Source organism: Tauraco erythrolophus, chromosome 6 (genome assembly GCF_009769465.1).
Source record: "Tauraco erythrolophus isolate bTauEry1 chromosome 6, bTauEry1.pri, whole genome shotgun sequence".
NCBI lineage: Eukaryota > Metazoa > Chordata > Aves > Musophagiformes > Musophagidae > Tauraco > Tauraco erythrolophus.
In genome coordinates, this window is record NC_141470.1 from 63,725,611 (window position 1) to 63,856,083 (window position 130,473).

General features: G+C 43.1%; 2 protein-coding genes across 2 annotated transcripts; one reads left to right on the forward strand and one right to left on the reverse strand.

The window, feature by feature from the left end:
• Nucleotides 1-15,421: 15,421 nt before the first annotated feature.
• AKT1 (AKT serine/threonine kinase 1) lies at nucleotides 15,422-91,231 on the reverse strand. The gene is made up of 14 exons (XM_086614155.1): nucleotides 91,115-91,231; nucleotides 83,009-83,188; nucleotides 50,963-51,091; nucleotides 43,916-44,027; nucleotides 40,957-41,104; nucleotides 39,000-39,131; nucleotides 38,767-38,832; nucleotides 37,021-37,089; nucleotides 36,174-36,299; nucleotides 34,752-34,880; nucleotides 30,274-30,488; nucleotides 22,421-22,508; nucleotides 17,457-17,559; nucleotides 15,422-16,765 (listed from the first exon to the last, which is right to left on the reverse strand). Exons 2-14 carry the CDS (start codon nucleotides 83,052-83,054, stop codon nucleotides 16,686-16,688), a joined length of 1,443 nt encoding a protein of 480 aa, XP_086470281.1. The 5' UTR covers nucleotides 83,055-83,188; nucleotides 91,115-91,231; the 3' UTR covers nucleotides 15,422-16,685.
• Nucleotides 91,232-127,237: 36,006 nt separating this feature from the next.
• ZBTB42 (zinc finger and BTB domain containing 42) lies at nucleotides 127,238-128,671 on the forward strand. Its single transcript, XM_009989285.1, has one exon. The coding sequence runs from the start codon at nucleotides 127,244-127,246 to the stop codon at nucleotides 128,669-128,671; it is 1,428 nt and encodes a 475-aa protein (XP_009987587.1). The 5' UTR covers nucleotides 127,238-127,243.
• Nucleotides 128,672-130,473: the final 1,802 nt, after the last annotated feature.

Below are 130,473 nucleotides of genomic sequence, written 5' to 3' on the forward strand. Positions count from 1 at the left end.
ATTGATGGGTGAAAATACCCGACAGTAATGATTACACAGATGGATGAGAAACTTCTTCTGACGCCTGTCTATCAGTACTGGTGAAGTACGTCTCAAAGAGCACAGTTCTATGTCTGAAAGGAAGTCCACTGATCCGATCAGGATAAAACAATTTCCTTTGAGCCTAATATGTGAGTAAATACTAGAAATACATGGTTTCAGAGATACTAGATATTCCTTTAGGGACAATCTAAGGTGGTAAATGACTTCAGGAGTCTCCAGTATCTACAGTCTGCTTTAGAACAAAACCACTCAATGTTTTGAAGAACTTCAGTAAAAAGATCAAATAGACTCGAGTTGTCTCTTTCAGTAGCGTTTAGCCATTACACGTGTCCCTCACAGTAGTGGTGTGTTCTTGGTGGTTACACAAATCACCTCCGTCCTGTGCACGCAGTGACCAAGTCTGTATGTTTTGTAGATCGGGTCAGAAGCCTGTTTGCTTTCCAAGAGAAAAGTGAAACCTTACACAGATGATCCAGACAGCCTAAAAGAAAAAAAATAAAAATCTTAGGACACAAATCTAACAAGTGCTGTTGTGTGGTTGGTACCTCTTTTGTGTGATACAGCCAGCACCTAGGCCTCTTCCCCTCCTTTCCTTTTAGCATCCTACCCATTTCGACCCTGACTTGTAGCCAATTCATGGATATTTGTTTGGTTTGGTTTTCCTTGTTGGCGGGTTTTTTTTTGTGTTTTTTTTCGGTGGTTGTTTTTTGTTGGGTTGTTTTTTCTTCTTTCTGGGCAGGTGATAACTAGATGCAGCTGTGTTTTATCTCAGGACAGGGCACAAACCCCGAGCTATTTAGGTGTACCTATATTTATAAACATGGTGAGACATTTATGCTTCACTTCTGTGCTATATTGGTACCATCTGCTGTGAAATAACTAAGAAGCAGCAGCAATTTACAAATGGTTTAAATCTTCTGAATCTTTTCTGAAGAGGTGCAACCAAGAAGTAGAAATGGAAACAGTATCTTTGTCCCTAGGTTTAAGTCTGATTCTTTTGAAAACACAGAACTAGGCTCTAGGCGAATTGGTTCAACAACAGTGAATGCCAGCACTATGCAAATAATACATACTTCTCTCTTCAACCACGCAGGACCCTGCTGATGTAGTTGTATCATAGTTGTATGATGGCTGCATGTTTTGACAAGGTTAGAGTGGATTAAAAAGTTGAATCCTAGTAAAACTTCACCAATATTAACCCCCCACCTATGCTATCTACATGTGTACAAACTTACATATAGAATCATAGAATCGTTAGGGCTGGAAGGGACCTTCAAAGGTCATCTAGTCCAACCCCCCTGCAAGGAACAGGGATATCTCCAACTAGATCAGGTTGCTCAGGACCTCATCCAACCTGGCCTTGAACGTCTCCAGGGTGGAGCATCCACCACCTCTCTGGGCAACCTGTTCCAGTGTTCTACAACTCTCATGGTAAAAAATTTTTTCCTAATATCCAACCTGAATCTACCTCCCTCTGTTTTAAAACCATTACCCCTTGTCCTATCACAACTGGCCCTCCTGAACAGCCTCTCCCCATCTTTCTTGTAGGCCCCCTTGAGGTACTGGAAGACCGCTATAAGGTCACCCCGGAGCCTCCTCTTCTCCAGGCTGAACAGCCCCAACTCTTTCAGCCTGTCCTCATAGGAAAGGTGCTCCAGCCCTCTTACCATCTTTGTGGCCCTCCTCTGGACCCTCCCTTGTAAGTTTGGGTTAGTTATATTACTGTTTCATTCTGGCAGATGATGCAACCAGTAGCTATTTATGCCACCTTTACCTTCCATCTGGATTCCAACAGTGCTGACTGCCTAGTCATGAAGTCATCGCTGCCTGAGGAAACTCCAGATAGTACGGAGCGTGGCAGTATTTCTCCACAGTTTATTCTGTGCATGTCAAGCCTGTCTCCGGTTCTATGCAGTGGTTTACCATCGATTGTCAGACTAAGCCTAGTTCCCAAGCTATTGCCGAAATGGGTGGAGTTGCCCGAGCAAAGGGAGGAAAGCCTCAAACCATCCAACAGAAGCGCTCTACCAACGGGCAGAAAAAAAAAAAAATGGGTACAGCAGCACAAATTTTGTGTAGCCAAACTTTGTAGAGTAATGTTTGGTATTAGAGCTTTGCCAATGTGAAAGGAGAGGGTTGGTGGGAGGCGCTTCCAAGAGAGATCTTTCTTCCAGCAGGCTCTTGCATGAGGACAGACAAGGCTCGGAAAAAACACGTGAGTTTCCCTGTGCTGGTACTTCCATGCTCTGCAGGGTTTTTCATTACTGACTCATGCAGGGGAAGGTAGCAAAGCTTTGAACGTTGTGTTTTCATATTGAAGCAAATTGGTTAACCTATTAAAAGTAGCCAAGAGGCTTTGGAAAATGTTAATACTTCTTAAAAAAAAAAAAAGAAAAGGAGCTATGTAATTCAAAGACCAACCCTGCCTGGGGATACAAAATTGGAAGAAAATTATTCTAAATTTTACTTTCTCTTTTACATTAATAAAATTGCAGTAGAGTGAAAGTGATCAGACACTGTAAATTTTATAATATGTTAATGACTATCACAGTTATGCATAACTCTTTCTTTTGTATAGTTAGTTTATTTCTAAAGCAATTGAAATATCATACTTTTTATAGTTGATTGCGTTTTGAACTGCTATCATTGTGATACAAGTTTTAATGATCTTCGCGAGTGTTGTGTATTCTGGGCTTTTGTTATTTTGTTTTTTTTTTCCTGAAGGAAAAGTCTCAGCCTCAGCTAGAATCAAGTTATTATAGCTTACACTTTTATTACAATTTTTAGTTCTCGTGGTTGTGATTTCCATTAAAACCTAATGATAGATGTTATATTACTTTCTCTTGCAGAGGTGGTTATTGCTTAAACATTTTGTGATTGTAGGATTTACTTTAAACTTGAGGATTTTTTTAATTGTATTTTGTTGCCTTGTTTTACTCAAATGTAAAAGCTGAAATCATGACTCCCCTTCGTTTGTTCTGCTGTCGCTTACTCTGTAAGGTACAGATGCCTTTCTGTTTCTTTCCCTGGCAAATACAGTTGTAGGTAGTGGGGCCAGATGTCCACTCGATGACCTGCACGGTGCTGTCAAAACCAACATCGTTTCCCCAGGTGCTGTCTCGATCTGTTCTGCGTACACGTGCTCTTGAACTTGCACTGAAGTTCGGAAAACTGCCAGCGGCAGCTTGTGCGGAGCTCCCACTTCCACCTGATCGGGAAGAGAAAACTAACGGTCATTCCTCGCACCTTTTGAGTAGCAGTTTCGCGTTGTGCCCACACGGTGGCATCACGATGTTAGTTTTGCGTAGCTCCTCACCCAAGTTCGTCCTGTTTTCTGAAGCCCTTACAGCTTGATTGGTACGGTTATAATCGGACTGCTAGTTGAGGGGGGGGGAAAATGTTTTAAAATATACCCCTCATAAAGCTGTAGGTCCAAAACAAATATCTTCAAAACAGATTTTTTTTTTTTTAATCCAAAAACATTTTTTTTTTTAATCCAAAAATACTTTGCACTATTCATAAAATACAGCCTAAAATTGAAAATGGACCATTTTGCTGTCTGCAGAGACAAAAGCAAAATGTAAATCATGTGCATAAACATAATGATCACATTAATATTTTTTTTAATTTTAAGATATCAGTATCACAAACAAGGGTATTTATATACTAGACAATATGTAAGTTATATCACTTTTCTTAAAAAGAAACCCAACAAAAACCCCAAAACAAACAAAAAATAAAACAAAAAACCCCAAACACCTTCTGTCACATTCCATGTTTTATTGCATTAAATTAACATATCACATACAAGCTGCTTCTTGTAAAGATGTGAAAGAGTACAGTGATTGCCGTGCCAACGGTAGGACTGTGAAGCTGGATTTTGAAATGGACCTGGGGGTGCTTAGCGAGCAGGCTAACCTCACTAGAAGGCTGCTGTCCCTCACAGCAGGGCAGTGGCAACTGGGGGATGGTCCTGATGATTGAGGAATGGTGACTGTTTAGCCGTTCTTCGAAGAGAAAAATTTGAGGCATTTACAGGCTGGTCAGTCTGACCTCAGTCCACAGGAAGATTAGAGTGTGAATCCTCACAAAAACTGCGTCCAGCACTGCATTCAGGCACATGAAGGGCAAGAGCATAATTGGGAACAGTCAACATGGATTTATCAAGGGCAAATTTGTATCTGACCAAGCCTTTTCTGATGAGTGTTGCCAGGTAAGAGGAAAGAAATGATGTCATTCACCTTGACGTTAGCAAGGCTTTCAACAGTCCCCCAAAGCACTGCTGTGGAAGTGATATTGGAGAGGTGTGGTTTGAGCGGGTGGGTAGAAGCTTCGCTGGACTGTCAGACACAAAGGGCTGTGACAGGCAGGACAAACCCATCCAGCAGCTGATTATCAGCAGCATTCCTCGGAGGTTGTTACTGGAACTGGTGCTATCGGATGTCTTTGCTAATAACCTGGGCAGTGGGACAGAGCGGACCCTCAGCCAGGCCCTGGATGATGCTGGGTTGGGGGCAGTGGCTGGTACCTGAATGGGAGGTGTGGTGCAGGAGTCTCAGGAAGCCACAGAAGCGGGCCAGCAGGGACCTCCTGGATTTGGTGAGGGGAAGTTCAAAGTCCTGCCCTGGGGACAGAGTGACTCCATCCATAGCCCAGGCTGGGTGCTGACTGACTGGAAAACAGCTTTGTAGATACGTGACCCCAGGACACCTGGGTCCTTTGCTCCTGAGTCACAGTGTGTCCTCGCCATGGTGAAGGCAAACGGTGTTGGGCTGCGTTAGCAAGAGCAGAGGCAGCACGGTTCCCCTTATGCAGGAGATCCGGGGGTTGCCGTTGTGCAGGAAGGCTTCAGTTGTCCTGAAGACCCTACAGTGCAGAGACAAGGCTAATGGACAGGAAGCCTGGTGACTTCCAGGTCACAGATGGGACACGTCTGTGGCCTTCAGAGTCCATCCAAAGCACAAGTATTTATGATTTTTCTTGGGCCTGCGAGGCTGTATGTTCATGTATGGTGCTTCGAATATGTGGGAATTTGCAGTACTGTTGAATCTCTTCGGCACTCTTGGACCTGCTGCGTTATTCCTCTGTTCTCCTAAGCATCGATTACTGCTGGCTGTCAGAAATGAGGAACTGGTAGAAGGATACGTGGTCTGAGCATGTCCACTCTTACATCCCATGTACTCTGCTTGAGCTCCTGATACGATGAAACTTACTCATATCCCGAAGTGTTTTGGTGGGCTGTGCTGTAGAGTGTAGCTCGGCAGAATACAGATTCCTGAGCCTAAAGAAATAATTAAATTTTCAACTAAGTAGCTTGCATACAAAAACTAATGCACTTTTATGTATCTCAGTCCTAGCAAGTTTCATTTTAGGAGCTCAATTCTCCCACGCTTTCTTGCACTGAGTAATACCTTGCTAAATGAGTAATCTGATTGTTCTGATTTCTCTTTCCGTGACAGCAAGATTATTTACTGCCCCAAACTAGGTTTTAAAATATTTTTAAACCTAGTAAAAACAAGCTTAGAAACCTGGGACTGTAGTCAGTTTGGATGAACAGTATAAGGAATTAAAGTATAGTAAAATGTAAGGCTGAAAATACATAGTCAATGGGCAAGTTTTCACGGTCTCCTCACAAAAACGTTTAGAAAGCCACCTCAAATACTTCCTCCATAGCTTGTTTCATATTCTGCTCAGTGGTTTAACTCTGCATTGTTCTGGAAGTTCCTCACTTCTCTGAAAATGAGAGAACTTGGTCTCAGTTGGGTGTAGTCACATTTATTGTTACTTACAGAGCTGGTGTAGGGATACCTGCCTATTTAGCCAGGTCAGACTTTCACATGAATGCAAGAGGTTTCTCACTCAGCCATCATGTGGAGTAATGAAGTTCTACAGAAAACAGCTTCATTGATTTGAGTTCCTACCAGCACTGCTCAACACAAGCATCTGTAAGTCCTGAAAATATCTTTTGTTTCTCACCTATCCAAAATTGGAGTGCCCTGTCTTAGTGAGACCAAGAACCAGAAGTTATTGTAAACCAAGTTAGAGGGACCTTCACAGGTACAAGTCTTCCACTCTTTTACTCCATGCACTTTTGTATACCCACCTGTTTGTGTTTAGCATCATTGCTGTGACATTTTTTCTACATCTTGTACTGACTAGTTCAAACCTCAACACTTGTTCTCTGTGTTTTCTCAAGAATTTCAGTTCTTGTGAGGCTTTTCACTTTATTCCTCTACTCAGAATATTTTCTTAGTTTGCCTAACTCATGCTACCATCTGTTGTTCAGTAACTACTCAGAGCCAAGACGGCTGATGGAGATCTGAGTTCTCTTAGATCAGCACTTGGCACCGTGAGCTTTTTCACAACCCAACAAGCAGTTCCAACAGCTGCATGCGTGAATCACTTAAGTTATAGTACCCTGCAGCACCCTGTAAGAATGGGTTTTGACAATCTGGTCAGATGCCACACACACAAAAGTGCTATGAACTGAGCTCCTTGGAAGGTGTGACATAAATTTAAGATTGTTATTTTGATACTTATTTTAATGTAATGCGCTCTGAAGGTTTATTACTGTGCAGAAAGCTTTGGGAATACCTAAATTGCACATAAGAATTTACGATTAATTTAAAAAAAAAAAAATCAGTAGGCTGGGAGGTGTGTGCATGTGTGTTTATTTGTTATAGCAAATATTCTGACACATTCCCCATGGCATTTCATATTACTGAGAGACAGTTTGCCCCGGCAGTAGAACTGCTCTTCACATGCTTTTGAGTCAGTCTATATTTAAACCTGTCTCCAGCAGTATTTTATTTCAGTTGTTTTAGTCTGGTTTGCTGAGCTGTGGATACATTCTTGATTATGCTCTATGTTTACTGGAAGATTTGCTATCATGTACTCTTCTTCTGCAGACACTACAAAACCTCATTTCATTCAGAGTTTAGCAAGCTGCAAGAGCACTTCTTTAAGGATTGCAAGAGGATAGTGTGGATTCCTTCTTGGTTTCGTAGCAGTTAGCTGATTGCACCAACACCAAGCCCAGAGGACTGGTGTAAATCAGCCCAGTGTCACTGGGCGAACTGAGCTACACAGCTGAGGATCTCATCCTGTGTATAATTTGTGTTATGCTCTAGTGTTGTCATTATTTGTTTAATGGTAACTATTGCTTTGGCTGAGTATTTAACACAAGGCCATTCACAAAAGAATTTATGGAGTCCATATGTTTGTCTTTCACTTAGCTGCCTAAATAAGGCGGGAGGGGGGGAGGGGAGCAGAGGGGAACGAGCTGGGAAGGGAGCAATATGGAGGTTATATTGTCTTGATTTGATGTTGAAGCTGCATCTGCAGACTGGCTGGAGCCAAGCAGGGTAACTATAGGATGGGACAGTATCATCCAGGAATAGGGTGTTGAAACTTCTTGGGCAACTTTGACAGAGCTGCCTGGCAGGACTTCCCCCCAGTTCCTCTTGGTAATTAAATCAGTGGGTACCCAGGGGATAATGAGGGATTGGTGCCAGCGATGGAAAGCCTCAGTGGTTTTGCAGAAGTAGGGTGGGAAAGGACATAAGTCTTGAGTCCAAGAGTTTAACTAATTTTGTTGTGTCAGACTGCAAGCCTTTCACACTGCAAGAAAAGTGGATTAAATAGGTCTCACGATATACAGGCTGTAGACCGAGGCAGTGAACTTGAGGATGCTGAAGAAGGTTGGTGTTAAATTTTCCAGATTTTAAAGAGTTCTTAAGCGTTTTAAAGAGTTAAAGAAACTGTGTAGATGTCTTCCATCACCAATTTTCAGTCAATGTCTTATCAGGGATTTAACTGTATTTTATAGAGAACTCTGGATAGGTTAAACTTGATAGTTCATACCACAATGAAAAGATAAAGCTAGAGAAAAGGGCAGAGAAGTGGTCTGTTTTGCTTTCCCTAGGTTTCTTATGTTTACCAGCTGGAAAACCACATAAATTTAGGGATGCCCTGGAAAAGAAATGGATGCCAGACAGTGAGAGATGACCAGATATGTTTTTGAAAGCAACCGATTCCGTTCTAACTCTGCTAAAGAAATAGTGAATGACAAGAGGTGCTGGGCAGTTATCTCCTCTTCTTAGCCTAGTGATTTCTGGTTGTGCTTCTGCAACAGAGAAGATGCGGAAAAATATCATAGGAATAGGAAATCACTTTAAAACTCAGTGGGAGGCACGGTCTTTTCTTTGGTAAGCCCAGTATTTCATGCCATAACACGAGTCAAAAGACTCTACAGGTTTATATAGACAACGTAAAGTGGTCCTACAGGTTTGGGTGAGATGACAAAGTTAACTCAGGCAGCTTCGCTACATTTCATTGATACAGAGTACAGCTAATATGTCCAGCCCTAAAGTCAAATACTTCCTTGTCTTCAGTATTCTGTATCTTCTGGGAAGGTCACTGCACCCAGACAAGCAGCAGGCATGGTCCTGACCCACGCTGGCAGCTATGGCCAGGACTTTCTCCTAGTTTGTGTGCCACACCAGATAGTACTGATGGGAGGAGGCTTTAGCCACCATACCTCCTTTCACTCATTAAACCTGCACTTGTCTGAGAGACCAAGGAAGGAGGGTCTTCCAGCCTCCTTTTACCATTTCAAAGGGAGCTTAGCTGTATACTGGGTCTCTGAAGTCTCCACAAGTGATCCAAGGAGCATCCAGTATCAGGACACTGCCCAAGAGAAAATAATTATTTAAAGTAAGAGAGATGTTGGTTCATAGCACACTCTCGAGGAGGGAGTGCCGAAGATCAGAAACAGGCTAGGGTGACATAAAAAAGAACGAGAGAAGGCAGGGGAGGAGGAAGAAATCCATTCTTTCTTGTCTGCTGGGAAGAGATGGGGGAAGAAGGTGTCAGAAGGAGAAAGCCAAAAGGCAAAATAAAGAGAACAGGAATTCAGACAAAACTGACTGAAAAAAAGGGAGAGGACAGAATAGAGCAGCCTGGTCTCTACAGGTAACACCCAGCAATCCGCATCCAACCTCAGTGCAGCAGGGAAGTGAAAGCCCACCTCCATGTGCCAGCTTTTCTCCTGCTCCCAGGAGAGGAGATCCACTCTGCAGCAGAGGCAGATGGCATCACCATTGCCTGTGCTCCTGTGGGGGATTTTTCCAGATGGGGAGTTGCAAGCTTCTTTGTGCTGTTATAGCCTTCCTCCCCAGCAGCCCCGGAGTGCTCGGGGCCACCACCAGCCTGCATGCCCGTATCAGATGCTACTTAGACATGTGCGCACACGCGTCTCGGCACTGTGAAAACTGCAGCTGAACCTGTTAGAAAATAGCTGTATTTATATCTGGGGTTTTCTCCATGTTTGAAAAGTTATCCTTGTTGACTTTTCCTTTCTGGTAACATGCGCCTGTGTTTTTTTCCGTATGGAGAGAATGCTAATAAAAACTGAGCCACCAGCACTGATCTGAAAAGAAAGTTGACACGACTGTTTTGCACACAGGAACCCCAGACACCAATGCCCCATTCCCTGACTTCATCAGTCAATCCCAGTGCTTTCCTGTAATGTTAGGATACCTCTCTACCTCTGACAAAGCACAGGTGCGACAAAGTTCTCAAAGTTACCTGGAAAACTACAGGGCAGCCCAGGAAGCATCACCCTCACCACAACTCAGTTTGCAGCTTACTAGAATTAAAAGAAAAAATCCATTTTAAGGAAGAAGCAGTCACTTTTGATCTCTATCTCCTTAACAGCAGAGCAAACGAGCACAGAAAATAAAGCTCTGGAAAGGTAACATGATTTCAAGTTTTACAATCAAGTCAAGGGAGATACTAAGTTTAATCTCTTTATCTTAGTTACACATTAAATTTATGACAACCTCACCTGTATAAATAAGTACATTTTGTTCTGCTTTTACTTCCCTTCCTCTGCAACTTTCCAGTCTGCAGTTGCACCAAGTGACTTTGCTCTTCCTGCTTTGTTTTTACTCAGTTTCATTTTATACTCATTACTGGGCTGTCCACAGGTATTCCTGTCTTCCTGTTTAGTTTCATTTCCCCCAATAATATCAGAATAAAGAAGAGCGCAGCAGCTGAACATACCATATGGACAGCTCACTCTATGCCGCAGCCATCTTAAGAACAGTATCACTCCATTTTTCATTATTAAAGTTCATTGAAAGGCTTATGTTTTGATCTTTCTGCACATCCATAAATCCTTTAAAATCACTGAAGCAATTTATCAAATACATTAGAAAAGTTCATTAGGTATTAAAAACAAACAAACAAAAAAACCCCCCAAAACCACACTTAAATGCTGTATTGTCTGCACGTGCCAGGCCTGCGTGTGGGAAAAGGTGTTGCAATTGTTCTTCAAAGTCAGATTTGCACTTCACTGAATTAAAAACAAAAAGCCAATTTCAGGCTAAGAGCCCTCCACAGCCCAGCCCCTGCCCTCAGCCGTGCTGGGGCTCCTGCCATGTGGGAGCTCCTGGGTTCCATGCTGTCAGGAGACCCAGGTCACACTGCCATTGTCAGCAGCAGTCAGCAAACTGGAAGCATATGCAGATCCACAGGGTACGGCTGCGCATCCCCAGGTACAAGCCACCTTAAGGGAGCTGGCAGCTCCAGCCTGCACTAGGAACAGTTTCTGAGTGACCTGTATCAGACAGGTGAACAGAAAATCAATGGAATCTATTTTGGGCACGACACCGGGGAAGGAAAAGCTGCAACCACCAAAATCAACCAGAGATGGAAGTGCCCTTCAGAAACTGCCAAAGGATCCCGCTGGAGGGCAAATCCTAACGCACAGCAGACATCATCCTTCACCTGAAAAAGTAAATATCACTCAAGGTTTTCTCTCCTAGTCATGCCAGGAGAAAACCTAGAGTATCCAGCCTGCCTGCACCAATCTCGAGCAATGCAAGGGCAGTGTTGGTGTTGCTGCTTCAGAGGAAGGCACTGACAGCCTCCAGCGCAGTAAGTGACCATATACTAGAATACAACATACTCTTCATATCCCTGAGAAAATTACTTACAGAACTATAATGCAATAAAACATGTACGAATTTAACAAATCATAGAACGGTTAGAGTTGGAAGGGACCTCAAAGATCGTCTATTTCCAACCCCACTGCCATGGGCAGGGACACCCTCCACTACACCAGGTTGCCCAAAGCCTCATCCAACCTGGCCTTAAAACACTTCCAGGGAATACATATACTTTGCTCAAAACAGTAAGTGCAGTGAACTTGGGATGACCAGGGCCAATGACATAAAAGAAAATGAGAAAAATGCAGGATTTGTACTACTGGAAGCATCTTGAAGCAAGGCTGGTGCTGAGTCACATAGACTGTATGAAAGTAGTGGACAGGTTGTGTTAGTCTAGAGTTATAAACACGTACCAGAGATGACAGAAAAAAAACACACGTGAGGAACCTCCTTCACTAAAGCACATGCTCTCAAATCCAGGACCTAAATCATTAGATAGACTCATTAACCAGCTGAGGTTTGCAGGGAGTTCTGGAGATGGTCTAGCCTAGGGTCCCTGCTCCCAGCATGGTCAGCAAGACTTCCCCCAAAGGAGTCCAATCGCTGTACTTCAGTACGACAAAGGAAGAACAATATTACTAGTTTTGCTTTTTTTCCCCCCAAACAATATAATGTTTCAGCATGTATTTTCTGATCATTTTAATCCAATTGCAATGAATTCCCAGGCACTGCGCTGAAGACCACAATCACTATTTTTTGTTCTAAGTTTTCTCAGTACTACACAACAGTTTTCTGTATTGTAATACACAATAGTGCAAGGAAATCGATATAGTAGAGTTTACAAATAACTAAAGATAACAACATTTGGGGTAGGGATTGTGTCTCCTCTGTTTCTGTGAAGAATTTTCACTCTTGTACTCGAAATAATTATAGTATCTTCTGTGGGGCGAAAGTCACGTATTATTTTAAAAACGTGCGGAATTTGAGAGCCCCTCAGAATTCAGAAAACATGGCAACGGCCGTCTGTGTTGTCATTATCTTCTTGAAAGAAACTCAAAGACCTAAGGGAGATGCAAAATACAGTTATGGTAATATGACAGAAGACATGAAGAAGCAGCATGGAAAAATTTATAAAAATGGAATCTTATCATAGACCGAGGTTACATTCATCACAGGAAGAAATTCATAAAGTCCATCTCTAGAGAAACAGGTAGTGAGCAGTGACAGGCACACAACCCCGCGAAGCAGTGCTTCAGCAAAGGAGAAACTGAGAACCGAGCTACCCGCACGCTGACAAACGGCAGAGAGAATAAGTGTTTTCACACATAAAGTCCTTCATCTGATCCGCAAGAAAGAACCCACCACGCTCACAAAACCAGGATGGTGACCAGCAGTTACAAAAATTAAAACTTAAAAAGACAAAAAGGGGAAAAAAAAGCGGCTTGCAGGGACTACTGTAACAAAATGGTTTTGTTTAAAATGATTTCAGAGGCAGAGCAACTAGTCACCACCTGATTAGAATGCAACATATGTTCCATTAGACAGAGCTACCAAACGTCTGTACACTCAGCTGCATTGGGGATAATAAGCTCTCATTTGCTATAGGCACTGTGTGTTCTTCTCGTTTTACTTCTAGTCGCAATTAACCCCCCTGTTATTAAGAAAATTGAGCTAAAAGTGGAAGACAAACACGCTCATTTGCAACATTGAAGAAACAAGATCCTTTTACATACGCCCATTTCTTCCAGTGTGTTTTTACCTCTGAAGTTCTAATTTTAGATACAGTGAAACAAATCAAACCTTCTTCCTAACTTACAGTTTCCCAAACTTCTCAGGCAGGGAAACCCATGCCACTCTCACAAGCACTTCACGTCTGTGGGCTTCTCTTCTGCAACTCCATCTTCTTGGAGTTTGCATTCCCACTATAGGTTGTGATAGCTCTGATTTGGGACCACCGTCCTAAATCTGGCTATTGGAGACAGAATCTGACTTAGCAGATCCTCTCTGGAAAGCAAAGCCGACTTTCTCTGATAAAGATTTAGAAAAAACACAAACACTTCAGAGCATAAGGAATACAGCACTCTTGTACCGAGCATTTAACACACGTAAGCCATCCAAAGTAGCAGACAAGAAAATTCACCTCCAGTTAAAGCAAAGGTCATCCAATTCAAACAATCAAGGAAAGTTTTTACCCTCAAACCTCCAAAAACTATTATAATTTGTTTCTCAGGTGGAAAACTGGGAACAAATTCAAATAACAGCCAAGACATCTGAGGCCTGCCTGAGAGCAGGGCAGCAGCTGGAGAGCATGTGGAGGTTATCTGCTGGAGGGGTGACAGTGTAGAAAGAAAAATGAAGATTAAGAGCATTTTTATTTTATTGTGGAGGTTGAGAGGTCACACTTTGTGCAGAGTTGGGAATGCTCTAAACCACAGTGACCTTCACCCAGTTTAAAGGGAGAAGAGCCTGCAATATCCTAATGGGATTGTACTGGATGTTTTAGTTACAGAAGAGAATATAAAATGGAATTTGCAGAATTACCTGGCTTCTCAACCCCAAACACCACAAGCAGCTGTGTATCTGTTTCAACCAGTGCTCAGCTGACCTCATCTTCTGACTGCAGTCAGAGGCACACAGAGAACTGCAAAGGGTTTTTTTCTGTGTTTCTCCCAACCTGAGCTTACAACCAAGTTCCTGGGCTGGAACATACACACGCTACCAGCGTTCCGCACTTGGCATGCACCATCTTTGCTGCAATTTACAACACCAGAGCAAGATGACATTTGTCAATGCCAGAAGGAAGAATGAGGAGGTTTTGGCTGTACAGATAATTAGGGAAGTTTTAGGTTTTCAAATAGAAGAGCTAAAGGATCGTGCAAGATTTAAGCCGTCTCTGCATATGTGGCACAAAAGCAGTCAGAGGTGAACGGCACTAAGGTCACTGACTTTTGTGAGAGGATTTTCTGTGCTAAATCAAAATTTACAAAATTTTGTAAATCAAAAACACATTTTATGTTTGCAGGTAGACAGCTGTAATGCCGGTAATCATTCAATTATAGATGACAGGCAAGGCATTTTGAATAATCACAGGCAAATGAGGGAAAATACCCAAAAGACCCTGCATTCAGGTGTGGCCCTCACAGCTCACTGGTGCTAACAATATCAAGATTCCCAGACTTTTCTGGCAGCTTAAGTTCCATTTTATATATGGGAATTAAACCAAAAATCCATTAGCAACAACTGGCAGAAAAATATGGTTCTCAGACATAGTCAGCCTCAACAGAACAACCCGATCCATGTCTGTTCCTGCATCTGAAAGACCAGATTTTCCTGGGGCACATTATGGTAACCTTTGCTCATTCATGTTGTCTATATTTGGATGCATGAAGTGTGCTAGTTCAGAACTTGTCAGGGCTTGTAGGCTTGCAGAAGAGTCCTTTGGACTTCGTCCCTGCGCTGGCTGGAAACTCGGATGAAGGCTTGGAAGCAAAGGAAGGTGAGCAGTTAGGAGATCAGACTTGCAGAATGGGACAGGCTGTCCATCATCAGTCTCTACAGAGACACAGATCCCTTCTTTCACCTTCCCTCCTCGCATACAATGTCCAGTAAATTGTGCTGGGAATTACAGCTTATTCCTTGAACCAAAAAATGTTTTGGATGTTTAATGGCTTACTACAGTTGCAACTTCTGTGCTTAGTTTGAAGCCTATTGCAGTTGTTCTTGGACATCCTTGTATTTTTCTCTGTATTCTTGTTTGAAAAAGGACATTCCAGCCTTGTGTAACTACCTCCTAGAAGTCATTAATATTAGTCTCTAGAAAGGAAACGCAGTTATTCTATGTTGTCCACTGGCCCAAGCGACTGGAATAGAAATACCTTTGAAGATTAAGGCCTCAGTAACACAATCTCACTGGCATCAGGAGGACAGCAAAATAAGGCCTGTCCTCATTCACCTCAAGACAAACTATTTCTGGCACAGGGTGTATTTCTCTTAACAAACATTTTCCAAAATTATCTTTGCATAATGATCAGTACAGAGATGAAACAACTGAGAAGGGGCAGAAAAGCCATGTGAACATCAGACTCGAGAAACTGGAGCAGTTGTTGCATCTCTACAAATTCGGAAGGCTCCTACCACAAGAAATAAGAACCTAACTTGTTAAAGCAATTTTTATTTAAGTATTTGGAGGGAAACTTTCATATCATGAGTAAAAATACTAGAACTGAATGTTGTTAAAAAAAGAAGTCTAGATGATGGGCTCTCTGTGCAAACACAGCAGTTTCTGATGGAAAGGGGAAGCGAGGGTTTTCATAACATACTCCCTTTCAAATAAAAAAATCAAATGCTAGTTAACTGCAGTACATGTCATTTTTTTATACAGTCAAGAGAATGAAAAACAAAAAAAAGCAATTTAAGAGAATGCAACCTACAATGGAATAAATTCATTCGCAGCAGAGACAGAATAAGACTGCTTTTATGAAAATTACAAAGAAACATGACACAACAAAAATAGGGTGTGGGGAATTTTCCACTAAGATTAAAAATGAAAAACAAACAAAAAAATTCACTTTTTGAACACCATTGTTATGCAAACACATATGAAGTTTCAACCTATTTTTTTTCTTATACATGGGAAACACTGTTAAAGTGAATCTTCAAGAGTGAGAAGGCACCATGAACTGTTGGCTGATACCTTTAATGCACACTCAAGAAAGAAGAAATGATCTGGCACGATGCAAAAAAATCATTAAGTGTTTATATATATTCATATACCTTTTCATAAAAAAAAAGCGGCAACAAGTCATTACTTCAGTGCCAAAATGTACTTTTGTCTGTTGACTCGCTCATTAAGATGATTTCTCACGCAGACCTGTATGGTATTTTTATACAGTGGTCAAAGTGTGTGATTTTGAGTCGTTGCATTTCATATTAGATTGGTAAATCAAGCATTTTCTAGGTTCTGAGAAGCCAATCCTATGAAGTATTCCTAACCTCTACGCAAATGGAATAATTAAATGCGCTGTCTAGAATGGAATACTCATCTGTCCGAGGTGGCGATTTCGCTGGATTCAGTTTGATATGTAATGTCTTGTAGCAGATGTTATAACAAAAATAACTTTTGCTTTTTGATTTACCTCACTGAGGCCATTAATGCTGTTCCTATAGTTGGTTTTCTGGAGTTGGATGACACTTCGCTGCTGTCCAAAATGAGTTTGAACCTTAACCCTCCAGAGTTTGTTCACTTTGTTGCTTATATTATTGCACTAGCTACTAAAGTCTTATATCTTCCTATATAAATCTAATTGTTCAGAGTGCAGATTCTATATTTAGATAATGAACTGTATGAAATAAATAAAATAAGGGGATTTTCTGGTCAGAGTTGCTGATATGTTGAATACCTTAATTATTTCTAAAGTAAACAGTTTTGGTGTATATTCTTAAAAACCTATGGTCATTCAGCATAAAAGCCTTGACGTAATACTTTAAGAATGGATTTGTTTTCCTTCTCAAAAATGCATCAAAGAATTGTTTTAAATACAGAATCTGTGAGGCTTCCTACAAATTCATCTAAATCGTAATACAAACACAGTTTGTAATTCAGATAATATAGAAAGTTCTCTAGTGTCCATTGAAGTAAGGTCCCCAAAATGCAGTCTGTTTTATTTCTGAATGGGAAAACATTGCAAAACATTAAGCGGTTCCACTGGCTGAATAGGAGAACTGAGGAAAATGAGGTCTTCTCTCGTTATCTACACAATCCATGCTGTCATCTGAAAAATGAAAAAAAAAACAGTAGACAATTTTCACTACCTTTTAAAGTAAACAAACTAAGATAACGCACGGTAAAGTTACTTCAGAAAGTTTTCACTGTCGCCTTTTTCTTCCACAACTTGAAAGGACAAAGAAACAAGAAGTCTTAAATCTCACCCCAATAAATGGCCATCACAGAAGATCCTGATTGTTGTATGTAAACAGTTGTTCGATGTCCATTTAAAATTGCTAGGAGCTGCATTGCTTAAATCTATACTCTGAATTTCTGGCAACTGCTATTTCAGAGCATCAAACATGCTCAGTTACCATGAAAATAAAATATTTTTTGTTTGAATATGGACATTAGTCCATACTCAATTGACTGATCACACATACACTGTGTTTGTGTAGATCTACACATCCAAAACTCATGAACAGAATTATTTTCCAGTGGAAATGTGCAGATTTGGAAAAGACAACAGTAGAAATAATTTCACTATCTTCTAAACCAAGTTTTTCATTTCCCAAACTGGAAAGACGTGCAAAGTTTCACATCACTTTACCAGCTTCTTGGTCAAATACATACATGGAAAACCCGCAAATTTGAACTGATGCTTTTTCACATGGTCTAAAGAGACTAAAGGTAACATTACAGCATATCACGTCTGGTTGTCTGAAGAACATAGTGGGTAACATTTGGGAAAACTTTACCTTGGTCAGGAGGAGTGATTGTTATCATTTGTGCTGTAAATTCTTCATCAAAGTATCTTGTATCTGTTTCAGATGTAACTTGTGGCTTAAAAGGAGGTACAAGCTATGAAAGAAAAAAAAAAAACAACTGTCCATTTACAGATTCTTGCAGTTTCTTGTTTGAAATAGGTAGAATTTGAAATAGATTTACAAGCTACAGTGCTTCTTCCTACATTCCTAAAATAAGTTTAAAAAACACCAGTTCATAAACAAGGAACCATATACAGTACAACAAAAAGTATTTATTTAGGTGTGAACTTCCTATTCATGGGCCATTTAAGGCACTTTGTCTCTAGGATTTAATTGCACAAGGAAAAACCTAAAATCCTAACATTTCTTCAAGTATTACATAACACACTTACAAATGTTTAAAAATAAATAGCTTATACTGGTTCTCCACCAACTTACATGGAAATTGTCAACTGCATCTAGTCAGATTTACGCTTGAGGAGGATGAACATGAGTAAGATGCTCAGTGATATCAAACTGATCAGCGAGACTTGCGTATCACCAAAAGGGTTGTAACGCTCACAAAAAACCTCACCTGCAGAACTATTGTGCCCGTGCAGCTCTGACTGCAACTGTGCTGTAGGTCGGGCCAACCTGGGAGGATTCAGGACAGGGCAGCAGCAACATTAAGCAATTACACTCCCCTGTCCCCAAAAGCAGGTTGACACGAACTCTGAACTTAGAAAATCTGGAGCGTTTACAAAAAATCGAGGATGCTTAGCGGTGAACGTTCTCCTCTTGTTGTATCATGAGTCGTACTATTTGGGTTTCGTTCTTGACACTCGCTTAGGCAGAGAGGCTAGAAATCATCCATGTGTACCTAGGCAAGCTCTGGCAAGAGCAACTCCAGATGGAGCGGAGCTGCTTGACTGGGGCTGGAAGAGGAGCACGCCTGGGAAGCGGGGTGGTGGAGCTGATGCACAGAGTTGGAACACGTACAATTTTGGAGGGCAACGGAGCTGGGATTCAGGCCTTGCTCACCTCCACGCTGCACGATGTGGCAGAAACAGAATGTAAACACTGTTCTTAGCCCTCCCACAGAGGGCATGTAATAGCTCTCAGCGCTGGGCTTCGGTTCGCCCACCACTGGGGTTAAGCATGGCCATCTTTTAATAGCACAGAGCCACACCAGGCAACAATTCAGGAGCGTGATTGAGGAAGTGTACGGCTTCCAATCTGAAACTGCAGGGAACGGTTTGTCAAGGCGAATGGAAAATTGCTCCAACTGGAATTAAGCAGTGAACCTGAGACTTGCACTTCGGCTTTTACAGAAATAAGAACACCACCGACAGAAATGACTCCCTGGAAAACACCAGCAAATCTCGGGTGTACAAAACACCTCTTCCTCATCCCCAACTTCTCCTCCAGCTTAGATCTGAAGAATCATTTGCTTGGCAAGTCAGTTAATAAGAAAAGCTCTAGCTTCACACTCCCTATCGTTAGGATCATCTTTCTGGTCTGTCTCGAGAGCACCTAACAGTGTTGTCCTGTCTCTCAAACAATGACTCAATAAAGCTCCTCTATTTTTCATGTAAAGACTGTAAGAAGTGTAATCTACACATATGGTGGCATTTCCAAATACTAAGAAACATTCTACAGTTTAAAACCAATTTTAAAAAAATCAAGGGACATAAAAATTCAGTTTATTGTAAGAGAACACAATTATAGTATACATTCATCATAATTTTTTGTTAATTACTAATCATAGAATGGCATAGGCTGGAAGGGACCTTAGAGATCATCTAATCCAACCTCCCTGTCATGAGCAGGGACACCTCTCAACTAGATCAGGCTACTCAAGATCAGGCTACTAATGATTGTCTGTGCCCAAGGATGGCTTAAAGGAACCTGGCAAATGTTCCTGTCAAAAAAAAGGTAAGTCCTTCGATTGGGTCTTTATGTGCTAAATTTAAAAAGAAAAAGGAAACAGGATATCCCAAGTCACTCTGAGCCTTCCAGTCCTCCTGAAGCTATTGACCAGAGAATGCTTCTCATTATAATGTTATTAACACTCTTCCCAATCAAGTCACACCAACACACTATGTGTAAAATCCTGTTGAGGATGAGCATTCTTTCTTTCACGTTTTAACTATTCTCCTCCTCCTTGTGGCAGTTTTCTGCCTGCTCCTTAAAGCGAACCTGGGTTTGTTTTGGACAAGTTGTGCGCGCGCGGGTGAGGTTCTGTCTGTCCTTTTAGGCTAACGGGGGTTTTGGCACTCGCGGTGCTCCCAGTTGCTCTCGCTTGCTGTGCGCAGCACAGAGGGGTTTAGGCCTTGGGCACTGCAGCAGACACCTGAACTGTGCTCATCAGAACGACTCGGAGCACCAGTCCTAGGTGAGAACACAACGTGTAATGGGCTACCGCTGCCTGTATCATTTTCCCTTTTTTTTGAGTATCTGTTAAAAGCAATTCGAGACAGATTATGATGCACCCACAAGACAATATTTCCCCCCCCAGCTGTCAAATTCAGAACATTAAGCTGGAAACAGAGGGGAAGCCGCAGACAGCTCTAACGCTGGCTTTACCAAGCAAATATGTTGCTTTACTGAAAAGCTGTCACTGCAATAGCTCTGCAGCTCAACTGGCAGAGGTGCCACCTGTAGCCTCCCACTGCTGCAGACCAGCATGATACCCGCGGGCTTATGTTGGTTTAAGAGACAAAGACGACCAGAAAATCCCATGTGATGAAAACCTCCTTGTGTACATTTCGCTTGTGGGTAGGCAAAATACTGCAAATTAAATTGCACCTTTTTTTTTTTTTCACCAGAGACAAATAACAACACTTTCAGGAGAGTCTAATGAACGTTTTGAATTCTTGGTACAACCCCAGTTATTCAAAACTCCTTATAATTCAAAGCAAATCTATGTTTCCAAAATGCTTAATTACAAAGCAAGCGTTCTCGATTACCCCAAGCCTATATTCATAAACATATTCCGCATTATCTGGAGATAGCGGGTAACCAAGCTTAGCACACAAACACCTCAGGCAGCTGACAAAACTCAGCTTTTATCTGTGAGACTACATTTCGGGTAAACGCTGCAAGATTCTCTTCGGACCACTCAGAACGTAGGCAGCAATTACTCACGGGCTGTTCGAAATCTCTTCATCTGCACAACATAGCTATTTCTACAGCAGGTAATGGTTTACATCCAATTCCAGAGGCACATGCTAACGGGACAGGAGCAAAGCCAGAATCCAGTCTCCTTGGATATGCCAAGGTCAGAAATAGTCTCTGTTAGGCACACTGTTTTCTTCAAAACATGTAACATTTGGAATTTCCTGGTAGTTTCCACAACAATCTGGGTCAGGACAATTCATGACGGCTTTCTCAGTCCAATGGATAAATAAATTGCCTCCAGCTTCTGTGATTTCTCCTCCCTTCAGGGAAGCGAGACTACCATCAAATAATAAATAACTTCGCTGAAGTCATTTGAGCTCTGTTATCAACTTTTTACCTTAAACTTCAAAAAAATAGCAAAACTCCAAGTATTCAGCTTGCCAACTGGGTGAAAATGGGGGTAACCTCTTGTTCAGAACAATAATTCAGATACACTTTTTATGTTATACGGAATAAACTCCATGTAACTCCCTCCTGCCCTCATGGCCACACACAGCCCTCTCTCAAGGGATGCTTTGAAAGGACAGAGGTCTAAACTGTATCTACACTTTCAAGGCACAAAAACTTATTTTATGATTTTTCAGTTCCCTTTAGCCACACAAATCTGTGAGGAAGTGAAAGAAGAGAAGGAAACAGAGCACTCTGTAATTGTATACAGGCACTGGACAATTCTCCCACTATGGTATGGAAACCAGTGGTGTTATGGTCTATGTTTTTTAAGAATACAAACGTTACTAATAGATCACTGTATTAGTTTTACCAAAAGAATCCACAGAATTAAAACTCAGTTTCTGCTGAGCTTCTTACCTGCTCCTGCTAACTAGAGGGAAAACTAAACCATATTTAGAGATCAAATGAGAGGCTGCAGGGAGAAGGAGGGAAATCAGGAAAGGCTGGAATTGAGTGAGATCCTGTGGCGCCAGTAGATGGGAGCCTTGAATCACCAGAGCCACATTCTAGTTAGCTGCATTTCACCTGAGCGTTATGGAAAACGTGGCTGGTGAGAATCAAATGGGAGAGGACAACAGCAGATCACCCTGAGAGCACGAAGCAGGGCATCTTGGAGGAGTGGAATAAGTTATCTGTGGATGAAGGGACAGTGAGCCATAGACAACTGATGAAACACTCATATGGAAAGGGCTGGGCTCTTTGACTTCAGTGGCTCCCATTGGAAAGCTACAAACTCAGTGGGTCTCAAGGAAAATCAATGAGAAACACCATGAAGCGCAGACACTTCACATCAGCCCTCTGTTACCAAAAAAAAAATACTAGGCTTGGATCGATGCAAGAGTCTACACTTCTCTGCACTTGCCTAACTCAGTCTAACTACATCATTAAAGACAGGAAAAATGCAAAAGGAACAACCAACTTGTCTTCCACTACTGCCTCTATGAAGTTTTGCTTCCAGATGCTCAGGAACCAACAGTAACTTCTGGACTTGCAAGGGATATGTCAGTTGATAGCAAGGAATGACAAAAAGAATTCAAAGGAAAAGCTATTTTAAAAGCTTTTATGCTGTCTAAATTCAGGAGCAATTTTGGTTACATCCTATTTATTCAGTCACAGAAACAAGTATCTCATTGAGAGAGACTCCTCTCATTGTGGAAAAAAGCTTTGGTCCACAAGTAATCCAATTTCAGTATTTTAAGAATCATGAAGCAATTCAGCCTTGTTAAAAACAATTGCAAACCTCTTCCACGGAGGGCTTCTGTGTACCTTACACAGGGTAACAAAATCTGGAACATTCAGTATACCCACAGCTACAATTCACTTTGGGAGAACAGTTGTACAAGTACCTTTTTCTCGTATACATCTTGCCAAACAATGCCAGCAAAGAACTTGTGCTGCATAATCTCCTTGGCATCATCAGGACCACCACCTAACCTGTTTGGGGCAAAATAAATAATTAAATGTTTGAGTATCTTTATTTTTCTCATACAATTTTTATTAAACAGTTGTGAAGAAGTTTATATGATACATTTGGGAGCCGTTCTAGCATTTGCTTCATATTTGTTTTTTGTGCAAGGGCTGCAGGATAGTCTATTTTAGGCTTCAACACAGTTCCCCTAAAATATCTGAAAACATATTAAAAATAGAATTAGAATAACGGTGTCTCAAACAAACAAGTCACAATTGCAAAGACCTCTCCTTCAGGAAAGATGCTGTTCTAGGGACCTGAGCAGATCCTGCAAATGAAAGGTCTGAGCCGCACAGCCTTCTCTCTTTCTAAATTAACAAGCGACTACCCCTTAACAATTTTCTAGAGCAGTGTGATGCCAGCAGTAAAACTGAATTTGATTTTAAAATGTAAGAGAGGCAAGGATTTTTAAGACAAACTGATTTATGCAATCTAATTTAAATTTCCATTAAAGAAAACAGTTGACAACTGCAGTGATAATATCGTGTTGTATGCAAATCTTTCCTCCTCCTTGGCTTCACGAAAGCACAAAGGGCGTTTTATTGACTTAAGGTATATCAAGATAAAGCACTTTTACTCCAAAATAAAACTGTCCACACAGCTTATAGATGCAATCAGTTTAGTTGCAGTTTAGTCTTGAGCTAACAGATGCTTAAATTTTGCTGTGGAGGTCAAAATGTTCTCTAAAAGATTGAACCACATCTGCAAGCAAAGGCATGCACTGAGAAAACACAACACAGAATGAGTAATCAGCAGGAGACTTACTTTCAAGTAACAAGGTTAAGAAGATGCTCAGGATTTTAAGTACAAGAGGTGTCACCATGTGCATCCAGGCTGACCTCTGGATGGTATCTGCTTTTTCTCTGATTCTTGGCGCCACTGGCAAACTGAACTATTATCCCTATTTTAAGAGCTTGGAACAACGGTGCTACGTGATCACAGCTAGAGCTCTACTGCTACAAAAAAATGGGTCAAGGACTGTTCTTTGTACCTGAGGCCAAGCTGCCTGGCCAGGCCTCCTCCACGCTGCACAGCAGTTGGCCCTGAATCTCCTCCGGCCCACATGCAGCAACCCTGTGGCCCTATACATGATTATTTGACAGTAAAGGGAAGGGTTTCGGTTCAAAATACCAGAGATAACGTGAAGGCTGTGCTACAGCCCATTGAAGTGGGATCCCAGAGTGCATTCTCTGGGATGTAGCTTGAAGGCACAATGCTACTGGGTCAGTTTTGGATGACTGTTTAGCAAGGACGAGTCAAATACAGTGATGCTTTGTCCATACTGCCAACTGCGAATGGATCCTGGTGCATGCACCCTCTCAGTCATGTCCCAGCATTGTCTTTGGAGAGTACAACCTGGCAGAGGCCACAGCTGTACCAGACCCAACAGCAAAAGTGACTGGCAGTTCAGGGTCCATGCTTGCTTCCTGGCCCTCTTCCATTTAGTGGCACAGCAACCTAAGGGGTTTGCTCCTTCACGTTCCTTCAGGAAATGTGCAGTGGAACAGGGAACAGGTCACAATGTTGCAGTAGCAAAGCTCTAGGTGACACTTTCCTTCCCCATGTAAGCTCTAAGACTAAGCCTAAATTCACCCTAGAGCCCCATAGGCCAAACCAAGTTGGATGACATCTCCCTCATCTGCCTGGCAGCACCTTCTACAGCTGCACAGTAGCCTGGAACAGAGACAAACTCCAGGGCAGCCTGGGAACAGAGACAAACTCTATGAGTAATCATCTCTCGGCTGGTTCCCCACAGGTCTTAGTCTCAACCAGGCTCCTCGTTGCTTTCCCAGCACAGATGACGATGGCTGGTGAAGAAGAGGGTGGAGTCGATCCTCTTTATCCATGGATGTTTGCACTTCTGCACAGAAGTTCAGGACTATGAGCTAAGAAGAACCTGAAGCATGTTTTGCAGAAGCACGCAGGAAGGCTGGCTGGCTACAGCCACATATGAGTGCTTTGGAGAATACTTTATCTAATACGAGCCTTTGTTCCATGAAGGGCAAATATACATTGAGGGAAACGCCAAGAAAAACCTCAGATGTTTCACTAACCATTTAAAATCTATACTATTAAACAAATCCACTCAAAGCAAATGGGGAAATGATAGAAATCCCATGTTTTGGATATGGACTTGTTCTAAAACACACTGGTGTTTCTAGGAATTATTATGAAAGCACTCTCTCGAGGTGAACAAAATTAAGTCAACACCTAAACACAAAAATCATGGTTAAGCCCCAATGAGAACTGAAAAAGCAGCAGGTTTGTCTTTTGTAAAGACATGGAACAACTGAAGAAAAATATAGCAGAAATAAAAGCCTTGAAAAGATTCTTGTACAATAAAATTAAATTCTAAAATGTATTTAAGTCTTCAGAAAGAACCAAAAATAGTATAAATAGGACTTAAAAAGAAAAAGCTACTGAGATTTACAGGAAAGGAAATGTAACAGAAAGTGTAGCAGCCAAAAAGCTTATTCATTTAACTTCCATCTATGTTTGAGCGCCTTTATTTTTGTTTCACCTAAATCCCAAGGAGAAAATTATTAATAAGGTGCAACATCAATACTGAACTGAAACCATTTCCATGATTTTAATTCTTCTGAAACCGTATTGTTTGCAAGTTCCTTTAATCACTTCATGACAAATGTCTGTGCTCCACTAGTCAAGGGCAATCAGCTATCACTCTACAGAGAAATCATATGCAAGTATTTAAAAAAAGTTTATGTACTGTTATTTTTCTTTACATACAGTGTATAAACACACAACCAACAGTGAAAGTAGTATTATCACAGGCCAGAAGATTGCAGTTAGTGAATCACAGGAAAAAATACTGTTTCTCTGCTTGTCTGTGTAAGAGTAAACAGTGCTCGGCACCCAGGTCCTTTCCAACTCTTTACGAAGAAACCTGCAAACTTCTGGTTTTGTAGTTAAAAAAGTCTCTACAGTAAGGACAGCCAGGCTCCAATGCAGGAAAGCGAGAACAACTGCCTTCACTCTGCCCTGTCAAATAATCCCATTCATAAGCTCATTGTCCTCCATAGTAGGAGCCACAACAGAGTCTGACTGTGGGCGAATCCTCATCTGAAGAGACTGTCATACTTCTAGGAGACGGATTGCTGTGGTGTACAGATCTGCACGTCCACCGTCCTCATCTGAGAAGACAGCCACAGTTTTAGGCACCATTTTTGTTGCCGTTCTGTCTTCACACGATTTGTCTGACTCCCCCCTGCCCCCAAACCCGGTTCTACAACAGTGCAAAAACACCCACTGGGCCCAAGAAAATCAGCTCAGCAAAAGCTATTAATGTTCACCAGCTCAGAGCACACAGATGTGTACTCCTCCTTCTCTGACACCATCAAGATGGAGGCTATAAAGGCCATATTCTTCTCAAAGCCCTGTACACAGAGTCTTTGGGGGCTTTCCTGCTCACAGATAAGACTTTTGGAAAGCCTAACGCAACTCTCAGCTCTGTGCAGAGCTTTACTTGCCCACTTCTTCATTAACCAAATGTGCGTGATACAAACGTACTGGATCTAGTAACACTGGAAAAGCTCCTACCCTCCAATGTTAGTAACCACAAAAGAGTCATGTTTGAGGATGCTGAGGCTTGGGAAGTCTCTCAACTACCAATTTCTAGAAAGCTGGGGGGGCGAAATCTCTTTAAATTTCCCTTTTATGTTTTCTTCAGCTTCAACTTCGATTTCCTATGGGTGAACTGTTTTGAGTTCCTCCAAGCTCATTCTGAATAGCTTTGGACTGAATTGATTTAGACTAAAATTATTATACACAACAGCTGACCAGCTACCTCAGTCTACCTCAAAGCACCTGGTGAAACATGCACAGAGACATGATGAGCACTCTGCAGTTTGAGAGATACCCAGGACACTAGAGTTGTCTGGAGATAGAAACACTTTTGTACTCAAAAAGAGAGTATTTCAAAACTCTGGATGCCCACAAGGCATGAAGTCTGCTGCCTGAGAGAACCAGCTATTCAAGGCTACCTCCTCCTGCCTGCCACCAGCTAGCTGGGACCTCCTCCAGGTCCCTGCAGTCCCCATGACTATCACCTCTACCTCTTCTAACTCCAGCAGCAGCTGCACAGGCTGCAGACCTAGCTGTGTCCGAGAGCAAGTTTGCTCAAGCCATCTACCCTTCCCATAACAGGGCACCACAAACACAGGATACAAACATACACCTTAACTACAAATCACCTCCCTTCACAAGGAAAAAAACCCCACAGTTTGGTTTTCATGCAGGTAAAGGCTTGATTGACCCTGATCGTTTCTGAGCATCTGCAGCCAAAGCTGCATTCTGGATGTGGAAAGAGCCATCATCACTAGAAACAATGAAGTGCCAGATCTCTATGTGGCTGCAAGGACTGATCACCAGTTCCTAGCGACCAGCTTCAGTGCTCCAAAGCCTCCACTACACATCTGTGAAGTCATTAAATCTTTTAACAGGCGTTTGTGAAACGCCGCATCTTCTTCCTTTCATTCTTCCTGAATGGCAAGGTCCAGCAGCACCACAGAAGACAGAAGTAGATGAAGTAGCTTGTGACAAAGCCCATCTGAAAGAGGCTGAACAACCCTGACCTATGACAGGGAGCACCAAGGCACGCAGTGAAACACACGATGAAAATTCAGACGAAACCATCCTTAGGTTCTCTTGAGTTTAAAACCTGCCAAGATTCAGAGCTTGTGAGATGTTCTGCTGATTACAAACCCACCCACCCATCTAAACTCAGCCCGATTACATGGAGCACTCTGATCCATGCCCACTTTCCCAGGTCACAGTCTCCACAGCCAGAGAAAGAGTAACATAAGTTAAAAACTTTGCTGTTTTACGTGTGAAAAAATGCTGATTACCTCCTTCCATCTGACACATGTCACAAAGCAGCAAAGGAGAATTTCAGGTCACTTAAAAGGAAATAGTTACAGAATAGATTTTTTCCTTCTTAGGAAAGTTAGGGCTCACATTACAAGATTAATAAACTTATAGCAATCCCAAAAGAAACTTCAAAATTCCTTTTCTCTTACAAAATGGATTTTATATGACCAAATTTAGAAAACAGCCATGATTAAAAGCAGAATGCAATTTATTGTTCTTCACATTTTCCCCATATGCCTGTGAGTTGGAGACTGAGCTGGATTAATGAATGTAGAGCGCTCAGATTGCTTCTCTACATCAGCTCAGGTACAATAGGTAATTTTTAAGATTTAATTCACTGACACAGATCACAATTCTCTAGCACCTTGATACTGAACTTAAAATATTCTCATCTCTTGAGCTTCAATATATCAACATTTGTCATTGTTGGGTTTTTTTTTGTTTTTTTTTTTTTTTTAAGATTTTATGAGAAGGGACAACATCTCCCCATTTTTTTTTCTCATGGCTTTGGCCATCTCCTCTGTCCCACTCTGAAGTTCATCAGCAGTTACTAAATGCTGCCAATTCTGATGTCTTCTGCTGGACATTATGATGACACCAACTTCTGTCCACCACTGGGCTTTGCATGGAAGAAGGGATTTCTGTTGAGTTACACAGTGGTTCCCCAAAGCATCATCAACAGGCTACGGAGAACCAGACTATCGCACGTTTTTTAACTTTTCACTGAATGTATTTTCACAGCTATCTGGTTGTTTTTCTTCAATATGGCTCCACAAACTCACTATGAGTCAACTACCAAGTATCCCAGGCGCCCACCCCAGCACACAGACCACACAGCAAAAAGAAAATAAAACTACAAGGCCAGGACTCAGGACTTCTACCCCTAGCGCCTTCCAGCTCAGTTCTCCGTACTGCCTGAAACACCACAAAGTGCAGGGGATTTGCAGAATCACAACTTCAGTTAAAAAGCTAGTCATTGGTGAGAAACCAGTATTTAAGAATGGTCCATGATCCAAAAAACTTGGGAAGCACCAGTGTAATTAGCAAGCTGCGGGCATGTGTGCAGGCTTGTCTAGTCTATAGTTACTTCTATCAGCAGCATGAAAATCATCTGTCCAACAGATCAGAGCATCGTCGGTTCCAAGCCTGCAGAAGATACATGTGAAGAAGTGGCTATTTGTATAAAATGAGCATATTGTGGAGTAATTATTGGCATTGGGAAAACCTTGTAATTAGAAACAAGTGGGCGTTTTTTGTTTGTAAACAAATTGCATTTTGGTTCATCAGAGATGCTCCTTTAAGAACAAATTACAGCAGATGCTGCTTGTGTTTCCAGTGACTGAAAGGCCCCACCTGAATAAGCTTCAAAAGGGTCACAATTGTATTTAACTCAGCATTTTCCTGGACAAGAATCCTGTTGGCAGGGGCTGCAAACACGCTCGAAGAGCACAGTGCCTCGGGGGGCTGCTAATCAATTACACAACCTTCTCCTGGAGGTCCCCTTGCAGTTCCCGCCGGGTTCTGGAGGGGTGTGCAGCTGTTGCCACCTAGTACAAGGCTGGCCATGTTCCTGACTACAACTGTTCACAGTTCCCCATGTCACCACGAAGTTGAATCCTCTGGTAGTACAAACTGTGGATTTGCAATACGAGACCTCTCAACAGGATTTTTCCATCAAAAATGGTGAATGGAAATAGCCTACAGTGCTGACAAAAACCCTTGCTACAAGCATCCATGTATTGGCAAAAACCATTTTCCTGCTATGTGCATGCACACAGGCAGACTAAACAAACATCAGAAAGCAAACCGGAATACTGTGCTTGCACCTCACATGAAAGATTTCCTGTTTGGGGCCCATTTATGGTGGAAGGTTCAGGACAAGAGACCAGGGGCAAAGTCACAATATTATTTGTTTTAAAAATGTCTGGGTTGACAAGATGGCAGGTTTTTAAACTGATGTTTATCTTTGTGTGAAGGTCAACATCCTTTTCGGATCTTGTTCTATTTTGTGTTTGTTAGCCATCAAGGGTTTCAGGGTTTTTGTTTTGTTTTGTTTTCTGTTTTTAAATCAAGGGTTACTTTTTAAATAGTACAGCATAGCCAAAAAAACTCCAAAAGGACAAAATAGGAAAAGTAGATTAAGCATGGTATGAACTCCACTACAAACATGGTACTAACACCACCACCTACTGTCCAAAGCAGGTTGCTAATCCCTGGCACAGATTTAACCAAAAATTCAGAAAACAGGCAGGAGCCTGAACTGGGACAGAAGGTGAAAGCATTCCATGTAGAGCAGCTTATAGCCCACAGCAGCCACTGGATTCGCTACAACCACAGGCAGGGTTAACTTGCTAATGGCAGCCATCATAGTCTGAAGTTCAGTCTTCTGATCACCAAAGCTAATTCCGGTCACTATATGCGGTCTCAGCTCACGTCAACAGCCAAACCAAAAATGAGCAGGTCCACTTGCTGCATCTTGGTAGATGATGACTTTGAATGACTTTGATTAGAGACGAAACTACGATTTCGTCTGAAATACCCTCCTCAAGTTTACTTAAAGAAAAACAGCTAGCACGTATGCATTCAATAGCCCTCTATGCAGTATAATTTTCAATCGTTTTGCAACGATGGCAATACAGGCCTTTCATATTGCAGCACAGAAACAGTCATTGTTAAGTTACTTGTCAGAGATCCCTTTCATAGACACACCTCTGCATAGCACAATTATTAACTTCTTTGTAAAGGCTTTAGCAGAGTTTTGGGGCTTTTTCTTGATTTGTTTTTATTTTAGCATTTCTGAAAGCATGGGTGCTTACAAATACAACTACTAAGCAACAGTCTCACCTTTGCTTAGGATCTTTCTTCAGCAAACCTGACAAGAGAGATTTTGCTTCAGGTGACAAAGTGCGTGGAAATCTAATCTCCTCCATAAGGATGAGTTCAAAGAGCTTTTCATGGTCCTGATTGTAGAAAGGGAGTCGGCCACACATCATTTCATACATCACAACTCCTAAACCCCACCAGTCCACTGCACGACCATAGTCATTATCTTCCAGCACCTGCAGAAAGGAAAAGGCTTTAGAAGACATTCCCAAACCAGGCATTAGCATAGCATTCAAGAAGCAAAATTTACCCCAGCAAGGTCATCTTTTCACAATTCACAGCCAAATCTACCAGCAGAGTATCTGCAGAAGATCCCTCTGAAAAGAATCGGCATTTACAATCACTGTGCTACACAAAGAGGAGGGGAAAATGAGGCAGCGGGAACATTGTGGCAGCTTCCTTCTCCTCTTTCTCCCACTCTTTCACATTACGACCACGATAAGCACCACCTTTGAAAGCCCAAAGGCTGAGAACTGTTCTCACATTATAGAGCCAGCTGTTAAAATTCTCACATATTTGTCACAAACTGATCCAAATGGGATCTCATTTTTAAAAAAAAAATCCAAACCACTAAGGAGCCAGTAGAGGGAGAAAAGACTGTCAACCTGTTACCTCACAAGTGACAAGCCAAACAACCCCATCATCTTCTTATCAACCTGCACCCCCCCAAAGGGTGGTTCTGGGCATTCTGAAAGACCACCCACAAATACTAAACGACTAATCCACATTAAACACTAAGAGCCAGAATGCCACTCCTAACATTTGACCGGCTGTAAGACCATAAAACGGCAGCCAAATTGTCTGGAAATGTTTTCTCTTCTCCCCTCGGCCCCTCTTCCACAGGCACTTGCTCACTGGCTCTATCACTCCTGCCTCTGCTTAGAGGGCTGCAAACCCAGAACTGTCAGTGGGGTAGACATCTGCCAGGTCTCACAGCAGAAGGAATCCACCACAGTTCATTTTTGCCTTCCCCTGGGCGCTTCTATCTAACAAAGCCCCAGCTGGTGCAAGGTCTTGGGACCCCAGCAGTGCCCTCCATCTCTCCTGCTTGCTCCGGAGAAGCCCTGTTGCAGTTCATTTTTGATGTTCTGCACTGGAGGTTGCTGAAGGGAGTGGGGAGTGTTTTGTGGCTTGCAGAGTGGATGTTACGAGGACTTCTCTAGACTTCGTGTCTCCTATGCAGTTGTCTGTAGCTGACACCAACAGTCTCATGTTCCAGGATCCTGTCCTCAGGTTTTAGTTGTCATCTTTACTCTCTTCATGATTCTGCACTGAACTGTTTACTCTTTGTAAGGGCACAAACCATGACCGCATCACCATTGTGTTTTATTGTTGCACGGCGTCTGCGTGAGCTTTACATTGCTACAATTCAGAATATTTTACACTCAAAACGGTGAAAGAGGCAAACGAAGCCGACAAGTTTAACAAAAGCAGGATGTGAACCTCTTACAAACCTTGATAAAGGTTTTGCACACAAACAGAAGCATCAAGACACTCTATGTAACAACTGTTTGCACCCTGCCTCTCTTTATTCACTAATTATTCCCCTTAATTATCTGAACGAGGGAAAGGGCCTGCAGTAAAAATCAAAAGGCTGCCAGGTATTAGATTACCCCACGTTGGTCTATTTACAGCATCCCCTGCCGTATGATTCACACCAAACGACAGCTGGCTCTGCAGCTGCCCCGTATATGTATACGGCCGGCACAGCTGCCGGCCAGACAGGATTCCAGAAGCCGGCCCCGTCCTTCCTGAGGCATCGCAGCCCTTCAGCTCACAGGAGATATTGTGTGACAATGCAGTTACCACTCTGAGTCACCCTGTTCAGTAAGCGCTTCCTGTTCGCACTCCCCTACACTTGGGTTACCGAAAATAAAACAGTCACAGGGCCTCTGATTTTTATTTTTTTTTTTTTTTTAAACTGCTGCAAGAGATGCACTAGGAGAAAACTGAAACAAAAACAAAACCAGAAGCCTTTGTTGTGTATGTAATAAATGCTACAGGTGCTTTCAAAATGCAGCAAATACTTCAAATGTTACTTAAGTGTATTAATACTCTATATTATAATCTAGATTACTAGCTACAACTCTTTCCTTCACCTCCATTAATTCTAAACAGAATATAAAATGCTCATTTCTTCAAAGTTCTTTATCACAACGAGCATACACTCGCATTAGTGATTGCACAAAACAGACCAACGGTGTTAGTATCAGAAATACACCGTAACAAAAAAGGTATTGCACTCATCCATGATTTACTGCAACACACAAAATAGCTGGGGAGCAGTAAAGGAACAAGGTCATTCCACTTAAATTAAAGGATCATCATTTCCTAATGAGCAGCTCTAGACTGCTGTGAGATGGAATTTGAAAGAGAAGGCACAACAGCTGTAAACATCACAGCCATCGATGCATCTGACACATCAAAGTTGACATGGTTCAGTCACTGTCATCCATGCACAAGATTCCAGTATGAACCTAAAAACAACGATGTAACAACTGTACAAACATGCCGCTATGCCGGATTCAAGTTACAAACACAGAGGAGAAGATTAAGACCCCTGCTTTTAAGGAGGTATGACCTTAAACACATGGAATATCACTGGCGCACAATTTCCAGATTTTTTGCATGCTATCGACCAGATGACAAAAGCCTCCAGAATTTAACACTCAACTCACAGATGGGATTTGCAAGTAAGGGAGAGAGCTAGGTTAATCAAAAGGATTTGTCCTTCAGGGTTTTGGATGAGCGAACTCAGCATAAATATTAAAAAGAAAAATAATAGCAAATAATATAACAGAAAGAACAACATAACACGTGCACAGGGAATCCCCACATTCCAAGTTAGGAAAAAACAAAAACAAACAATAAATATTTTTAGTCTCCTCATAAAATCCTTGATGAGAAACTGAAGTTCAGCAATTGATTTTAAGAGGGAAGCTAAAATAAAAGCCGTGCTTATGAATAATAAACACACTGTTGTGCTGCAAATTACTGCCTGCATCAGTAAATCTGAAATTGTGGTGCATGAACCCCAATTTAGATTCACTGAAGATTTCTGGTGATCCATCGAGAGCTGGCAGCTATCATGAGACTGGCTCCACCTCCTTGCTGCAAGCTACTTCGACAGGTGCCCACGTTCTTCATTATTACGAAGACACTGGAGGCCCTTGAAAGCAGCTGGGAGTTAAAAAAAAAAAAACAAACAAAAACAAACAAAAACCAGAGCACACTGCCACGGCTATGCAAGCCGAGAGTGCAAAAGCGCTGATCAGCAAAGCCATCAGCTCTCAGTAGAAATATTCCTCCTCCACTTTGGTTTCCATACTTTGTACTTGTGCATACTTCAAGAAAGGTTTGCAGTGCCCAAGTCTCTCACCTCGGAGAAAGGCTACATCCTGGCTGCGCCAACAATGTATAATCTGCCGGCATTCCGAGACTTGCTTCTGCCTGTGCTCCAAGCAGGATGGAAGCCTTAACACCACGGGTAGCAAAGCACCCACTGCAAGGCAACGAGCCCTTCTGCGAGGCACACACACCATGTTAGCTCAGGCTTGGTGCCCTACTAATACAGCGAGTCTGCTTCCTGACAGCTCAGTGCGTGGGCAGAGAAAACTAGCGTCTGCCTGCAAAATACCATGTATACATATATCCTCTATCACACAATTTCACTTTTGATCTGCCCATAACTAACTCACGGCTGTAACACCACCTGCGTTGCACAACTCAAGAGGAGTATTTCCAGGATGAAAGTCGCAAGCACACATTTGCGTTTTACACTTAAAAAAAAAAAAATAGTAGCAAAAAAAAAAAAAAAATCCCCAAAACATATAGTTTGGGGACTGAGATCTCTTGCTTGGATTTATTTCCTCTGAAACTGAAAAGTTCCAATTAATATTAAGAAACATCTCGTGCTCCTACAGTCACAAAACAGTCGGCACTTTTAATGCATAACATGGTAAATATTGCAGAAAAAGCTTAGCCTGTCCTGTTTCTGAAAACATGTCGCCTCATACCATCTTCACAGAGAGAAAGAACCGGACGATACATTTACTTCTTACAAGTCCTGTTGATATCCTTCAAATAGGCTAACGCACAGAAAACAAATGGCAAAACAGTGACCAATCCATCAAGTAGTATTTGAAGTGATTTTTTTTTTTTTTAAATTAGGTTTCTGACATGAGAAGCAAGTACTGTTCCAATAAAATGTAAATATTCCCTAAAGCAGAAGGAAGATATCACTCAAAAATTATCACATATATCATTATGCTAAAAATATGTCCCAAAACATGATCAATAAAAGTTTCTCAGTATGTGTTGTTATGTAACAGCAGTTACTGTATGAACACATTATGGCACAGGAATTAGTCTGTATCGCTACTACTATCACGGACGGAATTTAAGAAGATAATTTAGTACAACAGCCAACATAAACTTACCTCTGGTGCAAGATACTCTGGAGTGCCACAGAAAGTCTTCATTGTTGCTCCATCCTTGATGCCTTCCTTACACAGTCCAAAGTCTGTTATTTTTATGTGTCCATCTTTATCCAGCATAAGATTTTCCAACTGAGAAGAAAATCCAAATAAAAAACATTATTACATATAGCATACATTGCTCCTGAGCAAGTCAATGAAAGAGATGAATTTCTGCAGATTAATCTTCAACCTCTTCTCACTGGGGCCAGAACCATAGTAGATGCCAAAGCACACATGATGTAAATGTACATTCATATGACTTTACTTAGCTCTTCAGGGAACATTAGGTAACTAATTTGCAGTCTTTGGGTCACAGATACAGAAACAATGCAGAATGTAGACACCGTATTTATGCTTCTACAGTATTATCAGAACGTCAATTCTTTTAAAAATATATTAAGTGTCGCCCCCCTCGCCCCCCCCAACTATATCACATCCCTGCTTTAAATGATTTTATGTACATTCTGTATCAGTAAAGGATAGCAAATGAAACGACAACCAAATGCAAGGCTAAGGAACCACTTCCAAAGACATCCTTTACATGAGAATCACTTTATACATTTACTCAGCACATGATACTTATCCTAGCCCGTGCCACTAATTTTTGAGAAAGTCATTCAGATTTCAGGACAGAGTTTCCATTGTATATGAAATAAAGTGCACCTGCAAAGGAATCATGGTGACAGGGGACAAAAAGCCCAGCAGGAATCCCAAAATGACTTTGATGTAGCCTGAAAACATTACATAGCATGCTTCATTTTTAACTGCTCTTAAATGAACTATCAGTATCCACCCATCTTCTGAAAATACTTCTCAGGAAAGAAAAAAAAATGCTACTGTTGCATTTTCCTCAATAATTTTTCAAGTTTGTTTGCCCTGAGATTTCTTGTTTATTTGTTTTTTTTCCCTTCTCTGCTCACCAAACAAAGGAACTTGAACCTTATCCTATTCTCTAACTGCAAGCAGGTACTATGAAGATAGCACCGTGCAACACTTTGCAAGGAAGCACATCATCAACAGTATGAATTTGCATCTATCTGATAAGACCTGGGACGAAGAGCCCAGGATTATATTCCACCATGCAGAAGAGGCAGCAAGGTTTCCCTTAGAACATAAGCAGGCAACTGAAAATGCAACCCAAGTAGCTCAGTACCTCTTCGTATCCTCTGAAATGCTGCCAGGGTCCTGATAAATGCATTATACCACCTCTTAAACTATAAAAGTGTTTAGAGAGCCTGTAAACTCAAGTTCAACAGCTGCAATAACCACTATGTTAAAGTTCAGTCAGGAAAGGTTTTCTTATAGTTCAGGCTCATTTGCTTTTGTGACTAACAAACAAAAAGCCCAAAACCAGAAAGCCTATGAAATTATTTCTCAACGTACCTTCAAATCTCTATAAACCACGTTCTTCTCTGAATGCAGGTAATCCAGTGCTGAAACAATCTCAGCTCCATAAAACCGAGCCCGGTCTTCAGAAAACACACGCTCTCTTGACAGATGGAAAAACAACTACAAGAAGAACAATTTGTTACCTTTAGATTGCACAGGTTTCTAGGTTATGTCTCGCGCTGCACAGGCCACTGCTTGGAATGCGATATTACCTAAGAGAAAACCCCTTCCCATCCTCACCCAGCTGTGTTCCCAAATGTGTTAAAAGGCATAATAAATTAAATGACTAGACAACTCTATCTCGGATTCACAGATGTACACTGATAACCAGTTTTTGTGCTGCACAGTCTTGTATGCACAGAAAATTATAAAAAACTATTTTGACTGAACAACAATTACATATTAAAACTACAGCTTAATGCATGATTTAGAGACATGTTAATATTCTAATTTTTCCCTCTTGACTAACAGTAGTTTCCTGTTTCTTGTTCTCCCTCCAAAGTAGCACGTGCGCACAATATTCATTAAAAAGTGTTAAAAGCTGTCTGTAGAGCAACTAGAAAGCAACCTTGTGTTCTTGAATTACTAAATGTCAGATTACAATAAGTTGCTGTCATGTAAAATACGAACTTGCACCCAAAAACCTCTATTCTCTAAAAATGGAGTGAAGAAAATTAAGAGCTTTAATTCTTAGTATTAGTTAAACCAGCAAAGAGCTCTAAGTGGGACAACTTGCATTAATTAGAATTGCAAACGTGAACCTTAACTAAATGAAGTCAAGCAGAATTAGTAGTAGTACAGGAAAATCCTAAAGTATTAAACATTATTACATTTCCCTTACCTCCCCTCCATTAGCATACTCCATAACAAAACACAGGCGATCATGTGTCTGAAAGGAATACTTTAAAGCCTGAAACAGATTTAAACCAAAACTTAGAAGACAGATCACACTGACAGTTATAAAAGCATTTTAATAGATTTTTTTCAGAAACAGACATAAAATTTTCTATTTTAGTGGACTTTCTGTCCTTGAATCTTATATAATATTTCCACTTTCCTGTTGCAGCTCAGGTCTGATCCACTGCCAACTTATTTCATTAAATAAATTTAATAAAACTTTAAAACAATCCCTTGCAGAGGCTATCAGTAATGCCTATAACGCTGTGAAACAAAGTCCTGGCCCATTAATGGTGACACAAAACATACCAACAGTGGCTCTGAAGTTTCCTTCCCAGGCCACAAGCTCCCCCAGTTTCATCTCACAGACAAGAGGCCACAACCAAACCCCAGAGCACAAGGCTTTACCGCACTGGCTACAAGCCCTCTTATATGAAACACATATTTACACACACCAGCCCCCTGGTCTCTGCCCTGCTGCCTGCAACTGCTCCCTTTTGACAGCCTGCCAGAGGGTTGAGCAATGCTGTCAATACCAATTTGTGAGCAATTCACAAAAACAGACTGGACAGAGGGTGTGATGAAGCGTCACAAGGTGCCTTTGTATGGTCCTCTCACGTGTATTCCTGTGGCAAAAGTAACATCAACTTGTTTGCCACCCTCTTAAGTTTCCTAGTCATAACCCAGTCTTGAAGCTGACTTCTCAAGACAGGTCTTGTTTTAGATATTCGGGTTTATGAAAGCATTAAAAAGAAAATACCACATATGATATCATCATCTTCATTACTAGGGGTGGCATTTTTTAAACCAGTCGTATTTTTGCAAAGAGAGGAAGGATCAGGCTTTAGATATGTCAACAAACATTTACTGATTATACCAAATACAGCCAATATTTACTTCCAGAGGCAATGCTTAAAAGTCTAAATTCCAGTTAAGACCTTGTGTAACTGGACAAAGGAAACAACCAGGATCCCACACAGGTCTCTCAGAGGGCTTACATGGTTGGAAACAATTCAGAGCCAACTTGTAATAAATACTAGAAACAAGATCTTGAGGTGGAAGTTGGGTATCTGAATTCAACCCAGTGAGACTGCTGGTGCTGGAGGTCTAAACTGAGAGTATGGTTTGATTTTACAGCTAAGCCAATCCAAAAGGAAAGCAGCTGATAAAGCGCAGTCCTGCTCTTCCCTGTCCCATCCCACATGCTCCCACCACTATCCTTTGGCTCACATTACCAGTGCTCTGATTCGATAGTGAGCTGCTTCTGGGAGCTTAAAAAAATAACAAAGAAAGGCAAAATTAAAGGTTTTTTCCCCCCCACTATATCTTCCTGAACTTGTTTGTCCCAAGATCAGGGTCACCCTGATCTCTGCTACAAAGAGGAGACCAAGCATTTGCAGAACAAGGAAAGCAGATACTTCTCTCAGAGATAGCAAGCCATGAAATGGGTGAGCCATAAAGTCAAACCACACCCTGAAACAGTCTTCAAGAAGTACTGAGGACCTGCTCTGCAAGAATCAGAAGACTTAAAAAAGCATTTTAATTTATGCTTTGCAAAAATGGAAGGGTAGAAAATACACAGCCATTCTGAAAACACGGATCTCGGATGTATTATGTAAATAACAAAACATAAGGAAAGTCTTGGTTGTCATGATGTCAAGTTACCCTCAGCAGAGGGAGAAATGCTTACTGTTAAGAATGGATGCCGTGAATTCTGTAAGACACGGTTTTCCGTCAGCGTGTGCGCTACTTCATCCTGAAACACAAGCAGAAGGAAATGAGCAAAGTGATTCCCCAGATCAGAGGTCCATTTCCAACACTAACGGAGCAATTATTTACAAGTACTCAGACAATCCTTGGTATGACTTTCCCAAATGCTCATATCAAGGGTGAACCACATTCCCAAGTTTCCCATCTACTCACCTTTGCTACAATAACTTCTTTCTTCAGAATTTTCATAGCATAATACCGGCCGGTGGCTTTTTCTTTAACTAAAATGACCTTTCCAAAAGTGCCTTTTCCCAGTAGTTTAAGGTATTCAAACTCATTCATGGTCTGTCAACAATACAAATAAACAAGAACTGAATTACATGAACTAACAACAAGTACATATCACTCTCAGACTAGAATTTCTCATACATTGCATTTGTTGCATATGTGGGGTTTTTTAATCCCTTTGCTTAGTAAAACTCAGGAGCAGAAATGATTCTTCCACAAAAATGAATACCAGTCCACTCCCAAAGATAATCAATCAAACTATTTAAGGAAAACCATAAGCTTTCAATTAACAGAACACTCTTCCACATGACTCAACACTCAACTGTGCAAATACCACTCAACATTATTATTAATCCATAGACATTTGGATCACTCTGTCAGTGCAGACATTCACTAAAAGGCACATGTTGCTCTGACTCCAGGGATTAAACTCATACCTTTTTTGTGATGTTCCCCACCTCTCTAGGGGACCAGCTTTCTTGTGCTTCATTGAACAGCCCCAAAACCCCCACACAAAACATCTGCCTCACAGATTAGCCATTCACCCTTCTTTGCTTCGTCATTAGGAAAAATGCTGGGGAAAATCAGAACCTGTCACAGGCTGAGGATAGTTTCTGTTCTGCCATATCAATGACCATTGCCAACATGGCAACAGTAAGTCTTACACAGCCAAAGGCTACTGCAGCTTCAGTTGGGGAAAAATTTAAAACGCTTCCAGCAACAAACTTCCTCCATATTCTTCCCTAGAGCTGGCTGAGGAGACTTGCTGCTAATTGTTCAATACAGTTGATGCCAGGACTCCAACAGCCATTTTGGTTATCCTCACTGATGTGCCCAGAGGGAGACCATCACTGTCTCAGAAGAATGTGCGGATTTGAGCAACGAGGCAACTCTTGCTTTTCTGTGAAGAGGTGCTCAGCAGGAGCGGTACCTGTTCAGTCAAGGACACAGAAGGCTAATGGCAGCCCCCACTCAGAGTGACATGTAAGTAGCCACCCACATCAGTCTAACACCACTGACATGACACAAAGCTGGCACACGTAGTGATGACACTGGTGGATGGCTGTCTTTTTTCTTTAAGAACTTCACTGGTTCTCCCAGAACTGAAAGAAACTTATGAGAGTAAGCAGGGACGACAATGGTGAGATAAGGACACAAAGAAGTGCCTTGGTACAATCCACAGACACGGCATTCACATGGGAGAGGTTCTATCAATTCTTTCTTAAAAGAGCAGGTGGGAACGCTTTGGAAAATGGAAGCCCAAACAGCAGACCACGAGGGGGTAGAAAGAAGTGAAGGGAGGTTGACAACTGATACCTAAAAGGGCTCCACAAGGCAAAGATCTTCTCTAGCATGTACTCCCTTCATGGAAGGCCACTGCGGAGCTGGCCCTGTGCATTCAGACAATGCCGTGTCTGATACAAAAACCCTGAGCTCTAGGAACACCATGGACAGACACCACAGCAGTTGTCAGGGAGTTAACCTAAACTCTTAATCTGGAGCAATTAAATCCACTGGACCCACCCTAAATCCTGCAAATCCACTGGAATATTTTTGCACCAGCCTGCAAAGAGTTTACATGGTCACAGGGTCCAGCAGGAGCTATGATTTCAGGCTCTGTAACACAGGAAAATAGGCAAACCAAATGCAATCCTGAGCTGGCCTTGAAAGCCCTCCAGTAAGGATATCTGAACTCAGAACTCTGGTGGACCCAGTCGGGCTCTGCCTGGTACCTGCTCAGCTCAGGCAATTGTTTCTTCCAGAAGTTGCATCTACAACCAACTATGTAATTGTTATGAGAACAGATGTGTCTTGATGGCTATTTCTTGTCTACATTCGAGAAGACCTAAAAAATATTGTTATTCCTGCTATGTTCACTTACCACTTTGTGTTTTGGCTTTGTCATAGAAACTTCCATTTCTTCAGCACCTGAATTATCACTAGGAGAGCCAGATCTAAAATCCATCATCTCTTCCTCTTGTTTCTTGAGGCTGTCTGCTACTGTTTGGATGGCTTTTGTCCATTCTTCCCTGGCAAAATATATGCAAAGACATTCATTACTTGTGACTTTAGATTACCGTCTGCCATGGCAAGGGTCACCACGGAATAGAGAGCAACCAATGCTCTCTGATGAATCAACATGACATACGATGATTTACATGCATTTGCAAGCACTATAAAAATGCATTTTTAAGAGCACTTTTAACATACATCTTTATTAATCTTACTAGAAACAAGAGACAACTGAAGTCCTCCCACTCTGGATACAACATAAGGCTTTTCAGACAACAGAATTTCTAACAGGCATTGAGTCAGCAGCTCAAGATATGACCTGGTGATACAGATTTACATAACAAAAACAGACTTGCCAAAACCAAAAAGCAAAAGGGTCCCATGCAGCACAAAGCAATGAAACACAGCTTCTCCGTTCCTATGGTGCACCGAAACATTTATCTCCAACTGCTGGGGGCACTATGCCACCTCTTCGTACCCATATCCCAAGTTTTAATGGCAAGGGGTGCTCTAGGAGAAGGTATTAAAGCCCAGAATAGTTAGGTTATTCCTCTGTTTTAAAGATGATGACACAAGCACAGCAATTGCTGTGTAAATTTTAGCAGAATGTCAGCAAAAGCAGTGACATTTTATCTTAGGCACAGGTCTTGGTTACGATAACGTTTCCACAGCTGTTTCAGCAATGAGTGCTCTAATACTGACCCCTTCGACTCCTATGGAGACCACTTCTGCTCCAGCGTCCTTTGGGAAATTTCACACCTTTGGAAACTACTGAAGCGAAGTTCTTGGCCTTCACTTCATTTCACTGCAAATTTATTTAACATAAAGCATACAACTCATAAGGGCTTACAGAGTTTTGGGATGGGTTTTAAGGCATAAAGGGGCTGAAGACGTGTTCAGTGGACTATGTGAATTTACCATGTTTTAGTATCTTCTTTATCTGTAGGGAACGGGACATAGTAGTTATTTTACAGGCACTGGCTAAACTCTTCTCCCAAGAACACCTCAGGTAAAATACTTTGCTACTACGGCAGAAACAGAAGTAGCCAATGCTGAACAGCTCTATGCACAACCTGCAGTGAAGCCATCCCATCCTAATCAACGTCAAATTTTTCACTGCTTCTATGGAATTATTAAAAAAAACCCACCACAAACCAACTCATATCTGACCACGTGAATTTCAGTTCCATCCACGATGGATGGAAGAGGCAGATCATTCCCCAGAGGAAGAAAAGTCCACGGGTGAAAGTACCCAACATAAGATTCTAATAAAAACTGCACCAATTACACATAAGGTGCTTCCTGCCCTGTGTATTTTTTATTTTGGGCTTTGTGTGAACGTGCACTATCCAGCCCTGTCTGGGGCAGCAAGGTAACGCTAAACATTCCGAACATTCTCCCTATACTCCCCGCACAGAGTACTTCATTCACCATCACACATTCCTTTAATTACTAGTCGTTTTTCATATTCAGAACTATTACAGAAAACTTTTTCTTCTGTATTTTTACCTCTCCATCTCTCTCAAAAAACAAACATGAGTTTCATAGGCACAGAGAAAGCCGAAGGCACTTCCACCGTCACATCTCTTTTTAAGATTTGTTACTGACTTGGTTGAGATCTTGGCCCTCCTGAAGCAAGAATCTTTGATTTCTGGGAGACCAGAATTTCACCCCCGGCTTTTCTGCCGCAAGCGTACACAACAGAGGTGACTAACACTCCGAGCCCTGAAGTGTCACAAAGCTGACTTAATTGGCTAGGAGGGAACAAGACAAGACCGAAACACAATCTTTCCCCAAGTGGAAACTGTTATTCACTCCCTTTAGGGTCACTGACCACAAAGCTACTAAAAGAAACAAGGACTAGTTTCTTTTTCTTTGCTTTTAATTTGATTTCACCTTCTTCTGATCATTGTAATAGAATCAAAAGCAATAAACAGAAACCTTCTTTAAATCAGTGCATGCAAAGGCTACAAAAGAAATAAGAAAAAAGAAAAAAAAAGCAAAGAATATTAGGTAGAATTTGCTGATCTTAAAAATAAGCATGTGCCAGCATCATATCTAGGGAGGACAAAGGTTTTAAAATCCTCCTTCCCCTAGGGCAATGGTACTGGAATAATTTAAGTTCAGTTCCTGAAGAGCAAGTAAATATTTAAATACTCTGTAGTTGTAGAATAGCTGTGCTGGAAAACTGTTCTCTCAAGAGGCAAGAGATCAATTCTCCAATGATGAGAGTACAGGATGCCTGCTCTTAGCTCTGTTTCCTAACAGCTGAAACAGAAATCTGCACCTGCAGCAGATAACTATCACCTTTATTATCCAATTTGCATAAAACTTTAGCAATCAGCATGATACAACTAACTACTTTTCCTTTAAAAATACGGTGACTAAAAAGACTTTCTTGTATTTTGATACAACTCAACTTTTCCTGAATCTCTGTTTCACTTGTGCTCGTCCTTCCAGAAACTCCCAAGTCAGAAACCCTTCATTTCACTTACGACAACATTGCCAGTGAGAAATGAATCCTGAGTTTCCAGAAATAGCTACCTGCATGCTGGTACACACCTGCAGCTGTCCGTTTTGGATATCCAACACAGCAACATTTTGTTTATAAATACTACTCAAAATCTACTTTCTGAAACCCCTTTTAAGGTATCTTTTATACTGGAACACATGCTAAAACTAAGGCACTCAGAAATTATTTGCTGCTTTTCAGTCTAGACTTACATCATCTGATAAATAAGAGCTTCAGCAAAGGACTGGCTATTAATGCTGAACACTTGCATCTGCTTTTGCAAGTAGTTTATGTATTAAATATGAATGAAACATACCGCTCCTCTGGAGTCTCCACATGAAATGTTCTTTCAATTACTGTGGTCCACTGGAGGCATCTAATGATAAATGTGTTTGGTTTAGGTCGTTCTGTCTTCATCAGCTGGCACTCTACCACAATCAAGGAAGAAAGAGTCATGGTACATAAGCAGGTTTAAATAATCATTTGTCTTTATTCTTATCTAGCAAACTGTTGCAATTAATCAGCCATAGAAATCTCTGTAAGTACTTCTTTAGGAGACTTGAGACAATTTACTGTGTTGATGAAACCAATAAATAGCTTGGGAGATAGTCATCTAAGCAGCACTGAAATCAAATTCTGCTTAGGCAGGCTCCACGTTTGGTCTGCTCAGAGAGGTAAGGAGAATTGTGATGTGATGACACAGAAGCTGATCAGACTCAGGTCCTACACTCCAAAGGTCATCCAGAGCAGAGCACACAGACAAAGTCAGCTGATAACGCAGCGATTACATCCACTGAAAATAAAGCCAAGCCGCCACATTTCCTCCCTTTGACTTTCCCAACATAAACCTCTGTCCTTAGCTTTCAAGGAGCTGCTAGAGAATGTGTTTGGTCATTTCGCAGTGACCTGACAAAGATGAGACTCAGCATTTCCAGTCCTCAAACACTAGAGGGAACATCAAACTGCAGAGGCACCCCCAGAAAAGATGCCATTCAAAACACCTTTGGGACAGCTACCGCAGCTGGATGCTGTACAGACACGCAGCTAACAGCTTCCATCACTGCCAGCACTTAAGCACAACCCAAGAAGTCTACAGAAGTACAGCTAACATGCAAAAACACCACTTCCTTCATAAAAATGCTCTTGAGAGCTGAGCGTTAATTTTTTTTTTGTTTAAAAAAATCACACCTACTATTTTAAGCTTTGTAGGATGTTGTGAATGTTTATTCTTCAAATTTGGGCCTGAAAACGCACCTGATTAAGGGTACACTAGCTATACTAAAAGAGAGGATCTGAAAAACAAAAGAAAATCAATGAAATAATAACAGAAGCCAAAATACCACATTTTTCAGATTCATATTAATAGAAAATCTAATGCTAATTAAACAGCTTCTGTTAAAGGAAAGTAAAATTAAGAAACCGAGCGGGGAGGGTGGAAGATATAATTGTTTTTCTTCCTCCTTACATTAAACTCTTTCCCTTGCAGTTAATGAAACCACAAGCTTGCTATTAGTTGGTCTTCAGGTTCTAAATCCACTTCCAAGTAAATAAAAAAGCAATATGAAGAGAAGAAGAAATTTCTGCTCACTGCTAGAGCCATGAACAGCCTCCATCATCAGCAATGTGCAAGCTGAGGACAGAATCTGGCCAGAATAACAGTGCACATTACTAAGGCTGCATTGGTATCGTTAGGTTAATTTTATTATTGTGAAAATTAAGAATGCTTAGTTTTAAATTCAAGCTCTTAATTAGCACCAAGATAAAATATTTACCGCCAGTGTTTTTGGGCGCTGTATTTTTGGCAATATATTTCATGCCTCATTTGCTACTGGAATTATAAGCTTTTCAATGAGTAACTTGGCATTTTTCATGACAAGAAAATCTAATTTTTCTTTAATAGCACGCTGAGGTTATACTGCATCCTACTAAAGCACTGCAATTAGATAAGAGAAAGTTTATTAATGAGTCATGAAAAGGTTTTAGTGTGATAAACTGCACTCCTTCATTCACCAGGATTAAAGAACTTCCACAGACCGACGCAGCCGTGCTTGCCGAGCACCGTATTTAGCCTTCCAGCTACCAACATCCTCTTTTGCAGAACAGCAGCTAAGGCCGAACACAACTGCACGAGCTGGCACAGTCCAGTAAGCCTGGTTCTGATAAATTCAGCTCAAGAGATCGATTGCATTCCTGCTGCTGGACCGACCACCTTAGCTTTGCTGCTCTTCTTTTTTTGTTGTTTGTTTGTTCTGTCTCCCATTTTTGCCTGCTTAAGGTGATTAGCTGAAGGCTGGGCTTGTCCTCTAAGAACCTGAACAATGCAACCCTAACAGATACCGAATTGGCTGAAGACTTGAAGAAAATCAGGCTGTTTCTGACCTCATGCAAATCCAGAGCTGTTCTCCTACACCTATCCCGAAGCGCAACATGATGAAGAAATACACTACAGGTTTTGCTTACTTTTTTAAAACAGCCTTTAGATTTACTTTTAGTGTCTCAGATTAAGTATTTTCAAGTAGCAGCACGGATATTTAAACTAGCCATGAACTCTAAACTTTAACCATTTAATTTCAGCATAATAAACCACATAAGGCATTTTCTGTCATAGAAGGGGACCAATTAAACATCACCACTTTTCCCCTAAGTCAGCACTGTCCATTGATATTTGTTAAGCTTGCTGATCCAGCAATCTTTAAAGCATACAGCAAGATGAATAATAGAGATTTGTCAGTTAATAACCACTATAATTCAAGTATGTCACATAGAAGTGTTTTGTTTAGTGAACAATATGCTGTCTAATTACCCTGCTCAATCATAACAGCACATATCAAGAAATACAGAAGGCTTTATTTTTAAATTGCTTTACCAAAGTGCTGTACCACATAGGTTTCAGAAAGTTTGTCTCTAGCACTTAGTGCTCCCCATATATGACAACTGCATGGATTTTATCAATGAAACGATGAAGCAGCAGGTTTTTCTGTTAAAATCAACTCTGTGCTCTTTACTGTAGTTGGCAAGCTAGAGAAGCACTGAACTTGCCTTCTGTAATCATGTACTGCAACACGCACCACTACGGCATAGCACAGATACAGATGTTGTACAACATTAGGTCTGATTCATGGCATGTTTTGGGGGTTCTTCTATAGAAACATTCACATTTCAAACACAAGCCACTTACCCACTTTGAAGACAGTTTTTCCTGTCAAACAGGCCAACAAAAGTATTCCCTATCTGCAACAAAGTAAGTACTATAAACAGCAGCCTGTTAAAAATGATTTAAATTGCTCTAAAGAACCTCTTCATTCTTTCCTGGAGTTTGGTCTTTCAAAGTAAGTAGGACAGAGAAATTGTTCCTAACAGGAACAGACACCAAGGCATTCAAATGTAAATTACCATTTTGTATTTGAAAGACACTTAGTATTATCCTAGTGACTTTCTAAAATGTCACAATATTTGCTTCCCCAGCATTTAAGCTAAAAGGCAGATTACTTGCGATGAAAGTGTCAAACTGCTCCCTATATAATGACATCACACTTTAAAACAATAATGTCAAGGAAGAATCCTTCCCATTCCTGTTTCAGTTTCTTTAAGGGCATAAGGGGATAAAGAAAAAAAAAAGTAAATCAGGCAAAAAGAATGATAAATAAATAAGACTTTGGAAAAGGCAAACAGGAACATGATTTGAAGTGCTGCTTTTCTGCTAGCACCACCGGACAGATTTGTCCCCAAACAGCTCAGCACGACAAAAGGGAGGAGCTGGGAGCCCTGAGTTACAATCTGGCCTAAAGTGGTCACTAGTAACAGCAGACACAGAAAATCTGTCCACTATCTGGCCATCCCATGCCCCGTGCTAAATGCCTGACTGCAGACACGCAGTCCTGCACCAAAAGGAGCCCTCGTATTGTTGAGCAATTACGTTTTCAGCTGTGCAACAAAACCACCACAGTCCACTCTCCTTTTTGACAGTCGGAGAAATAATCCCTTCTTTCTAACGGGAATAGCCTCTCTCTCCATGTGGTTTTTCACAATATACTGCTCTTCTCAGCTATATGGTTTTAAAGGCTTATAACCTAATAGGCAGACATACATGATAATCCCAGATTACAATCGGTATGAAGGCTACTTATCTCGCAGATTTACAACACAGGCTCTATTGGTTATTTATCTGCAGGGTCTCTGGAGTAGAACTATTTAGGTACAGGATTTTTTATTCCTTCTGTCTTACTAGTGGTGAAATACAGAACACGAACATAGCTCAAAAATCACAGTAAAATGCTCATCCATCGTCTTTCAGAAGTTTTGCTTTATTTGTTTTTTTTTGATTGTGTTTGTTTGGGTTTTGTTTTGTTTTAAATAAATCACCAATAGGTAACTTCTAGGGAAAATAAACTCCTTAAACATATCATTAAATCACAAACATACCTATACGGCTATTTTAAATGGAAAATTAGGTGGAGAAAAAGGTACTTTCTAAAAAAAAAAAGTGAGCCTCTATTTACCCATGGAGGGGCCGCATAAACAAGTTTTCAAAGGTGCATGATCAAAACCCCCATAGACTGAAAGGAAAAGGCTAGTGTAGGAGAAAGAAAAGACTGTCAAGCACACAAAGTACAGTCTGTATTTACTGCTAATACTTTCTTCATACCAGTTAAGGGAAAAGACAAATCATTAGATGTTATCTTTTTTCACTGTTTTCTCCTGAATTGTGTATTTCCTACCTCTCATGGGTTGACAAAATCACTTAATATGAATTTTACACTACAAAAAGAGTCCCCTAGTCATGAAAAAAAAACCTTTTACTTGCAAAGATAAAAAAGCCTACATTATTTTACAGCAGAAGAGGGTAAAGATTTTAATCAGAAACATGGGACCACTTCCAAAGAACAGACTGACAGAGACAGCCTGCCATCTCATTAAAAAAAATCTAGTTCACTAATTAACAAAAAAAGTCAGCGCTATTATGGTCTCGGGGAAAAAAAAAAAAGAAAAAAAAGGATTAATTTTTACAAAACATTTAAGCTAAATTCCCTCCCAGCCTTCTCTAACAGAGGGCTTCGGCAGGCTACCTTGGCAGCGCCAGGCTGCGTTCCGACCTGAGCCCTTCTCCAGAGGCAGCTCAAGTGCGCTTACACTAACTCAACAAGCTAACCCAAATGAAAGTATCAAGCAACCAGGTTCAAAGGGAAAACTTGTGGTGCAAAACATCCAAATGATACAAGCGTGGAGGGTACCCAGAAGGGAACCGCACATCAGGTGGTGCTGGCAGCACTGCATGCCAGGGCCTACATGAGAAATTAAATCCTGGTGGGGCAACAGCTGCTTCAGCGAGCCCAAAACCACAATCATGACTCCTAGCAAGGAGGCCTCCTCATAATCATCGAGGCCTTCCCGATCTGCCACCAGTTCACCAGGCAAGAGCCATTGCTAGGAATGTCCTTCCACCCACCACCTCCCCGCAACCCCTCCCACGGGGGCTGCACCTTACTCTATAGGCATGTGCCGTGTCTGTTTCAGCAACGCACCAACACCATAGTAACAAACTTGTTTATCTATAAATGCCAAGACTGATGGGCTCAATCTGCCAAAAAAAAGCACCACGCTCCTGTTGTGAAAACTGACTTAAGTTAACCATTTTTGAAGGCAACTTGGACAGAGAAGAGGCAATGGATGCATCTTTTTTTACTCCTAAGCACTGAGCTACAGTAAATAATTATTGTAAGTAATGCAGTTAGCAGCAACAGGATGGAAGAGTCCTGCAAAAAGTGTATTTGTTAAAAGCCTTTGGCTACAGATCAAGTACTGAATTATTTATAAATTAATGGCTTTCTGCTGCTTTTCTTTACCTTCTTGATGCATAAGGAGATACCAGTCTAAAGAGGAAAGCACTGTATCATTACCAAAATGAAAACACTACAACGATTCTCTCGCTAAAATGAGACCAAAAAACCTAAAGCACTATTGGCATCCTGCACAGAGGCACCAGGCAACTGCAAGTCCATTATCTACTCCCATCATCAGCCAGAACAGGTATATGTTGATACCAGTGGAAAAAAAAAAAATGAACATTTGCATTAATTCCTAGCACTGTGCAGCCCTCTTCCGGGCCCAAGGTGTTCCAAAATAAGTCTGTCTGCTTAAAGGTCAACTACAAAGCTGAACCCCATAGATTTCAAGCTACCCTGTAAGGAACAGGGAAAGCCCCTACCCTTCTCTCTGCAGAATTTTGCTTCCACTAGTCACCAGGAACACAGAACAGATCATTGTTAATAACAGGTGCTACAATAATCTGTTTTTAAGTGGTGGAATGAGACACAGGCAGATCACGAGACAGGAAAGATTAAGAATAGGAGAAAATAAAAGCTGGAAGTATACAGCGAAAGGTTGAAAACATGAGAAAGAAAAGGACATTAACTTCAGATTCTTCTATCACATCCCTGTGCTGCAGCACCTGAGCGAAGCTGGAAATGTTTCCATAGGACAGAGTGCAGAGTTTAGGAGATGTTATTATTTCCAAACCTTTTTTTTAGGCTTTAGTAGAAGAAATACGATTTTGTGTTCAAAATGAAGAAAAACTGAGTGTCTTTCATTAAAAGCTCCATGCTCTTTTATGCTAACAATCAAGTAACTTTGACCTATGTCAATGCCACTTGAATTCAGACCTGGTGGCAAAACAGAGGCTGAAACGCTTCAGCTGTGCCTACCTGCCAAGTACCGAGATGTGTGCCTGGTATGGCATTTCCACTTTAAAGTAACTTGCTGAATAACATACATAGAAAACAGGGAGGTTTTATCATCTCAGACAGACACATTTCGTGTTTAGAGACATCGCTCTGGGCAGATTCGAATGTTACTGATGCAGCTTACTGGCGCTAGGACTACAAGAAGACATCATAGAATCATAGAATGGTTAGGGTTGGAAGGGACCTCAAAGATCATCTAGTTCCAACCCCCCTGCCATGGGCAGGGAAACCGTCCACTACACCAGGTTGCCCAAAGCCTCATCCAACCTGGTCTTGAACATCTCCAGGGATGGGGCATCTACAACTTCTCTGGGCAACCTGTTCCAGTGCCTCATCACCCTCTGAGTAAAAAATTTCTTCCTTATATCTAATCTAAATCTCCCCTCTTTCAGTTAAAAGCCATTGCCCCTAGTCCTATCACTACATGCCCTTGTAAAAAGTCCCTCTCCAGCTTTCCTGTAGGCCCCCTTTAAGTACTGGAAGGCTGCTATAAGATCACCCCGGAGCCTTCTCTTCTCCAGGCTGAACAGCCCCAACTCTCTCAGCCTGTCTTCATGGGAAAGGTGCTCCAGCCGTCAGAGACCAACCCCAAACTGGATGAGGAAGCAGGTAAAAACACTTACGAGCTACTGAGAAGTTATTTAAAGGTGATTCCCGCTGGTCGACATCCTGCGGTCGTTCCTTGTAGCCAATGAATGTGCCATCGTTCTTTAAAAGGAAATACCGCGGCCTCCATGTTTTTATGTATTCTCCTGGAAAGAAAGGATGGGCGAAGGGAGAGCACATCAGAAAACACCCTGAAATACTGACTTGACAATAATGTTTGTGGTTTTTAATATTGAAACTATATGTCATCATGACATAGCAGCAGTTTTAAGAACATTCAGTTCATTCAGATACAAACAGTGGAAAAATACAGGCACTGAGTCAGATATTGCTAGCGATGTTAACCATAAAAACAGGACTTCATAAAAGGTAAACAGCCATGTTTTGTTCTTCCATCTACTCCGACTTCCATTCAAATTCTGCAACATCTGCCTTAAATGCATTTTAAATTTAAAAAAAATCAGAGCAGATGTCCTATGTATTATTTTTGCTATTGTCATTTTTCATACTGACAAGTGGAGAAATTTTTTTCATTTACATTTTGCAGCGCAAGTATTTTAAACAACAATGGGTAATTTACTAATTAGTCAACTGCTTTATCAAACCAACAGTCACTTTTAGAACATAAGAAGATAATTCTCTGCTTAAGTTACATAACATCACTCACTCCTCTCACAACATCTCAAGCGTGAAACACAAGATGATATATCACAATATGAAGGGGAAAACACTGCATGATGTATAGCCACCACAAAGAAGAAAAAAAACATCAATTCTGAAAGATATGTCACCTTTCTTTGTCAGAGAAAACATCCCTTGCTCACATCATGCTACTGCTCATCTAAGCAACCTACACAGGTGACAGTCGCATGACACTGTTACGGCCGTGTTCAAAATGTCCAGCAATAGAACGAAGAGAGTTGGTCAAAACCTCAGTTATTTTCTGGATTTACTCAGTTAGGCGTCAGGGAAGGAAGATAAGTTCCACCTGTGGCTCTTCTGGGTGACTTTGTCGATGTGCCTGTTTCCCCTTTGCTCATTGTCCATGTTGTCATATTCTCAGGCAGTCTCTCCAGAATCTCAAATAGGTTTACATGGCATCAAGCTGGGCCTCTAGGTCCTACAAGGTCCTGCAGTAATGTTTCTATTCGGCTGAACCACAAAAACCTCACTCAAGGTGTTACTCAAATCAGGGTACCAGCCACACTTTTCCAACTCTGCTCACCCAACAACAACTGAATTAAAAAAAAATAAAAAATAAGTGGTCACTACAAAGTACCCACAGCTGGGCAGCATCTACACCCTCCTCCCTCCTGTACAGTTTCTCATTTGTTTGTTCAGCATCAGGGAGAGGACAAGGGAGCAGACCAGGAGACAAGCTTCTCTCCCATCTGCCGCAGCAGGAGCTCGCCTGCGCGCCCCATGATGCAGCCCCTGCAGCGGCTGGTACCCAGCACTCATGGTTTCGTCTGCTGGTGAGCTCTTCAATCACCCAGAGCAGCGAGAAGAAAAGGCTTCCCAGATTTATTGGCTCTGGCAACCTTCTGCTGCTCTCTTGTTCTCCCAGGTTCCACTCACACCCTCTTTTCCTGCTGCTCGGCTCCCCTCCGCCGGTAATTTCTCTCCCAGCGATGTGCACTCTGCCCCAGGAACTCCCTTGCAGCTGCTTTGCCTCCTTCCTCTCCCCACAGACCTCCTCTCCTTCTGCGGTGCAGTTTCAACCTGTTTCAGGCACCAGCTGTGTAATTTCTTCTCCGTTCAGGCTCATACTTTTCTCTCCTGCACACAGAAGCACACACAACCCCAATGCCCACGCCACGCGGTCATGGGCGTGTGCGCTCCTACCTGCTGCTTTCACCTGTTTAGTCCTCATTAAGCTTTTAATTTTCTAATCTAAAGCAAAAGACTAAGAGGTATTGAACCAGCAGGGAGAGTCACACAAAGCTACCTTTCCAACAGCAGCCATGTCTGCAGAAAACATCCATTTGCACTGATGAAACAGGGCACAGGGCAAGAAAGATGACAGGAAAAGGAATGAGCACAAACCTTCTCAATCTTTTTTTCAGAGACAACTGTTACAGCTGTAAGTGCTACACTAACCTATAAGGGGTTTACAAAAATGTCGTCCTCACTTGAGGAATTTCAGAAGCACTCACCTATAGCTGTCACAGCTTAACATTTATAAGCAAGGCAGTAAACGTAGAAGGTTTTGTTGTCATCATCTTTTTAATTCTGACCTTAATTAAAAGCTGAAAACTTTCTGGGATCAGGAGGAGATTATGAAGCCTTTCACATTTAAATTATCAGTCCAACTCAGCCCAGATCAGTGAGATTACTCCAGTCTCATTACTATTACACCACAGATGTGACTATAGAGACAAGAAGATATACGGCACGCTCAGCCTAGCTCTTGATGAGAGGTTTGCCAGGTACGCAGGTCAGGGAGTCGGCTGCCTGGACTATCACGATTTTGGAACATACTGTTACGTACCTCACTTGCTGGTATTTTCTTCTCTTGCATAAAGCAGACCCAGGAGACCTAGGAACCATCACATACCTCTTGCCATACCTGCATTTAGGACTAAATCCAAATTGGATGGGACAAAAAATATCTGAAGAGGGGCAAGCCCGAGAGTTTCCATTTCCTTTACTCCCATAATCTATGCTACACGTCTTCCCCATGAGGATATACAGAAGAAACATTTACTTTTTGTAGATTCTGAAATTATTATCTGGTCATTTTCAGTGAAGTACATATAATTTTACACAAAATTGCACCGTACTGCCACAAGAGACTCTTCCTCTTAGATTATGTTTGGCTCTCATATTTTCTTACGGCTTTATTCCACCGATGTGTTTCTCTGTTAGAAACACATCGTCTAACAGGATTAATCACATAGTTTTTAAAACAGTGTATTCCATATGTATAGCACCTTCCTTCACACCGACTCTTTCTGTTTGAAAAATCAAGGACTTCATTACTGTCAGGCATTTTACAAGGACTATGCTACTTGAACCTCCTCTTATTCATTGTTTTAGCTGGTTCTGGTTCCTGAGCCACCTTTTTAATTTACAAATAAGTAACATGATTTTAAACTTCTTTTTCCACATGTCTGGAGCTTAATGAATCCTGTAAAATGGCAAGCATACATATTATTGATTATTGCTCTTGCCAAGGACAGCATGAGGCACACTGCAGCATCTGTGGTATAAATTTTATTATATAAACACACTGAGGTTATACTTCTGCATCTTGCAGCAAAGTGGCAAGACATTGCCTGGTGTGTGACTTCCCAATCAGATCATCTGTAAGTATAATTTTACATTCAAGCCTGAGCAAACTATCGTTCCTCTACAGAAGTTCCGAAACACAGATTCACCAATGCAGTTCTCAAGAAAATGTACAAAGTGCGTATAAACAAATTCATATTTTTATGATTAGCTAAAACACTATAAACTTCTTACAACCTGTGAGGAGGACCACGTTCATCATGACAGCAAATCCAAGTATTTTGGGCAGAAAAAGAGTTTGTCAATACAGACAAAAAATAATTACGTGGAACCGCTGGGACAAAGCTGACTGAAAAACATTAACACCTTTTCCTTCCTCTGATATACCCAGTAAGCTGTCATGCCTGAAGAGTGAACTGAGCTGTTTCAATTTTTGCCCTGTGATTTTTGTTCCTGTTGCAGTTTTGTTTTTAAGAATCATAAGCAAGAAGTTACTTGAAGTCACTAATATTGGTAGTTATGTAGTCACACTAGAAGAATTGTACCGAGCACAGTAAATGCAAGCATGTGTGGCAAATTCTATCAGACAACACTAAAAAATAATAATAATAATGATCCACCATGGAAAAGTGAACAATTTACAAAGCAAAACATTTTTTCCTCTGTGATTCATTGCTTGTGTAATGCCCTGGCAGAGCCTTCTTTGTTTTCAGTAACAGAATGCTAACACTGCAGAGACAGGAAAGCAAAAGCATGGGTTATAAATCCTACATATAAAATCCTGGAACCAAATAGACTCCTCTGTAGCTTGCTAGCTTTATTATTTAAAATCCTTACGTACCATTCTGTTTACTCCAAGCAATTTCCAAATTGCAAAGATTCCCAAACTGTATATATCTGGAAATATACATGAAGATTGTTATAGACCGATTTCCCTTTATTGCCTTGTGTCTGCCCCTACACACGGCACATTAAAATACTTAACACATACTTAGAATGTAAATCCATCTCCTGCTAGAAAAGATTTTTCACAGTAACACACACTGCAAAGCACGCTTACGCCTGAATATTTCAGAAAAAGTTAAACACAAAACTCTTTTGGTTCATGAAAAGTTAATTCTACTGAGGATTTACAATAATGCAGGGTTAGGTTATTTTCCTCTCCTCCCCATAACACCATCTCACCGAATCTGGAGCTGTCTACCACTGATAGAGTGTCTAACATCAGAAACAGCTGCCACTCCCTGGGAAGCTCACGGGGTAAGTGGAGAATAATGAGCAGCAAGCACTAGCAGAACAAAAGAAAATCCATCTTTATTTACCAACTGCTGCATGCTTGTTGCTGCATCAAGCTCATTCAAAGCCAACACCACACCCTTTAATTCAGAACAGACTATATTTAAGAAGCCTCTGCTTTTTTTTGTTTTTTAATCAACTCATATATACCAATGGTTTGGAAAAAAAAAAAGTCATTAGGTTAACCAAGTCAACATCCAATGATATCCTTGATATTCACAAAAGCGCTGGACCAACTATTAACTTTCTTATGCCTCAAAATAACCAGAACAAGCCCAGAAGCACCGACTGAAAACATCATCTCGTATGAAATACACTCAAGTGGCTACCACAAAGCTATGGATAAATAATGTATTAAACTTTCTGCTCTGAGCATCAGAAGTAGCATCATTAATTACCATTAAGGTTAACACTCCAGATATTACAGCTTTTGAGCTGTGCAAGCCTTCTCTGCGTTCCCACGTGCTTCGAAGGCGTACAACATTCCTTGATTGTACAGTCCTGAACCGTCCGAGGGAAACAAGGAAGTTATGCCAATCACAGCACGCTCATGTGCCATCGGTCAAAGGCGGAATGACTCATTTCGGAGACTTCAACGGCCGTGAGAAGTGGTCTGCATCCTGACGGCCTAATAAGGTTTTGGCAAAACAGATGCCAGCTTCCTTAAAGACATGAAGCTTTCAGGAGCTGCCGTCTCGTGCGTGCTGAAAAACGAGACTGGGATGTACAGTTAGTTTCTGCTCTTTGACTAAATAGGGTAAGTGTCCGCTGGCTTCAAAACCAGCCAGAATCGAAAGACTGGGAAAAAGAAAGCAGGGCTTGAAAATTTGCCTTTGCATTTCTAAAGATCTCCAAGCAAGCCCTTTCCAAACGCAAGTGAGCTAATTCTGGATCTTAACGACTTGACACCAAACAATTAAACAAGTCTAGGGTGACCTGAATGAAAACTCTCAGTTCAAATACATGGGTTTTAAAAAAAAAAAATAGCTGCACAGACACCCACCGGGCTGGTGCGGCACTCTTCCCTTCCCTCAACAAACTGTCAAAACAAGATGTGCAAACACAGAGCCAGGTTTTCGGTAGCTTGGGGGAAGGAACAAGAAAAAGAAAGAAAGAAAAAAAGAAAGAGGTTATGCTAATGTCTCTCCCAACACGCTGGCGCAGAGAGGAGGACCTCTGGTTTGTCTGCCTATTCAGAGGCGCAGCGAAGGGGGCTGGTTCTTTGATGATGTTTTTCGGGCCCCTCTCTGGATGCCTCCTCAGCCGCCACCTCCAGCGTCCAGCTGCGGAGCCGTCGCCTGTGCCCTGAATCCCAATGAGGCGGCCGGGCCTGCCGGCGGGCCAGCTCCCGGCGGGGAGGGCAGCCCGCGCTCCGCCGCTTGCAGCCCGGCTCCTCCGTGCCGTTCTCTGCCCTAACGCGGGGTCCCACGGTCGCGACGGGCTAATTCGGGGCACGGCAAATCCGCTCCCCGCTTTGTTCTCCCTCAGGCAGCTGGACGGTGGAGCGGTGCCGCACGGCCGTGACCGACGCGACTGCCAACAGGTTAAGAAGAAATGCCGCTGCCGCCTCCAGCCCGGCTCCGGCTTTTCTAAACCTACTGCCGTTTCTCACGCTCACACAAAGCTGCAATACAGGGCACCTGCCTCATTATCATATCTTGGGGGAATTTTGGAGGGAGGGAAGGAAGAGGGGAGCCGGAGGTGGGGCTGAGGGGGGCGGCTGAGCAACAAAGAGAGCCCAGCGCGGCCGCTCCCGGACACCCGGCACCCACATCTGCACGTGGACTTCAGAAAGTAACAAACGGCCTTGGCTTAGCGCTTCCCGCGGAGCTCCACAGGCATATTGGGAACTACCTCTGCCTTTAGTTACATGGCAGCATGGATGGGAAACACCCAACCAAGGCAAGGAATGGGTGGTCAGATTCACGAAGCTAGGCCATGGGAGAGATCAAAAGTCAGGTTAGGGAGAAAGGAAAACAGATTCTCACCGAATACTTTCTCCATGCAGGGATGGACAACTACCGCGTTCTCCGATTCCACCTCTGTCACAGGGTTTGAGATCACCAGTCAACACCACCACTACAGCAGATAACACCTCTGTAGTTTTTATCAGTGTATTTCACCTGTATGGTTATGTAAAACTGAAGCATGGAGGTTTACCTCTTCTTTTTTTTTTCTTTTTTTTTTTTTTTTTTTTGCTGAATTTCAGTTTAGAAGGTCAGAAATGTGCCATATTGCTTACAGCAATCAATTTAAGCAATACCAGATATTCCCAAAGGAGCGAAAGAGAATTAATCAGCATGTAAAAAACTCCTTACTCCTACCTTTGGCACAGCTTAGTCAGGCCAGTCCTAACCTACAGCTGTTTCCAGTGGGAGAAGATGTAAATGAAGTTTCATTAAAAACAGCAGTTTTAAGGGTAGCTACATAAATTACAGGAAAGTATAAAGCGATTTCTTAAGCTACACTGAAAACAATCACAGAGTGAACTGCATCTCCACTTCCTCATGGTGGGAGCAAAAGAACTTAAAACTACGATGAGGTGTCCAATACAATTAGAGAAATCTTTTCTGTAATACACTCATAAGCAGCTACAGCATTTTAACAAAATAAAACATTCTCGTAACTGCAAGCATCACCACATATTCCTCTGCTTTTGACAGGTGCCCAACTCCCTCTCATTTTTATAAATAAATAAAAATGACAGAGGAGGTGTCAGATTCACTGAACTGAATTAAGCATGCTTGGTACAATTATTTCTCCCCAAGTAATTTTTACCTTGACGCTATGATGAAAAATAGCACAAGCAGCTAACAAGGCACTTCAATAAGACTGCGACTTTTTAAATATCTTCCCTTAGATGAGGGAGGTACCTACAACTATTCTTCGAGCTCAATCTGAAGTTATTACAATCAGTATTTCTGTAAATCAGGCTCTTAAATACACTGCATGTATTTATATAAAGGGTGTGACTTAATCCTCCAAGGATTTTATGATCTCTACTGAAAATAAAAAAAAACAACAACAAACAAACCCAAAACATCAAACACACCACACCCTGGTGTATTTGAACAAGGAAGGGCTTTTCTAGACATCATCTAAAAGCTGATTTAATTATTTTACCTCTTAGCATCCTTAGCTGTGACTCTTGCACTTATCTGAACGCTGCCTCATTTGAATATGACATACTCAGTTTTGTTCTTCAGTAAATCCTGTCTAGAGACTGACGGATAGCGTAAGAAGGGACAAAGCAAAGAAACGCATACAAACCAAAGCTCCTCCGGAGATTAAACGAAATAAGTCTGAAAGCACAGCTTCAGCTTGTTTCTTATGGCTGCCTACACATAGAGGATGTACAGGAAAAGCACCATTAATTGAATAAAAATTCACTCTAGGTCCCTTCCTCCACTCTGCCTCATTAAAAAAAAATATTAGGAGAGCCAAAGACTCAGGCCAGAGTGATTTTTATGATGCATTTATTTGCTTTGTGAACATTAAACCTGAAAAGTATTCAGCAGAGGCTCCCCATTAAAATCCCAAAGTTGGTGAAGCTGAGAGGTGAGCTGGTAACTTGGAGGGTGGGCACACAGCACTCGGGAAAGCAAGAGCAGCGGAAGGGAAAAGCAGGATGCAGCCACACACAAAACATCCGCAACAAGGACTCACGAGTCCCTGGCTCACTCTTCTAGGCTCCCATTACTACATCATTGTGTCATTCACAAAGCGAATCAAAACCTCAGGGAATTGTAAAGAAATGGTAAAAAAAAAAGGCTAAGGGACATTAGGGCAGATTTATGGATACACAGCTTTTCTAAAACAGATGAAATGGACCAACTTCAGAGGCGGTTTGAAACAGAAAAAAAAAGCTCTGTGCAAAAACTAAGCTGCGGAACACGGACTTTTATAAATAAGCAATTTAAGGAGGGTAAGAATTTAACACATCGTATTGTTATCCTTTAACTTCTGGGTTTGAGTCCTAATTTTCAACATAAATACACAGAGTTGTTTTAGGCCACTTACAATAAAAGCTCTGCTAGTAATTGCGTGACCATGCTGTGCATCAGGAAATTTCTTAAAAGTGCCAAGAAAAAAATCAATGCAGAATTTTAAACATGTTTATACAAACAGTCACTGGGTAAATATTTCATAGAAAGATGCATAAAAGCCAAGTTAAGCAAATATTTCAATGGCAAAAATAAGAAGCAGCATTAAAAAAGGGGTGTGCTGTTTATATGACTGGGGCCTATCTGGATTTCCCTTCTTTATTTCATCACTAGCAAGTCTGCAAAACCCTGGACAAGGAGATCACGTTAGCTCTAATAAAACGTTTCACTTATCTTGAGCCATTTAATGGCCATCAATGGAAAAATTACAAGCGCTTCCCAGAAAGCAAGTTCTAATATTTGTTATCATGGCAACCTCCTGGTTACGCCTCCAAATTTAGTATTCCACAGATAACTTTTCCTGAGTCACTACCCCAAACTCAGCAATGAAAGTCTCCTCCAGATAACAGGAGTGCCTGCCTCAGTTCAGAGGAATTTTGTTAAGTAACTCAACTGCATACTGAGAATTTATTAAAGCAACTTCACCACTGCGTAACGTGAGAGCTAACAGCCACAGTAGCTCTGGTGCTAAGCTTAGCAGAGCAACACAGGCGTAAGAAACTTTGCCAAGGATTTTTGTGCCTTGGACTGAGGTGTGTCATCACTGTACAGCGGAGCACAATCCACGCTGCTGCCTCAATGGGGTCACAGGCTTAGCTAGACACACTTCTGTCACTTTAAACGCTATTAAAATTCATTGATTTTTTACAATACACAGTAAAAATATTGAGTCGCAATATTCCTGCTGGATTTCAGTGGTACCACAATTTAGTCCTGTAACACTGAAATATATTTATGTACTACTAAAAACACATACATATAGTCATGACTGCTATTTTTTGAACCCAAAAGTCATCTACTATAGCAAGCTCATCGTACCTCTCCCTAACAGCTCTATACTGCAGGAGAGATGCACTCCAGTCAGTCACAAAAAAAATCTGTTTCTTACACAAGGAGGAACGAAATAAAGACCCACCTGAATAAAGACTGAATACTCATCTCACCTGACATTGTTACCATTAATTAATTTTCATGTTGCAACAGCATCTTGGTACGTTAAAGCCACTCTTCATTTAAAAAAAGCCTCAAAAATGAAAGGTATATACCACACAAAAGCAAAAGACAGATGGGCACAGGAAGATAGGAGCTTAAACTACACTTTCCAGTCTGCAGTGGCCTTATATTGTTGTTTTGGGATGACATGGCAAAAATTCCAGTCTCCTCTTTTAAAATTGCTCCTATTCCAAAACAAACATCACCCCCACCACCCCCAGCCAACCCTAAACTCACACCAGTTTCTGTGGGTATCAAATCTGGCATTTGCCCCACTGGATTTTCAGAGGACAGGGACTGCTGCATCGGTGGCACCTTTCCTCTGCACCTGATTTTCCAAGCACAGAGCACCACGTGACTGCTCCTCACCATGCACATCCTCCTCATCACTTGAACTGTAGAAATCCTGTCCCATAACTGAGTACAGTCCACTCTCTGTAATGCTTTTTCCCACTCTTACTAGCAATGCTCCCAAAGAACAGAAGCAAAACGAACACCAAATCCCATCCTTTGCTTAGCTGGGCTACAGCTACCCTTCAGGTTTGAAAGGGAACTTGCAACAACTAAAGCAGCTGTCCAGGGGAGTTAGATTCCCACACTTTAAGCGTGAGAACATCAGAAAGCACACATAAATAAAACTTTAAGCTCACAGGAGGTTTTTTTTTTTTTTTTCCCATACAATATCAAAAAAAAAAAAAAAAAGAGAGAGAGAAAAAAACCCTACAGGTCACCTGGGGTAATGTTCCTGAAGGTCATCTGGGGCCATGTTCGTGCCTCAGTGACTTCTGCAAAGGAAGGTACATGCACACGCACAGAAAATTCTGCACGCAAACCCTGCTTTGCTGTTCAATACTTCACACACACTCTGGTTACAGTATTTTCTTCCACTGGTCCCTGATCTAATGCTACCAGCTCAGGCAGCAGCTACTTGGAGGTCTGCTGCCCCAGGGGTCAAGGCAATCAAGGTCACCCTGAAAACCCTGCTGCTGCTGGCAGGAAGGGAGCAAGAGGAGAAAGGGGGAGGACAGAGGCACCTTGTGAAGGGGTAACAGTGTGGTAGAGATAAGACAAGATGCGGCTGCTGCAATTCTGGCTGGAGTCTGCTGCATGAGAGAGGAGGATGCTGATAGACAAGCCAGAGTGTCCTCAGTGCTGGGTCTCTGCTGGGCAGGGAGGAAGGTGCTAGGCTGCTGAGAGCAGAGGCAGGGCAAGGAGGGGCGGTAGCCTGACCCTCACCCCAGGCCACGCCAGCTATGCCGGCAGCCATTACCAGTCCCGGTCATTGTCCTGGTCCTGTCCCCACAGCAACGGGGGCAGCTGGAAGGGCAGGTTGTGCCCGGCATACAGGGAAAGCATTGCTCCCCATTCAGCACCTCATTCTTGAAACACAGCCAAATCCAAGCAAGTTTAAATAGCCAAGCAACATCCTTTAAATACACACATAGGTATGTACGTTCAACAGAGCTACCACAGAGCGCAGCAACGCGCACACGGCATCGCTGCGCTGACCCGGCCCCTTCACAGGCAGAGCCAACGCTCACAGCGAAACCTTCCAAAGGTCAGGCTGGCCACAAAGACTCAGCCGACTCTCTGGTCTGGGGGAGCTATAAAGTTTAGATTATTCTCAAATTAATGCTTTCTTGCATTTATTTCCCCCTCCCACTTCACACTGTGAGAAAACCATTTTAAGATCAGGATTACAGCTTCAGTATTGAGCTAAGAGACAAAAAAAGTTTCCAAAAAGCAGTCACTGCACACTCGCAGTGGCTGATCTGCAGTTTTCATTTATCCACAGCACACTAAATGAATCTTTGTAGTGGGAAGATGTCTTGTAAATCACGGTTTTCTAAAGGAAGCCACGCTTGGCTACAGAAATTGGAAGGTAGAAGTAATACCCTCTACTTTTTTATTTAAAAAAAAAAATAGAGAGAGAACAAAGAACTTACATGAAGATTACCATTCTGATATTACATTTGGTGATACAATTGCAGTTCAACTACAAAATTAAGTAAGCACAAGTCTACTACTGGGTCACCATTGGTTTGAAAATATGGTTTTCTACATACTTTTCTTCCTCTCATCAGAGAATCCAAATTTCCTAGTTTAATCATCTTCCCTTTTCCAAAAGAAATGAGAGCCTTTTTGAGCAATTAAGACATTTAGTTATTTAATCACAGGGACAATACAAGATTAAAATGGATTAGAAAAATTAATCCAAACTAAATGTCTCCGTTACGATAAAATTTCCCAATGAACCTTAAATCAAAAAGTTCTCAATTTCAGACACAAAGTCTGACTGAAACTGCTGCTGCTTTGCAGAACTACTGCTTTCCTCTGCCCCCTCCTTATTAAAAATGCAGTCCAAATTGTTATTTCCATAAAGAAATATGTCCGATATCGATGGGAGTTCTACGAAAAATCCTTGACGGCCTGCAGGATTCTTGTACTTAATCCAAAGGTAAAATCTACAGTAATTTATCACACAAAAATCAGCTGCTCTGCAGATCAGGGCTCCCGTTCCATGCGGTAGTTAGAATTTCTACCAAATGGAGAAGGGGGGGTGGGAGAGTGGTAATTAAATAACTTCATTTGCAGTCCTCAATTCTTTGTACCTAATTCATGACAGCACACAGGATAGAGAGAAAGATGGTTATGAAACTCTATATTTTCTATTTCATCAGGTATGCTTCCCTGTTTTAATCTTTAAAAAGGAAATTTTAAACAGTAATCTGCAAAAAGGTTGATGATAAAACAGTAAAAGACAGACAAGGTGGAGGAAATAAAAATAATAATAATAAAAAAGGTTTTCAGCATTACAAACGTTCATGCCTTCAAAAAAGAAGAGATCCAGCCATATTTCCCCCTTCCTTTGTACTGAAGTTTAATAAACATTTTCTCCAAGTTACCAATTTTGAGAAAATCGCTGGATAAACACTTGTGTTAACCCAGTTACATGGCTCGGTGCCAAATGTAATGCCAAACTTCCCAGTTGCAAAACGAGCTGTTTTTACACACCAAAGTAACCACGCAGCAGGCCTGCCGAGCCTGAAGACAGCTGACAGAGATGACTGTTGCTGTCCCCCCATTGCACCGACATCCATCCAAATACCAACATCTGCTGTGCTACAATTTACTTTTTACACAACATTTAGCAAAACAGTGCCTCTGACTGCAACATCATTAAGGAAGTAACAACAAATAAATCGCAAAGTCCCATCAGACAATTGTAAAATTAAAGCGTAGTTTGTCTTGCGTACACTGAGCTTTAGTTCAGATGTATTGGACTTCAGAAATAATAAGCGTTAGAATTTGTTTCCTTTTATTAAACACACAAGACAAAACTCTGCAAACCGTGACAAGAGTAATCCATCATTACAGTGAAAATTACCGTTTTGAAGGTATTGACTTGACTCAATAGGCAGCGCAGCAGATGCCTGCGAGGCAGCGTGGCCCGCCCGGTACCATCGCAGCAACCCACACTGCTAACAGGATTACGCTGTGCCTGGAAGCACAAGAAGCACGCTCTGAATTTGGGGCCCGCTCCTTTTCAAACACCCAGAGTGCATATTTGTGCTTGGGAAGTCAGGAATTTAACGTCCCTAAAAACTAAACGGCCCTTCGCTTTAAAAGCGGGATGAAGCACGGAGGCCAAAGCAGCCAGATGCCACCCGACAGGGGTGAGGTGGCACGGCTGGTTTGGGTAGCGAGTCCTGCCAGACTCGTAGCCTGGGGGTTCAACCTGGGATTTAGGCTCCTACGTGAAAGCCAGCTCTGGTTAGCGGTTCCACTGTACTGCCCAACACGCTCCATGTCGCACAAGTCCCTGTGCGATCTGGTGTCCTCTAGTTAGCTGTTCTTCACACCTGCGTCACCCACGGTGCTGCGCGTCGCAGTGGGGCAGCACTGCCACACCACAGGGCTCGGGCTTCCATTGGCACACAGGCAAAAGAGAAGGAAGAAAGGAGAATTTGTGTCTTTAAAATTTGTCTTTAAAATTTTCAAAACCAATTCCTTCTTCCTCCGGTCCTGCAATAATTCTATGAATGCAAAAATAAGGAAAAAAAAAAAAAAAGTAATTCTCACCAGATACTGGCGATGCTGCAAACCAGATGTTGAATGAAAAAATTTCATCAATAAACAACTTGAATTCTGTTAGGCATCAATTAAGGGGTTTTCCCCTCAATCATTCTGCTCCTCATCACCACCTTTAACACAAACTAAAGATCACTGAAGTTACAAAAAGCGACCTTTTTTTGTGCGAACAACCACTCCCTCTGCATCTCCAGACAACATGTCTGTCAGAACAGCAACATACCCAACACTCAGCTCAAGAGACAAGAACTTGGCAGGCTGCACCTCAAAGCAGTTTCACCAAAACAACAGTTTCCCTCAAATCCCTATCAGTTTAACAGTGGAAGACAATAATATTTCAGATAACGTAGGCAGCAAACAATTTGGTAAGTTCAGTGGACATTCCCTATTCAATTCGCAGATAAACATAGTCAACATCCACAGTTAGATTAACAAGAGCGCTTCACTATTTTGGCGCTTAATCCATGCTAAAGTCAAGGGGCTAGGCACCTAAATATTTCTGGGGGTTTGGGCCACTGTTGATTTGCACCACTTAAAGACTACGTATATATTTTATATATATATATGCGCCCATTGTGGGACACAGGAGAAGCCGTGCCAAGTGCAGCCTATGTGTAGACCCCCTCATAGGCATGGATTTAGAGGACGGTCTCCTCTGTGCTAGCTCCTCAATGTTTGCACAACAGCAGTCAAGGTCCATCGGAAATTTATCTGAAGAGTTGCTCCTGCGCAAACTTTAGGTTCAACCTCCAAGTTCAGAACTGAAACACTATTTGTTTGTCCATTTATCCCCTGGCACGGTTGGCTTTTTGTCAGACAGATGTATGCCACATGCAAGTCATTTCCCAACCTCTCTGCTCCACCTCCCTCCACGCACTCTGCACACACTCTGACCCCTCAGCATATGTTGTAAGAGAGGAGGAAGTGCTTCTGATAGTTTACATACTCTTCACAACAATTTTATTGCAGGGTATAAATGTTTTCTCCTGTCCCCAACCCTACTTGTAAGGAAACAAAGCAAAACAAACAAAAAATCCACCACTTCCCAAACAACTGAATGCCCTAAACCCAGCAGCAGGAAAGGAAAGGGGAGGGAAGGGGTGGAGAGGAAAGGACAGAGAGGATGGATTACACTGAAGTTATTTTTGTCCTGTTCAAGTAGATGGCCAGAGACAACTAAATATAGAATTTATCAAAGCAGGTGAACAAGGAAAATGACATGAGCCACATGTTTTAAGGAGCAAGCAATAAACTAACTACACTCCTGCCTCCAAAAAGCTCCCCTAAAACACAATTTGCATAAGTGAGATTTGATTGAACAAATATTCAACTCTCCGCAGCCTTCCCTTTGGACATGTGACAATGTAAATGTTAGGCAGATACATTTCCTGTCTTTTACCTGCTTGTACTATAAACAAGCACTACGAAGTCCAAAGACGGAAAGTGGTTTGCACTCTTCTGTGGTGTCTTTGGACAGAAATTCTTCCGAAGAAAGTGGGTTTGCATGTACAGCTGGGTAATAAAGCGCTGCTTGAAATCAAACGTTAAGGAATGTTATGTTGTCAATGGCAACACAAAGGATGTGGCTTCTACGAAATTTAACCAGTTATGTCAAGGACAATTCCTTTCTTCTGGTCAGACTGCAGTCCATGGCTTGCTCAGAGTAACTGCACTGGAGTACTTCGAATTTCACAAGTGAAAATCCATTCATACTTATTTTTAACTCCTTCCAGGCTCTGAGTGAGTCTGTGAAATGGCACTTGATGGCTGTTGCCAGAAGCATGTACTCAGTTGGGTCACCGCGAGCAGCCCATGCCAGCTAACACAGGAGTAGGAAGTCTCACCCAGGCTCTCTGACTCTCAGAGCCTGCAGCCAAGGAGGCAAACAATAGTTTAGCAAGGACGTTAAGTGCTTTGCTGGTATGTACACAGTATTCGAGCAAGGAAACATTCAGGGAAAAGACATGGCACCAGCGGAAACCACGGCACCAGTGACTTCAGTGGAACCCACACTCACATCAGTGCTGTAACCTACCTCTGAGCTTAAAGAACAGAAAGCTTTTATGTGGAACGTTTCCCTTATTCCACTCATGCCCCCAGTTACGGCAGTATCCAAGAGCCCCACAGCCTGAGCTGCGTTTGTCCTCACAACATCCCTGTGAAGTAGGGAAGTGCTGTTATCACTGTTTTACAGATAGGGAACTGGGGCACAGAGAGATAAATATAACCTTATCCGAGATGATCATATAGGAGGAAGTTTGTGGCAGAGCAGGGGAGGACCAGCTTCGATTCTCAGTTCCAGAACGGTACTCTGATACAGCAGCCACCTCTTCAGCTTCTAGATGCTCTGCCTTCAGCTTGACCAACCTACCCGTCTCCCCTGGGCAACAAGGAATGGGGAATGCCTACGCCTTTTATTAACAGCATTTCCAGCCCCGAAAAAATGGAAGAGAGTATCAAATGCAGGCACTGTTTGCATTCAGAAGTCCAAATCTGAACAAAGAAAATTTCCAAAATAGTTAGCACTATCCTGGTATTGTGGGAAAAGGAAGACATATCAAGTTTTCAGAGCAGAACAATTAAAAAAAATAAAAAAAATCCATTTCAGGTCATAAGTATGATTTTGAAATAATTAGTTAAAGTTTTAATAGGAAGCTGATATTGGACATGTATCCTTCAAGAAACTGTTTTAGGGATTTTAGGTTATAAAGCAGTAAGAAATAATTAAAAAAAAATCATCCCTTTGGGACTATAGTTGTCTCATTTCAGACACAGATTAAACACAGATCTGATGTAGTTTCATATGGAGACCTTGGCTCCAGACTTCACACAACAATCTTGTCTAAGAGAGACAAATTCCAGAGGCTGGAGACTGCTCAAGGTTTCCCATTTCTAGCCAAGTCAGACTTCAACCCTGCCCTCAAAGGCACTCTTTTCTGAGTAAAACAGCACCTCAGGTCCAAAGTTTACTCTGTCCATTGGGACTCCAGTTGCAATCATCCAGAGCACCAGTTGTGAAACAAGCTTCTACAACTTAAGGGCATTCACAAAGCAGCACTTAATGTCCATTGTTTGAGGTGACTATTACCCTGCTACAAACAACAGCAATCCGTCACCCTATAGATCACCTGGTTTACAGAGTCTGACTCCAAAAGGTGGCTGCTTACCATAACGGCCAAAGGATGACGGACTGCTACTATGCCATCACCGACAGACCTTGATGAGGGACACGGTCACTATTCCGATTGGGAGAAAGGAAGAAATTTGTGGGTTGGTGCTAGCTGAGGGCACCAGATCAGCCAAGCTCAGCTTCCAGGTCCCCTCTGCTATCAGTAGACTACCCTGTCAATCTCTGCTAAGCTGGACCTATGGCCCAGGCCTCTACTTTTATAAAAGGCTGTTGCTATAAACTTCAACGACCAGCAACACCACATGAATCTACAGCACACCTCTGTCATGGTAAGAGTCTCAAGGAGCTGCAGTTAACCGGCCACTGCTGAAAGTGACCATCAAGGCACCTAATTTAACTTTCACCGGTGACATAAAATAACTAAAGCCTTGCTTGAGAGGACCAGAAAGAACAGAACTAGCTCCACCACACATCCTGCTAGCCCTGTTTCTCCCTCTTCTTTTACACTAGGACTACAGAAATGTGAAAGAGAAAGGCTAGGATGAGGTTAGAAACATATCTACTTTCTGACAGGGAGCCTCACAGCAACACCACCAAACAAACAAACAAACAAAAGAAAGCAAAACTCCCAGCAGCTTCATAGCTACTTAGCAATCTTAGTAAAACAAACATTCTAGTAATTAAAGCAGAAAGCAACTTTTGGTTCCAAAGCACAGACCCAGAATACAAACAAGTAGTACTGTAGTGAGGTTTGTTTGTTATTCCATGATTTCAACCTTTTCCTTGAAAAAACTCAACTTCTTATTGGAACAGATCAGCCAACATTGAAAATTGAAAAAGACCTGTCGACAACAGAGGAACTGCTATTTATTTTGTTTGACAGCCATCACAAGGAATATGAAAATTAAAACCAAACACCTCTACAAATGGGGTTGCTATTCTTCAAAATTAGGCTAGGCTTTGCGTGAGATTCCCAGTATCACACCGGTCAAGAATCACAGAATACTTTATGTTGAAAGGAGCCATTACAGGTGATCTGGTCTAATTGTGCACTCAAAGCAGGGCCATTCAAAATGCTACAGAAGAAATCTTAACACTAAAAGTACATGTAGGTAATTCAGGAGAACTATAAAAATACAAAGGCAAAAACTGGAATGAATGTAACTTTATCAAACTGCGACTTTCAAATCAAATTCAAGGAACAAAACCTCAAGTCTGCTTGGCCATTTGCCATCATTTTAATCTCCTTGCTTCCAGTAACTGGTTTGAGGATTTTAAGAGTCAGCAGATAGATGAATATCAATAAATATTCTCTGTGTGTACTAGGCAAAAAAAGGAGAAATAAATTCTGTGTTCCTCCATGTTTTATTTCACCACATGAATCATGAGAAACAGCACAGGATTGTACATGGTCAAAAAGGGATGCATGGCCTCTGAAGTGTGAACATGTATCTACAACCACACATCCTGTTGGGTGTCATTCCACTTCTAAAATGGTGCCCGAAAACAGGAAAGTCTCCAGAAACACGAGGTTTTGCCATAAGCATATCCAGTCGAGTCGAGGGAGTAAACAAACCTCTCCAAGACACCAATAAGAGCTGCTGTGAAGTAGCTTGCTCCTAGCAGACTGAAGCTACTGCTGCGAAGAAAGCTTTCCTCTGCCTGTAGAGAAGATTCCCTAAAGTGGGAAGAAAACTTCATATATACTGATTTTTGCACATTCCTGCGAGTAACCTGTCAGAGGATCAACACACACAAAAAAAACCCAAAACCCCAACCCCAAAAACAAGCACAAAAATCTCACAGAAAAAAAACCAAACCAAACTTAAAAATGGCACAAAACTGATCATAGTAAATCAGATTTTTTTTCTTTCTTTCCTATTTTAGAAACAGCTTACTATACCATAATGATTTGTATTAGAGCAGTAAATTGCAACTTCAGGTACACATCTGGAGCTGAGCCACCTGCTGTACAAATAAAACAGCAAGACAGTCCCTGTGCTGCAGAGTTTACTGTCGTAAGACAGGGACAATGGGAGGCCAGACAAATAGACACAAGAAAAAGGTGACCAATACTGGGCATCGAAGCGAACGGCAGTCTCAGTACACACGCTCTGCAAGTTCATCAAGGCCTTTTGGAAGCAACACGAGGAGTGAGAGCTTTTAAAGAGGGTAATAAAGCAGTACCGCAGCTGTTTACAGGGACCATGTCCCAAGTGTGAAAGTGTAGCACAAGAGAAAGCACAGAAGTGGTTGCTTGCCCCCATGCTGTAGTCTCAGTATAGAGACATGCTAGGCTAAACAGAGGCTTAAGTTAACATCTTAATAGCAAATCTGAGATGGTAAAAATAGGTATGAAAAGCAAAAGCAGCTGGTTTCGCAGCCCAATGCAACAGAGGAACTAGTAGATAGCAACAAAGCAGCAGCACAAAGAACGAGCTCTGTCCTGTTCAGAGCAGCACTCAATGGGACAAGGTTACATGCCAAGCATACAAAGATGCAAGATGATGCAAACCTTAGAAAAGTGTATTTCCTCCCTTCCATGTTTTGCTTTTGTTTTCCATTTTCATGAATAACAGCAACTTTGAAAACATCAACTACTTTGAAGATCAAAAAATACAGCTTCTGCAGACAATCTGGTTATAGTTGCTGTAGAGCCAAGACAAGGCACTATTTCAGAAAGAAATTTGGCCACCTGCTGCTTTAAGCAGAGAAGGTAGTATACATGTAAAATCATGCTTTTCTCCAAAATTACAACTGGTATTACCCAGGAAGACAGACTAGACTGGGAAAAAAACGCATTAACTCCAAGTAGTGCAGTTATGCTGAACTGAATTGCATATGGTTGGCTAGTAGTCTTCACTCAGTTGGCACAAGTTTGCTTGTCTTAAAATCATTTTATATTATTCCCGATGAACAATCTACTACAGCCACTTCAGACCTCTGGCTTCCTTTCAAGTCAGAGGGTAGATATCAGTAGGGTTAGGCCATCTCAAAACCTCAGGCATTTAAAAAAAAAAAAAGGTTGTAGCAATTATTATGGAAGGATGAAATACTTAGAGTACGAAAGGTTCCTATTGCAGCAAGAACAGCACGTTTTAACCCAATAAAAGCAATCACCAAGTCTAGTCCTAGAGCTCACTCAGGACCAGATCAGTCTACGCCAATGACAAGGTGTTAAGTTTTAAGCAACTGCTCTTAATGCAACTGAGCCACCACGGATGCAGAGAAGCTGCTCCATTGCAGTTGTCTTTAAGAGGCTGCTAAATCTTTGCAACCCCACTGCGTAAAGGAGGAGAATTAACCCAGCTTGTAAAGCCAGTCTGGAGGAAAAATGCCTCATTTTACCTGAACACACAGAGTCTGGCAAGAGCTGACAGTCAGGGAACACGCAGAACCCTTTAAAAATACACAACGTCGTTTATTACACTGGGATGGTACTTCATGTTGCACAATCCAAGCTTTTGTTTCAAGCAAGAAAATGTTTTCTAAATATTTTGTCACCATGACAGTCTAGCCTTGGACTCAAATTGTGCCCTTGGTTACTCCAGAAAACCCCTGTGAAGCTCATCGCCGCATCCCAGGCCACTGGGAAGGCTCACCTGGCAGTGCAGCTACCGGCACCCTCCCGGCCCTCTATGCTCCGCAGGGCTCTCATCCCTATTTTGCCTACCCACAAAGTAAAACATTCAGCATAAGATCTGTATGAAGAAACAACATTGTATGGAAGAAGACGACTGTTTTGCACCTAAGAAATACTAAACATCTCCCCAACAAGTTCAGCTTTATCCAAGGAATACAGGCAAAACAAAAACCATTCCCAGGATAGCAGGACGAAATATTTTAAACACACGGGAAAAAAAGGGACATAGAAAAACACTCCGGCTTTGAGGGCCCTGTTCCAAGTAAAAACATTTCTTTCAGGGACATTAATTTGGCAAACTAAATCTGAGCAGATACAGCCTCAGTCCACAGCACAGTCCTGAAAAGAGCAGCGGAGTATTTCTGTATGACTCAGGAAGCCCAACCAAGACTTCTGCAGAACAAGATCAACAGGGTGTTTATATACAGCCAGCAGCGTCATGTGAACGGGCGGTTTAGTTTGTGAAATGAATGTTTGCATTGTCATTAAAAAAAAACAACACACAAACAAAAACATACCAACAAAAAACACCCTCTATTCCACACTTACAAGTTTCCAACATTAAAAACATAGCAGGGGAAGGAAGTACTTCAGCAGCCAAAATTTACAAATTCTTACCATAACTTTGGCGCAGTAAACTTCTCCAGTGTCACAAAGGCCTATTCTTCAGGGGGCTTGGATGCCTTTTTTTTTTTTGTCAGAAGGACTAATCCACATGTGAAGGCTATTAAAGAACACACATATAACATGCCAACAGAAGCATGAACACGCAGAGCGTGTGTGTGTGTTTTGAAAGTTTTATCTGTTTTTCCTTACACAGAAAGACACCTAGGAACAGCCTGGAGGCAGGTATTTCTGCTTTCTTTCTTTTCACTAGTGACACTCAATAAGCTTTTTTTCTCTCCTCAAAAAATTGCAATGCTATTTTATTTTAATTCATTCAAATCGGTGACTAAGATTCATCCTCATGAATTGCATTCAGCAGCCAAGTTACAAGAATTTAAGAAAGAATGAAGATTTTAATACAGAGGGTTTTTTGTTTGTTTGATTTACTACAATAGAAATTCCTAACAGTAACCTCTTAATTGTTTGAGAGGCACCTTACTAGAACCTCAAAGTGCTAATACCCTGAGTTACACTTGGCATTTCTGCACTGCAAAAACAAATCCAAGCTCTGAAAGTCAGCACTTTTTCCTCTTATTATCTGAGGCTATATAAAAGCCCTAACATAGATGTGAAAGAAATACAACAGAAAATCCTGCCTGATCTAAATACATAGAGCTAAATTTATCCTTCAGTTTTCGAAACACCACTTAGAGATTGGGTATTTAGAGTTCTATTCACTGGCTAGAAAAAAGCCAAATGGTACATTTTAAAAAACTGACTTTGAAATATTGTTATGAGAACAGGGAGAAGCTATGTAAACCCAAAAATTCTGTGGGTCTTTGTATTCACGATTATTGTCACAAACTAAAAGGCTCATATTCCCTACTAAGCAAACATTTACAATTAAATCCATTCTGCACAAGGCATTTGCATTTTGAGATAGAACAGTCAGTTGTTCAGCTGCTGTGATTTAGATGGATTGGTTCATTATTGCTGCAGTTCGTTTCCAGCTACACTGTATAACAAAGGGGTGCCAATGTAGTCTTGAATGGCTTTAAAGCTAAGTATGCTGGTATTCTTCCATGATGATGTCATTTAACTATCTCCCCATCCTTCCGATCAAGATATCTTGACTTTACAGGCTAAACTTCAGCGAAAACGACAAAAACAAGCTGTCACAATAGCGTTCAATAGGCAGTATCTCTGCGAGTCAGCTGAAGGCTGATCCTGGCAAGTTTGCAGTGATTCTCCGTATAAGAAAAAGTAATTTTTCCCTAATTCTTATTTAGAATAAATACTTTGCCTATCATGCAAGGAACAAGGCAACTTCAACTTCCACACCAGGAGATACATCAGTTATACACCTTCAAATGTTCGTGCTACAGCAAAAATGTATCTGTACCAGAAAAGACGACCAAGAACTACAACGATCTCTGATGCAAAGAAAATCTCAAGTTGAAAAAGTCAACTGCTGTCCTACTCCTTCACTGTTTGAAACGTTATCACCAAAGGCAGTATTAAAGCAGTGAAACCATTATTCTATTAACAACCACGTAGAAAGGTAAGATTTTTTAAAAAAAAAATTACTGAAGAAACAGCCATGATGATGAGCGGCATTTAACCTCCCAATCTGAAGCACCGTGTTCTCAAGACACTGCCAGAGGAACGCAAAGAACACTTACCACAGAGTGACTGGACTACTTAATTTATAGTGGCAAAGGATTCATATCCTATGTTTAGAAATCAATTTCCACCTCTGAAACTGCTCCCAAGCCTCACAACCAGCACTGTCACCACAGATTATCACAACTGGATTCTAGCCTGCTCCAATCATAAACTCGCAGTTTTTGAGTTTAAGTCAAGTCTTGAATTAAGAAATAAATGCCTTTGCTTCTCTTGGTGTTCTCAAAGTCTCATTTCACCTCAATGAGGACAGGAGGCAAAGGAGACTGCATAATCTAAAGTTAAAAAAAATCAAAACAAAGCCCCCCAAAATCTGCATTACAGAGAAAACACTTTCATTTAGTTAACTGACTGCTATTTATAGAAAGTTTACAGACCACAGGCAGGTGTGAGGATATGTATGACCCACAAAAAAAACCCAATCCAGACAATCCATGCCTGGAAGTCCTTGAAAGGCAAGCAGCAGATATAAGGTAGTACTCGCGCTTTACAGGGACGTAGAGGCCTGGACAATAGATTTTTGAACCGCTTAACAGTTTTCTTCAAGGGTGTAACTTCTTACTGCCACTTCGACTGTGAAGCTCCAACCTAGGCATAATAGTAGGAACACAAAATAGTGTGCATCCTTGCATTTCAGAGCACAAACTCTCCTTGGAGTATTTTCCACAGTAGTATAACTACATCATACTGAACAAGGGAGCATTAATTTGGCAGATGTAATATGGCACAAAGGCTCATACGGAAACACATGGCAAAAATTTTAAATAAGCATTTTTTTCTCTTAAATCTTGCGACTTAGTTTAACTGGAGCTTGATGAATAAAAAAAGCAGTTCAAATATTCAGTATCATTTGTGTGTTTCTCTTAGCCATTAGACCAGTTAAGCCTCTTGCAGCAAATGCAAAAATCTACCCTTTCACATCGCTTGCTTTCTGAAGTGTAATCAGGGTACATTTCTCAATCCCCAGATCCTTTGACAGAATTGCAGAAATAGTAGGGTATACTGCTAAGGTTGAGTGTTCAGAAAAATAAAAATACATATTATAAATTAATTTAAATCATATACTTTGAGACTTTGTAATTGAACAACCCTTTTTCTTCTCTCTAAAGTGTGAAGGCAGCACTCAGATTACATCTTCCAGTTTTTCCTCTACATCATACAGAATAGCAAGCTCCTCTGCTTCAGAAACAAAAGGAGGTGAAACCTTCAAAATTGTGTGACTTCCACAGGTGGGAATCGATTATAAAGCCACAACAAACATTAAGGGCTGCACTTAAAATTTGAGAATTAGCATCAATTGCTGTAAGGCAGCCCTGACCCTCATCAACACCTGATGTCCACTAAAATAACACCAGCATCAACTTAATGAGTCAGACTTTTCTATAAGCATAATAATGCTTGTCCTAAAAGATCTCTCCTATGACGACAAGCTGAAAGATCTGGGGTTGTTCAGCCTGGAGAAGAGAAGGCTCCAGGGAGGCCTTATTGTGGTCTTTCAACATATAAAGGAGGTTTATAAAAAAGACGCAGAGAGGCTTTTTACCAGCGATAGGACAAGGGGTAAGGATTTTAAACCAGAAGATGGTAGATGTTGATTACATGTAAGGAAGAAATTCTTTACTGTGAGGGTGGTGAAACACTGGAAGAGGTTGCCCAGAGAAGTTGCAGATGTCACACCACTGGAAGTGTTCAAGGTCAGCCTGGATGAGGCTTTGAGCAACCTGATCTAGTGGAGGATGCCCCTAACCACAGTAAGGGTGCTGGACTAGATTTAAAGGTCTCCTCCAAGTCAAAACATTCTATCATTCTAAGACTGGAGCTCCCTCCCAAAACAAGTATTTCCTACGTAGGCCATGGTTCATGACCAACATAAACCCCAGTTCCCTGGCATGCACGTTCTGTGGTCCTCAATAAGAGTACACTATCAAAGCGCAAGCAGAAAAGACTGATTTGATAGCCCTGTAAATGATCCAGATGCTGCACTCAGTCTCAACACTAAATACCACTGCAGTCATGCACAGAACCACTGCCTCCACAGTGAGTTTCTACACGCAGCTCACCAAAGGCCTGGGCTTTGGAGAGCACTTCAAAACACACTTTCCTGACTTAAGCAAGAGACTCAGAAAAACAGCAACTGACTTGCCTGCAGTCTGTGATGATTGTTTACCTCGGCTGTCCTCAAACATGACCATGCACTTTTGAATAAATTGACAAATTTCACAATATTGTTTGACCAGCTATCTGTTTTCACATTTTTGGCTCAACTTTAAGAGGTGAGAGAATGAACCCAGACTTCCGTAACATGTTTTCCAACTGCACTCAGAGTTGGTCTTCATTATTTCCCCCTTTCAGTTGCAATAATTTCTCACAGAAGCACACTACTTCACACCTAATATGGTGCTATTCTTTCTCCATTCTTTTTCTTCCTCTTTCCTCATAGTTTCCTGGTTTTTGTTCCCCCTTTAAGAGGCACATTGTACCTGCAACATAATACATCTGAAAATAATAGTCCCACCTCTCTCTTCTCCCCATGAGAGATGACTCCTTAAATAAGATTTAACTTATTTTTTCTTCCTAGTAAATCAATTACTTCAATATGTAAAAGGGGAAAAAAGCCCACAAAGCTGACAGTGTTCATTTGGTTTTTTTTAGAATATTCTGTGTTTCAAATGCATTCAAATTAAACGTTCAAATGTTAAGTAAATCCCTCTTTCGAACACATATTAAGGTTTGTTTCCCGAATGAGTCCGAGACCAACAACTACCCTAATTTTTAAGAGAATTATGAGTCACATAAAAAGTGAATAAAAGGAGATACGCAACATGTCACCATGTACTGCTCTAAGAGCAACCAAGTCCTCACCAGCTTTCTCAGACGGTAAAGTCGCAAGTGATGGTGCTCACGCAGAGGGAGTGCCAGCAGGGAATGGTGGGAGGGAAGGAATCTTCTGGCATCCACACAGGGGGTGCAGGGGAAGACATTTTCAAGTGAGGACAAGGCACCAAATTTAAAACGCATGGCACCGCACCTTGCCTAAAACGACTCCTGCAAGAACAAGGAGCAATCTTTACTCTCTTGCTCTCTTTAACCTCAAAATAGCATACTCACTTAGTACTTCTTTCTTCCTAAATCTAAACGTGACGACTTCTCAATATGACTACTGAGAGAAAAAAAGAACAGAAAACCACACGTGGACCCTTTTTTTTTTTTTTAAAAAAAAAAAGGCCTACCTTTTCCTTCTTGAAAACGAAGGAACTATGAACAAGGCAATCAAAGCCAATGCAGGCAGTTTCTGCATGATCCACTGCATCGGCATTCCCAGTCTGCCTCTTTAACAGGGCTTGCAATGTCCTAGATTTCTCATTCTCAAATCTCTTTTAACAACAAGTAACAGTAATTTATGATGCTACCTCACTTTTAGAGATAAAATTGAGACCTAGTTTGTTTCACTTCTGATGTACAATAAAACAGAATATGAAAGTAAACTTCCAGGACTGACACAAATAACGTGGGCATGAACATCTGAGCCCTTCCTCTTTGCCACTCAAAGTGAGAGTGTGTTTGGTGTCACCTACATGAAAGTTCCAGACAGTCAGTTCACAAACAGAGAAAAACATCTAACCTAGCATGAGTTCTCTAAAGAACTAAAAGTATTTTGAAAAAAAGGTGGGGGAAAATATTGGAATAAAGATTTTTTGGGGAGCAATTTTTGCTGAATAAAGAAACATTTGGACTTTACCCTTCAAAAACGTGAAGCTGTGGCTTAAAGAACAGGTTTTCCTACATGAAAAAATGTTGTGGAATAAGGACTTTTCTAAAAGGACCCTAAAAAGTAACACAGGTGGGTTGAAGACTTAAGTAGTCAGCTCAGTGGAAGGAAGACGAGCAATCTCTAGGCTATGCTAGCTCTTTCAAAGACGTAATACAGTATAGTTACACTGTACTAGGTCATTCTCAGCATCTGACTTCCCTGTCATCCAAAGTAAGACTTTTTTACAGTACACTGTATCTAGCCTGTTTCCTATGATCTCTCCACAAATAATTCCATCAGATGAGATTTACCCTCCAAAAGTCTAGCTGACTAGCCATTATCAGCTCATATTTCTCCAGATGTTTTGTGATCTCATCCTTTCTTAATGTCTCTAGCATCTTGCCTACCACCAAGGTTCAGATTTATTGGTTGACAATTTCCCAGTTCCTCCCCAATCCCCTTTTCCCAGAACAGGGCAAGCAAAATGAAAGCAACCGAGAGCTAGCATTGCAAAACTATTGCCCCTTCTGTTGAAAAAGAGACACACAAGAAAAACCACAAACTGACACAGCTTATCTTTTGTTTCCAATAAGAAAAGCAACAGATTTCCCTATAAACCCAACCCTTCAGCTCTAGAGTAGCATCAGCTTCTTTCCCTCTGTTACAAATTTCCCCTCTCTGTTCTTTACTCAGCCCCTGTATCTTGTTTCTTACCTTTCCTCTTCCCCCCAGTCTTCCCTCTGAAGCAGCTGTGCCCTCTATAGTTGGCATCTTCAGAGTTCAGATGTGTCTTAGGATCCTTTGTATCAAGTGCCACAACCACTCCTTTGAAATACCGTGAAAGTCAGACGATCCTTGAACTAATCTGAACCTCGATGGTTCTGGTTACACAGGTCATCAAGAAAGCGCACTGCTACATCCCAGGGACAGACAGAAGCCAAGGTAAAAAAATAAAAAACACCCCAAAATAAAACACACACACATATACAAAAAGAGGTAGGGAACATGGTGAGAACAGAAGAGAGAGAAGAAAGAAGAGGTGAAGAAAAACAGCAACACGAGAGACCCACTGGCTTTAAAAAAACCCCAAAACTTCTAGTCAAACCTTGCAAGATCCTGTTTTGATTCATACTAATGGAATATTGAAAGCATGAACCTGTGCTCAAAATAACAAAGCTAAAGTTCATTATCTGTGCTATTCCGCTAGAGAAAGTTAAAACAGCAACAATCAGCATTTAATTCCTGGCTTGTATTTTACATATGGATCCTACATTCATTTTATGCAATAAAACTATCAGGAGATAAATCACCATGGACTACCAGTTATTTATTAGGACATCTGTGTCACTCCATTTCATTACTGAAATAATTCTTTAACAAAAAACCCCCAGTATTTTCATAAGCGGAATAAGTATCTTTTGTATAATTTCTCATTTAAGGACTTCTAGTAATTTTGATCAGCTTGGCAGCCAGACTCCCAACCAGTCAAATAGTTTTACCTGCCTAAAGTCCACACAAACTGTTTTTCATGGTTAGAATTACTGTGCAGTGTTTATATACTATTTAAAAACAAAAGCAAAAAATATCTCCACATTTGCTGCTAAATATTAATGGATGAATACACAGGTCTCTCCTGCTGCTTATAATTGCTTCAGAGTTCTCAGAGTGAAAAATTGAGATTTCTATTTCTTCTAAATGTCCGCGTACATTTTTCCCTCCCCCTCTTTCCCTGCCTCCAAAGACTCCTTTTTCCATACGAGTTTATGCCCTAATAAGAAAACCGGACATACTAGGGAAGACAGAGATGACAGAGTATCAAAACGCACAATCCCCCTCTTTGTTAGCCCTGCAGAAAGACTTTAAAAAAAAAAAAAAAAACCAACCCACAGGATGAAGACTGAAGACAATAGAAGGACCTTTATAAACAGAGACCAGAGCAAAAAGATGCAAGAAATCCAATGAGATCTTTAAAATGGATCAGTAAAGTAAATAAATACACTCGGGCATATCTCTTTTATCCAAAAAGTTCCACAACACACGAGCAAAAGTAAGGATATTCATGACATATATCCAGAAAACCTGTAATCTCAGAACTCAACAAGCAGCAGTTTGGGCAGGTAATTTTCTCCTTCCCCCCTCATATTCAGTCACCATTACAGCACCTCTGCATCGACCATCTCCCCCATCCTTTCCCACTAAACAAGCCTTCAACATAACACAACCAGGGACTACACGTTCTGGATGTACACACGCAACACACCAAGTCTGAGTTTCTTCGCTCTTTCTATACGTGTCTTGGAACACTTCAGCCCGTGGTTATGCAAACAGTGGTCAGTGTTTTAACTACTGTTTCTGTCTTCGCACCACAGTGTATCACCTCACTGTGATCAGAGTAACAGCACCAAGTGCTGCCAATGGGGAAAAAAAAAAGTTCATTCAAGAATTCTTCTGTTTCTGCCTGGTTGAGGTTAGACCTGTCGTGGAGATGACTCTGGCCCCTGCACAAACAAACATCTGCACTACTGGAAGCAGAGCTTCCTTTATGCGACTGACTTACAGAACTGCCAAGAGTTCTCGGCCAGGCAGCAATGTTTAATTTCATTTCTCCATTTGTATTTTTAATCTTGGAAACAAAAACAGAAATGTAAAGCACGCTGACAGAAGAAAACAACCCCACAATTCTAGAAAGCCCTGCTATTTCCCTGCCAGGCCAAAACACCTGCTCCTGCTAATGACGGCTTTATGCTTATATACACCTGCCATCCAGAAGGGCTCCAGAGCACTTTGCAGCCTGATTTATATGTACACAAATCATTAAAACCACCAAAATTAAGCCACTGCTGGGGTGAGATGTAGCAACTGTTTAACACAGCCATGCTGTTCAACTGCTTAGGATGTGAACTGAGACATCATATCCAACCAAAGCTACGAGGGAACGTTAGGTAGGGAGAAGATCATTGCCCAATCTGGATTTTGGCCAGTCACTACTTAAAATATTTGCCTGTGGAAAGCCCTAGGATCTTTAAAGAACACATGCAGTGCAACCTTCGGTTTTATAAATGATCCAAAAGACAAACAATATACATTTCCTAAATCTAAAATCCTCCTTTAGCAGTCCCTCCCTGCAGTAATTACTGTTTATGCCTTAACTTCAGAAGCTCACAGTATCAGACATCAGTTTTGGAAACATCCTGTGGTTGAAGCACTTGATCTTGCAGAGCCAGTAAACTGATAGGGTCTGGTAATAAATGTAGATGACTAAAATAAAAAATAATCCTTTAGAAAACATACATACAAGTGGATTGGTTCCCCCCACAAGCACCGCCAGCCAAAAGAACTAAATTTCTCAATTGATCTCAAAACAGCTTCAACACGAAGAGGGTAATGGAGCTGACACGCTGGCAAGCTGAGGAGGGAGCACTGCTTTCTAAAACCCTCCTCGCACGGACAATGCCAAACTAACAGTTGCAAAGTCAATGAAGTGGAATGAAATAGGTGTCACCGCACACACTGAGAAGGTAAAAAGGCATAGGGGAACAGGTTAAAAAGATCTGTAAATCTGGCATATGAAAAACGCTGAGATACATTTAACAGTTTGGGCACAAATTTGCAGTCTCAAATATGCAGAACATGCAGAGTTAACATTTTGGAAATGGAAATGTGTTCAGCAGATAATCTCATCATAATACTATCAGCAAACCATCAGAGATAATAATCTGTTTCTCTAAGGTAATTTAAAAAAAAAAAAAATCAAAGCAGAAGATCAGGGCATCTTTCACTGAGACCTCCCCCAGAGGTCTCCTTACTTGAAAGCAGCTTTTTTGTAATCCTAGAAACAATGAAAACTCAATTCTCAAGAGTAAATACAGACAAGCTTGAAATACAACATGACTGTTTTAAAGTTTTAGACATCTGCCTCTGAATCATCCTGGCAATACAATTCCATTTTCATACTTTTTAAAATAAATGTTTCTCCCCCAGATTTTTGTACAGTGCTTCTCAAAATAATAAATTTTTTTTTGATGTTACAGGTAAGTGCAGAAAGAATTGTAACAATAGACGGTTAAAAAAACCTCAGTCTAAAACATCATTTAAAACTAAAACCATATCTTTTTGATTTGAAGAGTTTCTAGATTCATAAATGGGAATGGGAAGCATAATTCTGTGTTTCTTCCTCCTGTTTTATCCAAACACAACGTAATTCTCAAATACTGTATCAGAACAGGTTAGGCTGGGTACACCAGAATTATCAGACGAGTTATTTCAGATGATAAGTGGAAAGGCGTTTCTGACTGAAATAATCCAGAACAAAAAAAAAGAAAAGGAAAAAACTTTATCAAAAAATTTTTACATCAAGCATCAGAACTAATTTGTGAAACTAAGCTGTATATCCAGCTGTTAGAAATATGTTTCCATCCTTTTAAAACATGGATTATCAACACGTTTTCTAAATTCTTAGAAACGTCTTATTGTTGCAAAAGAACCGTCAGTCTTTATCACGGTTATAACATATTTCTATTTTCTTCCAGAATTAATTATGCTACACCTTTGCACCTTCAGGCAAGTTGTTGCAAACCCTCTAGAAAAATCCTGAGTCTGCAGAACCACGCAAGCTTCCCTACTGCTGGAGCACACGGATTCTGGTTTTGGTCCAAAAAAATGACGATGTTACGGAAAGTACCTAACACTGCTCTCACCTTTCCAAGAAATGATAGTAGAATACAAAGAAACAGGTAAGTCAAGTACCTTATAGGAGTAATGCTGTAGTACTTGAAAACAAACACCCTCCTACCCCCCCAAAAAAGAACAAACCCACCATTTTGGGCATAAAACATTTAACAATGCTAAAAGCAGAACAGTACACGTGACTGTTATTTCAGTTTCGCCACTCAGTCAAGAATAAAGACTTTTTACAAAAATCAAGTGTCATTAGTGGTAAAACAGAAACACACAGAGCGCACAAACTCAAGGCTATTCTTCCTGTCTAGGACATTGGTACCAAGAGCGGTTCAGACACAAACAAAACAGCACATTCTCTGGCAAGTCTCTGCAAGAGCGCAGCATTGCTTACAAAATACAGGCATATTTTTCACTGCTCAAATAAAGATTCATCTCAAGACAATTCTACCTTCTAACATAAAAAGAAAACCTACAGGCCTGCAGATAAAACAAAATAATTTGTGGTAGTTTAGCCTTTAACACTCTAAGTAGCATCTCCTTCAGTTACTATCTTTATCATCTTTTTCAAAGCAGTCCACACAGCTTTCGGTGAACACACACACATGCACACACCCTAAGAAAATCCCTCTTACGTGTGTTTTCTCAAACTTCAACGACAAACTCGTGCACGCTCCTTATATGCTGTATCCCGTTATGGTAAAGGGGAAAATAATGGACTTTAGAAGATATGTTACTAAAGGATAGATCACCCTGAGAGAGAGTCAATCTCCTGTTTTGGAGGGAAGAGGCACTTACCTCGTTTGTGAAGCCACCCTTCCTTTACTATTGCTACTTCATTCATAATTGCAGGAATGTCTCTTGAAAAATCAGTTTATGCCAAAAGATCACACTGTTCAAAGTCCTCAACTCCTGCAGAAGGCTCCACAAAAGAGATGGGTTGGGTTTTTTCCACGTTTTTCTCCTTCTCGGCTCTTTCTAAAAGGATCAAAAGAAGAGTGCACCATCATTTTGAAGCACGTTACATTTGTAAAGTAAGGGATACAACAGGGAGTAGCTTTTATTGCTGGCTTTTCGGTTTGGAGTTCTTTTTATTATTATTACAAATCCTAAATGAGGTCTTTAATTTTATATCTCGACTAATTTTATCACAACTAAATTTATTTATTTATATCACAACTAATTTTATATCTCGACAGGTGGAGGTGCTGAAATACGTGCTTGCTAATGTCCTGCCTCTTCACTGAGTAGATTGATCGTGGGGAGACTCACAACATCACCAGACACTGTCTAGATCAGAGGTGGACACAAGACCTTGCCCAGTAGACCTCCATCTCCCCAACGACACCTCACTCTCCACAACAAAAAAAATCCGAGATTTCACGAAATCTAGGTTTAAATATTTCCTGGTAAGAAGACTTCCAGAACATGTTCTGGAAGGTTTCTTTACACCTTGAGGTATAGCAGTCCATCAACTAACACACAGTGCATCTTAGAGATATCCCTCCTAATACTCTCCTTCAAATTTTTATATCATTCTGTTAATCTCACTCGGATCTCCTCAACTCCCCCAAAAAGTGTCTTCTCTACCTCTGATATTTATAACTCCTACCTCTCCCAGAGCCATACAAAGAATCTCAGACAAGTTCACGCACCTTTCTGTTACCCTAAATCAGTCCTTATAGCACCCTGATCAATTTTATTGCTCTTCCCTGAATGCACGACAGTTTGCTGCTGTCTTTCTCGCAACAAATTACACCTAAGCATAACTTAGGATTTTTAGCTCCCTGCTTTATGAGATGAAGTCCTTATCTAAATAGCTCAAAATTGCCATATCTTATTGAAAATGCGTCTAGTTCATGGCTGACTACCACAGAAATGTTCTTTGCGTTTCTCTCCCTCAATGAAAGTAATCACTTCCCAAATGCATCAGCTTTTATTATTTTTCTAAATTGAATCTGACTATTTTCTGCTTGTGGTACAAATGTTCCGTTTGTTTTTCTTTAATGACTTCTGTGTTCTCTGAAACGTCCATACTGCCATTCAACTTGGTATTACTTGGGTGATCAAAAAATGTAATTGGTGACAAATTCCCAGTGATAACCACGAAGTTTAATAAAACAGAAGCCAGCAGCATGTGTAACTCACCGCCAAAGACCTAGTTTTTACTGGAGCCTCTCTCCAACGAGAGAGATATCACATCCTAACAATACTGTCTCTGCATGCATTTGGCACACATGTTTCAGTTATCTCTGAACGTGCAGGTGATAGCCATCCATCAGAAACTAGATTAAAAAGCGACTAATTCCCCATAACTCACTAAGAAACAGCCCTGGATCGAAGAACAGGTGGTCAAAATTAATCCAACCTAGAACCAAAACCCCAACAGAGACAGAAGGCTCTGCACTGTATATCACCAGTGCTCTGAAATGGGCAGCCTTCAAAGCAAGGAGGTCAAATCTGAACAAGTTCCATCACAGCAAGCAGAAATGGACTGCGATAAAAGAGGTCATTCCCCTGACACCTTGCCTATGAATTTCCACTGTTTATCACTATTCCTCAGCTTTTCCAGTAACGCTTTATTTTCTAGGTTTTCCCCAGAAACAAGCTAGGGGTGGTTTTTTTTCCAAATAACCTATCTCACTTGTTATAATTATCAACTCCAAGAAACAGAGAAGACATTTGCCCGAGGGAGGGAAAACACACACAAAAATGACATTCTAACAAGAGACGTGTAAGAATCCCTAATTTCATAAATAAACATAAGAACACCATATGCTGCAGAATAGAGACCCAGAGCTACCCGAGCTATCTTGGAACAAACTCCTTTAGCTTCAGAGCAATTAGAATCATAGAATCGTCTGGTTGGAAGAGACCTTCAAGATCATCGAGTCCAACCATTCACCCTGCACTGTCAGGGTCCCTAAACCATGTTGCTCAACACCAAATCCACACGGTTTTTAAACACCTCCAGGGATGGGGTCTCCACCACCTCCCTGGGCAGCTTGTTCCAATACTTCACAACCCTCTCTGGAAAGAAATTCTTCCTGATATCTAACCTAAATTTCCCCTGGCGCAACTTGAGGCCATTCCCTCTCGTCCTGTCATTCATAACGTGGGAGAACAGACCGACCCCCATCTCCCTACAACTTCCTTTCAGGTAACTGTAGAGAGCAATAAGGTCCCCCCGAGCCTCCTCTTCTCCAGACTAAACAGTCCCAGAGGATAGAACCTGATGAACACAGCAGGCTTTCGTTCTCCTTTCGAAACTGTACGCACAGCAGTCATGCGAGCTAGACTTACTTGTTAATGTCAAGAGGAGACTAGACCTCATGTAGAGGCTTCGTTTAAGCATCGAGCAATTTGCAAAGTGTGGAACGAAACCCCTAAGATTATCACAGCTTACGCCTGGAAATGCAACACCCAGGTGTGAAAGTTAACGCTTCTAACGTTGTGCCGTAACAGAATACAGAAACTGCATCCTGAATTCAACAATTTAGCTGCATTGAAAGATCAATATCTTTTTCAATAATCATATGTAAAAAAAGGAAGCTATGAGCCAAACTAGTCCGTAGTAAGGACAATCCTATTATTAAAACCAGGAAAAAGCGTGAAGGCTCAGAATTCTGCAATCTGCAGCTAACTTACTCCAGGTTTTTCTGGGTTAACGCTTGCCAAGATTACCACTTGGCAATCTCCTGCTTGTCATCGGCTAACTGTCATCTCGTAATCTGAATCTGAATGACAATATAGCCCAAAAAAAGCCAATCTACAAAGAAATCCAACGTTCAGAGAAACTACTTTTTCTACTCTCTGTCGTGTCCAAAAAGTTTGGACTGCCCTTTTCCCTACAATTTCTACCCAAGGAACATTCCCAACCTGCTACTGCAGCCCTGCTATCAAGGATGTATCTTTACCTGCCCGTCTCCTTCAAGGGGAAAGGGGTGGTGAAGGGAATAAGGGAGTATTATAAAGAAGCCATGCACAGAAGATTGGGTAGCACAGGTAGATCGAGTGGGAAAACACTTAACATTCCCTGACACCAACCTGCAGCATGGACTCCACCTCGGTCCTTTAGTCAGCTGTGCCAGAGCACCTATTTTATAAGGGAAACTTAAGGTATTTTTTTTCTTCACACTACAAAGAGGCGAGGAGGATCTCTTCTCGCTGTCCAACAAGACATCCATAGACACATCTCCAACAGAAGCAAATCCATTCTATCTGATATATTTTAAAATACACAGTCAAGCTGTGCCTAATGTATCTATTTTGTTTAATATCTTTATCAATGATCTGGACAAGGGGATCGAATGCATCCTCAGTAAGTTGGCAGACAACACCAAGTTGGACAGGAGTGTTGATCTGCTTGAGGGTAGCAAGGCTCTGCAGAGGGATCTGGACGGGCTAGATTGATGGGCCGAGGCCAATTGTACGAGATTCAACAAGTCTAACTGCCAGGTCCTGCACTTGGGTCACAACAAACCCACGCAATGCTACAGGCTTGGGGAAGAGTGGCTGGAGAGCTGCCTGGCGGAAAAGGACCTGGGCATGCTGGTCAACAGCCAGCTGAATATGAGCCAACAATGTGCCCAGGTGGCCAAGGCGGCCAAGAGCATCCTGGCTTGTATCAGAAACAGTGTGTCCAGCAGGACTAGGGAAGCAATCGTCCTGCTGTACTCAGCACTGGTGAGGCCACACCTTGACCACCGTGTTCAGTTTTGGGCCCCTCGCTACAAGAAGGTCATTGAGGTGCTGGAGCATGTCCAAAGAAGAGCAAAGAAGTTCGTAAAGGGTCTAGAGCACAAGTCTTACGAGGAGCAGCTGAGGGAAACAGGGTTGTTTAGCCTGGAGAAAAGGAGGCTGAGGGGAGACCTTATCGCTCCCTACAACTTCCTGAAAGGAGGTTGTAGCAAGGTGGGTGTCAGTCTCTTCTCCCAAGTAACAAGTGATAGGACAAGAGGAAATGATCTCAAGTTGCGCCAGGGGAGGTTTGGATTTGATTAGGAAAAATTTCTTCACCAAAAAGGTTGTCAAGCATTAGAACAGGCTGCCCAGGGAAGTGGTTGAGTCACCATCCCTGAAGGTATATAAAAGATGTGTAGTTGTGGCGCTTAGGGACATGGTTTAGTGGCGGACTTGGCAGAGTTAGGTTGACGGTTGGACTAGATGATCTTTAAGGTCTTTTCCAATCTAAACGATTCTATTTTAGTGAAAGACACTATTGAAGACAGTGGCAGCAAGTCAGAGTAATTTCTCGGAATAGAAGAGCAAGTTAACTACAGGTCAATGTACTACTGAAGATGTGTAAACCAGAGAAAGTTCCTTTTCCATAAAATCCTTAGAGGGGAAAGAAAAAAAAAAAAGGAATGATTACAGTCGTCATTTATGGCCATCTAGGAATGGTTCCCAGTGAACAGAGGGCATCTGAGGTAAGTATGACCTGGCTGCTCCAGCCTGTGTCTGCACATGACTGAATACTGTCAAAAGCTAAACAATTCCGTCTTTCTCTCAGCCTTCTGTTTGCTTGTTTTTCAATGTGCATTTCTGTAACACCTTTTTCAACACCAAAGTATTCCTCACACGGCTGAAGCGCAGTAAATCACGAACGGCATGACATCAGCATCGTATCACAGTGACGCTGGTTTTACACACGCATTAATTCCTTAAAGGTTAGTAACTTCTTCATAAACAATGAGATAACTCACTTCCCTAGGCACTGCGGCAGAGAAACCTGCTTTAAGGAGTCAGTCAAACCAACCATCCAACAGAAGGTGGAGCAGAAACATCTTTTCCGTATTTGGGAGATTCGTGTTAGAGCTCCTTCTCTCATTCTGTTCCACTTACGCTCACCTTCTTTTGTCTCTACAAAACCAAGAGATGAATCTGTCCTTGCCCTCTTTCCAAGATGAAATTTTATATTCTTTTCTACTCCCACTCTAAAGCAGAGCAGGAAGAAAAGGAATTCTTCCATAATGCTGAAGCTGAAACCTAAGCTTACGGGATGCAGGAGCATCTATGGTAATCACCTCAACTATGAGGAAGAGTAAGCAAGAGACTGAAGGAGGATCAGACCCACCAACCTCAGTCCTGCTGCTGCCTCAGCTGGCATGTTAGACTGTGTCCAGATCAGAATTACAGCAAAGCATGCTCCTGGACTAACACTTTGCCCATCACACCACCAGTTACTGATGGCCACTGCCCTGGTGTGGCACAGTCCTGATACTCCCAGGACACCCTGAGCCCTAATGTGCCACACATCCTTACATGTTCTTAAAACGCACAACAGCAGGACCAAGCAAAAAAGGATCCAGCTGCCCCTGTTTGCCCACCTTGGCCACATGACACTATCACCAGAGTAGACAAGACGCACAGGAACTGGAAGGGGGCAGAGGGGTGTGTGTTTGGGCCCATTACATGGGAGCAACCTAAACTCTCTTCCCATAGTAGATCCCAGATCCCAGTGTAAGCTCACAGCTGATAGCCAACTGCAGCTGAACAGCACAGACACAACAAAGCTGGGCTCCAGCCAACATTTCAAGTGAAGTATACACATAGGTGTCCCCACCAGGCTTTGACCAGTGAAGTACATCTCCTGCATTATGCAAATCCTGTCTTGGGTGTTTTGTGGGAGCAGCAGCAGCAGCTCCAACACGCTCAAAGCCCTCTAAGCACACAGTAGTAGCTTCACACCATGACCCAGTTACTGAATCTGGGCAGAGAGCTTTCTAGAAAGCTTAGAAGGACCAGGTAGTTCCAGCCTCTTAGCTTACTTCACAAAAATGCACTGTGGGCCACGAGTTAGGTGTGGTCACTAGTATTTGCTGCTGTATGTTGTGTTGAACGACATCATGTCTAAACTGGTATTTCATGGCAGCACGTGCAGCTTATCACAAGGTTCAGAAAGCCTTCTCTGATACTAAGCTACAGGAAAAACAGCAAGCAGAGAACAAAAATCTCTAAAGCCGCATCCACTTTTTTTTCAATCTGTTAGCCTAATCTAGGTTTAAAAAAACTGTAATTTGAAATGCTTGTGCTCTCGTGTCTTTGCTGATCAATAGCCAGGAGGTTAATATTGTTCAGGTGAGGGGCCAGAGTTACGACATCCAGCTGTCCAAGCTGCAACCACGGCTGCAGCTTGGTAGGACAAACTAAGCTGAGTATTTCAAAACTGAGTGATGGCAGAAAAGAGACTTCTTCATACCTTCTCTGTCGAAGACACAGGCCAGACAAAATCCTCTTTATGTTCCCAAACAAGAACAAGTCCTTTACAGTTTACGCTCATATAACTTAAGAATTATCTGCTCAGAACTTCTGTACCAACTTTAAATGCATTTAATAAATACTTTAAAATAGAATTTGATAACAGAAGTTTTGTTCTGTCTCCCAACAAATCAAATCAGTCACAAACCTATTTAATTCTTAATGTAATCACTTACAAGACATTTTTATAAGCTGGCAAGTGAATGGTGGAGCTACAAGTTACTTGTGGACATTAGATCAATTGTTAAATTTGATTTACCACTGCTGCACACCAAAAACAGCTCTATAAACATCACACACAACAAAAACCCTCCTATTTAAAAAAATCAAAGGTAGTTCCACAGTGTCTTTAAATCTATTAAGTCAGACAAATGTTGTGGCTGTCATCAGGAAATTAACTACTACATAAAAGTAATTACTAGTCACGCAGTATGTCAAATTTATTTACCTGTAAACAAATATTCTTCTGAATTAAGTGTTAGTTAACTCCCCTTTATAACTGTATTTTGAAATGTACATCCCTCCTGTGGTATAAATAAAACAAACAAGAGCAAATAAGGGATTTGCTTCTTATGTGTTCGAGGTGGTAGGAAAACAAAGCAAAAACAGTTAAATGCCTTCCCCGGAGGGGGTGGGGAGGACGATACCGATAAGGTGCAAGCTGCATTAGCATCAGTAGCATACTGTCAGTAAAATAAACAGAAAGTCCCAGCATGTTGATATACTCGATAATTATGTGTTTTACAAAGAAACAGAAGGAAAAGTCCTAGAAGTCTCCAAGAACACTTCAGTAACTGCAGAATTTCATCTGGGGGGGCGGGGGGGATCTGCAGACAGCTCCCTAGAGCTCTGCAAAATACGACTGCAAAGAAAAAAAAAAAAAAATCAAGTCCACAAACGCTGCACAGCCACCTACACACGCCAAATGCCCACGGAGATAATCACACCCCCGTCGGCAAACACTTAGTGGTCCGCAAAGCGGAGCTGGGCTGAACAACGCGGCTACAGAAGACAAGGGGAGAAAACGGGGGCGGGTGAGGTGGGAGAGCGAGGGGGCACTTGGTGACTTTTATTTGCCGGTTTCAGAAATACCAAACACCCCCAGCACCCCCCACCTCCCTCGTTTCCCGGGGGGATGCTCGGGCAGGTCCCGGGCGGCCCCAGCCTCCGCCGGCGCTGAGGGCCGCGGCTCCGAGGGAGCCGGGGCAGGCCCGAGGGCCGCCGGGGGAGCCCCCCGCCTCACCGCCCTCTCATCCACCGCATCCCGGGGAGGCCAACAGCTTCCTGTCCGCCCCGGGCCCGCCGGCAGGACACCGGCCGAGGCCGCCCACAGCACGGCCCCCCTCACCCCCCCCCACCCCGCCCGGCAGCCCCGGGGTCCCGCAGCCCGGCCGCGTCCGGGGGAAGCGGCGGGGCAGCCCCCCGCCCGCGGTCGCGGCCTAGGCGAGTCAGCGGCCGCCGCCCGGGGAAGGCGGAGGGAGGGCGGCCGCCCCCCTTCCCTTCCTTTCCCTTCCCTTCCCTTCCCTCCTCCTCCCCTCCTGGCCCCGCACAATGCGGCGGGAACGGCGCGGCCGAGCGGAGCAGGCCCCGGCCCCGTCGCTTCCTTCCCCCAGCCCTTCCCAGCCGGGGGAACGGGTCACTTACATGGCTGGAGCCCGGGGAGGAGGTGATGGGAAGGTGGCGGCGGCAGGGGAAGGGAGCCGGGGATGAAGGCAGGGGAAGGGGAGGGAAGGAGGGGAGCGAGCCAGCGAGCGAGCGGGGGAAAGGGGGTGGCTGGCGAGGCGGGCTCTCCGGCGGGTGCCGAGCGAAGGCCTCACTGGGCTCCCGGCAGCCGCCGCCTCCTCACCATCCCCGGGCGGCGGGCGGCGGGGCGGCTCCTCCTCCCCTTCTCGCAGGCGCTCGGCCCATGGGGCTCACACGCCCGCTCCGGCTGCCGACCTGCCTTCCCAGCCGCTCCGCTCCGCCTCGCCCCCGCCGCCGCCCTGCCTCCGGCCGGGAGGCGGAGGCCGCCCCTCGCCTCGCTCGGCAGTCGCCCCGCAGCCGCCGCCGCCGCCGCCGCCTCCCCCCTCGCCACCAGGCCGAGCTCCCGCCGCCGGGGCCGGGCTCGTCCCACACACGCCTCCGCCGCGCTCGCTCGCTCACAGCCTCCGAGGAGCGGCCGCCGGGTCCTACCGCCGCCGCGCGGTCCGAGGAGCGGCCGTTGGGTCCCGCCCGCCCCGCCGTGCCGAGGGGCCGCCCCGCGCCGCTCCACGCTGCTCCCCGTGAGGGAGGGAGGGGAAGGGGGGGGGGGGGGCGGTTCGCTGCCGGGGCCTCGCCGCCCGGCCCCGCCTCGCCGCCCTGCGAGCTCCCCTCGGCGCGGCGGGGTAGCGCCCGGCGGCCCTCCCGCCGCCGCCCTCCGCCCACCCGCCGGGCCGCCCCAGGCCCCGAGGGCGGTGTTTCCGCGCCCCCGGCGCGGCCTGGCCTCGGGCGGCCTGGCGGCGGGGTCGTTCTCCGCTCGGACCGTGCAGGGCCTTGACCCGCGCGTTTGGGACACCGCGCCCTGCGAGGTGATGTGGCCTCTGCTAACTCGGCCCTGCGGGGAGCCGCCGGCCTTAGGAGCCTGGTTGCCCCAGCGTGTGGACAATCTACCCCCAAAAACAGGGACTCGATCCCGCCGCAGGGCAGAGGCCGGGGCAGCCCCCGGCGTTTCGACGTGCCCCGTAAACCTCTCGGTGTGCCACCAGCGAGCTGCCCTGAAAGCATGGGGTGCCAGCCTGCTTACCTTGCGCCCGGGAGATGCCAATCGATTAAATAATTAGGTGCCACGCTGCCTCGGAGAATGTTTCGGTATCCCTTTCCGCAGCAGGCGGGCTGTGAGGCGTGGAAAGGTTAAGCCATGGCCCGGGGACGCACGGTGGTGGCGAGTCCCGGCCGTCGCTCTCCCCGTGCTCGAGGCCGCCCTGCTCTCGCAGCAGGAATGGCTCAAAACATGACAAATTGCTCGAACTGTTGCTTAGAGGGCAGCAATGTTTTGTAAGATTTTTTTTAAGAGCCGTTCTGCTCTCAAAAACGCTGTTGTGGAAATGCCTTTGACGGGTTTATTATTGCTCTCTGCTTCCAGTATCAAAATTTGCCCTCTTTAGTCATTAAAGGATTTTGTTTATTTTCTGATTGACAGTGCCATAAACGCTAACTGGGCTGGAAGAACTGATCGGATTTCTTCAGAAATGTGTGATCACTGGATGGTCACGTTTCTGCAACTGGAAGCTAGCCGTAACTTCAAAAGCCAGCTCATCTTCGCACAGCTTTCCACTGTTAATAACATAAAGGCGCATAAAACACATCTACAGCAGTAAAGCTGGGGAATACGACTCTGCGTTTACACTGGTAGCAGGCCTATTTGATACAATAAAAGGCTTTTCCTCCACATCATTTGAGTGATTTTAGTTTCTTCCATTGTGATCAACTAAGTCTGTTTAATCATATCTTGTTACGAGGGTTCCTGAGCGTTAAATGGATTGCTGGGTTTCGGGTACACCAGTGTGCTAGAGGAGCCAACGATGAGACAGGAGGAAAGGCTTCGCTCTTCTTCATGGTGAAGGGAAAAGGGCAAGACCTCCTTTCCCACCAAGGTGCAAACCAGTTCCTCCTGGCAGAGCTGCTACACCAGCGTGGTATTTTCTGTGGCTCTCCTTTAGGTTTACTGGGGCATATTTCAGCACAGTTTTAAAAATGTACCATTTGGGCAACTTAGCGGAATAAGCAGACCTCATGGTACAAGGCCCGGTTATCCAGTTTAGGGTCAGATCCTCATCTGCTGCAGTCAGTGGAAAGATTTCTGTCGCTATCAGGGCAGAATGAAATGGTTGTGAGAACATTCTAAGATGCAAAGGTAATAGAAAGGAAAAATCTGGGTTTGTCGACACATTTCAACCTACTGTGCGTTACGTTCAGAATATTTAATGTAGATTAAAATGTAGGTAGGCATTGAAGATAAAATACAAATTAAATTAATCATCAGTGTGCGAAGCTTTCAGGCAGCTCAGAGGACATACCTAGAACTTAATAATAATAATAAAAAAGCAGCAAATTCATTTATGAACTAATTTTAAGTCTTCAGACTGCAGTTACACCTAGCAATAAAGAGCGTGTGTAAGTACAGGAGTTCACTGGCTGTGAGACACTTCTGTCCAGGCAGGGGGATCTCTGGTAATAGATCTGATTGCAGGAAAGTTTTCTTGCCTTCCTGCCAAACCCTGTACTGATTGATAAGCTCCCAGGCTGCCTGGTGAGCAAGGTCATTAGGACTTCCTCCTGCAAACGAAGCAGCAGTTTAAAAAATAAGGTCATACAGTAAATAGTCTTCTGTCCTGAAGAGAAGAAAATAAACCTCCGTTGTTTGCTAGAAAGGAAGTACAATTAAAAAACCCCCAAATTTCAACATGAACAGATTGTTTAGGTTTGCTGACGGTTCATTTACCATGATGAAAGACAGGCCCAAACTAGAAAGTTTGAATCCTGATCTGGATCTGACATTCCCCAAATTTGAGGGGGAAGTGTGATTCAGAGTCTGGAGTAAGGGCTTATCTCTTGAACACAGCAAAGTACTGTGGATAAAAATACCCAGGTAAAGTAGGAAGTGCCCGGTCTGCAACAACAAGAGTGACTTTATATCAGCAATGAACAAAGGCAGGCTTTTTTTGTTTTTCTCTGAGAACAATGAAATCACTCAAGAATTGTTATAAATGCAAACAATGTGGATTTTATCCCTCAGTTATCGTCAATGGGATTATAGTCTATAAACCCTAATTTTCAGGGAAGTCCCTAGATTTCTCTGAGTGCTTCCTCAAATTTCACATCTGTTGACCCTAGTTTATTATTAAGTGCTTCAGGATAAGGTGCATCAACTGTTCCTTGGTATCGTATTACTTGAAAATACTGAACGTAGGGGTTAGTGGCAGAGAATGGTTGATTGCCAGACAATGTATCAATACCACACCAGAATCATAGAATCATAGAATGGCATAGGCTGGAAGGGACCTTAGAGATCATCTAATCCAACCTCCCTGTCATGGGCAGGGACGCCTCTCAACTAGATCAGGCTACTCAAGGCTCTGTCCAACTTGGCCTTGAACACCTCCAGGGAGGGGGCATCCACAACTTGTCTGGGCAATTTATTCCAAAGTCTTACCACCCTCGTATGGAAGAATTTCTTCCTAAAATCTAATCTAAATCTTTTCTCCTTCAACTTGAACCCATTTCCCCTTGTCCTACCAGTGGACACTCTTGTAAAAAGTCCTTCCCCAGCCTTCCTGTAGGTTCCCTTCAGGTGTTGGCAGCTATTAGGTCCCCCTGAAGTCTTCTCTTTTCAAGGCTGAACAATCCCAGCTCCCGCAACCTGTCCTCGTAGCAGAGGTGCTCCAGCCCCTGGATCATCTTTGTGGCCCTCCTCTGAACACGCTCCAACAGATCTATGTCTCTCTTATGGTGGGGACACCAGAACTGGACGCAGTATTTGAAGTGGGGTCTCAGAAGAGCAAAGGGGCAGAAGAGCAGACACTCCTCATCCATTTTTAACAAACATATAAGTAACATAACATTTGATGTGACTTTTTAAAGTTATTTTAAAATGTTGAAATTATGCAGCTTTGGGTAAAAACGTTTTTATGCAGTCAGGTGTAAGAAGAAAGACTAGCACGGTAAGATGATGTGGAATTATTGAGGTAACCCTCAGCAGAACAAGTTCTGTTTCATGACTGCAAGAAATAAAGAAGCATCTTTCTGGGCCAACAGTGAATTTCTTCCTTCCTTTTTAAAAGGTGGGCTGTACTTACAGGTACTGAAAGGAAGAGACTGTATGACATCCTAGAATTACAGAGCTAGTATCTCAGTCTAGGCATTAACAGCTTTTAAACTAACAACTCAGGTTTGATCTCAGACAAAAATCTAGCTCAATAAAAATACAAGTTAAAAGTGCATTTCATGGTGCCAAATATAATAAACATAGTTGTGCTTTTAAAATTGAACGAATCCAGTGTTTGAAGGGGTAATTCTCAATAGCAAAGCAATAGCATGCTATCTGGAAAAAAAAATGAATATAGTCGTGTTGAAACATTGTAATTTTGCTTTTTAGAAATTCATCTTGTGAATAAATAAATGTATGATTTCGTTTGTACTTCTCCAGTGAGTTTCCTACAAGACTGAGTGTCAGCTAAGGAGCAGCGAACTGAAGGATGCCTGTTTGCTGAAGCGTTTTTGGGAGCTCGTCCCGATGGCTCGCAAAAAGCCCTGGGAGAGGTCAGACAGGGGACCTAAGTTTGTTTCCAGCTTCTGTTCCTGGTTGCCAGAGTGCTAAAGCTGGACGGGCCTGGGATGGCAGCGTGCTTTCCCCAGCTGGAGTGGGAGGAAGAAGGCACGCTTCACAGTCCTGCAAAGAGCTTTTTTGGCTGAGTCACGAATGGTGTTGACAAACTCCAAAGCGAGAGCCGTACAGTCTTCTTCACCAGGAATAATGATAGCTGTGACACGGGGCAGCACACACCCTAGGGGGAATTTGGTATATAAACAGGAACCAAATTGGTTTGCATAGAAAATGCTCTAGTTAGATATAGAGTGTACAAAAATAGCAGTTATATCAGTTCTGTCCCATACACCACCACAGTTGTTCTTGTTGTTAAAGTAATAACCACAAGTCCCAGTCTGGACCAGGCACTATTAGCTGCTGTAGACTCATCAGAAGACACAGTCTTTGATCTGAAGGGACTGAAGTCTGCTTCAAACCACTGCTTTTCCTCCTTTCTTATAAAGTACCACGTCATGAGTTCTTAGTTCTGGGAAAATACTTGAAAATACTGAAATTCTGGTGATCTGTGTGAGGAAACACCATGATCTTAACTACAGTCAGAAAGGCAAATCCTCTGAGACTGAAATACTGAAGTTATACACACATATCAAAACAGAAGTAAAAACTTTCAGGTTCCTGTTGTGTTCCCCGCTCTCACACTGATTATGCTCTTCACCTAAAATTACAAAGTTAAGCACAAAGTGGGCGTATTAACTTGGGTGCAGTATCAGTGGTTCATTACCCCTGCACATCCTCACTTGGAAATGGGGAAGGAGCAGCAGCTGCACTGCTGGGCATGGGCTCAGGCACAGCAGTGGATTCTTGGAGCACTGGTTCTGGCTGCATCGAGCTCCAGGTGAAAGCCAGCGCAGAGCAGGTCAGTCTTCCTCATGACGTCCGCAATTCCCTTGAGATCAAAAGCTGTAATCGAGCTGTTAAGGTTTTAGGCGTGATGGTGACAGGGGCTTCCTAGATCCTTTAAACTGTATATGCATGTGACATTTATCCAGTGGACTGGCAGGTTTTTTTATTGTTTGTATATTAACACTAAAAGATTGCTTTTAATTTCTTCAGTGCATTTTTAATGGCATCTGCATACGCATGAAAATTTGCTACCCTTTGAATCATCTCCTCAAAAATTGCGTAGTTTGGAAACTTTTAAGGGCAGAAGTGACTATTTCAGCATCGTTCTGGTCTTACCCTCTGGTTACTGCAGCCACAAAGTTGCACTTAGTGATGTCTTCATCTGTATTCACACCTCATAGTTAAAAGGGATGACATAATAATGAATAAAAGCAGGAAACGAAAGGAAGGACAAATTTGTATCTTTGGTGCTCTCCTTACTTCAGAGCCCTGCTGCGTCCTCGTTTCTGCAGTCATGCTGATCAGACACCAGCCAAAAAGCAATGGCTTATGGAACAACAAGAGAAAGGCGTTTCTGCTTTATTTATAATAGAAGAAGCTGTCCTGTGAAAGGAGAGCCCCGGCAATAATTTCTGTATTATATAACTATTTATATATATCAACATGTATTTTAAAATATGTATACTTTTTTTTTTTTTTCTGTTAGAGCACCTCTCTCTCCTGTAGCTCTTTGATATCTAATCAGGTTTGAGCTCATGCTACCGCTTGCCCTCAGTGAAATCACAGAGGTCTCCTTTTCTGCCTGACTTCTTATCGTCACAAAACTTTGAAGTGTTTTTACCAGCCTTTGGCTACATCTACGCTGGTTTTGTTAGCTGTGCCTACAGACAGGATCGTGGCTGTTGTGCCCTGTGGCCAGAGCGAGTTATGTCCCTCCAGTTTTGAGGGGCAGAGCTCCTCTCCAAGCCCGAACCCTCTTCCTCTTCCCCCTGCCTGAAGGCTCCTGTGGGCAACAAGCCGAGATGCGGCTCGGTCTGCGCGAGCAGTAGTGGTCCTAATGGAGTAGTTTTCTGAAGTGATTCAGTTGGTGCTGAGGACCCCATCTCCACATCAAAGGTGTTTCAGTGAACTGGGGGTGCTTCGGGGCTAGCTGTACGCAGCATGCTGATTTTGGCTGGGGTAGAGTTAATTTTCTTCGCAGTAGCTAGTATGGAGCTATATTTTGGATTTGCACTGGAAACAGTGTTGATAGCACAGGGATGTTTTAGTTACTGCTGAGCAGTGCTTACACAGAGTCAAGGCCTTTTCTGCTTCTCACCCCACCCCACCAGTGAGGAGGCTGGGGGTGCACAAGAAGTTGGGAGGGGACACAGCTGGGACAGCTGACCCCAGCTGACCAAAGGGATAGTCCATACCATATGACATCATGTTCAGCATATAAAGCTGGGGGAAAAAGGAGGAAGTGGAGGATGTTTGGAGTGATGGTGTTTGTCTTCCTAAGGAACCATTAGGCATGATGGAGCCCTGCTTTCCTGGAGATGGCTGAACACTTGCCTGCCGAGGGGAAGTGGTGAATGAATTCCTTGGTTTACTTTGCTTGCACATGCAGCTTTTGCTTTACCTATTGACCTGTCTTTATTTCAACCCGTGAGTTTTCTTACTTTTACCCTTCCAGTTCTCTCCCTCATCCCACTGGAGGGGAGTGAGCGAGCGGCTGCGTGGTGCCTAGTTGCCAGCCGGGGTTAAACCACAACATGGGGTCCCTCGGACTGCGTGCCCAGGGATGGACAGAGTTCATGTGAACTGGTCTGGAGGACGCCACTGCTTTAGGTTGACTGTTCATGCACTTCCAGACTGGTCCGTGGTACAAACTGAAGCACAGTGAATCGGTGTGGTCAGGAGATTTGCTTCAAAACCACACTCCTGATTCAAACATGCTAATGTAGACACAAGCATTGAAAACATTGCTGCCACGTGAGGTGATGGTATCCAGATATTAAGGAGATGTTAAGAAGAAGTAGTTTAAAGAGATATCAGAAATAAGAATCAGGCATATGCATAAACACTGCAAAGTTCAGGCTGAAACCCCTGCATGGGTGCTGATATAACATGTACCTACTTGGTTGCCCTCCTCACCCCACCTCTCATCATACTCAGCACATAACACTGGTTTTCTTGGACCTCAAGTCTGCAAACATTGCCTGTCTGCTGAACTTCCCATCCCAGCCTTGAGCAGAGCGGCTCACACATTAAGCTGTATCCACTGAGAGCCTGTGCAGAACAGGACCATCCCTTTGGGGCTCTATGGGACAGGACCTACTGCTGCATGTCTGTGTCCAGTGCCAAGCACAGCCTCTGCATGAGCTTCTTGGTGCTCATCTAACATACACGCTAAATATTAAAATAATAAAGGCAACTGTGAAAGAAAGCAACCTGTTGACCTGCCTTGCGGTCTTCACTGCCCTCAGCCTTGTCATCTGCATTCAGCTGGAGAAGTGGCGGCTCCTCAGCCAGATACTCGTTGCCAGCCTGGAGGGAATCAAGCACACTGTATTTTTTCTGTCGCATCCAGCCTGGCTTTCACACAGCGTTCCTGCTGCAGCCCCTGAGCCTGCCAGGACAGGCTGGAAGTTGTAGAAAATGATGTTACCAAATGGGCAGGGCTTCCTCGTCACCGATAACGTCTCAGCAGAGGTCCTCCAAATGTGCTCATGGTTCTTCCCATGATAGCATCTTTATTTTCCATTTACCTTTCACCATCCCACCGTTTAAGTCAGCAAAGAGGTTACTCTTTTCTAAAGACTATTTATGTGAAAAAATGAAAAATTAATTTGCTGCAGTTGTTTTAAGTGGTTTTTATTTATTTTGGGGCAGGAAAACTTTGCAATTCAACAAAACACCAATACTCAGATACTTATGATCAGAGTTTAGGATTTTCCCTTGTTCATTCACCCTCTTCCAAAATAAACCAAAGTTGCTACACTGCACACCTTGCGCAGGCACCTCTGTTATCTCATTACCTGTAATCTGTTCCCCATAAATCTTGCACGTTTTACTCCCACCTAATGCATCTCATCTCTGTTTAGAAAACCAGATCTACCCTAGGGTATCCTTCTGGACGTGTAGAGTTCCACTGAAATCAGCGGGGATCTGTTTAAGGACATGCCTGCAGAGAGTATCTGTTATTCTATATTTACACAGTACGCAGCATAATAGGACATGAAACCTGATTAAAGCCTCCAAACGCTACTGCCATGGAAATCAGTCTTGTTATTGACTGATGACTCAACATGTCTGAATTTAGATGGAAGAGGGCTACTTTCAATTCCCAGTTCTTTTATAGACTCTCTGCACAACCTAGCCAAGTCATTTAATTTCCATACTTCAGACGCTCCTGTATTTAATGCAGAGAAAGTCAATCATTGATTAATTCCCTTCCCCCAGACCCTTCTCTGGTTTTCTATTACAGGTTCCTCAGGGCAGACGTTGCCCCTTGTGAGGTGCCAGGACACTGCATAGCACAAGGGAGCTCTGGCAATCCTTTAAATGATAAAATAATAATCATGTTCAGTAGCATAGAAGCAGCTGTGATTGCCCTAATATTTATCCTCATAGAGTCATTTTTAAATTGAAAGCACACATGGGACAATTCCGTTCCAGAAGAGGCTCAACCTGATCCTGGGATGATGATGATCCCAGAGTAACCTGAGCTACAGCATTGCCTTTAACAAAGTAAGAAAAGGTACAATGAAGAGAGCGATAGATTTTTTTTTACAAGATAAGAAGCAAGATGGATGGATTCAAACCTTAAATAAAATACCAGGAGCCACACAGCTTTCCCTTTCTGTTGATGAGAACAGATGTGGAAAGCTGTTATTATAATTTGCAAATAATGTGACCCCCTTTGTGTGTGTCATTGGAGCTTTTTAATGACATGGCTTCAGCCAGACAATTTCTTACATAACCCTGTTTTTACTTGAGACTTAGTTGTTAGGTGATGGGTTTGCATGTATAGGTTCTATTAATAAATAGTCATCAGCTACACAGCTAGTTATCCCTAAGAAAATTAGTATTTTTGAAATTATGAAGGTATTTCGTAGGTTAGAATATTTGCTGAAAGTTAAGCCCAGGAGCAAGCATGGATCCCTGCAGGTATGCCATACAAGTTGCACAGATGACAATTATTAATACAAATCACTTCAATTAAAATTGACATGTGAGTTAATTAATAATATGTTGCTTGATAAACAAGACCTTGCTCATTTTACCCAGGCATTTGTTAATCACCTGCCTGATGGTGCAGCTGACCACTGAGGACACACTCCTGCTCCAGGAATGTCACGGGTTTTGTGTGCGTTCCAGTTTACTGATGATTAGCTGTACCTTCGAAATAATAGTATTTTTGAGCCATGGGACATAAAGTTTTGTGTCTAGGTGCATCACATGTGGGCTACAGTATGCATCAGTTCATGCACAAAAAGGTAAATATTATCTGCCATGTGATGCTACAGTAAATTCTCACATTCTTTGCTGACTGTATATATTTTTTCTTCTCTCCCCTATTTTCCCCCCACCATCTGACAGCACTGGCAGCCTCCACAGCGCTTTGAAACAGCAAGCACACTGCGACACTCTTGCAGGGGTTCCCTACAGCAGAGCCTTCCCAGTGCCATTGATCAAGCCACAAGCTCTAGTTCAGTAATGCAAGGTTGCTCTAATTCCCTGACTCATCTCCTTTTCTCCCTGGAAATCCTAAACGTGGTGCTGGAAACCAAACTGCAGTCCTCTGACTGCAGCAGGATGAAGTAACTTTGATTGCTGAGTCACCAGGTTGACCCACACAGCTCAAATTTCTGTTTATAGTTAGCAATAGTCGAAAATGCTCATTGCAATCTTAATCACGGTCGAGGTACTAACTGCACATTCCCTTGAAATGCATTCAGCTTGGCTTTCACCTCGGGGCTCAGATTCCCCAAATCACCGTTTGCATAATGTTTACAAAAACACATTTCATTTTAAGTAGCCTTGAATTACTATATTCTTGAGGTCCTTCTTTTTGGTGCATATGTCATCTTAGAGCTAATCAGTATTCTGCTCTTGTATTTGCAACTGCTGAGAAAGTCAGATCTTAAAAAGCCATAACTCCCCGACAATTTCTGCCCATCAATAGCTCATACAAGCTGTTTGGATGTAGTAAGTAGCGTGGAGGAAAACTGAAGATCAAATTATTTTCAGGTGTAAATTAAATCTATTGCTTTGTAGCAGCCAACACGTTTTGTTGCTGTGTGTGATGAAATTATCCTCGTTATGCACTGCATGCTTTTACAAACACTGCTGTCCTTCTGAGCATGATATACGTTTCTCCGACAGAAATCTGTGTTTTACTACAGTGGCATCACTACGCAACACTTCTGGTAATGTTAGCTATGAGTCCCACCATTTTAGATGCAAACCTTTTGTTCTGCTCCTCGATGTGACGTGGGATGTATTTGTCGTGTGCCTGACTGCAGAGACAAATGGAAGAGCAGAAACACTTGCGTGCTACAGTTTGTTTCTAGAATTGATCTTGACCAGTCAGCATAAAATGCATCATTTCAATGCGATTGCCATAACGCCCTTTCATAAGGAAAAATGATTCCTCTTGGACACAGGGCAAACAGGAGTGGAGTGGGGATGCCTCTGCCACCCTTTCAAACTGGCTAGTAGATAAAAGTCTGCTTGCAATTCAAAGCAAGATATGAAAACAGATCAATGTAAATAAAGATGAAGGAAGAGGAGACTTACTTCAGAGAAGACACAAATGAAAAGGCATGTGACCAGTTTAAAATACGAATGAGCTTCTGTTAAAAGAGCTTTCTTCAGTGACCTTCTTTCCTGCCATGTGACAAAATTCTTCAATCAGGCACTGTAAAGGAATGCTCAAATTGCCTTTATTTTGTTTCAGATCTGGCCACGTTAGCATAGACTTGCTGTATCTGTTTATTGCCCAAATAATCTTACTATCTGTTGAAGTGAAAGTTTTTCCTGTAACCCCTCTCCTGGCTCTGCTCTAGGCTGCAGCAGTGGTGCCTGCAACCTTTTACAACGACGAGGGCCTGGGGCCAGCCAGCTCCGTGCCCTTATCGGGCCCATCTGGGAAGGGAGCAAGTCATTTTAAAGCCAGTAAGTGGCTATGGGAAGGAAGCTGGGGTCTGTGCACGGTCTTGGGCTGAAGGGCAAATCTCTCTGAAAACAGCCAGCCCCGGCGTGAGCAGAGAGACTTTCTCTTTGGAGTCTGTATTTAACCAAGCCAAATGTCCTAGAACAGGCATGGAGGGGTACCAAGGTGGGTACCTGCATCGATGCAGCCTCTTTAATTTATGAAAGTCCTTGCGGAATCATAGACCCAGACCTGGAGGCAGCGTTCACTTGGTTGCAGCCGGTGTCAAATGCAGCAATATGGTAACTCCTTCTCCATCCCCCCTCACTCAGACTTCCAAGGCTCCCAGAAGAATTTCTGACGTGCTCTAACATTGAACAAAGCAATCTCTGATCTTAAGGGGGGGAAAAAAAAAGGTTCATTTTAATACAGGCAACTGGCAAAGATTCAAATTGCATCTTATTTTAGCCAAAGCAGTTCACCAATCCTGAGGAGAGATATGAATTTTCAGCTCCAGTCAGATGCCTAATTATTCATTTCTCCTTATCTTGCTTTTCAAATCTTGCCAAGGCTGCACCCATCCCTATATCTCTAGGCGTTTGAATACCACTTGAGAAGCATCCGAACCCTTTGAGGGTAGGCCTGTTTTCGAGTCACCACATAACCTCTCAGAAACCCCTGCAGATGACGATGGTGTGCTGACAAAGTGCACCTCACCTTGGAACGATGCTGCCTCTTACCTGTAGAGGTACCACTCCATCCACTGCACCTGGAAGGATCTCTGGGACCGTCAGTCTAGTCTCACCAGACAGGAGCGTGCCCTCTTCTAGGGGATGTTTAAGCAGAGCTACTGTGTGTGACAAATAATACTGTCTTTTTTGCTCTAGGCAGAGTCCACGATTGAATCCTCAGTCTGTTACTGATTACACAGTAGGGTCTTCCTCAAACTGCCGAGTTTAAAATGAAAGTGAACATGAAAGAGGGTAAAACATGCAGGTTGTGCAGCTTTAAATTAGGCTTTTCAAAAATTCCAGTTATGTTTTCCTCCCAGATTTGTCCCCTACCCAACTTCCTCATCTTCCATTCCCTCCCCACCCGTGTTTTCTGTAAAGATCTGTTTCAGAGACACACCGTACGCTTGTTTCCTTCAGAGGTTGATTTCAGTCCCACTGAAGTCCGTGTTGGTCCTGAAGAAGAACATGAGAGGATCATGTCTGAGCCCTGGAGGAAGGACACTTTGGCTTCTGGCAGGGCATCAGTTCTAAAGCTAGAACAGATTCTTTCTATGTGCCACTTCCAATTAGAGGAGCGACTTGAGTGATGGATGACTCTTGTGCAGGCTTTCCACAGTGGCTGGTTTCACCCAGGTAAGGGTTAACCCCACTAAGAGACTGATGAGTGGCCTATGAGAACTGCTATACAAGCCACAGGATTAGTTTCTTAGCACATCATATAAGAGGACACTGTGGTTTCCTGTATCATCTCCCACTTTTAGATCTGCTTATCCTGTATCACTTATAAAAGTAATTACTGTTCATTACCTTTGGCTTAAAAAATGGCCACCTGCAACTTCGCGGTACAGGACATGTTGAGAATGAAATTTATTTCAGTTCTCTCTCTTTTATCAGCTGCTTTGTGCATGGGCCTCAGGTTGGGGCTAGGAAAGTTTAAATGAAATTCAGGTTGGCTAATGCAGAACCAAAGTGACTTTTTTAACCTTACAGACCTTTCTGAAACACAGTGTTTTATGTGATCCCTGGAGAGCGTGTGACACCAAAGCCCCTCTCTGAAGAGCCTGGCTGCATTTCTCTTATGCTTTAGAGAGAGCAGGCGTCAGTGACATTGATACATAATTTAGTCACCACCTTCAGGGTATGTTAAATTAGCAAATTCTCTAATTTGCTAAGAATTCGCATAGATGAATTGATGATTAAATAGGTGAAGAACCCAAATGGAGCAGTTTGTTGCTAATTTAAATGCCATCTATGTCTAGACCACTCTTCTTGTTACATTCTAATTGACCTAATTATTTCCAAAACCACTCTTTTTGCCATTTCTTTCACATTTAGATCGTTCTGTATGGGAGCTGGATGTGGGAGGAGATCTGTTCTGGTGTATTCCAACAGCGGAGAGTATTTTAAACAGCAGCTTTGGATCGCAGCAGCAGTGACCAGTTACGAAGCTGCAGAGCTTCACGCAGACCCAGGGAGAAGATTGTGGGCTACCTGTTTGAACTTCACCGCTGTACAACCACATCCACTTTTACCTCGTCTTCAGAATGAACGCATCTCCCAAAAGGTCTTCTCATTTTCAGCAGTTTCAATATGAGTGTTCAGACATTCGATCGACTTACTGCCATTTGACAAAGTAGTGCTTGTCAGCCCAATGAGCTGGGCAACTCTTATAACCATGTGGACGCTTCTTCTCTTGTAAAGGCAGTGGAATGGCACTTGTCGTGGTGGGGAAAGCAAAACTGAAATAGCACATGGTCGCTGTAGGGAGCTATTGTTATTGCTTGTAGGAGCAAGTACCTGCAGAGTTACCACATCTCAGCTGACATGAGGTAGCTTGTTCACTCACAGTAACTGGATTGTGCGTCTGAACCCTGCAGAGACCTGGGTTTCCCTCGCATAGTAGTATTATCTTTAATTCGTAGTAGTGAGGACATCAGCTGTTGGATGGAAGAAAGCTGACGGTTAAAACACATTTCTAGTCCTCTACAACCTCTATCTTTAATGTCAGAGAAACGCCCAGACCGCCTGTAGATATTCTGCGTGGAGAATCCACCATGGTCACTGGTAAGCCGTTGCAGTGGTTCATCATCTGCCCTAAAACCATGCTCTACACATTCAGGCTGAACTGAAGAAGTTTCACCTTCCAGCTCCTCGTCCTGTTTTACCTCTGGTTGTTAGGTGATCACCAAAAGTTACGTACAATCTTCAATGGAGCCAGAATGGCTGTCATTACATTTAACTCTTCTAGACTGCGCTAGCATGCATGACCAAAGCACTCTCTCGTTTCCCTCATTTAGAGAGAGAAACTGAGGCGAGGGCAAGAAAAATTACTTGCCCAGGGTTGCACACAAATCAGAGTAGAGGAACCTGGATGGCCTGGTTCAGGGATCGTCTCATCAGGCAGGAACATTTTAACCAAAGTTCACACTATCTTTAGCCTGTCCTTCACTGACTTTAGCTGAATTACCCATGGCTCAGGTCTGGTGGCTGAGAAAAGAATGAGGCTTAAGATGCATAGAATGGCATTTTGTTATCCCTGGTGGCTGCTTTGATTTTTCTCAGTTTTCTGTAGCTGGAGACGTGTCAGTCAGATGCCGTGCCAGATGTTTCCCACAAACTGTCACATAAATGAAATAGCTGGAGCAAGGTAGGAACGTACCCGATTGCCGACTTGCCGCCAGCGCTCGCTGACTGCATTCGGCAAAGCACAGCTCTGCCCTCCTGCCAGTAAACCTCAGAAGACTTGCCCATCCAAGAGACACAGAGCGGATGGTGATGGCCACAACGACTGGGAGAAGATAACTAAAGGGAACTCCCTGGACCAGGCTGCTTCTTTCCCTCACTCCCAAACGTTCGAGACCCCTTGGCAGGGGCTGGTCAGTGTGGGGCTCATTTAGTGGCAGTGCTGAAGACTTAGGTAGAAGATCAGTTGCACAACTGTGGACAAGAAACAGCCCAAAGCTTGTTGGTGTGAATGGTTCTGCTTCAAAAAAAAACCTTCCGACTTCCCCAGCAAAGATTCTTTTCCAAATCCAGAGTGCCAGGTGGGTGTTTCCTTTAGACAGGACTACACCTGGATCTGGGGCTTTACAGGAGGTTTTCAGCTTACAGAGCAGTGGATGTTTTCTGTCGCGTCAGGCCATCAGAAATTTCTGTCGTGTACTCATTTCTCAAATAAAGTGCATTAAAAGATGGTGCGGGCAGCCAAGTCTCACACAGATCCGGCCATGTACTGCCAAATCTTTACACATTGCTGCTGACCAATGCAAACAGAAGCCAAAAGCAGCTCACTAAATCCAGCAGCCTCCTCCAGAGCCAGTGCACGATGTGCCAATGCAGAACGTCCCACCTGCCCTGCGTACCACTGGCCAGAGGCTTTCCAGCCAGGTCCACAATTTCTTAATCACACCACCCTACACTGATAGCAGGGAAATGCGTCTGTTCCTTTCCTCAAGACAGTCTCTCCCTTCCCACCCTTGGATCCCCCAGTTCTTGTGGATTTAATCCAAGAAATAAACCCTTTTTTAGGGAGCTTAGAGATAAAAATGGGTGTAACAGCAGCTCTGTCCTTCCAGCACTTTGCACGTTATTATTCACCGCACCTTCGGTCATATCTTAGAAAGTTTGTGATTTAGGAAATAAATCGTCACCTGAAACAATATCCTACATAAAGCCTTTAATTGCATCTGTGATCTCTCCTCTGCCCATCATAGACTCTCCTCCCTCCTCTGGTACTTCAGGGAGCTCTTTGGTCTTCTCCAGGTTTTCTGTGTTAGTCCTCTGCTCATCTGCTATGAGCAAGTTGCAGATAAATTGGTGAAGGCATTTGCAAATAACTTTTTTTTTTTTTTTACTTATAGCATGATTTTTCATTTATGATTTTCCCAAATCCTGGAAAGTAAAATTTTTTTATGTCTGCATAGTATTTTTCTCTGAACAATATTTCTGTGTTTAATTAAAAAAACTTGATTCTGTACATTTTATAATAAAGCCTCTAGACTTATATTTAGATTACAATGATCTCTTGGGCATGAACTGTCTTTCCAGTCTCTATTTATGAAGTGCACAGCACAATAGTAACAATAAAAGCAATGTCATCTAGTTGCATTCAGACAGTAAAGATCTATTATCAGCTATATCTGGATATCCTCCTTTCATCAGTGGCATGTGAAAAAAACCTTCCATGAAAATTTCTTACTGAAAAAAAAAATGGATTTCCAACAAAGAGAAATATTCTTGGGAAATTTCAGTGTTATTCATTTTGTAGTTGTTTTCATTGGAAAACTGGGCACCTTAAATCCCTTGCAAAAAGTTCTGTTCAAACAAAACTTAGGGATTTGGCATGTTGAGGTAAAAACCTATAATTTTTTATTTCAGCCCAAAGCTGCCAACAACAGAGGCTGTTTTTTAATTAAAAATCAAAAATTCCTCTTGCTATTCTTTTGTTTTTCAGCAAAAACTGCCGAACAACATTTTCCTAGCCAACTCTAGTACAAGTAACCTCTCTTCTGGTTTTGACAACTTCCTTGGGATTATGTTGCTCTATTTCAAGTTCTTCCTTGTTTTCTTTCCTCTACCTTAATGCCAGCATTGGCACCGAAGCTTCCCTTAATGATGACATATGTTCCTCACTCATTCAGAATATGATCTAACTCTTTATATAGAGCATCTGTTTATTTATCTGTGGGACATGTGGCTAGAACATAAACTTGAATGAGCTGTGGGAAAGGCCAATTTTAAATATGAAAATAGACTAACATTGGTGTAGTTACAGATACTTGCAGCTCCCTAATTTGATTACTAGTCACAGAAGATGCTTAGACATTCTCATGACAATTAGTATAAACATTATTCTTTCCATTGGAAAAAAATATTATCATAGCTGGACAAACAGACTAGCCCACAACTTGAAAATGAATGTCATTTCAAAACTGCCTTTGAAGGCATAATTCAGTAGCGGTGCTTAATATTCTCAGCTGTCATCGACCATGTAGTAATTAGTTTCAGTTCTAATGAATATTTATTTATATGAACAAGGTATAAGCATTGCAAATATCATATGTATTTGACCACAGTTTATGATGATGATATTGTATGATTGCATGTATGTATTCGTTATTATTACATGAATATTTAATAGATCAGTGAAAAATGTAATTACACCCCAGTATGTTTGCTTAATATCCGTGTCAACAGTTTGATCGCGATTAGCATAAGACCAAGTCATTTTCTCACTACAGATCCAAGTTTCTCATCTCTGGAACCAGGATCAAGATGTTGGGGATCATAAATCCTAGTAAGGTGCTCAGGGTACTTGAAATTTTCCACAGCTTAAATCGCTTGATAGAAAACTTTTCCTCTAGTCAAAGCCAAACACAGGAGAGGGAGGAAAATCATGTTTAGCTTTCTTGAATGTTTAATCCTAGAAGAATCAAATAGACAGAGCATTTAGTTACTGAGTGTGTGTTGCGGGGGCTTGAAGTGATTTAGGTTACTTATAGAGCCACCATTAAAGATACCAGCAACAGTGCTCGAATGATTTGCACAGGGATTAGGGAGAAGATAAGGAAGACCCTCCCATTGCGTCATGAACTTCAGAAAGAGCCCCCTTGCTTTCTAAACTCCTTCTCAGAGAGGAGTCCAAGTGCAGCTGAACCCACTTCTAGTCCCAGACTTGGTCAGCGGTTTATGACAAAGGATTAGATATGGAGATTTTAATGGTAATTGTCCCGTGGGGTTGAGAATGGTAGATTAGCTTTTATATATAAATATACTGAAAATGTTTATTGTGATTCGTAATTAATAATGATATATATGTAAAGTGAAAAGTTTGTTATAATACATTTCAGGCTAAGAGACATTAATTAGAACATTTACTACATGTTACAACAGCTATAGCATTAAATCAATATTCAAATACTCAAAGCGATCACTACTAAATCAATACTCAATATGTTGAATAATAGTTCAAAGCTAGCTTAATAAGTAATTATGTGATAGAGATTGATGTTTCTCACCCATATGGACACCGATGGTGCGTAGATTTCTTCGTAGATCTCTTTCATTCGGCCTCAAGGGGTAACTTTGAGGAGTTAATCTCACTCAAAGGAGAAATCACACACACACACTCCTTGGAGAGGTGTATTAGGATCTCTGTCCTCTAAAGATGGGACTGGGCTTTTATGGTATGAAGTGATTGACTGTCAATCATTTGTTGCTAAACTAAGCCTTCTGGCTCAGCAAAATTCTGTTTAGTTTATTCTTATCATTCTTTGGTTCCTCTTCGGAAACATCTGGATTCACTTCCTCCCCTGCAACATCGGCTGGGTTATTCTTTAGGTTGTGGCTGCTGAGTCTGTAGTGTTCTCCAACACTAAAGTCAACATTACCTTCTACCACATCTGCCTGTGTATGTAGGGTAGACTGAATTCCCAGTTTTATTTGAGTAGGGCAAAGTTCTTATTTCACCCCCCCTTTTAGGCAGAGCATCCTGCTACAGTGTGATGCAAAGATCTGCAGTCCATTTAAAGACATTTATCCATCATTCTTGGCTAGTTTCAGGAAGAGTCCTAAATACAAGGAATCTTTGTATCCTGCTGTCAGTAAGAATAAGATATTGTTTCCTTGCATGCTAACACCTAAACTATTCTATCAGTTGTTTCAAAAGCTCCCGTTTGCTTGAAATGTTGGAAGTTCTCTGTAATCACAAATAGCCCCTAAAAATGAAAGATCAGAGAGAAAATAAAGCACTGCTTTCTATTTTTGTCAGTGTTTACTTTGTTCCGTTGTTCACATGTCATACACGAAGCCATTTCAGTTTCCTCCATCGGGACAGTTTCTCTTGCAGTTTCAGTGTCTTTCTTGCAAAGCAAGACAGCAGAGAAAACATGTTTTAAAAATAGGAAAATGTGATTGTCAAACCACAAACTTGTGTTTTGTACAGAGGAGAGGTGAAGATGGTCAGAGAGAGCTACTGCACAGAAATTCCTTTAATCTAAGTTTTGAATTGACAAAGCCTTACTGAAGATGAAACTCTTCACTTTTTTACTCATACCAGCCTTGGTATCAGAACCTGTGTACATTTGTACGTAGGAGATGATTTCTCAGTATTATTCAGCTACATAATTTCCCTTTTTTCTTGTGATTCCCCATTTTCAGCACCTTTCATTTGCTAGTACTGCTGCCCCAAATTTTTGATCATTTCTGAAATAATTCTGCTGAGATCAAGTGAAATCTTCATGATTTCACTTGATTAACCCGTCAGTGCTGCAATGCCAAGGCAGTGCTGTGGGACTCAGCTCAGGTCCAGTGCTGACGTGATCTGTTTTGATGTCACTCAGGGTTTGGGGGTTTTTGTGATGCTGATGGGATGGAAGGGAGTGTGAGGTGGCAAAGAAACCCCTTTCGTGGACAGGTTCACAGACAACTTGTTTTTCTGAGCCTCTTAATTGTGAAGCGTGTGCTGACATTTTCTACTAGTTGCGCTTGAAAATCTCTGAATGATGTACATGGTTTTGCTTAGGACTTGACATTTACTTGCCTTCCTTGTGTATAAGGCAGAACCTCATGTGTTCTGCAAGGGGTATATTCCCATCAGCGAAACCTGCCAGTGCTGCTCCTGGTCCCATTCCCCTGAGCACTATGGACCCAAATCATGCATAGATTTCACAGGAGGTCGGTGGCAGAGGCGTGGGAAGGGCTTCTGAGGTTTGGGGTGCTGAGAAACCTCGTGGAGAGAGTCATCTGATGGTCAGAAATCTCTTTTGAGGCCATAAGTGATGTGCTTTCTTTGAAGAACTGATGGACTTTTGTTGCTTTTAGGAAATGATTTGGTTTGGAAAAGTTCTGAAAAAGGAGGCAGGATTTGTCTTTCCCTAAAGTCCTTCTAAGTCACGTTGGCTCATGATTCTGAGATGGTTCCCAGGTGTTTGGACCAAAACCGCCAGCCAAGGTGGCTGTACACACACAGTTTGTGACAACATAATGTGCATAGTGCCTGGCACAGGCACTGTAACACACTGATTTATGCTGAGAGAGTGCCCAGACCCACTGTCTCTGATATTTACCTCTAAAAGGCCACCAGCTACCAAAGCCTAGAAAGGTGCTTGGCAAAGAGGTGACAAAAGCCACAAGCTTTCCAGGCACTGCTGATTTTGGGGTTGCATAGCGCTCCATGTTTCCTCTCACGTGGGCTGTTTTTCTTGGCGTAACAGGCTGATTTCAGCACTTTGCTGCCTCACTTCCATCAGCCATTCCCATAATCACTACATAGCCAAAACTGCAGTAACTTCAGCTGCTGAGCCTTCGCCTCTTCTGGGTTTTCATCTTCCTATCCTTTTCCCCGTTTCAAATCACAAAGGTCCATCCTCACGAAGAACGATCGTTTTTTCATTGCTCTGCTCCTTGTTCTGCAGCTGAATCTTTCCCTGATGCTTCCCGGGTGCTTTTCATCTAAGGCATAACACAAAGACATGCAATGCAATGTGCTCCCTCCTTATTATTACAGATTGATGTTGAATGGAGTGCTGCATGTAAGATTTTAATCAAGAAACTGCAGCAAGTTTATGAGCAATATATATCTCTCTTAATTTGGCCAGCAATGAAAATATGGTTGGCAGGGGGAAGAAAGAAAACTCCTTCTCTCTCACCAATGTACTTTCCAACATGAAAAAAAGGATTTTGAATAAAGTGGCAATATGGATGCATTTGAAACTGCGAAATGTGATTCTTAATTGCTCGTGATTGTCTCTCCAACAACTGGTAGGTTAACCACGGCAGGCTGACAGCCTGTACTAACTGACAATCAATATTGTTGAAGCACAGAACCTTTGCCTGCGAGACACAAAAACATTGCATTTTCAAACACTACAGGACATCTGCTTCTGGAGAGAAAAAGTTGCTTCTTCTCAGCAATATGCACCGACTTGTAACTTATTTTTCCTCCTTGCTCGGAGGAAACAAAAGTCTTCTTTATACCATATCCTTTCCACTAATCTGGCAGCTATCCAGCGTGGGTTTAAACAGATGTTCTGGAAAAAAATATGGCATATACAAACGAGATGGAATCCAGCAACTCAGTCATGGATTATTACAGATACAAAATACGAAGGGCTAAATTCTTCCCAGATACACATTCTATAGAATATTTTGCACTAGATGTAAGAACAGCACACAAACAAATCATTAATATCCTCATTATAATAATTATATATTTAGCACAAAGACCCCAGGCTGGCTCAAACCCTTTGCATTAAATACTGTACAGATGCACGTTCAGGCTGAGGAGTTTACAGTCCAATGACTGCATGCACCAAAGATTTAGATATGTAAGTAACTTGTGCGTGTTTACAGGATAAAGCCCCACATGTGATTGCATTATTGCAACAACAGGCATTTCTTACTTCCCATGCTCCGGCCTTTGAATAAATCACACAATAACGAACGGTTGCTGTTAAAAGGAAAGAATTTGAGTCTTGCTGCATGTAAGTCTACTAAGCCTTAGGGCTGCCACAGGGTTAGAAGCTCAGTGGTAGAAATCATATGGACACACGCTTCACAAATATATGTGACACACAAGGCAATGAAACTGATAAAATTATCTTTTAAATGCTGAAATGCATCATATGGTCTCCTGATGTGAAGGGCAACCACCTAGACCCCGAGTTCCAGTATCTCTCCTGGAATGACCAGTAAAAGCAGCCAGAAAGAAGAGCTGGTACCACATGATGGGCCAACTGTGAGGTGGGAACGAGGGATGCCGGAAACTTCGGGAAAGGCACAAACACAGAAATTGCTTTTAGCTTCTACTGATACAGTACAAAGAATACGATGGACAGGATGATGTTTAAGAGCAAGTGTGCCCGCATGGTCTGTGGAGCGCACGGTCTGCGGAGACCCTGGTCTTCCCGTGCTTCTGGGTGAGTTCGTGTCTCCCATATTCAGTCTGAGCTCATGGTGGCTGGGAGTGCACCCAAAATAACCTGCTTTTGTCCAAAACTTTTATTTTTAACTTTTCCCATTTTTCGCCCTCCCTCACCTTATTTCATCTGAATTTGAAACGAATTTGCTTCAGGCGACTCTGGTGTCCTTTCAACTAAATGTGTCCTCCCAAAATACAACTCTCTTTTTGAATAACCCTGAGAATGTACAGCAATGAAGCTCAACACTTATAGAAATAAACTAAAAAAAATCACTTTTTTGAGCATTCACAAAGGACATTTGGTTACTTGATAAATAATTCTGTTTCCTCTTGTTGTTCTTGCTGAACAAAATAAAATAAAAGATGTCGAGGAGAAGCTGGGGTGAGGAGTGGGAAGGATTCATTTGTCCCCAATTCCTCAACTGCTTTTCTTTCCAGCCTCTAACTTCTCATCATTTCATCAACTTTGGAAAAGTTTCAGGGACTACAGCTGTACAGCTTTGGAAAAGCAAGAAGAGCAGAGCAAACTCTAGCTTTTCTACCACCATACTTTCTGAAACAAGAGCTCACTTGATGGGTTGCAATGGAGAAATAATGAGAAAATGTAAATGGGGAAGACAAAGAACGGGGCGGGTTTCTTTTTTCCCCTGGAGTCAAGGTGAAACGCTAATGAGATATTTGGTAAAATCAAGGATATCGGAAGATCGCCATCTAAGAAATATCACAACTGGGAAAGCTGCTGCATTTGAAGCACCATGAAAGAAAAGCAACCTGCACTTTTCTTTCCAGGAGTGTGACAAGCCTGTTCTTTCCCTTCCCCCTGCTGCCTGTCGCTGTTCCGTGCGTATTTTGCACGGGTGCCGCGAAGGGCTGGGCTCACTGCTCGCTGCCGGTGCCCGGTGCCAGGGGCAGATGTGGTGGCACTGGGAGGGCAGAGGTGCTGGCGCTGCCCGCGCTGGTGCCCACATCCCTGCACTGCCCGGTACGCCCAGCTGCACAGACCCACCCAGCGTCCACGTGGACTTCATGCCTTTGCACAGAATGCTGGTGCACAGCCACGGGTGCGTTACATCCTTACAATTTGAACTGGAGAAGAAGGAGCTGAATTTTGAACATGTGGGCTGACTGCTGCAGTCCGCCTGGTTCTGGTTACAAGCTCAAGAAACCGAGTGAAATAAAGCACGAAGCTTAGTGCACCCTCTCTAAGCCAGTGAGCAAGTCAGGTTTAGTGGGTTATTTGATGATATTTGACTCTCCTTCTATATGAATAACATCTGCAAATACGCTGACTCTCTTCGGAATTGTTTTTGGTTTAAAAAAATTTGTTATTTAGAACGTTTCAATCAGTCACTCCCTGGCTTGCTGTTTTGGCAGGTCACAGTGTCACGTCTGAGCCTTCCCATCCCCTGCCTCAGGAAACATAATTCTCATAATAATCAGGTGTTTGTTAGAGAAGCCTCCAAAGACAACAGGAGAGAGCCCTGATACTATAAGCCTGCTGCTGGGGGTTAGAAATGAGGATGATGCTAAAGCAGAAAAAGAAGACAAAATTAAATGAAGAAAATGATCCCATTTCCGAAACTCCGCTGGCTACATTTAGATTTCTCAGTGGCAGCCAGCTCAGTGTTAGGGTAGTTCATGCATGCATCCTGCCCTATGTTGGTGCATCCACCCAGCTGCTGTGGCAAGGCCAGTGACACCAGCAGCTTTAAGCATCCCAGCCATCCCAAAGGCTCTTCCTGAACAATGATGTCTGGTCTTTCCAGGAAAGAGCTCAGGCAGAACTGTTGGCCTTTTTTCTCACCAGTCAAGTCACAGGAAAGAATTAGGAGGACGATGCTAGGAAAACCAGTGGCCACCACACCTACCTCCATAATCTCCACCATACATCTAGAGGGCTTCTGCAACTGCCATCAATAGCAGAGTGGAAGCAAGCTTTCTTCCCTATCTCGAGAAAATAATATAGAGTTATCTTGAGATAAAAAAGGTCCTCTTGGGGCAGACCAAAGGTACACCCAGTCTCATGTCTTCTCTCCAATGAAGAACAGCAGTGATATGGAGGGATGAATGTAAGAAAAGGGTGAGCAATCAATGATACTTCCCCAGAATATTCTTCACACTGTCAACACTGTGCGGCTTTCTAAGCCAAAACCAGTGCACTGCATTTAACATCTTTCGGTGAATTTATTGATCATGAAATTTTCTCATGGTCCTCCAAACCCATGCAGTATTGGCACCCTGAATGTGCTGTACCAAGGAGATCCACATCTTAACTACAATCCCAGAGAACCATCTCCTCTGTTTCATCCAAAACCTGCCATCTTGCCAAGTTTATTTGCTGTTCCTGGTTCTTATCCTGGAAGAAAGAGGGAAGGACCGATCTCCTCATACTGATCCGATCCTGCAGGCTCCTGCCACCCCTCCCTGAGTCACCTCACACCGAGGCTGCATCAGCTGTCCCTCTGAGCCCATCCTGAGGCTACACGGGCATGCGGGTCAACATCCCACCAGTCTGGACAGCAAGTTTGGGATTGGGAGTGATCTTGGACACAAGCTCAAAGCCAGTCCCCTGCTGGGAAGGTCTTAAGCCTCACCCAGGCAGCGTGGCTTAATTCGTCAGCGCCCATGAGGAGCGCAGGTACGCAAGTGCGAGGCATCGCACGAGTGCCAGCAGCATGGCAGCAGACGGAACAGCCCGTACACCAGTCTCTGAATGTGTTCACACAGACAGCAATGTTTTGAAGTCATCATTTTTCCACAATTTGCCCAACCTTACCTCCTCTTTCCTTCCAGGCTTTAAGGTAAGCAACCTTAAAAGCAGCTCCAGAAGCGGGCAGAGGCTAAAGAAGGAAGTCCCAGAAAAGACATCAGGGCAGGGAGAGGTGGGAGGGAGGCACATGCCCGTACGCACTGTCACCAGCCTGCCTGAAAAGAGAACTAATATCATTTGTGTGGGATTTTCCTCCCCCTCCCGCAGATCAAAAGGACAGCAGCAACGCAATCTGCTGTTTGTGTAGGAAATGTGTCAGAAGAGGGAAGGAGGGGATACACATGGGAACATCTGCTCTAAGAAGCCACTTGAAAATTAACCATCTAGGTCCTGATCTAGGGACCACCTGCCTAGTGTTAAGCTTCGATGACACCGGGGCTGTGCATGTTCATAGCACCTTCTGCAAAGTCCTAGAGGAGGATGAGGACGATGAGCAAGTCTTCCTCTGGCTTCCCCAGACTGGGCTTATTGAGGCAGAGTGGAGCCTTTCCTGGTGCTGCTGGGCAGGTATGCGCAGGGGTCGCTTCAACACCAGCTATGTTGAAGATGTGTGAAGGGCCGTGCATGCTCATCTCCATCCAGGCACACCCGGACAAGTGCAAGAAGTGCAACTCGGCTCCCTGAGTCATTGGTGCCAAGAGCAGGACTTGAGGAAGATGGGACTTTTAATCTCATTTTTCTGTTGGCCTTTAAGCACCTAAAACCTTCCTTCTCCTGCTCCACTCGTCGCTCTTTCCCTCTTTCTGCATCAGCTGGACCTGGTTGCCTGCAGCTGAAGAACCCATTGCAGAAAGTTAAAGATGGGGGCAGCACATCATGGGTTTTTCTCTTCCGTCTGTGACTATTATAGAATCATAGAACCATAGAATGGTTAGGGTTGGAAGGGACCTCAAAGATCATCTAGTTCCAAACCCCCTGCCATGGGCAGGGAAACCCTCCACTACACCAGGTTGCCCAAAGCCTCATCCAACCTGGCCTTGAACACTTCCAGGGATGGGGCATCTACAGCTTCTCTGGGCAGGTGCCCTGGTCACTCACAGCCACCCCTTGTGCCCTTTGCATGAAAACTTGTCATTGGAATAAAATATTTGCTGACCTGGCTTTGTAACATCACCACATGTAAAGATAAGCACAGTGGAGAAAAGGGTGGGGGGAGGGAGGGAAGAGAAAAGGTTGCATTCTTTCTTCCTTCTGCGTATAACATTAAAAATCTCACATTGTCCCAGTGCAACGGAGTCAAGCACAAAAGGGAAAAAACAGCCCCGTGTTGTTCTAGGCCAGGTGCCAAAACAACTTGTGCAAGTTTGTGCTGGCAGCAGCGGTCTCCGGCAGAGGGTCCGCGCTCGGCAGCGGCGGAGTCGTAACCACCGACCCTGCCTCCCAGGTCACTGAGTCACCTTCCTGTTAGCCCCCCCGCCACCCTGGAACTCCCACGCACTTAAGCAAAGGTTATTTTTGGTTTTTTTTTATTTATTCGGTGCATCCAGTAAAATGTGTCCCATGATTGCCGTTTAGTACCCGGGGTGGCATACGAAAGACTGTCGGCTCTGTGAAAACATCAACCTTAACCCGGTTTTGGACGTGGCCCAACAAATCCTTTACCCACAGAAATACTTTTACACAAGTATTTAAGTCAACAGGATTCCTTGCATGAGTAAGGGATTGTGGGATTTAGCCTTTACCCATCTTATTTTTCCAGTAAATAAAACGTACTTTTTTTCAGCCTCTCTAGAGAACTTCACCATTTTTCTCCTTTTGCTGCTCTTAAGGTTTTGCCTATTTCCCAAGAGTTCATTATCACTTCAAACACAATTTAACTTGCAATTTCTTTCTTTCCAATCTCTCCTCTATTTAAATCTCTCTACATTTGCCCACCTTACCTGTAGACATGAGTTAAATCGGCAATCTCACCTCCTAGTCAGGAGAGAGAGATTGTTTGGATTTCAACTGGGAGCTGGGAAAGTTCAGGTGTAACTCCCAATAACCAAGCAAAAAAAAAACAAAAAAACAAAATTCCAGGATTTTTTTTAATCATAACTGATTAAAAAACTGCTCCGGCAGGGGGACTGGACTAGATGATCTTTTGAGGTCCCTTCCAATCCCTAACATTCTGTGATTCTGTGATCTTAAGAGCACCTCTGCTTTCCTTTTGTTTCCCTGCCTTCTTACAAGTCTGGTCCAAATGTGCGTGGTCACAAATCCTCCCCCATATTCATCCCCAAGACGCAGCAGAGAGCCTGAGAGTATCCCGATGACAAAGGTGTAGTTTGAACGTTGCTCTGGACTGGGGCTGGAGGCTATCTTTGCTTCACTCGGCTGAAAATAAGTACTTAGCCTTTTGGACTATGGAATTACAGGCAGACATGAGCAGCAGCACATCACCTTGTGTACGCTGCTGGCTACACAAACCAAGGTCCCACAGTCACCCCAGCCAAATGGACCACCTAGGCACATCCTCGAGTCTGGGTCTTGAAGGTCAGCCAAACTAAGGGAGACGGAAAAACCGCAGGAGTCTTGGCCCGCTGCTGCTACTACTGCAATTCTCCTAGTCTGTTTAGTTTTACTTTTAGTTTAGCCCATTTTTTGTTTTCTGCAAAGGAACATTTCACCGTTGCGTCAACTTCTGCAAAACCCCTTTGTATACCCAATGGAAAGTACTGCCACCAGCACCATTTCCATGACAGTGGTCCTTTCACCCTGTCCTGCTTTGACCAGGTGACATCCTAACAGTGACATCCGAAGGTCCCCAGCAGACGATTACCCTTCCAGGTTGTTTCCTTTCACTTATTAGGTGTTACAGGCTGACCTCCAGCTAAGCATGGTGCTGAGGGTCTTTGGGAAGCCTTTTTTCCAAACAATCTTTAATAAGCATCACCAGGTTCGCCAGACAGGACTGACGCTTTGCAAAAGCATCAGGAGTGTGTTTTAATGAGCTGGTATTTTTTCCCAAGGTTTTGCACATTTTCTGACATCTCTACCATCTCATTTTCTTTCCTAGAGCAAACTACTGAAAAACCTTCTCCTCCATGGGTGCAGGTGGAGCTCAGGCTCTTCACCGGCCTGCAGGAGGAACTCAGTAACGTAATAGATTGGATCTGAAGCCGCATTCTGAACCCCCAATGTTATGAGGTCTGTCACTTCGTTGCACAGTGAAGCCGTGATGCAGGAGCAGAGTGTTCAGTACACAAGTACAAGCTCTGAAATCAACAGTCTTCCACAGCTAAATTCAAACCTACTCCCCAGTTTCAGGGAGTCCCTTCCCCCTTACTGCACCATCACTGGGCTGAGCGACCAGCTTTACGTATCCAACACCTGGTGAACTCCACAGCCGTGTTCTGAAGCTTAATGTTATTAATATAGTTCAGTGATTCATTAAAACAGGACTTGTACTGAGAGTCTAATTAAGACCAAAGTTCCACGTTCATTTCCAGAGCAGTAAAAGGCAAGTTATGTAAACTTGCAGCAAGTACTTCTTCTTTTACCAGAAGAGCAAGATAAAAGCATAAAGCATATCCATAGGCAAAACAGTAAAGGAGGGGAATGAAGGTTTTGGCAGACAGTACATAAAAGAAGGAAGTCTAGAAAAATACTTTTATTTGCATTTCTTCCATGACATTCTCTGGACTTCCTTTCCACCTGGGATACATCAGAGGGAAGTGGAGCGATCAGCATGATGGCTACTATACAGCCCTGAGACAACAGCAGCTCTTTGACTAGAACAACAGACTGTCTTGCTCTCCCCATCCCCAGCCTCTCATTTCTCTCTCCATCCCTGGGGGCTGGACTGCTCTCAGAGGTGCAGGTTTGGCACCCAGGCTCCCAAAGGAGTCAAGCAGAGGCTGGGAGCACGTCAAGTCCAGCTTCTCTCTGCACAGAGCTCCCAGACTCACCCCAAAATCCTTCCCATCCAGTGCTGCTTCTCCCAAAATCCTCATCCCAGCTCCTCTGACTAGACTGAGGAGAATGACACCAAAGAAAGGTTGAGGCGTGGCAAAGAGCAAGAGAGATGCTCATGCTGAAGAGGCCTAATATGGCAGCACAAAAAGGATACAGGGGTGAGGGAAGAAGAAAATGTCCAGGGAGGATAGGGAACGGGGTTGGAAGATGATGCCACTGTTAACAGCCCAAATTACACCTTGGAGGTGGGAGGAAGAAGCTCGTTTTTTTTTCAGTACCTGATAAAAGGACGAAGACATAGTAGAGGCGATTGCTGCAGCTATCTGGATGGGTTTGAGAGGGCAGAAGTGGGCACCACTAAGGCCAACAACAAAGAGATTGTAGCAATGGTGGTGTGAACAGTGTAGCATGTGATGGTTGTAGTATGGGAAATGGAGAAAAGTGAGGTGTTGGGGATTTTATTATTTTAACTGGCATCTGGGATGCTTATGCTTGTTTATATTTGCTCAGGCTGAGTTGATTTAGAAACCTTGTGGAAAAGCCAAAATCAAGAGGAGATCAAGATTATATGCCACGCACATGGAAAAAGATAGTCTTTATGCCCTGAGATTGCAGATTTATCTAACGAGGATCACACCACTTGTTCTAAGAATATGTTCAGCCAGCCCCAGAAGTCCCAAGAGAGGATCCTGCTTAAGAGACCTTTAACAGACACTGGGATAGGTACGCCAGCTCTCTGCCTTACAAAGCTCAGGCTAATAGTTGGATGTAAAATTGATTTATCCTGAGACAAAACATTTTCTGAGGAACTGCTGCTAAACTAGTACCAGAACACTGCTAGTACTAAGCCCTTTTTTCTAGGTTATATTTTTGCTTGGCAAGGATTTCCATTGTGAGATTTCCCAGTTCTAATCTAGCAAAACACTTCTGCAGTATTTAGCCCTGTTTTCTTCTGGGACATACTAAAATAAAGCTCATACAGAGTGTATTATTTGCTTACAAATAGAGCAACGCCAATTAAGAACCTCTCCTTTGATAACAAATTAGTAACTCTACACTGGACCCTACCAGTGCTGCTCAGCTTATCTGAGAATACATCAGCTTCTGATTTAAAGACCTTTGTCTGAGCCTGATAAATCTTACGCCTGGTCCCAAAGCAGACACCAATTTTGTGTCTTACTGTCCACTGTTATTTATGGCCTTTCATTGTCATTCTCCATATATCCTGCCACAAACTTCTATACACCTGTTAATTTATCACATAGGCTCCTCATATTTCCTTCCTGGGGACGGATAGATAAATAAATAAAACAAACAGTAAAAAGGAAATAACTTGCTTAATTGTATCAGATTTTTAAAAGTAAATGATATTATATTCTGAACGTGCTAAAGAAAACCCAAGCAACATTAAAATATGGCTTGCAGGGCGACTAGCAAGGGTGAGAGAAGAAAAAAAACCCTCTTGAAGAGGAGAGTGTGCCCTATCAATGCCATGCAAATTTCCTTCACCGCTGCGAACCAAGAAGTGTGCTTCCCTTATGGAAAAAAACGTCCGATTTTTAAAGGCTGAAAAAGTACCTTAATTTACCATTTCTAGAAACCCAGAACACGGCAGATTGTAACAAAACCAACCAGAAGGTGAGAGTTAGGCAAGCTGAGTGAAGCTATGGAAGACGAATAACTGAGAGGAAGCCGTCTCCCAGCCGCCGGCAAGGGAGCTGAAGTACAGGTGTGCTATTAAATGCCTGGCTGGTTCGGACAGGGACGTTGCGAGCTCTCGCTGCGGCGTCGAACGTGACCCGCGCCAGCGGCACCTCTGCAGAGTCCTTTGCGCTCTTAATGCACGTCGCTAGACTGGCGTATCCTTATGGATAGCCATGTTGCAGCAAGTACAACCAGTTAATACGTAATTTACACGTGCAGCTTAGCGCTACGAGCCTATCCATTTGGTAGGATGATTTGACAATGGAGATGTAAGGCCCGAGCTGCTACAATATATACGCACAAATACTCCCGTGAACACACAGGGTCTCATTATCAGGGAGAAATCAGCAGGACAGCCATAAAACAAATACGACTCACATAAACACACTGCTCAGGAGACTGTCTGCAATATATGCTCTGATTAATGTCTGGAATGGCAATAGCGCAAGTTAATGCTTCCTTGAGTCTTAGATGACGTGCTTGAAGAGATCTTTGGGAAGGTCATGCCCACTTTTATGACTTGACTGCAAATGGAGCAACCCCCCGAATGCTGACCTTGGATTTGACTGCAAGGTAGACCCTGGAGTAGATTGCAAATGGGGGAAGATCTGTGGACACCAATGGCAGTTCCCTCTATTAACGCCACGGGGCTCAGCATCCTTTGGGGTTAAATTCCTCCCTGTTTCAGAGGAAGGAATGAAACAGTCGGTCCTTCTAATGCTCGCTGCTGTCTGCATAGGATAAATCAACCTTTGGAAAAGTTTGGAATAACTTCTGCAAATAAACCTCACTATGACCAATGCATTGAAAATATCTTCAATCCCTGCAAGTATCAAACAATCTCAGGCCCTGACTCTCCCTCTGAAATGCAACTGGACTACAACAAAGAAGATGCCCTACAAAAAAAAACCCAAACATAAAAGCACTGAAATCATGTAGAAACAAACACAAAGAGGCTTCTGCCCAATGCGGTGAGAGAGAAAACGATTAAATCGCATGAAAAACCTGTTGCTACCACTTCTGCATTTGGCCAACAAAGAGGGCTAGAGAGGCCCCACTCAGTAAATACAGACTCTTGTTGGATCAAAAGGGTAAGAATGGAAGGGAGTCCTCAGGCTTTATGGACCTGATCCAGTTGGTTTTTCTACTAATTTCTGTGGGCTTTGGCTGGTGTCCAGGCAGCATAAACAACCAGGAGCGGGGCTAGCCTTGCTTGGCAAATGAAAGCCCTGCCAGCACCACTGGTTTTTACTCTCTCTGCCCTAAACCTGGGCTTTCTGTTCAACTCTAGAAGGCTCCATAAGCAGCAAAAGGCTCACGGGCACCCACAGTTTTGGCCGGACCCAGGAACACATGCAGCTGCACAAGGATGCCCAACGTGGTGGCTCCCACCGTGTTCCATCAGTCACCCTTCACGTTCAGCTGTCCTCATGTTTGGCAGCGCAACGGTCGTGATCTCCCCGGAGTGCGGATGCTGGTCGGAGAGTTTCCTATCGGCTGAGCAGCTGCTGCCTGGCTCCGTTCCCTCGGGGAAGGACTGAAAACGGAGCCTCTTCTGGGCTTCATGGTAGGGGAGCCCTCAGCCTGCAAAGGGCTCAGGGGCCAGGGAGATGAAAGCAGATGGTTTGCTCACCACGTCGTGCTTTCACGAGAGCCTTCAGGAACACAGGAGCTCTCGGAATAAAGTTTCTGGGGCAGTTCTTCCTGTTGCCTTGCCTCCCGTAATCACTTTGGGCTTGTTTACATTAGAGAGTTGTACTACCAGTATTTTATACAACCATAGTTAAATCAGTACAACACCTGTATTGTATCTGTCGTTGCCTTGGTGTGAAGGTATAGTATTTCTGAGCCCTTAAAAAGCAAGCCAACAACATGCAAAATGGATACCTAGAGAAAATGGGACTGCTGTTGTGTTTTCTGACATTTCAGACTTGGTAATGACCACGGACTTACTGTGAAATTGTAACTGGTTTACTAAAAAGACAACACTACTAGATTGTAGACAATTATTCCTAGCTTACAGAACCCAAACAGGAATTAAAACCTTGGTTCTTTTATCTTATTTTTCTCCACTTATTATTAAAAGGGAGAGGGGAAAAATGAACGATGAATTACAAAAAATAAGGCATTTCTGCCAAGCAGCATAACTCATATGAATACAGGAGACTGCCTGACATTTCCAGTGTACAAAGACAGTGAAACTCTACAAGCCAACACGTCCATAGAGTAACTGAATGGAAACTGCACTTGCACTTTGGGGAAGAAATTGCTCCATTTTTGGTAGAGCTTGTATTATCAGGCTGCGACTGCGGGATAATACTGTCTTTAAAAGGACAGAGAGCTCTGTTCCCCCATCATGGACGAATAGATAAAAGCTCTCGGCTTTACTGGACAGTGATAGATTTAACCCCAGGATCTCTAACTCTTCCACTGGAGTTGGGCATCTCCACTTTCTGGGCTGCAGTTTCCCAATTTGAACACCATGGATGATGATACCACCAAATACCTCAGAAGAGCTTTGTGACGATGCAGTCACTAATGCTCAAAACCCACACAAATATCCTGGCCTTCGCTGCCAATGGAGTTAAATAGTTGAGGTCTGTGAGAGAAATGCGGTGTCGGCAACGTAGACCCTGAATTCTGTGACAAAGAGCCTAAAGATAAAATATCAAAGAACAGGATTAAACTAGTAACAAATACACCAATCAATAAACTTGATGTTTTAAGGTGCTCATGCTACCATTGTGCATTGGAAAAGACAGACATTAAAAATAAATTAAAAAGTTGCTATCCTGTGGATATTAAAATCTAGACAAGGCAGCCTAGAGGAAGGAAGAGAAAGGAGCTTCCCTGCTTTACTTGTTGGAGGCTGAAGCGCAGGCTAGAGATTCCGACTGCCACCACGCAGGCTGCTCGCAGGGGAGCTCTGAAGTGCCCTCAGTCCTTCGCTCTCCCTTTCACTTCCCCAAACCTAACAGCACTCTCAAACTCACCCCTTTTTCTTTTCCAGGGCAGCAAAACCCCTAAACATCAACCTCGACTCGGAGCTCCGACCCAAAGCTCCGGGTCCGAGGCCACCTCTGCCTGCCCTCCCGGCGCCGTCGCAGCCCGGAGGCTGCCGGGACAACCCACAGCACCGATATTCCATCCCACCCCCCTCTCCCCCACCATCGCCCCCGCCCGCCGGCCCCGCTCCGGCTTCCAGCGGGGCGAAGGGCGCACCGGGACCCCGGCAGCCGGAGTTTCGCGGCGGATTTCGGCGGCGGCCGGGTCTGACCCCGGGCGCTGCGGTGGGAACCGGGGCCGGGCCGCGGCACCGCCCGCGGGGCCCGCGCTTCTACGCTCTTTCCCTGTGAAGGCGCTCACTTTTGATGGGATTACAGCTAATTAAAATTTAAAATGCAAATCAACTATCGAAAAGGTCATCTTGAAAAATCCGTAGGCATCTGGTATTTATCAGCTGACGCGCAACTAAAAGATAAATCCGGGGGAGCGCCTCGCCTCTCGCCCCGTTCCCGCCGCGGGGCAGGCGCCGCGCAACTCCCGCTGCCGCGCTTCCCCCCGCCCCCGGCCCTCCGCGGCTTTCCGCCGGGCAGCCCGCCCCGCCGCCCTCCGCGGCACGTCGGGCTGCAGCGGGCGGGCAGGCGGGCGTGCGCGCCCTCTCCGCGGCGGCGCAGCGGAGTTGGGAGCGGGACGGCAGCGCTGCCAATGCAGCGGCGGCGAACGGAGGAGGAGGAAGGAGAGGAGGAGGAGGAGGTGGAGAGAGGGGGAGGGCGCAGCCGGCAGAGCGCACCGGCCGCCGCCGGCGGGGCTGGCCGGGGCGGCGGGGGCTATTGTGTGCACCAGACGGGGACACACGCACACACACTCACACACACCCGCGGCTCCGAGGGAAAGTATCGCGAGAGCGGCCGGCGAACAACCTGCTCCACAACACCGCCGCGCCGCCGGCCCCGCGCCGCACCCGCGGAGCGCCGCGCACCACCGCGCACATGCGGACGCCCAGCCCCGCCGCCGCACGCCGGTAAGTACGCGGTGAGGCGGCCGGGAGGGCGAACCCTCCCTCTCCCGCAAGGGGAAAGTCTTCCCTGCAAAGTTGGGGAGCGCGGCTGCAAAGGGGGGGGGGGGGGGGGGGGGGCTCCGAAAAGCGGCTCCGCGGTGTTGGGTGTCCCCCAGCCCTCCCCCCCCGCGCCTCCTTGCGCTGCGCGGAGCCGGGCACCGGCGAAGGTCACCGCGGCGGGCTGCGCGGGGAGCAACTTTGCGGCGGGAGGTGGGGTCCGGGGTGGGGGGGGGGCGGGGGGAAGAACGTGGGGGGGGGGGCGGGCTCGGGGCAAGTTTGTGGGATTTAATCGCGGGCTATAAATGGGGCTGCTGGAACTTTAAAAGGCAGCAAGCTGTGGTTGGCTGGTAGCGAGATTTGGAGTAACATATGGCATTAAAAGGCGCACAGCTGGAGGTAGCATTTCCATCGCAGTGAAGTCAGAGCAGCTGACTCTCCAGCTTGCGGTGTAATTAGCAAACCGAGCACTCCTCCTTCCCTCCCTCCCTCCCGCCTGCCTCTCTCTCCCCCCCCCCCCTCCCTCCCTCCCTCCCGCCGCGCCTCACTCGCGCACGCACCCGCGCTCCCTCCTGCCCGCCCGGCTCCGCGCCCGCGGCCGGCTCCGCCGCGCCCCGCGGGAAGGTAAGCGCCCGGCCGCCGCAGGTAGCCCGCTGCAGTCTCAGCCCTGCCCTCTCGCTGTCCTTATGCCGCTTATTTTCCTCCTTGGCTTTAAATAACTTCAAGGGAAACTTTTTCCCTTTATTCCCCCCCGCCCCGCTTTCCGCACGTGGGGCCGGGGCCGCTTCTCCCTACCCTGCTCCCTCCCTGCAAAAACGCCGCTTCCCCAGCGCCAGCCGCGACTGTTTTGTTGTGATTCGGTGCATAACGACTGAGGATAAAGTTTAAATGTGCGTGTGTGTATGTGCATGTCGTGGGTAATATGCTTTATTAAAAGATGCCCCGAGTTAGCGTTGCCGGGAAGACAGCCTGGGAGTGTAGTCTTTTTTTTTGTGTGTGTATGTGTGTGTGCTTTCGTCCTCTTAATTTTATTACAGTGCTTAGTGGGAGAAACAAAGGTTGGAGGGGCTGCTGCTCTACTAGCTTTTGTTTACTTACAATCAAGTTTTTCCTGTTCAGAGCAGGTGCGAAAGGATGAGAAGCATGTTGTGTCGGGGGTTTTTTCCCCTCTCTCTCCCCGCCCCCCCCCCCCCCCCCCCCCCCCTTAATAAAAACTATTACAGACAATTAACAGTAAACGTTATCTCCAAGGCTCTTTCTTTGGCTTGCGTTACCAAAAAGCCGATCTGTTTCTTACAGCTGCTAGGAGGCTTTAGTTTACAGTAGCATTCAAGTTTTTCCTGTTTTGAACAGGTTATGAAGGAAGAATGGAGTTTCCAGACCATAGCCGCCAGTTGCTGCAGTGTCTGAGTCAGCAGCGTCACCAGGGCTTCCTGTGTGACTGTACTGTTTTAGTTGGAGAAGCTCAATTCAGAGCTCACAGAGCCGTTCTTGCCTCTTGCAGTATGTACTTCCATCTTTTCTACAGGGACCAGTTAGACAAAAGGGATATTGTGCATCTGAACAGTGACATTGTCACAGCCCCTGCCTTCAGCCTGCTGCTCGAATTCATGTATGAGGGAAAGCTGGAATTCAACAGTCTCCCGGTGGAAGATGTGCTGGCTGCGGCTAGCTACCTTCACATGTATGACATTGTGAAAGTCTGCAAGGGCAAGTTGAAAGATAAAGAGTTATGTTCGGAAGAGAAGATTAATGATGAGGCGGCTAGTTTGGAGAAAGCGGAGCATTTTCTAGACGGCGGAGTGCCCCTGGTCCACGAGTTTGACCCAGGAAACAAACAAAAATTCAGCGTTGCAGAATACGAGAGAGCAGCAGGCAAAGAAAAGGTCAGCAGTCACCCCGCCTGGTCCTCTGATCATATAAGTGTCAGCTCTGTGCCGACAGAGGCAGAACCGTGCGCCGCAGCAGCTGGAAAAACAAAGGCTAATGTCAATAGTTCCACAGGACCTTTGTCCCAAAGGTCTGTTAACCATCCCCTGGCTTCGAGTGATGTGGACTGCGCGCTGGATTTGTCTTTCAAGCCTGTGCCGGGGAGAGATTCCTTACACCCCTCCTATGTCTTTGGACAGCTGGCTTCCGACAGCCAGCAGCAGGGTACCGAGCCACTTGTTAAAGATGAACAAGACTTGCTGTCAGATCAGGAGGACAGTGAAGCCAGGAGTCCGGAGAGTCAGCATTTTGGGAATTCAGCCAAAAGCCTAGTGACAGGGTTAGGACACATGTTCGCAGGGAATGGCAGCTCTCATGCCCGAGAGGAGGATATAGATCAAGAGCGAGACGAGAGCGAGGACGACATGGATTCGTCGGACATCTCCTCGGGCGTCCTTGTGCCTCCTGGGCATATCTGCATTTGTCCCCTCTGTAGCAAGGTGTTCCCGAGCCCACACATCCTTCAGCTGCACCTGAGCTCCCACTTCCGCGACAAGGACGGCTCCCGGACCCGCCTGTCCCCCGACGGGTCGGTCCCCACTTGTACCCTCTGTGGAAAGACTTTTTCTTGCATGTACACATTAAAGAGGCACGAGAGGACTCACTCGGGGGAGAAGCCCTACACCTGCGGCCAGTGTGGAAAGAGCTTCCAGTATTCCCACAACCTCAGCCGCCACGCAGTAGTGCACACCAGGGAGAAACCCCATGGATGCAAGTGGTGCGAGAGACGGTTCACGCAGTCTGGGGACTTGTACAGACATATCCGCAAATTTCATTGTGGCCTTGTGAAGTCCTTGGTTGTTTGAGACACGTGATTAGTGTTTTGGGTTTTTTTAATTATTTTTTATTTCCCCCCCCTCCGCCCTTTTAAAACAAAACAGGAAAAAAAAAGGCAGCATCTGAATTTTAAATTTTTTTTTCCCCCCTTCCTTTATTTTATTTTGGTGATATTCACTTCAGGTATATGATCTTTAAAAGATGCAGAGGTATACACTCCAGAGGCCTTTTAATGCAATCCTCCCACCTCTTCATCTCCCCCCTTCCCCTGCCACCCTCCCTTCCCAGCACTGTCCTTTTGGTCTTCTCTTGCGCACCCATGTTACATTATTAATGTGAAATGATCTAAGTAATTCTGCAATGATTTAGCATCTGTTTTCATGCTGAAAGTACTTGCTTCGTGGTCAGGGTTTTTTTTTCTTTCTTTTTTTTTTTTAAGTTTGGAAAAAGACTATCAGCAAATTCCGAAGAAAAATTTGGATTCCATTAAGCTCCCCTAATGCTCTCTGTGTGTTGCATAGAAGCATCTGAAGAGATGAACTGTGATTTAAATACATTTCAGCGTAGAGAAACTTGTCTGCATATCGCAGAGTAAGCGGCCGTGCTCTTATTTTATAGAGCTACATGAGACCTTAAATTGGCTCGAATTATAAAGGGGGTTGAGAATTCCTGGCTACATCTTTGGTACTGGTAATTTTTTTTATTCTCTTTATTGTATTAGAATAGTTCTTCTAGTATTAGAATCGGTCCTATAATCTGAATGAGAAGTTTTAGCCTCGGGGCTTGACTTAAATTTTCCCTTCCCACCCTTCCTCCTCCCTGGACTGACCTACTGAAAAGCTGCTTTTGCGCATAAAACGTGGATGGAAAAACTCTTTTCTGTCTGCAGCGTATTCACTCCAGAATTGTTGAAGGATGCGCATTAGGACATACGAAAAAAATCATAACGATATGTGAATATTTTCATTCCCGTATCGACACCCAGGGGCTGATCCTGACCCTCTTGGGAGCGGGGAACAGTGGCCCTGAAGTGGCTAAATAACCCCTCTTGTTACCAGGCTCCTGGGGTGTCTTAGTTCAAGGTAACACATGCCCTGTGTGTTAGAAGATGCCCTGCTATCTTACCCGAAAAGTTGCTGCTATGCTAAAATCAGCAGCTCAGAATTCTACTTTATTTCACTTTTTGTGAAGTTGGTCGTTCCCTCTGGGCCAAATTTCATGCAGTCGCTCGTATTTCCAACGGGCGCTATGAAGCTAAACTGCTGGAGGGAAAATGTGGCCCAACTTTTTCCCCCACCCCACCAAACCACTTTCCACCTTTTCAGGGGAGGTTTTTGGGGTATTTTTAGGTGTTTTATTTTTAGTTTGTTTGTAAACTGAGGCTGCCTGTAACTGCAACTAGTTTTACTCGAAATAACTCAATTACTTGCCTAATAGAGCATCCTTTGATCTGTGCATGTGGGTAAATATCAGATTATTGCCTTCCAGTCAAATTATCCATTCAAGGTACATGTACATGGGACTGAAATATAATAATAATATTATCTGAGGGTTTTGAATGTTGTTCTGCTGCATTAGTGTTGCTTCACCAGCTTTCCTGACACTCCTGGAATTGTTTTGTGAAACTTAAACGTTTATTTTAAAATGAATTTGAAGCACTGAGTTAGAGTATTTTTTAAAGTTGTGCTTAAAATACTGTATTTCATCTTATGAAGAAAGAATTTCCCAATGCTTTCCCCTTCTGATCCAAAAAGTGAGCACTACCTACATTAATTAATATGGGATTGATTATTTTTTTAAATTATTTTATTTTAAAATAAGTACTTCCTCC

Coding starts and splice junctions, on each gene's coding strand:
- AKT1 (XM_086614155.1), bottom strand. CDS start 83,054: ATGAATGAAGTAGCAATAGTAAAGGAAGGGTGGCTTCACAAACGAG. Junction 36,300..37,020: donor AGTATGCTAATGGAGGGGAG/GTAAGGGAAATG, acceptor TTCTTCTTGTAG/TTGTTTTTCCATCTGTCAAG. Junction 22,509..30,273: donor AAGAAAGATCCTAAGCAAAG/GTGAGACTGTTG, acceptor TGCCCCAAACAG/GTTAGGTGGTGGTCCTGATG.
- ZBTB42 (XM_009989285.1), top strand. CDS start 127,244: ATGGAGTTTCCAGACCATAGCCGCCAGTTGCTGCAGTGTCTGAGTCAG.